Source organism: Polypterus senegalus, chromosome 1, assembly GCF_016835505.1.
Source record: "Polypterus senegalus isolate Bchr_013 chromosome 1, ASM1683550v1, whole genome shotgun sequence".
Lineage (NCBI taxonomy): Eukaryota > Metazoa > Chordata > Cladistia > Polypteriformes > Polypteridae > Polypterus > Polypterus senegalus.
The window spans coordinates 108,881,087-109,025,265 of record NC_053154.1 but is presented as its reverse complement, the minus strand read 5'-3'; the positions used below and the strand labels follow the sequence as shown (position 1 = coordinate 109,025,265).

At 38.0% G+C, this 144,179-nt stretch overlaps 1 protein-coding gene across 2 annotated transcripts; it reads right to left on the bottom strand.

Annotated features, from left to right (window-relative positions):
• Nucleotides 1-47,468: 47,468 nt before the first annotated feature.
• pxylp1 (2-phosphoxylose phosphatase 1) lies at nucleotides 47,469-124,762 on the bottom strand. Of its 2 annotated transcripts, XM_039755824.1 has the most exons (6): nucleotides 124,617-124,762; nucleotides 96,442-96,579; nucleotides 72,525-72,686; nucleotides 66,966-67,092; nucleotides 53,876-54,015; nucleotides 47,469-48,908 (listed from the first exon to the last, which is right to left on the bottom strand). In XM_039755824.1, exons 2-6 carry the CDS (start codon nucleotides 96,518-96,520, stop codon nucleotides 47,977-47,979), a joined length of 1,440 nt encoding a protein of 479 aa, XP_039611758.1. In that variant the 5' UTR covers nucleotides 96,521-96,579; nucleotides 124,617-124,762; the 3' UTR covers nucleotides 47,469-47,976. The 2 variants fall into 2 exon arrangements, with proteins under 2 accessions (XP_039611758.1, XP_039611766.1); XM_039755832.1 differs by lacking the exons at nucleotides 96,442-96,579; nucleotides 124,617-124,762 and adding an exon at nucleotides 82,424-82,485.
• Nucleotides 124,763-144,179: the final 19,417 nt, after the last annotated feature.

The window sequence follows — 144,179 nt, the reverse complement described above, 5'->3', positions numbered from 1 at the left end:
ATTTCGTATATGAAAACAACCACATTCAGATTATGGGTGTTTTGCACAAACATCACACATTTATAAAAAAAAAAAAAGCAATGGTACACTTGTCACCACATGGTTTAACAATACTTTCCTATAGATGCAAAATAGTTGAGGCACGTAAGCTCACTGAATAGTCACTAAAATCCTTCTCTGTAACCTTCGGTGGCCTCCTCTCATGTCCCTAGGAACCCTTACAGAAGCACCCCAGAAGCTCCACCTTGACTTCATTGTAGATCGTCTTTCACGCTAGCACTCCAGCTCAGGGTGTAACCCACATTTTTTCACCACAAGTTGTAACTCAATGTAGTGCAAAAGAGTGTTAACCCATGTTGGAGTTAACTTACTTACAAATATGAATGGACTCAAGTTAATGACATGTTGCGCATGTGGATACACATGGTGCCGATTACATGATGTGCAGAGTGGCATAGTACAATTACAGTATTTAATTTCACATAAGCACCCACACTTTGCTTAACAATTTACAATTTAGCTCTATTTCCATATAATTAAATAGCAGTGGCAGACAATGGACCTGAAACCATGCAAAGTGTGGTGACACTAATGTGCATTTCTTCACTTTAAAGTTTCTAACTTATTTATTTATAATGCACATCCTGCATGTATTCTTCTTGCTTGCATGCTATTTGGAGCCCTTTGCCTTTTCACATATTTCTTATGGGTGGATGCTCCTTTGTTATTTACTGAAATAAGTCCTGGTCATGGCTTATGGCACTGCTGGCTCACCCCTTGATGACCCAGATTACAAAATGATCCAATTATTAGGCTGTACATATTCCTGGTTTCCTCCATGTCATAGATAGCCTACTCCTTATAACAGGTGAAACATAATATCTTGATGTATTAGTAAGATACAGTCTGGTGTTCACAGCGTGCTGCTTGTCATATCTCCACTCAAACTGATACCTAACCTTCTAAAAAATATTCCCCCCAAAAGTGTTCTGTTTTGCCTAAAGCCCATAGGAAATTAGCAACAAAACATAAACATTTATATCTGTAATTTTCAGAACCAACACTTATAAGGATTATCTTTCATGTTTATCATAAGAAAGTCAGTAGCAAGATGAAGCCAGATCCTGGACACCAAGAAATCTTAGACAATCATCTGTGTTTGTCTTCATGAAACCAGGTGGTTAGCACATGCTATCCATATGGAAGTAACAGGGAAATGATGGTGAGGCCCAGAAGGGGACTGGAAGGTTTTTCAACAGGCTATCGTAGTGTCTAGGTGAGGTGCATTGGCGATTCTAAATTGTCCCTAGTGTGTGTGTGTGTGTGCACGCCCTGCCCGGGGTTTGTTTCCTGCCTTGTGCCCTTTTTTGGCTGGGATTGGCTCTAGCAGACCCCCATGACACTGTGTTCGGATTCAGCAGGTTGGAAAATGGATGGATGGATATCTGACCAATGACTGACAGAGAGGGATCTCAGTTCATAGACTCGATGATCATGGCATGACTGCCACTGGCTGCTTGCCCTTCAACAGTCTGGCCTACCAAGGTCTGTTGCTGGAAAATCTTTAGTTATAAATACTACTTATGTACCCGATAATGATAAAAGGTAGGCAGTGCACACAACATTCTTTAGAAGTGTATCAGCAACACAGTGAGTATCACGGTGTATAATCAGGTTCCTCCACTGTTACTAGGAGAAAATTGACAGTGTCTGAGTACATTGAGGAGTCGCCCTTTACCTGTTATATGACCATTCATTTCAGACTTAACTGGTCCCTAGATTGATTCTCAGGACTTCAGATTATGGGTTACAATAAAACATTTAAAGATCTGAATCTTTTCATTTTAAGAAAATAACATTGTGAATGATCAGAACTTTCCAGAGAAGTCCTCATAAATGAATTTTAAGACATTGTGAGAGATCTTGTTATTTATTTTTATTGGCGTATCAGTGGAATTATGAAACAATGCAAAGGCTGGTACACCAGAGGCAGAGATCAATAGCCAAGCATCACAGAGCATCCTTGTACCCAAAATCATAAAATAAATCATAAAACGCCCATATAAACACAAAATAGTGGAAGGTATACAAACAAAAATGTACAAAAACAAACAAAACATTGTTAAGGATCTATTTTGTTTCACATCACATTTTCATATGTTATTTTCCTCTGATACCTCACCATTGTTCACTTTACATTTTATTTTGTGTTTTATCATTCTTTTTTCTTCCCAGTCCCTTTGCTGTGTCCTTTGATTACAGAGATCGGACCTCTATTTCATTTACAATGCTCGGATGCTGCGTTCATTAGGGCTGCCTTTACCTGAGTGCTATTTAAAGATACCTGCTGCCACAACCACTTTGCTATGGCGTTTGCTACTGAGCTGAGCTTTGGTATTTAGGATTAATGATTTTTGGTTTAAGGACTTTAGTTTATGGTTAAATTTGTTACAATTTGAGTTACTTATTTACAGCATTTTGTTATTTTGTATTGTTGATTTTTTATTTATTTAAATTACATAATTGAAGTATTGTGTTGGCACGGTGTTTTAGTGATTTTCTGCCTTCCCATTTCAGGAAATAAAATACACCAAAAATAACTTGTGCAATCTTGACCAACAAAACTTAAGAGGTGACATGACAAAAGGGAAAGGAATTACTATTACTTTAAAATGAGTTCTTCAACAAGGACATGGTAGAACAGATGAAACCTAGTATAGTTTTTATTTCTCACAATTGCAATAATACTCTGTTTTACAAAAGAAGCAAAAAACATAAAAGATTTTCCAAGAAGCTTACAAGATCGTATTAATTTAGGGATGTTCATATCTGGACATTCTGATATACTTGAATAGGGCCTGATTACCCATGTTGGGGCTGAATGGTCTGTGTTAGACAACATTTTCCTTATGAATCATCAACCATTGCATTTTACACATACTATTATTTTTTACTTTCATCCCCTTGTTCTGTTGGGGACCAATGAATCAATTTAATTGTAATTTAATTTAATTTTTCATTTTGAGATCAGCCCCGCCATAGCCCATTCCAAGCCTGCTAGAGAAAGATAGAGGAGGGAGTCCTGCAGCAATGTGAGGAGTTGGCTTGTCAGCTCAGTAAAGGCAGCCCCTCCATCAAGCTAGGATGCTGGGGACCAAGCTCCTACAAATCTGATCTTTTATCAGTCTTGCCTGAAGAAGGGGCATGAGTTGCCTTGAAAGCTTGCATATTGTAATCCTTTTAGTTAGCCAATAAAAGGTGTCATTGTGCTTGGATTTTCTCTACAGGAAGGAAAAGCGAAAAGGCCGGACCAGAAACAAAGGGAATAAATTTGTGAGAAAAAGGAACTACAACATTTGGAATGTGTAATGTTAGTCATTTGAGAGGAAAGATAAATGAACAAGTTATGAAAATATAGAAAACCGCAAGAGATAAAGAAGAAAGAGAAGGTCTTTCAGCAACTGAGTGACAATTATGTATTAATATGCAGCTGTGCAAATGTAATTTCTTCCTAGATAAGTAAGAAAACTTGGAGGCATGACGTCAGAAACCAGGGCAAAAATAGAGAGACTGTTGGTTATGCCCCTGCATTGCAGAATATGTTAGGCTCAGGGATATGGTATGAGTGAGTGATTAGAGAATCCCAAGGTAGATATTTGAGGCCCACAAAGAGGGCTGACCTAAGTGGATAGATAATGCTCCAAATTCACTGTAAAAGAGAGGAATTGAATAGTCACCAGTTTACCAGAAAGAATGGCTGGCTTTCTAAAAAATCCATCCATTATCCAACCCGCTATATCCTAACTACAGGGTCACGGGGGTCTGCCATAGCCAATCCCAGCCAACACAGGGCGCAAGGCAGGAAACAAACCCCGAGCAGGGCACCAGCCCACTACAGGGGCACACACACACACACACCAAGGACAATTTAGAATCGCCAATGCACCTAACCTACATGTCCTTGGACTGTGGGAGGAAACCCGGAAGCGAACCCGGGTCTCCTAACTGCGAGGCAGCAGTGCTACCCACTGCGCCACAATGCCGCCCCTTTTTAAAAAATCTTAACATCTTATTGTGAAAATAGGTGAAGACCAAGTAAGTAAGTAAATAAGTAAGTCTGATTTCACACTGCGATTTTCATGACAATTTAACCTCTACTTCTGCATGTAACTACACCATTTTTGTCATAGTTTGTATATTTAATGGTGGGTATTTGAAGAAATGATTGACCATCACTTCTTCTATGTCATGCTCTATGCATGTCCTTCCGCAGAGTTTGGTTTCTTGCTCAAGGATAAAAACAGCTTTTCTATTCACTGGAAGCCATTATACCACCTGAGTCTACACAAGCAGTGTTTTTAAGCGCTAAATTTTAGTTTGACTTTAAACTTCCAGAATGCATATTTGTGAAGTGCATTCAAGTGATTGTCTGTTGTGCAGTTATATATTTTTTGAAAACTTTTATGACCTGTTACCTTAAGCTGACAGGAGCAGCCAATCACACTTTCTTCATTTAACTAGTCACTGAATGATGTGGGCCATCTGTTGGAAATCGTGCATAAAACAGAAGGATAGTGACGCCTCCTTCTGTCTAGAGGTGTGCTCCTCTGGATCCATGCCTGGTGCCATACTCAGCATGGGGTTAAAACAAGTGAGGTCATGGCCTTTTGGACTTGTTGAGGAAGTTTGTCAGTTAAACTGCCAAGAGAGCATCCATCCCTGTCATCGATGTCGGCTGAGTGCAGCTCTGAGCCTCTGTGACCAGTGGGTCAGGTTACCGCACCACTATGAACATGTCAATTAAAATTACATAAAGTCTTCAATGATAATGATATAACTTACTGTTGTGCCTGTGAGGTTTGGAATGTTCACCTTTGATAATTTTAGCTCAAAGGTGGATATGTCCTTTCTCTGTGCAGGCACCACTGCTCACATGCAAGTAGCCGGGCATGGGAGTTGTTAGGATAGCCAACTTTTTATGATTTCTGTTCAGAACGCAAATGACTACCTCTAGCTACTGCATATTGAAAAGACTGAGCACATTTAATATTCTCTATCCCATGCCCATAATGACAATGTCATATTTCCCAGCCATGTAGCAAGGTGATATGAAACAGGCTGTTGACTATCGTTCAACTTTTTTGCAGGAACAGTCAAACAATATAAATGTCTACCACAAGGACTTTGATGGTTACTTTTTTTTTTGGATGATTACTGATGCTTGCCCCAGCAATCATATCACCCACTTTTGCAAACAGTGGCATCAGAGGAATGCAGTTCATTTGACTTTGCATGCTTTTTCTTCTATCATCAAAAACTTTCCTGCTGAATGCTTATATGATGCCTTTGCTGCACTGAACTGTGTTCTTTTTAACACAAAAATAAATAAGAAGCTCCCAATGAGATTGTCTTCCCATGGGTTTACTGACAATGGCATGTAACTTTCAATCCTGATTATGAGGATGTGGCTAGGTAAGGATTTCTGTCTGTTAAGGTTGAAGATGTACAATATTTAATTGACTTGTCTTATTTTTGCATCGTTTATGAGATAGTTTTGCCAACCCATTTAACATATGCCTTACTAAGGCATGTAATATAGTTTATTTCTTTTAAAAACCCATTGATTTCTTTGCAGTTCATAAAGTTGACCATAATTTTCTGTCCGTGATTGCAGTGGCAGCAGATGACAAGGTGGCACAGCACATTCATTGGAGCCTTCAGATTAGAGTCCTTTGTGTTGTCCTTCAGTGTGATCAGTTTGTCAGGTGCAGTTGTTACACTACACTACAATGTGGATGCTTTTCCTGTTAGGAAATGTCCAGGCTCTCCCGCAGTCTTACAAGAGTGTTTACAATGAATGAATGTAGGATGTAGACACAATATTCAGGAATAAATAAATGCTGTAGAGCAGGGCAAAATAGTTCACTTAGTGTTCCTGTGTCACACAGGGAGTTTTCCATATTTCTGCCATATCCCCAAAGACTTGCATATTAAATGATGGTTCTTAATTGGCCCCATGTGAGTGTGTGGAAGAGTGGGCTCTGAGCTGAACTGGCACCATATTTTTAGTTACTTCCTACCAGGACAGTCTCTGGCCACCCAGTACACAGAAATGGGTTAAGCAGATTTGAGAATGTTATGTAATGTTATGCATGTTGTCAAAATGCCCCATGAGAATGAACTTAAAATGCATTTACACACAACCATCTTATCCCAATTCAGGGTCACAGGGACCAGAGCCTAACCACAACAGCAAAAGGCACAAGGCAGGACGCACACCTCCAACTAAGCTGGGGTCAGCATGGAATCTCCAATTAATCTAACATCCATATCTTTGAGAAAATAGGAGAAAAATCTAAGCAGGCATGGAGAGAATGTGTAGATTCTACAAGGACAACATCTGGGTGCAATGTCCAAACCGAGGACCTGCAGTGATACCCACTGTGCTGCCCATGAACTTAATCAGTCTTTAAAAATAAACCAAAGTGTTTGGTCATTTCTCAACATACTGGCAGGGTTCAGGTCTAAGTGAAGCAATTCTGCAATCATGCCAGGGCTAATGTTATCATCTCTTATCCTCCAGTGGCACTTGAGTCAATCCTGACACCTTTTCTTGCAAGATAGGGTCCTGTAAAGAAGAGCTGGGAGTGTGTGTGATAAAAGTTCCAAATGCAATGTGCTCAGTAGTATCTGGGAGACTCTCCTAATTGTAAAGGTATCGCTGACCCTGTAAGACCAGTGCTGTTGGCAAGAAACTTGGTGCTTGAGGTAGATGATGGATTATATTGTTTTTTTACTGTGTAAGAACTTTCAGTGGGGTTTTGTTGTGGCAGTGTGGTAGCGGCGTGGGTTTGAATCCCAGTCAAGCTGTAGAGTCTGCTTGCTCTCATGGCACTCCTGTTCTTTTTTTCCCTAAGTATCCTGTATTCTGAAAGTTATGTTAATCAAAACCTTTAAACGGATTGGTATAACAATGGACATTTATGTGCTTTCTAGTGGCCTAGAAGCATCCCTTCTAGTGTTGCCATCTGTCTTTTAAAATAGTTGTCTGTGTCTTACATTTCTTTTATATTCCTAATAAATGCCTTTCTGTTTTACTTTGTCATTTGCTTCATAGTACTGTATAACAGAAAGGAATAAACTCTAGCGCCTCCTGTCACCAGCAAACCCAATAATATAATAGTCAAGTTCAGAATATAAGCTGTGGATTGGTAGTCGGTTGTTTCAAAGTGCTAGAAAAAAAATTTGACTCGTCATCACAGGACTTTTTGTATCTAAACTAAAAGACTTTGTCACATTGAAAGCAATGTGAAGCCCTGAAAAAGGTTTTACAAATGAAGAGGAATACTTAATCCACCTCCAATTAATGTCAAAGTCTTTTGTTGATGTCACAAACTTCATCCGTGGATCTATTGAGCCAGTTTCTGCTTCACCCGACCACCATGTAAATATACAGGCGGTCCCTCTGGAAGGGAATGATCTACTTCTGCCATCTAGTGGTCAGTTTATCAATGCACGTCCTAAGCTTTGAGCCATAGAATAAATAGAAGCTAAAATGTTCTGCTTGTGGGTAACACTGCCATCTTATGGATCTAGTGTCTTGAGGTCAAGTCCACATAGAATGTGCACAATCTCTTTTTCTTTATAAAGATGATTTAGTTTTACTTGTACCAACCCCTTAGACAAACTGGTTTGTTTGTCAATTCAAAAGTGTCAGTGTGGGTGTTTGCATGAATTTACACTGCCACTCTGACATGGGCCTTGTGCCCAGTGCTACGAGGAGTGGCTCCAGCCCTCCACAACCCTGAACTGGATTAAGTGGGACTGAGAATGTAAAGTACATATAATGTTCTGGTGCCTGTATGTCTGTTGTTAAAGAGCTCATGATACCTGGGCTATGTTCCACCCTCCATCAAAGTCAGTGAGAAGTTTGCACATCTGAACTTCTTTCTGCAAAGGTTCTCTTTAAATTCTCAAGTTTCTCTGAAGATGTCAAACACATTTCAGGTATGCTAGCAATCATGAGCATGCACACTATGTTAGTATGCTTCAGTGTTCCTTTCAGGGTTGCTTACTGCTTTATGGGTGCTCCTTCTGAAAAATGCAGTCTTGGAAAATAAAAAGTCACGGGGAGACCTTGTAAATACTTCTGCTCCAGCAATCTCCCCTAGTGAAAGAATCACCAGTATTGGTAGCTACTGTATGGGGAATCTGGCTCATTAAGATGTTGACATATAAACTTCCAGTGTCTCACTATAAAAGCCTTTTGGTCATGAATTGATGTCCAATCATTTGGAAGTGGGCTAACACCCAAAAAGAAGGGTTTTTGAATATATTTGATGTATTTTTAAAAACTGAAGCATTAGTTTTCTTGTACAGTACATAACTGAGCAAATGGAAAACATGAATATGTCTGTATGTGCACTTTCAGTATTCCTATGTACATATAAAAAGGAAGCGAAGGGGCAGATAAGTTGCTCATGTTGCATTAGCTGGAGATCAACTTATTCCCTGGTCACTCTCTGTCCAGGGGTTTAACCCAAACACTCTAGATTGTATACACATCCCAAACAGTGCATTTTACCGAAACTCTCAATATTAATTTAAATGGCATCCCATCCAGGGTTGGTTCCTTCAGATGGCAGAGGCGACAACATGCCTCCAATGAATGGGTGTTGAAAATGTGAAAGACTTGAGACTGAGCTAGTGTGTGTGCATGATGGAGTGCATCAGCTATATATTTCCAAGACAATATGAGAATCCATTCCTGTCAGACGACTCCATTATTTTTTACAAACTGCACTTAAGTCAACAGAAGGTGTCAATGTGATTGGGAGAAGTGACCCTTGCCAAGCAGAGACAGCAATGTAGACTGCTAATCGACAGAGGGCTTCAGGAAAACACGCCACAAAGAATGTTGTGTGCTAGTCCATCAATCGACTAATGCCAAGGCAAAGCTTCCAAACTGATGAGGCAAAGAGGGCAAAGCGATGAAGGGAGGAACGCCCAAAGGAATCCATGAGGCGAGACGGCGCTCTTTTGATGATGGGAATGTGCTTCCCGAATAACTGGCAATGATTAGCCTGTGAGCCCAAAAAGCATAATAAAGTGTGATCTTTGCAACGTTAAACAGGAACACATTTAACTGCCTAAAGAAAATTCCCCCTTTAACCTTTGTGATCTTTCATCACCTCAGAGAAAGTCTCATGTTTTGTTCTTTTTCTCTCGTCGCTTCTTCATTCTTCATCTTCTCTTGTATGGCCTATAAGAAGTGTTGACGTGTCTTACGCGTATGTGTATTAGGGTCAGTGTGTGTGTTACATAAAGCAACATTTTTAACCTGCTTAATCCAATTTAAGATCACATGGACAAACAGCCCAGCCCAGCAGTATAGGGTGCATGGAAGGAGCCAACTTGAGACAGGGTGCTAGTCCATCATTGGGTTTGGGTTCCTCACAAACACGCACACACACAAACACACGCACACACACACATACACACACACACACACACACACAAGGTCAGTCTGGAATCACCAGTTAATCTAACCTGCACATCTTTAGGGAGTTGACATGCTAGGGGGAAAACACATGTCCACACAGAGAGAACATGCAATTTCCACACAGGCAGTCTGTCAGTTTGAGTGTGGACTAATATAAAACTAGCCACATGGACACAGTATCGCTCTTTTTATACTTTTATACTTTTCCTGTACTTGTGAGACTACAGTATTTAATCAATTGATAAAGCTTTATTTAATATAGCTCCTCACATAGTTGTCATCACCAGATTACACTTTTTATGCATGTATATACAAGATGTCTCTTAAGTTAGACAGACAGGGCATCACAAGGGCCACTGCTGGTAGGTACTGGTAGGGATCAGCAATGCCATTTGAACTGTAATCTACCTACGTATCTAGAGCATAGTTAAAGCTTCTAAGCCAGGCACACATACCTTCATGATACAATCACATCATCTGGATGTGAAGGTCAGCAAAAGGGGATAGGAGTCGGTTTTCATGTTTTGTATATCCATACCAATTGTCTTAATCCCTGTAAATATCTCACTATAGCAGTCTAATGGTGTAAGCGTGTTTTATGTATTTCTGTACATTTTTTTCATTGTTTTGTATTTTTTGAACTGTTTATCACCTAAACAGCAAAAAGCAGCAGAGAAACAAGAAGATGGGGAAGAAATGATTTCTCTGGCAGCAAATATCGATTTCCACTTCCTTTCACGCACATGACACCAGTATTTGAGTCCAAGCCCGCAAATGTTTTGACTGCTGTGTCTAGTAAGTTGAGCTTTATTGATTTCTTGCAGTTGTCTCTACTGAAACTCCGTCTGATTTCCCGCTCACCTAGCCGCATTGGCATGTGAGGCGTGCTCCCAGACTTTTATCAAAGCTCCTGATTTCGCATATCTATCAAGGGCACTGCAAGTAAACACAGTTTTTTTTTTTACTTTCAACAGTGCATAATTGAAAAGCCTGAAGACTACCTTAGGCCATTTTATCTGGCTGCACACTTTGATTTTTTTTTCTTCTCCCTCTCCACAGTGTGACACATGTTTACCAGGAACCTATCCATCTCATTTGTAATAAATACCAGCCAGGTTGTCTATCTTAAAGCATTCAGATTATATAGTGTCTGCCATTGAAAAGAAACTGCTTTGCAGAGAATTCAAGATAAAGATGGATAGAATAAGAATCTACATAAAACACAAAAACTCTCTTTCCTTAACTAAAAATTATTCTAGAACATAGTAGATCTTACCCCAAAAGACAAAAAATTTCACTTTGTGCTCTACAACCCCTTCACAGAGAAAAAAAAATGAGTCAATAAAACATTCGTACACCCCAGTCAGCTGAATGTTTTTGTATGTGTATGGAAAATATTTATTGTCATTTTTATTTTAGGGTGGAGAGACAGCCTGGGGACAAAATCCCTTGCATTGGTGTTTGCAGTGGGATACCCATTAATGTATCACAAAAAAATTGCTAGTATCACATTAGCTCTTATTGCATTAAAATTACTGTTAAAGATGTATTTATGGAAAAAGTGTTTGATATGTATGCATGCTACATGTTACTTTAACACTGTTCCTTTTGCTGTTTAAGAAGGTGACTTTGGTGAGGGTGAACCCGAGGCTGCTGCTAGAATAACATTGAAAGATCCAGCACCAGCAGTCAAAGTCTGTCTAGAAACAGCAGAAATGAGACATGCTGATGCTGTGCTGTTCAAAGTAAAGCATAAACCTTTTACTCCACAGACATGAGATGCTACCTAAATGCATGTTATAACATCCCTGTAGAAATGTCAATACTGAGATAATCTTAAAAAAATCATCACCACATACTTATTATGATCTTTTGGTGGTACTCTGCTTTTTATGGATGTACTTGTGTGTATTTTAGCCCGGTTGATTTTGCCTATTAGTATTCATGCTTCTCCTGAGGGTTCACTCAATGCACTAAAAACTGAGCACTTGGCTTTGACAATCTTTCTTTCTTTCTTTCTTTCTTTCTTTCTTTCTTTCTTTCTTTCTTTCATTCTTCTCTGTAATATTTTGTAGTAATCATTTTTCCTTGTTCAAAACAGAAAGAACCTATCCTGTTAATAACTGGCGCAAATCAGGAATGCTCACTAGGAGGCGACATTCTATATAATCGCACGTGCGTGGACCGAAGCTCCAAATTGGACAACATTCATAATCCACCAGAAAGGCATCACGGCCAGGAGACGAATCGAGGGAAACGCTAAGTGAAAGTCTCACTCTCTAATTCCTTGGACAGTTGTTTTCTTATGTCCGTGGTCGATGACATTGATTAACACGAATAATTTAAAACTTAGAAGTTTACATAGCTCTGTACACAACAACAATTATCAGTGTGAATTAACGAAAATGATAGATAGATAGATAGATAGATAGATAGATAGATAGATAGATAGATAGATAGATAGATAGATAGATAGATCACGGCCAAATGCAGCTTCGCTATTACGGAGCGCTGTGCTCGGTGATGACCTCTGCAGCCCAGTTTTGACGGTAGGAATAAGATCGCGCTACGCGCCGATGCGTGTCTCTTTCTCCCAATTTCTCCAATTTCTTCCTTCGTCAGGCGTTTTTTAGATGAGAAAAAAACCGTAAAGGTGACCTTAACTGTAGCAGACAATAAATGATTCATTTGATCGCATCTGTTCTTAGTTATAAATCATTCAGTGAATAAAGGATTGCGATTTTTTATTTATAATCGGTTTCGTACTGTACTAGTCTTTCATTTATATTCATTAAGGCGTTTGAGAAAACACACACGTATCGCCTGCTGGCACTCCACAAGAGCCGCTCGGCATATGAACATCTGCCGCCCAGATGCATCTATCTGCAAACTGGCCACTGCCCAGCGTCCTGCACAGTCTTCCTCGTCTCACGACCAAGGCCTGTCAACATCTAATTGTGTGATCCATCATCATTCATCGGCACGCTGCTCGCTGTCCTTGAATGTATTCCTGGAGATGCATTGCCGACGGAGGACGATGCGATATTCCTGTGAGCACTCTGAGACCCAGGAGGTGTGAAATCAAACACTGCTCTGCTGTAGAGCAATTCAGATCTCGGCTTGTGTCCCCTCCCCGCTGCCTCATGGTAGTGAAAACTCATGCTCCACATTTCCAATCATCTAATTCTGGGACCACTCTCACACACATAAATTTTAATTTTCACAAGGCATCCCCAAAATGATATTCTTCATTACTGCCTAATTTCATTACTAAGGGCACTTACATAAAGCATACCTATTTAGTCTGGCACCATTTAGAATTACCAGATCTTCTCAACACTGTGTCATATTCCACATGGACACAGACTAACTCTACACTGAGGACATCAGCCAAGAATCAAACCAGATTCCAAGCTATGATGTGGCAATACTGGGTGCTTGAATTAATTTTCCAAACCTGCTTATTTCAACGCAGGTGTGCTTGAGAAGTAAATGCCAGTTTACAACAACAGAAATATCACTGACACGTTGCTGGGTAATAATGCTCAAGGATAGTAATTTCCAGTCTGTTATCAGGATACATCTACTCTAAAATACACATTCTGTGAACTCTTGCATTCTTTTTTTCAAACCCATTTACTTCATTACAAAGCAAAGGAATGCAGAATTTGTTTTGTCTGCACCAAGGCACAAGGCAGGATATGAGTGGAAAACCAGGATAACAGGCCACAAGGAGAATGTGTGATTTGGGACCTGGAAACTGTCTCTCTGTTTTTTCAGCATTAAAATTTGTGTTATCATGGCACACATACATTTGGTCAATTGTAACTCTTTCTCAACCTTTCTGAGGATACATACAGGAACGAATTTCAATTTACCAGGTACACTATGTACTATGCACATGACAACAGACTTAAACTTGAACTTGGTTATAGCATGATAGCAATGTGGTTAGTACTACTCTCTCACAATTTTATGAAGCTTGGCTTCTTTCTGTCTGTGTGAAGTTTAAATGTTCTAACCAGATCTGGGTGTGATTTCCTCTTCCACCCCAAAGACCTGTACGATTTCAAAATCTATTGTCTTCTCATTTTCATATCATACATCTTACCTGAAACATTCATTTCCCTCCTACGATTCATTCAAGATGTGCCCTCTATGCCTGGTTTGATTTAAATGTAGTATGCCTACAGTGCATGGTTGTCATTGTATTTTAATGAGTTTCCTAAAGGATTTTCAGTCATTCCCATAACCCAGATGGCATCCCTAAAAATGGTTATTTCAAGAGTTAACAGGTTTGTGCACTTGTCCTACAAAGGATTGGTTCCTGCATTGTGTCCACTGATGATAAGCCCCAGATCCCTTAACACTGAAAACCAAGACAACTGTCTCTGAAAACACTGAATGGTTCAGGACAGTATGTACCTAGGTTTCAGTCTCACCTGAACCAACATCTCTTACTCTGCTGTTCTTTCATTTTGTTGTTTATTGCTTCTAGTGTTTCAACATTTTCCACTTAGCACATCTGTAGACCTTGTCTGTGTGTGACTTTACTCTGCTATTTAAAAGCATCTGTATGGAGCCCATCATTGTCTGGCCCACTCACTTCTGCAAAAGTATTTAAACTACTCTGCAAAGTGCTCAATGCAAGATACCTTGTAAAATAAAATACTAGTTATGATTGCACATTTGGTGCACACCTTTATTTAAAACTGCCTCCATGATCTGGTTATTTGAAAACTGCTTAAGTATATGCTTTACCCTTGGTACAGAGACTTGCTCAAGGAGACATGTTTAATCCAAAGCAGGATATGAATTAGAAGCTTTGTTCTGTATATTGCAATACTTGCATAACTGATGGACTAATTGATATGGGAAACCTGGTTGGTAGCAATGTTATCTCAAAGTGCCTAGATCCTCTCTAAAACAGACTGGGTGAGCCTTCTGTGTGAAGTTTAAATTCTTTCATACTGTTTGCCCGAGTTTTCTCTTGAAAGGAATTCTAACCAATACTACTAGTAAGACCTGCCAATGAGGGCGCATACATGCCCTTTAATAACCCTGGTTATTTACAGAAACCCGGTTTCAAAAATGCCATGTATATCCTTTGCCCTGTTAGAAAACCTGGACATTGGTCTCTGAGACACTGGGTTAACATATGTAGATTTCTCCGCAAATAACTCGGTCAAGTGTGCATGCAAAACCTTTAACAGCAGTGCAGCTAAGGATTTCAAAGCCTGTGTTATGTCTTTGCTTCTCACAGCATCCACAAAGGTAAATTTCCTGAGGCAAATGCTTGGGTGATCACTTTATTCCTTCTCCTACTTGAAGTATTGTGTCTCAATATTTTAGAAATTGATAAATTTATGTTGAGGAGCTTAACGTGTAGTGCTTACGCAGTAGCACGATCTTGGGATACACAGGCTCCATGCTGTAGTTTTCAGATTCACAACAATGTTTAATCTCTTTTTAAGCTTATTTTTATGACAATGGAGCATTTTGCCAAAAGAAGAACTCCGTAAGTGTACTAGCTTATGTAAACAGGGGTTTTTAAGAAAGCAGGTAACAAGTAGTGTGCCTGGGCCCCTGTTTCAATAGCAAAACAGAAACAGACATTGGCATCAGAAACATTGTGAGCTCCTATGCTCCTGGGGCACCTGGCCAGTGCCCATATGTTAAGATAGCCCTGGTTATTTGCCTTCACAGGATTACTAACTTTATGCTAGTTTTGTGTGTGCATGTAAATGAAATTAATCTAAATTGGCCTAATGCATATAACTGTGACCTCAAGTAGACTAGAATCTCTATCAGGATTAATCCTTCCTTCCTCCTGTTTCTACTTTTACATAGTCTCTGATTCCCGTGACCCTGATCTGGAAAATAATTAAGAAAATGGATGGACATTTGATCAACTGATTTTATGACATACAGGTAGAAAAATCCTTATAATCCCTTCCCCATCTGATTAATCAATTTAAGCAACAATTAAGTTTGACTGTAAAATGGGCATCTCACTGAGGCCTGTCACACTGCACACCACATGTAATTAGCCTCCAGAATCACTGGAGGCGTGCTAGTAAAGCACTAATTATATTTTACATTATTGAGTAACCTTATTAATCTATCCATTCTCTTGATCATTTCAGCATGCCAAATTCTGTCTCAGCAACATCAAGGGAAAGGCAGGAACCAATGCGTACATCGCAAGTTTAACGTTAGGCATATCCGCGCACAAGTCTAAAATAACTAGAGATGATAATAAATACTATATCCGTATTACAGTGGTTTAAAATTTTATGTTGATGAACGACCGCAAAACTGTCGGCAATCCCGTTACGTCTCCCTTCTGCTAACAGGTGTCATTTGCCCAACGCCACCATACAGTCCGACCGCATTTGCAATATGTAGGTCAGTCGTCTAACCAATTCCTTTAAATTCAGACTGTTTTTATTTTTTTACTATACCTATAAGCCTGTAACACTTAACAGAGAGTACAATCAAAACTTCTGTACGACTAAACAACGCCAAACTGAAATCCACTCGCAACATGTGCGCATGTGTTTATTTGTGTGCATGCGCATAAGTCTGCTGAAGCCATAACCTGAATGCGCATGCCTTTACGAGTACCTGCGCGAACGAAATTTTGAGCGGCTTTTCGAAGTGAGGAGGAACTGAAAGCACTGTAGAGGTATTACTTCTCCAATGAGCCGGTTAAAACCCAATAGTCTAAATTTGTCTATTATTCCTAGTTGTGCATTATACTGTTTATATATCTCAAATATCTATCTCCCTTTATATTATAATTTTATATTCTCGTTAAGCCTTGCGCAGAAGTGCCATGTAGACTTCAAAGATATTGTAACCCGGCCTTGAAGTAAAACCTGCTGAGTAGAGCAACAGGAGACAAGTTTTACTCATGAAGCTGAGCTGCTCATGTTATTAGCTTCTGCTACCGGCCGAGCATTAATTAGATGAGGTTTGTTCAGTTGAATGATGAAGTTATTCACCGATTTAAAACACAATAGTTGCAGCTAAACTAAATCATTTGGAACGGCAACTTGTGAAAATGTAAAATTGGAAAAAAATAACGATGTTTTAGACAATGTTTGATGGAAATAACGTTTGTGCCTTGAAATTATAAAAAAAAAAAAACGTACAAGGATACAGGAGTGTCCAGAAGGGCCACAGTAACTTGGGTTTTTTGATCGAGGGTCTTTTTAAATTTGTAACTGGTTACTGCTGCTCTTGGGACATCTTACTTCTGTCTTTATTTTAATCAACTCTCATTTGAAGATACACCATCTTTTAGTTTACCTTAATCAGTAGCCAAACAATAATGAGATACAAATAGAGCCATCAGATGCTGTGCTAACTCGGGGTTCTCAATCTTTGTTCCTAGAGGATCATCTTTTTTGCTGCCACCAGTTTTAATAATTTGAAGCAATTTGCTGTTAGTGAATCCTGTTGTTCCATTTTTTGGCTTGTTAATGCAATTTCAGACATTTCAAAAACTCTTGGTTTTCTTTTTTCTAAGGTCACCATCAACGTTTTCTCAGATCTTAATTTTATACCTTTTCAAATATTTTATTAATGAAAGTATTGTATGATGGACATACACGTGCAAATGGGATAAGATTGCTTTATCATTTGTTGGCACGCTTTTTATGTTATTATTGTTTGGCTGCTGGGAACATTAAACGTGTATGCATCTTACATAGTAACTTTAAAGCAAAAGAATTTGGTTCTGTGAAGAAAGAGCCCAGAAAGAAAACCTGCAGTTACTTTGGCCTGGTCAGTTTGATGCTTATGTTTTAGAAGGGAGAAACGCTTTGGTTGAAAAAAAAAGACATACTTAAATTCACTTAGTTTATAATTTTTCAGTTTGTTTTTTAACATTGCTGCTGATAAGGAAGGAAGTATAGCCAACTGGTTTATGTGTTGGAGAGAAAAATCTCAACCCTTGATTCCAATCTCTATTACTTTTTGATCTATATATTTTTCCAGATGATCAACTGGTATGATATTCTTTAAACCCATCTAAGCAGATTTAGGGTCATGAAAAGGCGATGCCTATCTTTACAGCACCAGTTTAAAGGCAGAAACCAGCTTTGGAGAAAGGTCAATACAAGTAACACTCATAAAGTCACCAATTAACATAGCACGCATGTCTTTAGGATGTCGATGGACAATCCAGGCAGAGTCCACACAGACAGTAGTAGAACTTAAGATTTGTAACCAGAGCACTGGATTAATTAAACCGCAGGGCCTACCATCTAACCCTCATTCAACCTACACTCTAATGCATCCTGTGTCTACTAGCTAAGTAAAGAACAAAAACAATTGTACAGGTCTCATTTTGAAAAGGTTAAATATTTGTTAAACCTCTATAAAAGATAACACTGTTAAAAAGCCTTAAAAAAAAAAAAAGCTTAGTCACACATGCGAAGATTTGGTTTTTTTGGGTCCGTTATATTTCCTGGGAATAAATAGTGCAAGAAGGATGGCCATAGACCTGTTGTTGAGATGTTCATTACTAGTTTTTTTGTTCCACGAATGACATCAATCAGCAGATTGTTAAAAAGTCATTTGGAGAACTCTCATGTACTTCTTGAAAGAGAAGCTACTGGTCTTTATTGCAACGGGTGTCAAAAACATGTATTGGTTCCTGCTCTGAAGTAATACCATTCCATATTAAGCCTTAATCTATTTACTCAAAAAAAAAAAAGCATTGGGTGTCTGCTGCCACATCCAACCTTCAACCTTTTAGAGACAATTGTATAAATTGTAGTAGTTGATTCCTGCTAGTATCCAACAAGCACAAAAGCTGTGTATGACCAATTCCAAATGGCTATGCCCAAGTTAGATGTGCTCAGCTGGAACTAACAGAAACCCTTAAGGCTAGCACCATAATTAAGTCTTGTGTGTCTAAAAACCTCATAGTTTATGAAGTAAAAAAGTGTGTCTGATTAGCCACCCTTTGAGATCAGTGAAATGAGTAATTCAAGTAATCCCCACCAGACTGGAAAAGTATAACATCCTGCCAAATTATCGAATGCTTATCTTACTCTAACTTTTTTCAGTTTCTGTGAAATGTGCACCATGTTCACTTCACCTTGCATCTTTTAAGTTTAAAGCTCCACTTCAAAGCCACATAAGGTTATTGTTTTTATCACTATGTTGATTTCCATATGCCTAACTCCAGCTTTTGGAAAGAAAACAGCTGTACAGCAAAAAAAAGTGCTTGCTAAAGGGTCACAATTTTACATGGGCCCTTTATTAAAGATAGACTTTGCTAAAATCATTGTTTATTAAGGTATATAATCATATAACAGCCACTAGAGGGGAGCAGAGTTCAGTTTTTCCATCAAACTTTGCAATACTGCTTCTTAGTAATACTGTACTTTTTGATTTAAATGAATGACTGACTAAAATTGACTGCTTTAGTGGACTGTTGGTTAAAAGATGTTTTAAAATGGGACTGAGTATACCAATGAAGAAAAGATGGCAACAATGAAATTTCTCTGGCTCTAGATACATTTACATCAAAGAGTTTTTTTTTTTTGTTTTTTTTTGTTCATTTTATCAAGAATACAATGTATAAACAAACATACACCAGCATTAAACCACTGAAAGATGAAGTGAATAACACTGATATCTTGTTGTAATGGCACCTGTCAAGAGGTAGGATATATTATACAGCAAGTGAACAGTCAGTTCTTGAAATTGATGCGTTGGAAGCAGGGAAAATGCGCATACTTCGAGATCTGAGTGACTTTGACAAGGGCCAAATTGTGATGGCTAGACAATTGGATTAGAGCATCTCCAAAATGGCAGGTGTTGTGGGGTGTTCCCAGTATGCAACAGTTAGTATATACCAAAATTGGTCCAAGGAAAGACAGCAGGTGAACGGGTAACAGGGTCATGGGTGCCCAAGGCTTATTGTTGCACGTGGTGAGCAAAAGCTACCCCATCTGGTCTGGTCCCACAGAACTAGTGCAGCGCAAATTGCTAAAAAATGTAATGCTGCACATTCTGTTGCATAGCAGTTAGAGTGCTCTTGCTTAACCCTATCCAACACCCCAAACCTCATACAATGGCCATGTGAGCATCTGAACAGGACCATGGAGCCATTAAAGAAGGTGGCCTAGTCTGACAAATCCCATTTTCTTTTACACTATGTAGACAGCCAGGTGTGTGTGCATCATTTACCTGGGTAAGAGATGGTAGCAGAATGAACATTTAGAAGAAGGCAAGCCAGTGGAGACAGTGTGATGCTCTGTGCAGTGTTCTACTGGGAAGCCTTGGGTCCCGGCATTTATGTTGAAGTTACTTTAAAATGTGCCATCTACCTAAAGATTATTGCAGACCATATACATCACTTCACAACAACAGTATTCCCTAATGGCAGTGGCCTCTTTCAGTATCCCTGCCACAATACAATTGTTTAGGAATGGTTTAATGAACATGACAAAGAGTTCAAGTATTGACTTGGCCTCAAAATTCCTCAGATCTCAGTTTAATCTAATATCTGTGGGATGTGTTAGAAAAACAAGTTTGATCTTTGGAGGCCCCACCTGACAACTTTCAGGACTTCAAGTATTTACTGTTAACATCTTGGTGCCAGATATCACAGGACACCTTCAGAGGTCTTGGGGAGTCCAAGAGAGATGTTTTGGCAGCACAAGGGGGACCTACACAGTATCAGGCCCATGATGTTAAAGTTGTGGCTGGCCAATGTAGAAAGAAACAAACATTCATACGGGGAAGAATTGAAAATCATACACGCACACACACACACACACGAAAAAACTGATTCTTCTCCATTGACCTGCCTGCATGGAACCTCTGTCTTCTGCAGTACAGCCACAATGACAAGGAGTGTGATTTAGTAGGTTAGTAATGATTATAAAACATATTAATTTCACACCACTTACTGACTGCATGAAACTCGACATGCACCTTGGCATAACCTTCCAGTGTTATAACTTTAGAAAATGGTAAAATTTAAAAATGCCTTGTTACTGTGTTGACTGTGCAAAGTTACTGAGCAAAATACAGATTTCCTGTTTGTTGCCTTGTTGTCCGGGATACTCTAGCTAAGTCATTGTACCTTATCAGGGATGCCAGGGGCAACGACCCAGCCGGGACGCCTTGAGGGACCTGAAGAGGGTCAATGCCCACCCTGGATCACGTGGGGGCTGCCTTCCTGGTTGCTTTGGGGGCCACAGGTAGAGGGCTTGGAAGCCCAAACCTGTAGGGACCGGTGGTCACCGCCAGGGGCGCTCCAATACCTTGGGGACCCTGGACCTCAGCACTTCCGCCACACCAGGAAGTGCTGGGGGGAAGAAGAGAAGGGACACCCGGAGAGCTTCCGGGAGAACAGCCGGCATTTCCGCCACACTGGGGCGTGTCCAGGGAGGAATGCCGGGACACACCTGGAGCTCATCCGGGATGAAATAAAAGGGGCCGTCTCCCTTCATTCAGTGGCTGGAGTCGGGTGGAGGCAGGAGAAGAGAGAGTGGAGGTGGCCCGAAGAGAAGGCATTATGTGGCCAGGACTGTGTTGGGGTTTGTGTGCACTGGAAACTTGTAAATATTAGTTGTAAAATAAACGTGTTGTGGTGATTAACAACATGTCTGCCTGTCTGTGTCCGGGCCGCGTCCACAACCTCTAAAAGACAAAACAGTGTTTGAGTTCATGATATTTTTGTACTCCCTGAATTGTGGGACAAAGCTGAAAGACATAATGTGTAAAAAGAAAGGCAGAAATACAGAGGTGGCCTAACATCTCTACTAGTGAGCAACTCTCTATCTATTCTGATTGACTTGGGGAAACCCAAGTAAGAAGAAGAAAAGCAGAACTGGTGGTCACAAGTCATTAAAAACAACTACTTCCTCAATAAATTTAAGTCAGCTGTAATAGAGTGAGACATCTGCATAGATCTAGTTAGATAAGGAGAAGCTGAGGCAAAGTGAAAAAAGTACTAAACAATAACGGAAAAGGTTGACATTGAAAATACTGTACAAGCATCTACATTGTAATGCATAACAGGTGAAAGTACAGAATGCCAAAAAGTTAACTAATAACTTTTTATAAGCAAAACAAGAACAAACCAGAATTAAAATTGAAAAGGTATTGCAATAAGTACAAAAGAAAACAGCAGTGGCTTCCGTTTTACAGAATTTTCAATAAAAACTGGCAGACCACAGCTGTTTTTGGAAGTGGTTTTGGGGCATCTGAAGACAGTCATTTAGTTGGCACTTGTACATCAGACTGTGGTTAAAAAAAACTAACTGAGGACTATAAACAGATATTTTCAGACAAAATGCAGCAGAAACTCAAAATAGAAAGTCACTGCATCAGCATTTCGTACCTTGTACTTTTTTCCTACCCACAGTAGAATGTTCACTTTTGATTTTGTCATGTTCTTAATATTTACTGCTGTTGTATATTTGCTTTTGTAAAAAAAGATATTTTTCATGTGAGCCTGTAAAAGAAGAATGTTAATTTTAGCTAGCAATATTTGAAGCAAACATGAAGGTGCATTGCTAATACTTGGACAGCACAAGGTAGTCCTTAGTGTTTTTTTTTAATTTTGCAGAACTTTCCTCCACTATGTTCCAGTCAATGTAAATGTCTTACAATGGATAATTTAACATAACCCACTGTTGTGCATTGTGAGGTTCTCCTCGTTATCATACTGTTGTAGTTATAGTCATTTTTTACATGTTAAACTTGCAGTATTTAACCATTCCAGATTGCTGCTTAGTAATCTTTTTTCATCTTTCATATCATTATAAGTAAACCCTAATGATTGTGGTATGTGAAAATCCTAGGAGACCAGCAGCTATGGACATACTGAAAACAGCTGATCTGACTGCAACAATCTTTCCACCGGTGAAGTCACTGAAATTCCTGACCTGTCTGCATGATTTTTATACATCGCACTGTTGTCACATGATTGGCTGATTAGATAACTGACTGGTTAAGCAGGTGCACAGGTCTCCCTAATGATTTGCTCAATGAGTGTATATTTTATCACATACAGTAAGAAAAATGTATGCCCCTATATCTTTCCATTTACAAGCAAGTAATCTATTTTACTATTCATTTGAATTATAGCAGAGGATTGTTCCATTAACACAGTGTTTCTCAAGTTCAGTCCTGGGAAGCTCCATATGGCTGCAGGTTTTCATCGCAACCAGATTCTGCTTGTAATTGGACTCTGTCCTTAATTAAGCCAGCTAGTTTCTGGTTTGTTTTGTACCAATTCGCTTAGAGCAAGACTTTAAGTGTGTCATATTGATAAGAATAAATTATTTCTGCTTTTTAATATATATTTTTTGATGTTCTGGTTATTTAACCTATTATTTACTAATAAGCACTAATAGTGAAAATAGCTATCCATTAGCATTCTGTGTTACTTGCACTGGTGTGTCCGCTCAGCTCATTAGTTGTCAGTAGTCGTACAATTCCTTTGGAATTTGCTCTCTTAAAAGTGAATTAAAAAGAAAGCAAGAAAACAACGTTAAACGTTCAATGACATAGCAAAAAAGAAAAATTATTCTTGCTTCAATCTCATATTACTGTACTTTTCTGAAGTCAGCTAATTAAATAAGATCAATAAAAGTTAAAATAACTCACTGATTGTTAAACTGGATGGTACAAAAATCTACAGCCATTTGGAACCCCCCAGGGCTGAACTCGAGAATTTATACGGGATACAACAAGACCTTCCATTAGCTATATAGCTAAATAAAAACTAACTATATAGCTAAATAAAAACTAACTAAACTAATAAACTATTCTAGTTAAGCAAATACTTGTATGAATTTAACATTAACTTACTAGGATTGGCTCTTTCACTGAGATTATTAGTTGTACTATTATTTGCAAGATCTTGTTTGTAAAAACTCAGATTTATGATATTATAAGATAGGTATTGACAGCTGTAAATTATTAATATAACATGGTTAATAGCGTTTAGTGAAAAGTACCATTTAAATGACAAGTCAATTAACATTTCAAATGTCACAGACTAGTTACATTTTAATTTTCAAAATTTCTGCCTCATTTCTTACAATTACTTATACATTAAGTATGCCTTTGAAAACCCAAACATGCCAATTGAAGGTCAATAAATGATCTTATAGAAGCAGACTTTGTTCTGTTATTTTGAAAGTATCTTCCATATATCCGTGCATGAATGTTAATTTTGATATTCAGGAGAGCTTTAATAACCCTTAAGCTCCTTGGCGTTAACCTCAAGCATGACTCCGACTAGTCAGACTCGCGGTAACATAACAATCCACCTTGTGTTAAGATAAAATAACTTTGGGGGTAGTGGTCTTCTGCAATCTAGTAGATGAAATATCATTCTTCAAAAAGTCATGAATACTTTTATATGTTGCAACACTTTATGGTAACTCTATGGTAACTCATCAGTATTCATGAGTGAGGTGGAGCCTTCAACTAAAAACACAATTGTTCACAAAAGCTGTAAAGGCAGTTGTAAAACAAACTTAAATTGGACCTTTGCTCAAATCATGCGGTAATGATGACTATATAAATTGGTCATGAAACACTGACATGAATAGTGAAATTGATGCATGACTGAACTGCCATGATATGTCTGGTGAGTTCGGTCACATGAACCTTCACTGTGGTATGATTGTTGCTGTATGGCAAAAAGGCAAACTAATTGTATTCAAGTGCAAGGACAAGAAAGTTGTTAATCTCTAAGCACTGTTCAAAATGCAGCTACTGTCATTCATTTGAGGGGAAATGTGAAAGCCACTAAGCCTTGAGCTGTGGTAGCCTACAGTAACACAAGGGGCAATGATATTCTACCCCCTCATTGTGCAAGCAACAGAAAAAAAATGTAAAAAGTGCACAAAAAACATGTTGCATTGAAGAATGTGTACTAAATCTGCATCAGTAGAGCAGTGGACATTATGCATATCTTCCCTACTATATTTATGTTGATGTTTTGATATTTATATGTTTCTTTTACACATACATTTTTTTGGAATGAATGTAGGATATATAGTAACTATTTTGTCTATGTTTTAGACAAGTTACTTGTAGAGACAGCCACTTCATTTGTATCAAGTTTTAATTGACAGAAAGGTAGATCTATAAAATGCAGAGTATGACTGCAAGAACTCTCTTTCAGTGTGAGAACTATGTATATTTTTTTTTCCTCCATTCATCGTAACTAGGCAGCTTTATCAACCATGAGGAGCTAAAAGTTAGAACAGCTTGTGCTGCTAGCTGAATGACTGGTCATATCATTAAGCTGTCAAAGCATGCACAAATAATTTATTTCTAAAGTCAAGGTGTATTTGAACAAAATTAGAAATTCCTGTAGCCTTTTATTTAAGATTGTTGCTGATGAAAGGCCACAAAATGTAAAAAGGGGGAGTCAGGGTAACAACATAGTGTGCAAGACATAATTCTGAGATCAAGAAAATGAATTAGCCAGTGTAGAATTATCATTAAAGCACATTAACCAAGTGGCACAGCTTAACTTATCACTTATTGTAATAGTTAATGTTTGCAGTAGTCTTACAAACTCTAAAAAATAGAAAACATGCCAAATACAGGTAGCTTCAAACATTCTAAATAATCAGTGTTTCCTTAGAAAAATCAGTGACCAAAGATCCATCTGTTGAGTAGGCCAATACCACACAAACACTTGGTAGCAGACATGAAGCTGTCAGTATTACAATACAATACAATACAATTTATTTTTGTATAGCCCAAAATCACACAAGGAGTGCCGCAATGGGCTTGTAACAGGCCTTGCCCTTGACAGCCCCCCATCCTTGACTCTCTAAGAAGACAAGGAAAAACTCCCAAAAAACCTTGTAGGGAAAAATGGAAGAAACCTTGGGAAATGCAGTTCAAAGAGAGACCCCTTTCCAGGTAGATTGGGCGTGCAGTGGTGTCAAAAAGAAGGGGGTTAATACAATACAATACACAGAACAGAACAAATTGCCAGTAAGTATAAAAATAAAAAATTTAGATGTACATAGCAGAATTTTACAGTAGATGATATCACATTATATGATTTGGATTTGTTTAGAATCCTGGAGACTTCATCCATCAAGCTGCCTCCCCATTTGGCCATTCCACGGCTGAAACAGTGCTGCCAGCCAATCGATGAAAGGACCCTCTTTCCCATGATTCCTGTGATCCTCCATCAGGGATGACTTTACCATAGGCAGGCAAACAACTTGGCAGGTGGGCCGTGGCACCAATGCCACATTTGAGTACCGAGAAAGAAACAGAATAGGTGAGGGTTAGTATTCAAATATAACTCATGTTACTTATGTTTTAGTGCTAATGACTAACAACAGAGATGCAGTATGTACAGTTAATCAGCAGCTCTAGTCAGGATATGCTAAATTGAAGTAGTGAGTTTTCAGCCGGGATTTAAAGGCTGAGACCGAGGGCATCTCTTATAGAAGCAGGAGACCATTCCACAGTTTAGGGGCCCTGTAACTAAAAGCTCGACCTCCCACTGTTATTTTATTAATCCTTGGAATCCTAAGCAGACCGGCATCTTGAGATCTTAATGTGCTCAGGTTTGTAAGTCATGATAAGTTCAGACAAGTAAGCTGGACCTTGGCCATTTAATGCTTTACACGTTAAAAGGAGTATTTTGAAATCTGCCCTAAACTTAACTGGGAGCCAGTGTATGGATTTAAGAACTGGAGTTATGTGTTCGTATTTTCTTGTTCTTGTAATAATTCTTGCAGCGCATTTTGGATTAACTGGAGGCTGTATAGAGAACAGTTTGAACAGCCAGTGAACACCACATTGCAGTAGTCAATCCTACTAGAGATAAATGCATGAATTAATTTCTCACAATCCTGTTTATTTAGAAAGGCCTTAATTTCCTAACATTTTTAAGATGGAAAAACATGTTTTGGACAACTTTGTAATATGCTTTAAATGACATGCTAGAGTCAAAGATAACTCCTAGATTGGGCTGATTCAGTAAAATTAATTGGGATTCCAACTGAGTTAAATGATGACAAAATATTGCTGTGATCAGCGTCATTCCCTCCAACAATTAACATCTCTGTTTTATCTGTATTTAAAGACAAGTAGTTCTCATTCCATTCCTTTTAATTCACTAACACAACTAATTAAAGACAACATCGGAGAAACTTCATTTGATTTAAATGAAAGGTATAACTGGGTGTCATCTGCATAGGTGTTTCTGCAGTGAAAATTAACATTATGTTTCCTAATGAGAGATCCCAGTGGAAGCATGTAAAGTGAAAACAGTAAAGGTCCCAGTACTGAGCCCTGCGGGACACCATATTGAACTTCTGTGTATAATGATGGAGTACTGTCAGCACATTTCTGTACATATTGGAATCGATTTGATAAATAAGAACTAAACCAAGCGAGCACGGGCCTGTAAGCCCAACATCATTTTCTAGCCTGTGCAGTAAAATCGAATGGTCAATGGTGTCAAATGCTGCACTTAAGTCCAACAACATAATTACAGTGGAGTTTCCTTCATCAGAGGATATCAGAATGTCATTTACAACCCGTGTTAGTGCGTTTCTGTACCAGTGCAAAACCAGACTGGAATTTCTCAAATAAATTGTAATGCGTAAGGTGTGACTGAAGCTGACTGGCGACTACTTTTTCTAGTATTTTAGAGAGAAATGGTAAATTTGAAATAGGCCTATAATTATTTAGTATGTGTGGGTCTAGGTCTGACTTTTTAAGTAAAGGTTTAATGACTGACACTTTTAGTGCATCAGGTACTGTGCAGTAATGAACTATTGATAATGTTTAGAATAGGCTGCAAGAACATCCATGGCACTTTTTACTAGTTTTGTTGGCACTGGATCTAGGGAACAAGTAGTGGGCTTCATTTTAAATTAAAGTTAAGACTTCCTGCTCAGTTACAGGATTAAAATTACTAAAGTGCTGAATGCAATGTGAGACAGGGTCTGCTAAGCTAGTATTTGGTTTGTACTGTGATGCTGAGATCTGGGATCTTATATTTTTAATTTTCTCATTGAAGAAGTTCATAAAGTCTGTACTGCTAATATCTGTTGGTATTTTGCACTGTTGATCTGAATTCCCATTTGTTAATTTAGCCACTGTTCTAAACAGTACCTAAGGATTTTATTATTGCTATCTATTAATGTAGAATAGTATTCTGAGCGAGCTTTAAAGAGGGCTTTTTTATATTTATTAACACTCTCTGTCCATGCAATTTGAAAGACATGTAGCTTTGTTGTTCTCCATCTGCCTCCAGTTTTTGACACTCTAATTTAAGAGCTGAGTGTTTTCATTAAACCAGGGAGAGTTTCTATGTGCTTTGATCACTTTTGTTTTAGGGGAGCCACTGTGTGCAGAGCATCTCTCAAGGTCACATTATAATGTGATGTTAGCTGATCTAAATTGTTTTCCACGTTTACATTTGATGTTAACTGATCTAAATGGTTTTCCACAATTACACTCGACTTACTCAAGGTATCTATAAATTTTGAAGCAGAATTACAATCTAGATGTGCACTGTCTTTGTTTTAATCTGCGAGTGTGTTGGCATGGGCAGAACTAAATCAAATGTAATTAAGAAGTGATCGGAAATAACTTCATTTAATGGAGTAATATTTAAATTTTGAATTTCAACTTTGTAAGTTATAATTAAATCTAATGTGTGGTTATGATTATGAGTTGGACCTTTGACAATCTGACAAAATCCTACTGAATTTAACAAATAAGTAAAACATTTGCTAAAAGTGTCAGTTTCCACATCAATGTGTACATTAAAATCCCCCATCAGAACTACGTGATCATAATTTATAGCCAAATCAGATAGAAGGTTGCTAAATTCAGTCATGAACAATGAATATGGCCCTGGTGGTCTGTAGACTAGCACTATAATTGTGTTGGAATCTGTTTTAATATTTAAAATGAATGCCTCAAAGGATGTAAAGTTGCCTAAATTTTTAGGAGTGATTTGCATTTTGTTACAATGAATTATTCCAAGGCCTCCTCCTCGACCAGAATCTCTAGACTTATGAAGGAACAGTATCCATCTGGTGACGCCTCAGCTAGGGAACAGTGTCACATTTACTAAGCCAGGTTTCAGTAAGAAGACACAGATCAGATTTTGTACTTAATATATATCATTTACCAAAACAGCTTTAGTGCCAAGAGAGCGAATGTTCAATAAACAGCATTTAAAACTGCATGGTTCTTTCTGAACTGCTGATATATTTTTGTTTTAATTTGAATTAAATTTCTATTACAGATGCCCCTGGTGGAGGGTCTGGTTTTATCCCTTGGTCTAATTATACACCTTATTTTTTGGTTATCAATTAATTTAAGGTTTGTATCAAGACTAAATTTACTGGATGCCCCACAACAGGGATTATGGGTAACAGCTTCAGGAAAATAACAGGTGGGATAAACAACAGTCTGTGATTTAAGATCACATGACTGCAGCCTGGATGGTGCTCTGATCAGTCAACCAGGCAGTTTTGCTGCCATATTTTGGGATAATACATAAGATCCCCTCTGGATGAAGACCATTTCTTATGAAAAATCCAGGCCTTTCCCAAAAATCATCCCAATTGTTCACAAATGCTATGCTTTTATTTGCACACCAGGTTTCTAGCCAGCAGTGAAGGGAATGCAATCTGCTATAAATCAGATCCCCTCTATGTAATCTTGATAAGGGGCCAGATACAACTAAATTCTGACATTTTCTTTTAGCTTTGGTGCATAGAGAGATGAAGTTCCTCTTTAATACCTCAGATTGCTGTAAGTAAATATTACAATAATGCAAATAAAGATAATAGATCACACCTTTTTCAAATATTTTGTAAGCAACATAAGTGGAGATGGGATGCACAATTAGGAGATATGAATGGAGATATGAGTAAAAGGAGACAATGTTAACAAAGACTGTTATACATCTGTTAATGTGAGTATGAGGGGACACAGGTTTACTGTGAAGCCTCTTTGTGACACCTGCTTTACTCTCCAGTATATGCATGCTTTCAGAGTGAAGAGGCGTCGCATGAAATGTATGAAAGGCAGAAATGGGGCATTTGTAAATTTAAGTTTGTGTCTGTGCTTCTATAAGTAGAGACTTTATTTCTTCCAGTGTCTGTGGCTTCAGTATAAACCATATTTATGGTTTGGCTGTTTCTGTATTTTTTTCTTGATTCACCATGCAAGGGCTTGATGCTGATTTTTATTTTAGCACAGTGGCCTTTGCTTGATGAGAACATTTTAGATTATGTTTACTTATGTTTGAGAAGCATTGCTTTAACAGACTTCCATACAGCAGACATATTTTGGCATGCTGGTGGTTCTATGGGATTTTTCAACCCCTCATGTTCACCTCCCAACTGGATTTGAATAAGTCACTCTGATTACAAGACAGAAATGCAACAAGAGCTAAAAGAGACCTTTAATATTTTTGTTACAGCCTGTACAGTGTATGACTATGTATGTGTGTGTGTGTATATGTATATGTGTGTGTGTGTGTGTGTATATATATATATATATATATATATACACACACACGCACACACACACACCAGGAGGTTCGCCTCCTGCTCGGTTCGCTTGCCAACCACCCCCGGCCTGACCACCCCGGCCTGTGCTACGCGCAAGCCATTTCACGTCCCTGCTGCTCGCATTGTGAAGAGGGTGGGAAAAAACACCCCAAGGAGACACGGTTGCTCCTCTGTAACCCCATTTTAACACTAGAACTACCAAAGCTCAAAAAAAATTCTTAAATCCACTCGCACCTTTCCGTCAATGCCTTTTGTCTTGTAAATGTGTTGATAAGCCCAAACAGCCTACTATCCCATCCTCCCACCGCCGCAGAAAATGCAAAAACCTCTCCCAGCTCAAGCCTGGTTTATCAGGGAGTGAAGTAGTACCTAGAGCTGTATAGGCTGAAAAATAAAGTTATTTGGAACACATGTATTTCACGTGTGTTCCTTGTCCACAAAGATCTATGTAAGTGTAGGATGACAGAAAATGCAAGAAATGTTGAACACATACCTAAAAGACAAACTTTTTTCATATACTAATACTAGCGACAAAATGTTGACATTAAGTGTATAATGTGTGCGCTTTTATTCAAGACTATAACCGAAGAAAAAGAAATCTGGTTATTGTGGCTTGTTCTCGTGACTTCTTTCATAGTACAGCGGTAAGAAGTGCTGACTCCCATTCAAAAGGTCACCGGTTCGAGACTCCCCACTTCTCAAAAATAAATTAAAAATAGTAAGTAAACTGCAGAGCTTCCCGTGTTTGATCGACATGAGCATGCTGACATGTGTATTGAAGTGACTTCAGCTGCAGGTGGAAGGTCCTGTCACACCCTACGCAACTGTGTTTGGTCTTATTCTGGAAAAGATCCCAGTCGCCCTACGGGAAAAAGACTTTCGGAGACTAAGGTCATAAAGCTTATGAAACCGTTTTTGGACAAATGCAGAATCATAGACAGTTGCGTGGAGCTTTCACCTGCAGCTGAAGTCACTTGAACCAATAACAAAATTATTTTGATGAATCAAAAGGAAGTGCATTTCCTTGGCAGCTACTGTAACTGCTATGTAAGATTTAGAGTTAGACTTTAATAGTTAATTTCAATGTATGAATTTACCCCTTTACAAAATCCATATGATACTGAATGAAATATTATTGCTACATCAGCTGCCTATACCTGCCATAATATCTTCATAAAGCATGTTTATGGAAAAGCTAAGTTTTTTTTTGTTGTTGTTTAGTGCTATTGTATTTACAGTGTAAACTGTTTATACAATATGATGTGGAATTTTCTTTATAGAAAATCTTTCTGCATTTCCTTTGACAACCAATGTCCAACTCTGGTTTTTTTTTTCTTTTTTAATACTGCCACCTAGTTGTATTTTTTTAATAGTTAATTCTGAGAGTACATTCATATTTTCTCTAAATTTTCAAACACATCTATGCTGAAAACCACAGCATTTGATATTTTACTGTTTTCATTTGGTATTAGTTTTTAGTTTGTGAAACACCTTATTTGTAGTGTGCTTTGTGAAAGTTTAATAATACCAAAGGTTTATTAATTGGGACTTTGACTGATACTTACATTTTAGTAATTCCCTTACAAACTCTGCATATGCTTTTGCAACACGTTCTTGTAACAGTACTAAAAAAGTGTGGGGGTTTCCTTCAGGAATGACAATTTCATTCAGTTTGAACATAAATTCAGGTTAACTGCCAACTTTGAACTGTCCTAGAATGCTTAGACATGAATGAGTATATAATGACTATGACTGTATTGCAGTTGTGCTGAAGATTTTTTTTTTTACTGAGGACTGTAGCTCTGGTTGTCAATTAGCTATGTGGGCTCTACAGTATGAAATCAAAATGTTTCATTGAAATTAAACTAAATTATTAGACTTACAAATAGAACGTACAAGTTTACCTGGTAATGATAATGTATATAAATATTTGTTAAATAATTATTTTTAGATCACTTCTTTATAAAATATACCAAACAAGGTGGAATAGTAGATGAGACAGAATCAGTTAATTTGTTACAAAGGGACCTAGACAGCACAAAGGCTGTGACAGATAAAATGTCATGCAAGTAAAGATAAGGTATTACACATAGGAAGTAGACATTTTAGATTTGAAAACACAATGGGGGGCTAAAACTTGAAAGTACCCCTTTTAAGATGGGTCTGGGAGTCATAGTGGTCTCGTAACTATGTACATCAAAACAGTGTACAGAATTGATCAAGGATGAGTGGAGTATTAAGTCTAAGGAGGTCATGCATAAGCTATTTAATGCACTTGGTCTCTATATTACAAAAAAGTCACAGCAGCACTACAGAAACTACAGAGGAGAGAGACTAGGTTGATTCTGAGACTAACAGGTGTGAGCAATGAGGAGAGACTGAAAGAAGTGAACCTTTATAGTTTATGCAAATGAAGGTTAACAGGGGACATCATTGAAGTGATTACAGTTTGTTATGGGCAAATGTCGCACAAATGTTTGAAAAGTTTTTCTTCGCACAAAGAACAAGGAGAGCCATGAAATACAATACTAAGTAGTGTAGTAGAGAGTAGGACTTTAGGGACCTTCAAATCACAACTTCAGAACATAGGTGAATAGGACTAATCAACTTGTTGGCTGAATTGCCTGTTCTCAGCAGAATTGTACAAAGAGAAACTAGAATTTTTTTTTTATTATTAGGAATAAAATCAACCACCCAACCCTGTTTCTTTCATCATTAAAAATATCCTTTACAATTTACTTGAAAAAATTTCTAAATAAAATTAACTTTTCATAAATAGCAATATTAGGGAACTTTCTGATGCTTTCTAGGTAATTCTTTATGCTCAGGTGATAGGTGAGTGAAGGCACATTGAAGTTTTGATTGCACATTAATTGTCCAAAAGGAAGTATGCTCATATATAATGATGGTAAGTAATTAGTACTTAATTCGGTCCTAAGTTAATACCAAAATTCCAAAAACATTATAGTACTAGCTTTTTCTTACAATACCACTAGTACTAATGAAAGTCAATACTGCACTCCTGTATGATTGGAAGTAGATGACTATAGCTAAAGATTTAAAGTTTGCCACTCTCATCTGTGAATCTTATTCCACATTACATTATTTTACTTAAGACTAGTTACTGAGGTCATGAACAGACACAGCTGAAGCATTTAAGCCACGTAAGCCAGCTGACAGATAAAATACATTTAAGCAATGTAAGCAAGCTGTCAAGGAGAGTGCAAAGCAGAAGATAAGAAGAAACAAATGGAAGCAACTCAGGCAGGCTATTAAAAGGGAGTAGGTGAAGCCAGTTACTGTGTGCTATTTAAAACTGAACTGCGCCAGCAAGAGATTGTATCCCATGTTTGTAGTACTAGGGTGTTGTACTGTGTTAGCCAGTATGGGTACAGTGAGAAGTAAAGCAAAATGCCACCTTTTATTGGCTAAATAAAAATATTACAATATGCAAGCTTTAGAGGCAAGGAACCAAAGACTTTGAGAAAAGTGTAAACGTTCTCGGAGCTGCACTAAAAAATGAAGCTAACCTATGGACAGATGGAAAACATCATTTTTAAACATGCCTAGGACAGTGCCTACCGCACTCTCAAAGTAGAACCCCACACCTGCTTCATTTTTTCCCAGGAGCTTTCTTTGAATTTTATTATCTGATTTTAAAAGAAGCTAAGTGTATCCTCTCTTTAGTGTTATTTTTTCTTTCTTTATTTTGGATTTACTGCTGTACCACTCAAAAAAATATATTTTTTATATATTACTATATATATAGTAATCCCTCGCTACTTCGCGGTTCACTTTTCGTGGATTCTCGACTTCGTGGGTTTTTAAATAAAGTAGTAGTATTTCCTAGTCTAAGAACAACAAAACAAGTTTGATGACTAAGTGCGTTGTTACATGGGAGGGAGACGACAAATCACAGCTTCCCACTTTCTAATCGGGCCCGTGATTGGTGCTTTGACTGATGCCCAGATCCCAAAGCACCTCACCTTGTCTCTCTGTTGCGGCCATTTCGCTTCAAGCTTTCTCGCCGAGCGGTTTACTTTTACACTGTACTGTGTGTGATTTTTTGTGGTTTCTTTGTGTTGAACTTCGCTTCAATTTTCACCCCCTGCAATGGCTCCCAAACGTGCTCCTTCTTCCAAGGCTGGTGCTGAGCCTAAACGCCAACGAAGAATGATGACGATCGCTGAGAAGGTGAAACTTCTGAATATGTTGAAGGAAGGGAGAATGTTCACGGCTGTGGCTGCAGACTGGCTAAGGATCTTCAAGAGCGGTCACAAGAATGGGATGACGATATGGTTCGATCGGTCCAATTTTGCAACAAGGTCGACGACATCATGACCGCCTACAAGCTGCTCTTCAACCAGAAAAAGAAGCAGCGGCAGCAGCTGCCGATCACAATGTTTTTGCAGCATCGCAAAAAAGACCCAGTTCCTACTACTACTACTGATACACCTTCGGAAACCATGGAAGAGGTGCCCCAGGAAATGGCACCGCCGTCTGAAGAGACGTAAATAGAGTCATTGGCTGCGCAGTAAAAGTCATCATTACCTTCATCGTCATCATTTTTACTGCACAGCATATTCATCACCATCATCACGTCATATATAGGTACATGTACTTCGCTATATAGTAACTGTAAACTTATCTACTGATTTCATATTGCTTAACAGTTGTCCCTGTTATTAATAGAGTAAAGGGTGGGTTGTAAACAGTACAGGGAGGGTTTAAAAACGTCCAAATACATGTTAAATTATTAAATAAATATGGTGTCCCCACTTTGCAGAAATTCAGTTATTGCAGCCGGCCTTGGAACCTATCTCCCGCGATTAACGAGGGATTACTGTATATACTGTGTGAGCGTGTGTGTGTTTGTATATATATATATATATATATATATATATATATATATATATATATATAATATAATAATATTGTCACAAAAATGACACAAACTCATCAAGAAGGTTTGGGGCAGCCATCTGTATAATTGATTTCCTGGCTGCAAAGTTTCAAATAAATGATAGCATTGATGTGCACAAAATGGAGTCCAAAACAGAGCTGGGGGAATAAGGAAAAGGTGGAGGCTTTTAAAGGTCACAGTAGGAAGTGAGATCAAAGGGGTTGGGCTCATGAAGGTCTTCAGCCATAGGCTCGAGCCTGGACGTTACATCAAGGGGGCCGGAGCCGGCAAGGCCTTCTTGTATAGGTCCGGACCTGAAAGTGACATCAATGGGGCCAGATGGAACTTCCCGTGAATGGTCTGCAGGTCACCTTTATTTTTATACATAAATGACTGTAAAAGTTCACACAATGACAGGCATATCTTAAAATTTGCAGAATACTCTACAAGAAAAGGAGGACAGCCATGGACATGTAGTTGATGAGTCTTAGGAAACTAAATTGTTTTAACGTAGACAAAACCATAAAAACACATTTTTAGAAGTAATTTATTGAATCTGTTCTTCTATTTACTTTCATGTGTTGGTCTGGTAATCTTAGTCTTAAGATATAAACCATCTTAACAACATTGTAAAAATCAGAAATAAAATTATTGGTTTGCAGCAGACCTCTGTAACTAAACTCCATTACAAACAGGTTACAAAGAAGGCGAGCTCAACTCAATTAAACATTAGCTGCCCTTGTTTTACTACATTTGAGCTATTGACATCAAGCTGCAAATTTAGTTTCCTGAAGGTAAAAAGCAACAGATTTAAGTTTTTATTCCTAGAGCTATATGCATTATGAATTCTGTTACTTGTGAGGATGCTGCAAAATTCTAAATAAATATTTTGTATAGTATTAAAGATAATTACTCTTCTTTGTATTAATCTTGAGTATGTGTACTTAAGATAAAACTAGTTCTTGCTTGTTGCGCCTTTGCTTATTTCCTTGTATATGTGTAACAATGTGTTATGTTTTGTATTTTGAGCTGCAAAAAAAATTCCCTCTGGGATAATGAAGTCTACTTAACCTAACCTAACATAGGCGATGTCCAACTTCACCTCACTCGTCTCATTCAGAGTCAGAGGATAGTTTCCACATTTGAGACTCGCCGATGGTCACATACCTAGATTGATGTGGTTTAGCTGGCTTCTCCAGGTTATATCCACCTTCTCTGACATTGTGCTTGCTCACATTGATGATGATATACAGCACTGCAACAGCAATAGGCAGAAAAGAAAATCTCTCTTCATGTCATGTGTTCAAGGCAGAAACATTTCTGCATGTGATTGCAGGAATTGTAGAGAATAAAATGCTCCAAAACACACACACACACACACACAGGCTTTTGTTGTTGCCACATTTACTTCATTATGGAGTTAGTTCAGAAATACATTTGTGCATGCTTTGAGAGGGCAGTGCACAAACAAGGCCATTTCACAGAAGTCCTGAAATGAAGGATTAATGCAAAACTGACAAGACTTACTTCACACATGAAGCCTAAAAATGCTAAATAAAGGGTGGGATTTAAACAATTAAAGCTCAGAAGTTTATAAAATTTGAAATTTTTATTTATATTTATTTTGATTTTATTGAAATCATACAACATTCCACACAAATAAATCAATTTTTACAAAAATAAGATCGAAAACAAATCAACCCCCACCCCTGAGAGAGAGAGCTAAGCCAGTAGAGTAAAACTTAAAGCTAGTAAAAATAAGTAAATAGATGAATTAATAAGTGAATAAAGATAAATGGAGGAGAAAGAAAATGGGGAGAGAACCTGCTTCCTCAGTGCTTTAAAAGCTTATTCTAAAATGTTATTGATTAGATCCTGCCAGGTTTTGAAAATGTTCTGCACAGATCGTGTAAGTGAAAATTTGATTTTTTCGAATTTCAAATAGTATAAAACATCAGTTACCCACTGACTTAAAAAAGGAGAGTTGGGATTCTTCCAGTTGAGCAAGATAAGTCTACGTACCAATAGTGTAGTAAAGGCAATCGCACTTTGTTTGTCCTTCTCCACTTTAAGCCCAAACACAGCTGTTAATGGGTTAAGAGGGATTGTGACACCAAGGCTGTCTGAAAGGCATTTAAAGATTTTGGTCCAGAATGATGTTAATTTGGTGCAGGCCCAAAACATGTGACCCAGTGAGGCTGGAACTTGATTGCCGTGTTCACTGGTTGGATCTTGCCCTGGAAACATATTGGACAATTTTAAACGAGACGGGTGTGCTCAATATATAATTTTGAGTTGAATAATTGTATGCTTTGCGCATATGGAGCTCGAATTAATTCCCCACATTGCTACCTTCCACTCCTTTTCTGATATGTTGAGTGAGAGATCCTTTTCCCAATGTCCTCTTGGATCTTTGAAAGGGAGGGACTGTAAAATGGTTTTATATATTACAGAAATGCTGTCTGAGTCCTCAAGACTGATCAATATTTTTTCCGGCATAGAAGTAGGTAGGAGGTGAAAAAAATTGGGCAGGTTCTGTTTAACAAAGTTTCTGATTTCAAGGTAGTGAAAGAAATGTGTTGCTGGAAAGTTAAATTTAGAATGTAATCGTTTGTAGGATGCAGAGATGTTGTCTATGTACAGATCTGTAAGTGATTAATCCCAAATGTTTTCCAGACATTAAAAATTGCATATGTTTGAGAGGGTGGAAAAAGGTGGTTCTTGTGCAGAGTTACAATATTGCTTCCTTGTATAATTTAGGTACTTCTAATAAAAGGCAGCGGAATCAGATTTTTGTTTTTGCCATGGTATCAAGAATCTTAATTTCAGTGGTATTGGTAGTAAATATAAAATTCTGGTATGGTGACATCTAGAGCCGGCCCTAGACAATTTCGGGCCCGAAGCAAACTGATACCGAGGGCCCCGTAAGGGGCCTGACCCCTGCAGCTAGGGGGTCCGGGGCAGAGCTCCGGCCAGCAAACGATTTTTCCTGCATCCTGAGCTGCAGAAATGCGTTTTCCCGGCATCTACAACCATCACTTTTTGACGATTTCCGTTTGACACTGACAACCGTAACCGTAACACACTGACAGGAATACGACACTGACAATAATTTCAAACTGTGGAAATTCGGCAAGGCCTAACTACTATCTACAAGACGTTCTTTCTAACAAAATGGAAATATATTGATATGAAGGAAAGTGATGGCTTTACGAAGAGAAGGGCCCCTTTTATGCTCTGTCGAGAATGCAGTGCGGCGGACCGGACCTGACTGAAGCGTAAGTGGCCGCCTACTGAGGACAGAGGCACAGATGAGCCATGGAGGTGGCAACAGGCGCCCGGGCCTGAGTGAAGCGTAATGAAGATTGGAGTGCCGAGTGGAGATGTCCACATGGAGTAATTAGGTGATGGAATATGTTGCCCGTGCATTATATATATAAAAAAAATTAGTAATAGAGGTTGGAGTGAAGGAGTCTGTTGCTCCATTGGGCCCTCCGCTGCAGCGTTGCATCACAGGGAAAAAAAAAAAAACCTTGGGCGCAGTGGGCCCCCTCCAGCTGTGGGCCCGAAGCAGTCACTTCGTTCGCTTCGCCCTAAGGCCGGCTCTGGTGACATCCTTATCTCCAGGTATGCTGTATCAAGCTACACCTTGTTTTACGTTATTGTATGTCAAATATAAAAGTTCAGTTGCAGTGTACACAGCATGAGATAATCTAATTATATGTTGTTTACTATTCATGTAATCGCTACATTACTAAATTTCCCATATTCTATATTTCTTTATTTCACACTTTCTAAAGACAATTTCCTAATAACTTGCCAAATTCAAAGAAGTGAAAATTCAAGATATGGCTGCAGATCTCCTGTTAACACCACTAAAAATAACGATAAGATGAACGGTGATTTATTAAAGAAAAGGAGGGTACTAAATACTGACATCATCCTTGTTTTGTGGATTGGACTGAGTGCTTCTTGTTTCTTAAGTGGGAAAGTTAATTACAATACAGCATTTCTCCCTAGAAACTTTGTTTTACGTTGCCACTAAGGGGTCATGCAGTGCCTTTTAGACTTTTTTTCCAATAGAAGTGTCTTTTTGCTATTTTTTCAGCTGCACAGGAGCAGCAAAACTGTGTATTTGAGGATGGCTGAAAAAGAATTTATGTGGAACTATCCAGTGCAAGCATCAGAACAGTAAGTAAGCAACCAGCATTGTTACTGTTAATGGTAATGAAGAGTGTTTCACTAGAGAGAAATAGTTAAAATGTAAAAAGAATACAAGATAAATCAGTTAGATCACAGCCAATACTGATGGAACAGGTTACATTTGACCATTGGAGCATTGGGTAGGCTCTGTGTTAGTTAGCTACAGACAGTTTAAACTAAGGAATTGGTGTGTGTGTGTTAATAAAAAATTAACTCTGTTTTTAATAAAAAGAGTAATTTGTTGTTGCCTTAATGTTAGCAGTAATAAGAATTGCACAAATGAGTTGTATTTATGTGGCTAAATATAAGAAATATGGATGAGCATAACAAATGGATACATGATGTTTAGGAAGCACAGCCAAAAACAACAAGGTGGTGGAGTTTCCATTTATGTAGAAGAAATTTTGAAAGTGTGACTTCTTTAGTTCGGCAATGAGTCAGGGCAAAGTTCAATTAATATTCAGTGTGCCACTATGGCCCATGCATTCATTAAGCATTGCATTCATAAAATCTTTTTTCTTTCATGTACCAAATTCTGCTTATTATTAAGCTACATTGCTTGATTTTCCTTTTTATTATACAATCTTGGTTTTGTTTTCATTATTAAGCTGTGAAAAATACTTTTTATGGTCTTCCAGGAGAATTGCTAGTATTTATATATATATATATATTTGTGTTCCCCGAGATCTTTAACATTGTTTCTGGGGCGGTGGATGGACTTTTGACACAGGTCCCCAGTACTTTTCCACCCTCCAAATATCTGAACACACTAACAGCATCTGGAGAAGACAACAGCCAGAGCACTGAGAGCACCTTACATAATTACTACATTCATCTGTTGACTTTTATTACTGGTCTCCAGTAGGGCCTGATTATGGATTTGTATGGTGAAGGTGCCAAGTGTAAAATTGTTATTTATGTTGTGGTTACTTTGTCACTTGTTACGGCTTTGAGGCAGCACTGTAAGCGAAACATCTTTTCCACAATGCAGTTTCAATATTGAACCTGGTCCACTCGTGGAGCTGAATGTAATTTTTTGGGAAAGAGGTCTAAATATAATCTGGGATAACTGATACCAGAGCACAAAAACATACAAAAGCACAAAAACGTGTTTTTTTTTTTTTCTTCTCCCAACACAGAGCAATAAAAAATTAATAAAAGAAGAGGGTTGTCTCAATTTCTTATTCTGTAATAATCAAGATATGATTTAGGGGTAGAGGTGATCAAGCCATTTGGATCTAGTGACCATAATATAATACATTTCATAGTATTTTAGCTAGAATGTGATAAATCCCAAAAGGTTTGAAAACCTTTGACAGCTCCACAGCCATTACAACCAGTAAAGGTTTGCCACTGTTTGGTAGGTTCATTGAAGGCTTTTTCGTTTTTTTCTCACGTCTCCAATGCTAGTCTGCTGTTCTGTTGCTCATGGCGAGAGTTTCTTTAAAGCATGCTCCTTTTATAAGACCATCAGACATGTTTTGATAAATTAAATTGTCTCTTTTAAGGTCTCTGGAAGTGCAAAGTGGCCCAGTCTGAAGTATGTATGTACTAGGAGCATGTTTTGATAAGACATACTTGTCAATTAAATTATGCTTTCTTAAAAGTTGTATACTGCAAACTTTAATAAAGATTCCATAAAACACTATCAAACTGTGCAGCCTGCAGTATTACAGTGCAGATGGACTCAGAAGTGGCTCAATCTAAAGTATGTATGCACTGGGGAGCACACATAAGAGCATACTTGTCAATTGAATTATGCTTTCTTTAGATGTGTGCTGAATAATGTAATTCATAATATAAATATTGGGCAGTTGTTTAAAGACTTGATGAAGCTGAGTGTTTGATTTATGTTTGTTAAAATTGAAATATTCATGCCATATAATAATAATGATTAAAAAAAAATAAACCAAATGCAAATGTCACCAGAGGCAAATATACTGTATTATGATAACGTCTCAGCATTTCTCCAAAATGTCACTCATGTACAGGAACAGAGCAGTAACACAAAGCTCAATGCTTACCATGTCAACGTAACATTTTTCGATAGGCTATCACTGATCGATAGATATAGTCATCAGTTTTTACTATGGTAGCATATTTCGACAAGACGGCGCAAATCGTCAGAACACTGTCAGTATGTAGATAAGCATCTAGTGAGGGAGTATCTACCAGGTGTAAGCGGCAGTAGAAACAGACAAGTGAATAAGTAAACGACTAGTGGGTGATATTCAATAAGCATGTTTTATTAGTAAGACAAAAGTAGTGTGTAAAATGTTTTACTTGATTGAACAGTTCTAAGCAGTCAGAAAGGTTTGGGCAATTAAGAAGACAACAGCATAAGGGTTTATTAATAGGAAGGAGTGCAAACGGTGTTAATGGAGAGCTTCAGAGTAAGGAAGTAATAAGAGATGTGCGGTGTTAAGAGAAATAGACAAGGAAAAGTAAAGTTTAATAACTTCAAAGAAAGACGCACAGTAGGCAGTTAAGGGGCAGGATATTGCAGGAGCTTAAGGGGCCAGAAGGTATAAAATAACTAGTAGTTCTTTAATCTAATCATTTATTAATTTTAATCAATTAAGCTGAATAATATGCATTTATTTTTTTTTCTATTTATTTTATTAATTTTATTGCAATTCATACAAAGCAATCAAGTTTTTACAAAAGGAAGAATTGAGTTAAAGAACAGATCGATCCCCACCCCTGAGAGATATAGAGAGAGAGAGAGCAAGCCAAGCGGTGTAAAATTTAAGGCTTGTAGACATACCTATATTAATAAGTTCTCTGTGCTTCATGAACTTATTTTAAAATATTGATTAGATCCTGCCATGTTTTGAAAAAAGTCTGTACAGATCCTCTGAGTATTTGATTTTTTCCAATTTCAAATAATATAACACATCGGTTTACCACTGACTTAAAAGAGGAGAGTTTGGGTTCTTCCAGTTTATCAGAATAAGTCTGCGTACCAACAGTGTAGTAAATGCAATCACAATTTGTTTGTCTTTCTCCACTTTAAGACCCTCTGGAAGAACACCAAACACAGCTGTTAATGGGTTAGGAGGGACTGTGAGTCCAAGGCTGTCTGAGAGGTAATTAAAAATTTTTGTCCAGAATAATGTTAATTTGGTGCAGGCCCAGAACATGTGACCTAGTGAGGCTGGGACTTGGTTGCAACGTTCGCAGGTTGGATCATGCCCTGGAAACATTTTGGAGAGTTTTAGTCGAGACGGATGAGCTCGATATATAATTTTAAGTTGTATAATTGTATGCTTTGTGCATATGGAGCTCGAGTGAATTCTCTGCATTGCTACTTTCCACTCCTTCTCTGATATATTAATTGAGAGATCTTTTTCCCAGTGTCCTCTTGGATCTTTGAAAGGGAGGGATTGTAAAATGATTTTATATATTGTAGAGATGGACTATAAGTCCTTGACATTGAGCAATATTTTTTCCAGCATGGATGAGGGTGCAAGATGAGGAAAATCTGGAAGGTTCTGTTTAACAAACTTCTTGATTTGAAGATAGTGAAAGAAATGTGTAGCTGGAATGTTAAATTTGGAATGTAATTGTTCATAGGATGCAAAGACGTTGTCTATATAAAGCTCTCTAAGCAAGTTAATTCCAATTTTTTTCCAGATATTAAAAACTGCATATGTTTGTGAGGGTTGAAAGAGGTGGTTCTCTTGCAGCGGTGCCACAGATAGAAGCTTCTCCGTCTTAAAATGCTTTCTACGTTGGTTCCAGATTCTAAGTGAGTGGTGAACAATTGGGTTATTTGTATATTTTTTTTATATATTTATTTATATTTTTTAAAAAATAAAGTTTGAGCAAACTTAGTAATCCAAAGCTACATTTTAATAATAAAGCCAATACAATGCAAATCCAAATGGGTGTTGGACTTTTTGGTGAATGGCTTGGAGGGGTCAGTTCTCCTTGAAGGTTTCGTCTGTAGGAGATGTCAGCTGATTCAGAACATTGCACTCAGGGTTGCTGAAATGGAGGAGGAGTTGGCTGGCCTGTGTTGTAATAGAGAATTGGTGGATCTGGCTCAGGTGTCCTTTATGGAGATGGAGGAGCTAAAGTGGCACAGGATGAGATTCAGTTGGACGTAGGTATAAGGCAAAAGGTGCACAGTCTCCGAGAATTTGAAGTGTCAAACTGTTTTCAGGTGCTTGTGATGCTGGAAACTCTAAGGTGGTAGGCAGGCAGGCATGAGGAGTCCCAAAGGGCCACCTCAAAATCAGTCCTCAGAAAAACAGGGGTTGTGATAGTGGGAGACTGATGTGCAGGTTTGCTCCAGAGACAGAGTGTCTCGCACAGTGTGTTGCCTTCCGTGCACACAGAGGGGAGACCACCCTGGAATGGTGAACAGGCTCTTGGCTGAAGCAGGGATGGATCCAGTTTTTGATCAAGTTGGAACAAATGACATACATAAGGGCAGGCCGTCATTTCTAAAAATCCAAATTTAAGGAGTTACATGCCAGAGTAAGGTACAGAACTGACAAGGTTGTCTTCCAGAAGTTCTGCCTCTGCCACATGAGTCCATGTAAGACTGAGGGGATTAGAAAGCTTAACACATGGCTGAAATCTTTGTGTATGGTTAGAAGTGTGTAGTTTATGTGGCTTTGGGACTCCTCTCAGAACAACTGTGACGGGTTAAATTTGAACCAGAGGGGCACCAATGTGTTGGGAGGCATATGAGTAGGTTTGTTGAGGATTTTTTAAACTAGGGAATGGGGGGCATAAGGTCAGGGCAGGTTTAGAATGGTACATGAAGAAACAAAAAGTAGTATAAAAACAAATATGCATAGTAACCCAAGATTTAAACATTGGTTTGATTTTAATGCTAGATGTATCAAATATAAAACAAGTGAGTTGGAGTTGTATGTAGTTGAGCACAATTATATTATAACAATAACAAAAACTTGGCTAAACCAAAGATGGGGATGAGTATAACAGTTATACATTTTTAGGAAGGATAGGCAAAACAGAAAAGGAAGGGGGTGTGGGAGGCTTGCTGTTTATGGGAAACATAATTTAAATGCAAGTCTTTCACTTTGATGGTGTGTCACATATTGGTGAGCATTTAGGGAAAGAGATCTTATTTTAAGAGTGTGCTATAGACTCCACAATGTGGATGGTACATTTGATGAACATCTTTTAAAAAATTAAAAAGACAAGTTTATTTAAGGAATTTTATAGCCATGCGGGACTTTAACTGGGCTAACCTTGCAAATAGTGGAGTAGCAGAGCAAAAGTTTCTAGATGTGATTTAGCATAGTATCTTAAGCACCAATGCAGAGGGAAGCCTGTCTAGATTTACTGTTTTGTAATAATCAGAATGGAATTGAGGGTGTAGAGGTGATTGAACCGCTACCATCAAGTGACCATAATATCATACAGTTCTCATTGTTTTGGCAGGACATGGATGCAAAGACTAAAACTAAGTTTAACTTTGGTAGGGCAAATTTTGAACAGATGTGGAAAAGTCTAAAGGGGATAAACTGCAATAAGTTTTTAAGTGTAGAAACACAAGAGAGCAGTAGAACAGGTTTAAAAATGTTTTACGTATTATGCACAACAGGTACATGCCACAATTTGGAAAATTTTAAAAAGTCTGCAAGTTGAAAAAGATGATGCTAAGGAAAAAAAACAGCTGTATAAGGCATATAAGACTGGAAACCTCAGGGTTTATGAGAGCATGAGCCATTAAGAACAATATTTAGGAAGCTCAAAGGTGGATATTGCAGACAAGGTGAAAGATGACCCAAAGAGATTCTGTCAGTTTTTAAGTAGTGAAAGAACAGTCAAGGAGGAGATTCAGTGTATCAGGAGCAGTAAAGGGGAATAATAAATACAGGCAGTGAAAAAGCAAATTCTCTACACTTTTTTTTTTGAGGTAGATAACCTTCCAGCTGTAACAGGGGCTACTAAGGAGGTACTGATCGATTTGGAAATTGTAGAGGGAGAATTATTGCTTTGATTAAATAGGCTGAAATCAAATAAAGCACCAGGAGTTGAGTTCTGGAGATTAGCAATTACTATTATTTTAGGAAGTCACTGCACACTTGGGAAAATTCCGAATGAGTGGAAAATATCAAATATTGTTATATAAAGAAGGTGGATAATCGGTTGTATTCAACTAACTATAGGCCAGTAAGTGTAACATGCATCACAGGTAAATTAATGGAAGGATTTTTTTAAGGATAAGATTGTGAAACACCTGACAAGAACAGGAGTTATTAGGAACAGTCAGCATGGGTTTAGAAGAGGGAGGTCTTGTTTTACTGACATGCTGGAATTCTATGAAGATTTTTTGTATTTGCATAATCGATGGAATGAAATTCATGCTGGGTGCCAACATGGCATGTATTGGTGAAGACATTCATAATACTCTGTTCACACATTAGTAAACGGAACTGACAACATTGCATTGAATTTTTTATATAGATGTTGGATTTTTTGAGCTACTTGCATAATGATACTAAGTTCACATTCACATTAAGCAATACACTTTTCTTTTTTTTTTTTTTTGCATGTCATGTTCACACACGATTAAAAAATATATATACACACACTGAGCAAATGAAAAAAGACAGATTATGCGACAGAGTCAAACCCCAGTGAAACAACTTCAATAGAACTTTATTTGTCTAAAGGCCAAAGTGCCACAATCCAATTACAAAATTGTAAAGAACGTGCAGAGTTGTTCTTGCTGGGGATATGGTTTACATGTATTTGCTTAGCAGATGCTTACATCTAAAGCGACTTACAAAGGAGGTCAACATAATCAAGTAAACACTGGTCTGGGGGGGTCTGTTTGGGAGCAAGTGTTACAGGTCAAAGTTACAAAATTGATTATCACAAGTGCAGAGATCAGAAAAAAAAATACAACCAAGTTACAATTCCTACATTACAAAAATACCTTGTATCACTTAGACAGAAATTCACCAAACAAATGAGTCTTCAAATGCTTCTTAAATAGAGAGAGAGAGATTGCGCGCATCAGTGTTTCTGATGGACTTGTGCAGCTTGTTCCACCACCCAGGAGTTACACATGAAGAGTCTGAGCTGAGATTTGATACCATGCAGATGCCATTCAACAACAGACCTGAATAGTCCAGAAGGAGCAAAGGACCTTAGGAGTGTCTCCATACATAGGTGCAGACACACTGACTACTCTGTAGGCAAGCATCAAGTTTATGGTAATAAGGGAAGTGAGAACGTTTTTGAGTGAATACATGTGATTAGAAAGTTTCACTCTTACTTCCTAGTAGATGTTTACCGTAGCCCATATAAACTAACGAAGCAGTTCAGTGTTGTGATTTATGGTAATTTAAAAAAAAAAACAGTCACTCATGATGAATGAATGCAAGTGACTGACTACAGAGCAGAGATAGCAATTAACATCTGGCCATCCACATTCAATACTGTCAATAACTGCACTTGGAGTGGCTTTTCAAAGTGAAACCTCATCCCTAGGATGGAAAGTTTCCAACTGAGGTAGAAAAATCAGCAAGGTGAAGTGCACAACTGGTCTTCTTTTAAAATGGCCAAATCTGTCTTTTAGGATAGAAAAAAACTCAAAACATATACACAGTTTTACAATATACATGCAATTTCAGGACGTGGATAAGTACTAGATAACACTCTTGCCTTCCATTTTAAAAAGCAAGAACAGGCTAGGTATGTTTATATAAAAAAAAAAAAAAAAGGTTTATTTTTGAACACCATTTCAAGTGACAAATTAATATATACCATGATTGTGATGAAGTAACTTTGACTTAAAAAATATCAAACTTCTCTTTTAAATGAGAGGAGTATGTTTTGAAGAAGTTTCATTTTCGCTTTGGCCAGGGGTAAAGTTGAAATGCTCCAAGATAAACTGGCAAGCCTGTCTAGGGATTGTTCCTACTATCTGCTTGTTGCTGCCCACTTAAGGCCCCAGCTACCTGAAGATCCATAATGCAAAAAAAGGCATTCAGAACAGTGGCTGGTGAATAACTTTGTGGTCCCAATCAATGACGTTGCATGTATTTTAATTTAGTGTACAGACAGACAATGAGAATAACTACTAGCAGCTTCAAACCGAGTTGTTTACAAAGTTTTGCTGATGAATTTATATCAGGATGACAGAATGCAGAACATGTATAGTTGGTTTCAGAACCAATTAAACAACAAAAAGGTTATAAATAAATGTATTAAGGCAGACAACAATATATTTATAAATTTAAAGAAAAAAACTAAATTAAGAAAATGCCAGAATTCTCAAAATAAAGGACAAGAAGCCATGTCATAAGAAATATTTTATTACATGGAAAAATATTTTAAAAAAACTAACAACTGGGAAGACAGATGGGATGGTTTTCCATTGCACATCACTGTTATGAAACACTTACCCTTTAACAAAAAAAAGTGTTGCGTTCTGCTTTCTTAACAGAGTGGTACAGTTCTGCCTTACAAATTTCGTATGTTTAGATTGTTTCAGCTATGTTTTGGATTGTTATGCATTTCACATACAGTATATAGATAGGCAAGCATCTCTGTAAGTAGAAATGTGTGCATGAAGCAGAATTAGTGGTCAGAAACATTAACACTCATAATACTTTGTGAACATTATTAAATAACTGGTTCAAAACGTTTTTCTCTAGGAGAAGCTAAAAGTAACATTAATAACTATATGGCATGGTAATATGTTTACACCAAAACTATCACGTGTTAAAGTAGGAGAAATATTTTAAATACCATATTTTGAAATCCCAGCAGTCATTCATAAAAGAATGGAATATTTAATCTGTATATTAAAACACTCGCCTATGGCAAGCATCATAATAATTAGTGCTGTTGAAAATGGCAAACATGTCCTTCTTAACAAAGTTTACAAAATTCTGTAAAGGACAGAGAGGTTGACCAGAATGCCTGTTGTGTTTCCGACAAAAAGTAGTGTGGAATGTGACATCATCCCCATTATAAAGAATACGAATATAAAGTCTTTTCTTGTCCCTGGGACCTCTCCAGAGCTCAAAGACAATCCGCGCAGCAAACCTAGGAAATCGAGCCTCGGGCAACCCCAGAGCATTTAACAAGGGGGCTATTGTTACATCGTGAGCAGAGTAGAGGGCAAAGACTTCATTGTTTTGATTTTCTGCAAATTTCTGCATGCGAGTGACCGTCTGATTCAAAAGAGGGTGGATAGCCAACAAGGAGTATTTGTAGTAAACCATCTTCTCTTGTCGATCCTTTTCATCATCCAGCTGGTGGCTTTTGATAACCGTAAAGTGCTCCAAGCTGATGCAGCCAGCCTGAGTGCAGGGGAAAGTGATATTGTGGCAAAAGTGGCATAACAAAGAGTCTATGGGATTAGCAGCTCTGAGCTGCCTTGTTGGGATGCCTATAATTCTGGCCATGTCTACATAGGTTTGTTCAAGGAGGTTGTTCTTGACGCGGAAGTTGTATTGGCGTCTCTGTTCTTCCTCTAGGTAGTGGTTCCTCATTGGACAATCGCAGTTACTTGCACAGAAAATGGTACTCCACTGATGCCTAAAGTGAACCTTCTGCCAGTCAAATTCAGGCAGCAAGCCAAACAGCAGAGCTAATCCACTCTGCAGTGTGCGACTCTTGCCAGTCGATTCTACATATAGATGTTGCTTATTCCAGTTGTCTGGTATTAGTTTGTGTTTTTCTATGTAAGTGTGTCGCAGAAGCTTCCCATTCTGCAGATGCTGCACAATCCCTGTAAAACAAATATATACCATTTTCATGTTGTATATGTATTTTGTTATACAGTTTTGACTTAATTACATGTTTTCTATAATTCTGATCTTTTAAATTAACTTTTAAAGGCTATGCTACTGGCTCATTTACACTACAACCCATGCAGGAATGGTTGTACAGTTTTACACTGGCAAAAATAACTTCTGTTACTGAGAGTCTTGTGGATATGCTTTCAGTCCTTACTAAGAAAGGTGAGAGCTTGCAATACTCTTATGTTTAATAAAACTGTATCTGAATTACAATAAAACAGCCTAAAAAAATGAAAGACTTAAATGTACACTCGTGCTCATAGGTTTGCATACCCTTGCAGAATCTATGAAATACTGGCCATTGTTTGTAAAAGGTAAGTAGTCATGCAGAAAGCTTTCCGTTTAATTAGGGACTGTGCTCAGGCAGGGTAATTTATTATCACATAATTGTATGAACCCTTTTCAAATCCTAATGATAACTGAAGTTACCCAAATGGGCCTGATCAAAAGTTTACAGAGCCTTGAATGTTGGGGTTGATAATGTATACACAAGTTGACACAGAAAGGCTCAAACTAAGGGTAATTGAAGGAGAGTGTCCACGCCCGTAATCTCTTGGATTGTAACAAGTGTCTGTGTATAAATAGTCAATTTAAACTCATGTTGAGCTGCACTGACTTTGCTGGATACCAAGCAAAAAAAATACTGTCAAAGGACTTGCGAGAAAAGGTTGTTGATTTGTATAAAATCAGTAAAATGATATAAAAAGATAGCCAGAGATCTGAAAATGCCTGTCAGTAGTGATCAGAATATGATTAAAAACAAATGGAAAGTTAGGGGTTCTGTTATTACCAGGCCACAGGTAGACCAACTGAGATTTCAGCCACAACTACCGTGATCGTTTGTCGAGCTGCCAAGAAAAACCCCTAAGCCACATCAGCAGAGATACACTCTTCTCTGCAAACAAGTGGTGTTGCTGTTTCAAGATGAACAATGAGGAGGAACTTGAACATGGGCTGCATGGTTGGGTTGCGAGAAAAAAAGCCTTTACGGTGCCAATACCACAAAACAGCCCACTTAAATATGCTAAAAAGAATCTAGACCAGCCTCTACTGGAACAAAGTCTTTTGGAGTGATTGGAGGATGTAACAAAGCCCATGTGAAAAAGTATACCAACCCTACTGTGAAGCATGGAGGTGAATCTCTGATGTTCTGGGGGTTTGTGACCTACAATGGCACAGGAAACTTTATGAAAATTGATAGCAAGATGAATGCAGCACTTGCATTCATCAGTTCCAATGCGGTGCATATGATGCACTTGAATCTTTCAACATGACAGTGATCCACAACATAAGGCCAAGTTAACCCTTTGGTGGCTACAGCAGAAATGATTGAAGGTGCTGGAGTGGCCATCAGAGTCTCATGACATCAGTTTCAGTGAGCCACTTTGGGGAGATCTCAACCGTGCAGTTCATAAAAGGCAACCCAAGAATTTAAGGGACCTGGAGGCTTTTCGCCAAGAAGAATGGACAGCACTACCACCTGAGAAAATCAAGGGCCTCGGTTTCCACAACTATCACAAAAGACTGCATGTCAGCATTGATGCTAAAGGGGGCACTAAACAGTATTAAGAACTAAGGGTATTCAGACTTTTGAACAGGGACCATCTCATTACTTCCCTTATTACTACGTTTTATTTAACGGTTGTGCTGTCCTGTGATGCCTTATAGTTTAACTTGGATTCCTCTAAAAAAAATAAATGAAATGTCTTTGATGCCTGATCAGTCAATTTTTCTTTAAAGTGTGGTACACATCTTACACATTCTGACAAGGTATGTAAACTTATGAGCACAACTGTATTTAAAAAGACATGTGATAACAATACAATATCCTATTAAAATAGTACATTTAACTTGTTTGTGTTAGTGTAACATTTCGGCATTCAAACACATAAAAATTTAACATTTGTAAATCATGGGCTGAATTGCACTTTTGACAGGAGATACTGTGGATTCCTTCCCATGTAACACCAAATAGGATGGAGTTTTATAGGCTGAAGGAGAGAATGGAAATTTAATGTTGATTTTTAGAAAGAACGATATGTAAGCACCAAAGCAAACATCATTTATCACAACATATGCATCTACTTTATTTTTCCATTGTCAAATTTCAATAATTAAGAAATAATGTTCAATCAGAACTACCAATATCAGAGTTTTAGCATCAATGTTACATTAGCCTGTAAAGACAGATTATTCAGGATGCTATGGTCAAGTCATTTTATCAGACTGCTAGATTTACAGTATATTTGAACTTTGAGAAATAATTAATTGATATTTTTTCTCCAGCCGTCTGGAGTTTTTTTGTTTTTTCTGTCCCCCCTGGCCATTGAACCTTACTCTTATTCGATGTTAATGTTGATTTATTTTTTATAATTATGTCTTTCATTTTTCTATTCTTTAATATGTAAAGCACTTTGAGCTACTGTTTGTATGAAAATGTGCTATATAAATAAATGTTGTTGTTGTTGATAACATTACATGAAGAGTGGTGTCTGGCATCCTACCAATTACTATTATAGAATTTCAATTAAATTACCCCCCACCAATGAAGCCAATGTCACATTATGCAACTTCTAGATGTGCAGGATTTGATGACAGCAGTTGCTGAACTCATCACTAGACCACGTCAGTTTAAACAACTGAAATTACAAAACTGAATGCCAACTTTCCAACACAATCATGCTCCGTGTCAGTTGGTGGCTGGCCTTCAGGGGAGTGTGCCTCTGACTTGCTAAGTTATACAAATGAAAGGGGGGTGTATGGGGGAGTCACTTGTCTGTGGACTTATCCAGTAAATATGGTAGCCATCTTGCAATTGCAGACTACTTCAGTTGTAAGTCTTTGTGTGACTGTTGTTGCTAGCAAATTACAAAAAAGTCTCATCAGACTGGTTTGACTTTGTGCTTCAGATTTAAAGCAGTATCATGTTCTGAAGCACTTGAGTATTTAGCTAGTGTAACATAAACAGCATTCTTTGGAAACGTAGCACGTTATACATCTTTATCAGGGCAGGCTCTGGCTTTCTGCAGTCGTGTAAATTAGAACTACATTATTTCATCTTAGTCACTGAACAATCTAGATGAATTAAAACTCATGAACATTAATGTCTGTATCCATTCATCTGTTTAAGTGTTGTGAAAAAAAGTAACTGTAAAAGCACTGAAATATAACCTAAATTACGTTCTACATGGGAGGGAAAACAGAATCCTCTGAATAAACCCACACAAACACAATAGCCAAACAAAGCGAAAATTAAATTGATACAAGAAGAAAACTGTTAGGCACATAATGAATTTCATCTTGTGCAATTATGCATTCACAAGATTAAAGTGGACCCAACAGTTCTTCCCTGGGAAATGCAAAAACTACGTTTCAGCCTTTACCACTGCTAGCACTGGCAGTAGTGCAGACTCTTATTCTTAGGAGGCTGCGTTCCTTTCACTGTGGGTAGTGACATCTTTTATAAATTCTACAACTCTGTGACTGCAAGTGCAGTCTTCTATGATGGTATGTGATGGGCCAGTAACATGTCAGGAGAAGCCCAGTGGATTAACAACCTAATTAAAAAGGCTGGGTCAGTTATGGGATGTACTGTCAACCCGCTGGAGGTGGTTGCAGTGGAGAGAATGATGACAAAACTGTGTGCCATTATGAACAATGCTGTACATCCCGTCTCTGACACACAAACATGGAGCACTTTCGGCAAATGAATTATTCAGCAGAAGTATCAGGAAATACTACCCAGGCTCCTTTATATAAATAGCAAAACACCTTCATAGTGTCTCACTGTGACTGTAAAGGCTCTTCTTATCTTTAGCAAAGTCAGACATTTTCTATCTTTTTAGCAGTTTTTGTGTGTATTTGTTATAATTGTGCATTTATTTATTTACTTATGTTCTGAGCTTCTGTAAACAGTCAAATCTTCCCCTTGGGACAAATAAAGTTCTTTCTTTACACTGCTGGTGTAACCAGAGAGATGACTCACACATAGTTCCTAGGAGATAAACACTCCGTCTAGTCCTGGTCGTCAAAATATGGAATGAAGTAATGAATAGCAGATGATGTGTGGGTTCTGTCCATGCAATTCTCCTGCTCACATAGAACTGATATATTTGGCTTTATTTCACTTTTTGCCTACGAGTTTGAAAGCAGCTTATAAAAAGTAAGACCAATACCGAATAAGATGGTACTTGGGCCAAACTTTATTCAACTTAATGTAAAGTACAGCATGCTTTTACTTATTATACTTTTGCTTTTATTGTTTTGTTGTCGACCATATTTTGTTTTCGGCCCCTCTGCTGTCAACTGGCCATACCTCAATTATAGCATGAATGGACTTCTATTGTCAAGATTTTTTATGTTACTCTTTGACATTGCTCTGCTTTACTGTGTGTTTAACACAGTTTGTATCTTCATATATACTGTAAATAGAGATTATGAATGGTTTAGCAATTTTCTGTTTTAGATGAAAATGTGTGCCTTGCTCAATGAAGAGCAAATTGAACTGAAATTGTGAGGAGATGTTCTTTCAACTCCTACCTTGCAACCATACATTCAATGATCTTGAAAATTCAATGTCATGGGTAGTCTAACGTATAAGAGGCAACAACCAAATTGCACATTAATTCTTAATGCTGCTGATGCTTCTCCTTAACCCAGCACCCAGTATTAAAGATTTTTTTTTTTTTCTGTACTGATTTATCTTGATATTGTGAAATTGAGTGATTCTATTGTACACACAAAAAAATGTAAATAAAAAATGAGCACAGACAGCAATAGATTCTAAATTTTACAAGGTCAAATTTACACTGTACTGTACACAGGTCCTCTGATAGGTTTCTAGGGTCTAAATTGTATAGAAATAATATTTAATCATGCTACAAAAGCATAACATTACCTGTCTGTGTGAGTTCCCCCATTTCACAAACAAAGTGACTAGGAAAGCGAGGTAGACTGCTCAGCACATTATCCATGTTCACTTTTGTCGGCTTGGACATGTGCTTTATGAATGTTGCAAGCTGAGGGTGAGAAGGGTTCCTGGAAAAAAAATAGGCATCTGAATTAATATTGATCTATTTCAAAAAATATATTTCATCACAGAATAAAACAATACAAATCCAAGCTAATGTGATTATTCTGCACCAGTTATTTGAAGCAATTTTACTGGTGAAAAGTAACAAGCAACAACACACCGCTTTCCTGATTAAAACTTGCTTATTACAAAAAAACTGCCTTGCTATATGAAAGCACTGTTTTATTACTCTTGGCGCACTTTTTTCCCCAAAGATGTGGAATTGTGAATCTCATGCCTTTTGTATGCCTGTATGGTTCCATATACTGTACAGGTAAAATTTTGTTACAATGAATATCTTTACAACGAAATTTTCATTACAACGAAGTATTTTTATGGTCCCGACAGTTTCCCCATATGACGCGAGTCTATAGAAATCTCATTACTATGAAGTACATTCAGCAGATACTTTCATTACAACGAAGTGCCCAAAAGACCTTGAAATGAATGAATCATCCACAGAGCAGCTAGTTCTGTGGCCGCAGCTTAGTTGTGCACATCGATTCCCTCAAACAGAAACATTGTAATTTTTTTTTTTCTTTCTTCGAGCTGTCCTCGTACTGTTTTTTTTTTTTTGTTTCCTGCGGTTTTCAGCGATACCTTTTGCTTATTGCTCGTCAAAATTTGAAAAACATGCATTTGAATTTAACTCAGTCATCCTCCTACAGAAACGGCAGACACGAAAAAACGATAACAGTTCATATTAGAAAAAAAAAAATTTTACATTTTTGCAGCTCTCGATTGTGGCAAAAAGAAAAAAGACATTGCCAATGAATTCGGATTCACCATCAACTTTCTTGAAAAACCGAGCAAAAAAAGAAGAAAAATCTCGGGTTGCAAACGTATGTGAACTGCTGCATTTGAAGACGTTGAAAAAGCAGTTTTTATGTGGTTCAATGATGCTCGTTCAAGATACATTCCTATTAATGCGGCACTCATTCAAGAAAATGTGAGGTTTGTAAACTCTCTTGGGACCTCCCCCAACTAGGCAGCACTCCGAATAGTGTCCCGAAGTCCGATCTCCGTGTCTATGGAAGACTGTTTATCTGTTGCCGGGGCAACAGCAGGCTCAAAGCTCTGCTGCGTCTCTCTGCCAAAGCAAACAGAAAAGATATTGATGGGTGATATGCAAGGAATATTGTAAATTAAGGTAACAGGATTACTTGATCACTGATCTGGCCACGACCCTGCCTGACTGCTATGTCTGTGCAGCAGAGTGGCAGGTCACGCTACAATAAATAAGTGTGCTGTTCCTGTTTCAAACTGAATAAAGCTGGTTTTCCTGAAGTACTAAGACTAAGCCTCGTGTTTTGGGGTGCAAGACAGGGACTTGTAGCGTGACCCGATCTTTTATGATTTGCTTCTGTGTCACTTCACTGCAGTGCTATGAGCCTGATGTTGCCCTGCCCTAGCAACAGACAAACAATCTTCCACAGATGCTGCAATCGCGCTTCGGGACGCACTTCAATGTGTCTTTCCTGTTGGGTGGGGAATGGGGGTTCTCAAGAGAGTTTAGAAACCACACAATATGAAGAAAAAAAGGATGATTCGGCTCCTGATTGATAACTGTGCTGCCCACAACATGCTTCCACATTTACATAATGTTCATGTTGAAATCCTCCCACCCAATTGCAAAGCAGTGCTTCAGCCATTGAACTTGAAAGTATATTAATGCAAGGAAATGCTGAAAAAAATTCTTGTCAGCATAACTTGTAGGCAGGAAGAGGCTAAAATTAACGTGAAAGAAGCTATTGAAATGATTGCAAACGCCTGGGCGCAAGTTAAAGAAAACACTATAGTAACAAATACAGAATCTCATTACAACTACATTTTTGTTACAACGAAATATTTTTTAGGTCCCTGGGAGTTTGCTGTAATGGAATTTTACCTGAATATAAATCTTCAAATCTTACCTAAAAGCCACCATTTAAAACTTAAAATATATATCGACTAATTGTACATTTACTTAATTGGGAAGTTTACACTTTTAATAAAAACATCTCACTGATTCAGGCTCTGCTCCACCTATCAATTTCAACTATTACCAAACTGTATATGCAGCTAGTTCATTGTTTCTGATGTATGGAATTCTTCTATCTCCACTCTGACGCTTCATTTTTAGTTATATAGTACCTTTTTTTTATATTTGAATCATAACTTCATTAGTAGAATTTGTTTTAAAAGGTTCTGTGTAATAGTTTCATTTGATGTGAAAGGTACCATAAATAAAGATGGCCTGAATTGGATTAAGCAGCTTTGATAATGTTATGCTATGGCTTTTAAGCAACCTCAGATGTAACCATAAGATAGAAAACAAGAATACAAGATGTTTGACAAATAAGTCCATTTGGGTAGCCAATAACTAAATTGTCCCCATATCTCATCCAGATACTTTTTAAAGGTTGCCAAGTACAAGTACATGACCCACCAGTTTGGTCCTGATTGCTACGACTCTTTGTGTGAAAGTGCCTCTTGGCTTCAGTCTTAAATGTATTTCCCTTTGTATTGCATATAGTGTCATCAAGAGTGTAATTTGCCATTTAACTGAAAGAAATCTGCTGGATTACCATTATCGCCAACTTTGATAATTGTGAAGACTTGGCATTCCCTCTTCAAGACTAAAGAGGTTTAGCTCCCTGAACCCGTTATAGAAGGACATGCCCTTTTAGTCCTGGGATGCACTTGGTCACTTTCCTCTGCACAACTTCTAGTGCTGCTTTGTCTTTTACAGTGTGGTAATCAAAACTGCACAAAATACTCCAAAGACAGTCTCACTAGTGCATTACAGTCTGAGCAGAACATTCGGTTTATATTCACTTTTTACAATACAACTGGAGTTACATTTGCTACTTTTCAGTCATCGTGTATGTCTGATTTAAATGGGCTGTTATGCCTAATAAAGGCTTATAAACAGAATCCTTCATATGCTTCTGTATAGCTGATCAAAGTCCATAAAGGCTGGGATAATTATTAGTCTTACATGCAATGAGGAGCACTTCTGTTGTTAACTTTGTAAACTTCTGTTTGAGAGGTTTTATTTATTTCTTCTGTGGTCCCCGGCCGGGACGCCCAGGAGGACGAGAGGAGGGCTTGTGCCTCCTCCACACCGCGAGGGGGCGTCCGTCCTGGTTCTGTTGGGGACCACGGGTCGAGGGCTTGGAAGCCCAGCCCTGTAGGGACCCCCCGTGGCCACCGCCAGGCGGCGCCCCGATGCCGGTGTATCCCGTACGGTCCTTGGCTGGGGCTGGAGCCCGGCCGGGACGCCTTGGAGGGCCAGAGGAGGGTGAGTGCCTCCTCCAGACAGAGTGGGGGCGTCCGTCCTGGTTAGGCAGGGGGCCTCGGGTACAGGGCATGGAAGCCCTGCCCTGTAGGGACCCGTGGCCACCGCCAGGCGGCGCCCCAGTGCCTTATTATCCTGGGAGCCCGGCACTTCCGCCACACCAGGAAGTGCCGGGGGGAAGACTTTATGTGGCGCCCGGAGAGCTGCCAGGAAGGCAGCCGACACTTCCGCGCTGGGGCGTGGCAAGGAGCGGATACTGGGAACACCTGGGGCTCATCCGGGAGCATTATATAAGGGGCCGCCTCCCTCCAGTCATTGGTGGATGTCGGGAGGAAGCGGACAGAGCTTGAGGAAGGACTGGAGGCGGCCAGGAGTAAAGAGGCACAGGACTGTGTGGCCTGGACTTGGGGAAATCGGTGCAAGAAGGCACTGGGGGTGCACGTGAGAAAACTGTAAATATTGTACATAGTGTATATAAATAAATGATGTCCGTCTGTCTGTGCCGGGGCCAGCGTTCACACTTCTTTTACAAACACATGGGTACACATTAGTCAATGTCATATTGAGATATCTCTAAAAATGGCGGCTATCCTGTATAGGATAGGACCAAATTTATGCAGAGTGAAATTTTAAGGAGTGTCTAGTATTTTTGGAAGTTGCTCTTTTTATTTGATTTTTTTAACTTTTACAAATCTTTGCACTTGCAATGAAGCATATAATCATAGGCCAATAGCAGTCTTCACATAGGTTAATCTTACTCAGCAATTCTGAAATACTGTGCAGTGATGTCAATGTTAGAATGCTCATTTATCAGTTTTTTTTTGTTGCATACAATATAAAGAGGAAATCAGTGCAAAATGTTACACTATCACAAACTGACCCAAAACCTGACACTTTGTGGAAACGTATGCAGACACTGCAGACACTGTAGCCCATAGTGTGGCCAGCCGAATAACCCTTTTGTATTTCACTACTATCATGTGAAAAAAATTGGAATCTTTTTATTATGCAGTACAGTATATATTTTAATATAGATTTCTCCCTGACAAAAGTAGTCCCTTTCATTTTTATGATAAGCATAAATGTAAAATATAGTAATAAGAAAAAAGTTACTTATAATTATTTTTTCCAGTTAGAAATGGTTTGCCAAGGTGATCCCATAATCCCGTACTTAAATAAGAGATTTCACAGAATGAGTGAATGGATATCCATGCGTGGGCAGTATGGTAATGCAGTGTTTAGTGCAGCTGCAGGCTCCAGATCTCGGCCAACTCACAATCTGGGTTGAGTTTGCAAGTTTCCCATGTGTCTGCATGGGCTTTCTCCAGATTTCTGGTTACCTCTCTTTTCTTCAAAATGGCCCATATTGACCAAGTCTGTGCCTTACAATGAATTAATGCTTTGCAGTAGACAGTACTAGAGCAGGCTGTGACTTAACTTGATTCTTTAATGTAAAATGCAGCTTAAGAAAATGGAGGGATGCACGCGTTTCATGGTTGTTTTCAGAAACCATTGTAGTTCTTGGCACACTGTTTTTTTTCGCTTTACTATACTTCATTCATACAGGAGCAAGTAGGGTGAAATGACACCCTTTATTGGCTAACTAAATAGATTACAAATGCAAGGTGTCCCAATGAAGAGGCCTTAGCTGCCTCGAAAGCTTGCATTTGTAATCTATTTAAAAATGGTGTAATTTCACCTTACTTTCTCCTGTATCAATCTATGGCTAACACGGTACAACACTCTACTGCTATGGAAATACTTCATTCATGAATCACAATAGAGCCCAAGTTAATTAACCTACTGTCATTGTGTTTAACTCCTATTGTTTTACTAACAACTCAAGACTCTTTACAGAGATGTTGCAAGTATCTCATGTCTGGGCAATGTCGGACCTGTTGTTAGCATGATACAGTAATTATGTGAGTTTTGCTATGGTCATTTTAAAGATTGTATTGATAACTTCTCTCTCTCTCTCTCTCTCTCTGAACAGTGTTACTGATAAAACAAAAATGTCTTATCAGTCACATACTTTAAAGTATTTTATTGTAAACAGTGTTGCTCATATCTTTAAACTGCAGTGCAAGTCTCTCTCAAAATTAAGTGAAATGCTTTGTCTTTTGCGGTATTATATGTCTAAAAATGCATATAATATTTCTCTGTGTGGGGTATTACTTTACAATCTATCTTCCATTTTACCAAGAATACCTTTGCTAAAGTTGTAATCATAAGAAATTTCTAAAGCAAAATGTCAAAAGGATTATATTCCTAGATCTATACATAAAATTATCTTAAACATAGATTTCTGCCAAAAAAAGTCCAAATTTTTGGAATCCATTCCACTTCACTGTAATAGATAAGGTTTAAAAAAAAAAGTATTACAGTGTTTAGTGCAGCTATATAAACCATACTGTAAAATAAAAGAAAATAACAAAAATCGGTATGTCGCACAGGCTAAAGGACAACAAAGCTAAACAGATCCACTTAGATCTCTTTCTAGGCCTTTTTCTGTTTCTGTTTCTGCTTACAGCTATATAACCTTGTATGAAGCAAACAGCACAGCAAGGAACACTGCAAATAAAAGATTGAGGCAGAAAAGTCAGAATTTAGGAAACTTGACAGAAATAAAAATAACGCCAAATGTTAAAGGTATGCAGAGATTATACTCCTTTCTCAATGACACAATGTAAAAAAAACATTACATCACAGTCAAGTACACAGATGACACAAGAGCGACTGTAGTGACAAATTTAAAGAGCCTGCTAAGTATGGCTGCTGTAAAAAGGCTCATTTCCTGTAGAAGAAGAAATGACAAAGAGGAAATAGCCATTCAATAGTGGGACTCACAAGACTTTTGAAAATGAGAATGACAAAAGTTGGAATCCACATCCCTACCACACCAGACTATTGCTCACCATGTTGCATGATTGGACATCAAGTTATATTATATGACAAAGATGGGTTCAAACTTCTCTCTTGTACTGGTTAGAAGACTGATGGCATGCACTACAACTGTGGTGAAGTTCTTTGACAGACTAGTGCTAAGGAACATTAAACAGAATATTCAAGATTGGCAGACTGTAGGTGATTATGACTATTGACACAACTGCTCTACAGATGATGCATATTCCTTACACTTCATACCATCTGGATAATAAAAACTAACACCAGAGTCAAGCTTATAGTCTACAGATTAGCATTTAATACTGTTGTACAAAGCAAAGCTGAGCAGCAAACTCCTCAATGCAATATCTGGCATCACCATTGGTAAATGAATTATGGACTTCCTAATAGATAGACCACAGCATTTATGGATTGAAAGCATCACATCCTCCATGTTGACTTTGAAAACATGCACTCCTTAAGAAAACGTGCTAAGGTTCTCCTGTACTCTTTGTTCATCTACTATATGTGGCCAGACATAGCTTTAACTCCATCATTAAATTATTTGAGGACAACACCATCATATGCCTGATCATAAATAATGATGAAATGAGACAGGGGGTTTACGGGTAAGACGTACCCCACAGGTGAAGATAAATAAATATTGGTTTTATTTTACATGTGTGAATCTGTGTGAGGTCAGGCACAATATAGCACCTTTCTTACACAGTACTTGCATTTATGAGAAGCTGTGGTATTACAGGGGGCTTCACAAAGACAAAATTGAGGAACAGTGTCTTGGACTATACCTTGCAACAAACCATGTATCTTTCCACAACAGCCAGCACTGTAGACGTTTAAGAACCTGTGGCACAGCAGCAACATCCCTAAACAGCACAATATTTGTTCCTCTGTGGTGGATGCCCTCTGTTTACTCTCTTAACAGCAGCCAGTCTTCTAATTTTTTCTCTCTTCCTCTTTGAGCCAATTCATAGCTGTGCATATGTACAGACGAGCTTTTAATGCTGGTAGAACTTCCATGTATTTTTCTTTTTGTGCTCTGACATGCATATTCATTTACTAGCAATTGGAGTGTGCAAATGGCCAGCCTTGTCTGCAGGAAACTAGAACCAGGAAAGGGCAGTTGCTAGGAAAAGGCTAGGGATCCAGGCTTCTTTTGTTCTGCATTTCCCTGTAGAAAAGACTCATCAATGTGCACAATGATGCATTTTCATGTGCATTGCTCTCCTCGATGGTGACATAAATGGGGGAAATAGAATATTACTTTACTGGTGTTCGTTGTGGATTACATTTTGCAGCTGTGCTGTGGGGCAGAAAAAGAAAGCACATAGATATAAGCAGAGAGACCCTTTAGGGCTCGTTCACACTTAGTGCTTCGGCTTCTCCCAGTCTGCTTATAAGACATGATGTGGCTTCTCCTGTTCCATTTCCTTAAGAAACAGCAGCTATGAAACCACCAGGTGCGGTCTTATAAACTGTGGTACAAGCTATGTACCTGACCCTGCTCAGCACTACTTAACTGGCGAGCCACCTATTAGACAGCACTACATGATAAAATTCAGCATACTTCTGATAAAGGTTTGGAAAACGTTGGCACTGTCTTTAAATACTCTGTAGACATCACAAAGACTGCATGGTCAGAGGTTCTGCTCAGTATTAAGAAAGATGCATTATATTTTGTTTATTGTACTATAAAACATTACTAAACCTACATTATCCATTTTATTTTTCCATTTAAGATACAGCTTTTTGTATTTTTCTAGTGTTATTGCTTTTTGGCAAGTGGACAATAAAGAAAATAAATTGAATGCTGTTGGTGTATGTTGAAAGGCCTAATGATAGTTCTCACCTCATTGTGGCTACATCTTTGTGTCAATGATTTCATGAAGCACTCTTCACAGACTAGAGAACTTACTCAGTTGAAGGAGGCACAGAACTAGAAATGCCTTCATTTACTGCAGAAACATTCACTCTCTCAATTTCAACAGTAATACAGCTGCTGCTCTTTTTGTTGTACTATTTATCATAGAAAATACCGTAGTAATGCAAATCTTGTGCCTGCTTGCCATCCTGCAATCATTGCATGACAGGATATGCACACATTCTTAAAGGTACCCCTTGGCAATTTTAACCTGTATATGCATGTTAATGTGTTTGCTACTTTGCTACACCAGCACTGCAAGAGGAACACTGTCTCTGATTCAAGCACAGGCATTCAGATATTTGAGGGGGGTGGTGTGTTAGCTTGATGCGCAAGTTAAAAATATCACATTAACATTAAACAAAAAAAAAAAAAAAGTTTTGCTCACTGGCATATCAGAATTATTATACTTGATTACAGGAGGGATTTTAACAGCTTAGGAGAATTTTAAACACGACTAAGCTGATTTTCAAAATGTCTTCCTCTGGCACTGTAACCATGTTTTGTGATATAGAACCATGGATTTAAGGTATTACTTCAAAATAACATGTTATATTTGAGTGAGAAAGAGAAAAGGTGGCTCAGAAAAAAAAAATTGGAATTAAGAATGCAGTCACCATTGTAATCACATTTTGTTCAGCAGAACAAATGGCTAACATAGTCATGCAAAACAGTAAATGCATGACTTGATTTTGCTTTGATCAAGTGCTAAATGCCAAAAAAAAGTCTTCAGGTTCGAAGCTAGGAACAGGGACAAACACACACACACTGCTGCTGTTTCCTAGTTGAAAATTAAAACTTGGTACAATATGCACTAAGCTATGAACCACTATCAGTCAATTTGAATATTCTGATGTTTAAAATTCATTCATACATATTATTAAAACTACGGTAGTTGCTCACTTAACTATGTAAAATGAAGATATTTGTAATAAATATACATCCTTAAAATTTGTGTTACACGTTTAATGAACTTTTACAAATAATGTTTGCTTTATGTCTTGTTTTTTATTTAATAATACAGAAGGCTGCCTTGTGCTATGTGTTTTCTTATCACACTCAACAGAACTATAAGAAAGAAGGATTTGTTTTTCCTTAAAAATGAAGTTACTATTTACACATTTGTTTCTCTCAAAGCTTTTTTGCATTTACAAGAAGGGTATGCATTTAGAGGTGCTTAACTATCACCTTGCTTAAATATGTTAACATAACTACAAAGAAGTGTCACATCGGACAATCAGTTAGGCCAATCATTTAAACAACTTATACAAGCAGTAATCAGAAACAAAATAACATTCATAGTATTTCAAATAAATTACTATATAACAACCAAATAATTCAGTACTAGTTGGCTTTGCCATGAGTTTTTCCGAATCATGGAAGTGTTCATGATATTCACCAAACTCAGGGAAATGTATTAAAATCAATGCAGGAGGAGGAACTGAACGAGTTGAGTGGATTAAAATGGCACAATTGTCTTTACATTGTCCCTGGGGGCTAAGGAAAAATCTGCCAACTATGCTAGATCAATTATTGCGGGCAAATGCATAATTGGAGCTGTGAAGCAACACTGCAAACCACTGTGCCTCAAACAACAAAAGACATGTACAAAACAAATGCCACAGGCAAAATACAACTATGGCCACAATCTAGCAAAAAGTAAATAAAATATAGATCGTCATGCGCACAGAGTTCCACTCTTGGGTTACACATTGGCCGTGCCACAAAGTGACTGCATAGAACTGGCTGGTTCCACTGTTTAAAGTTGTAGCTTTAAACACAGTGGAACAAGTCATTTTTTTGCTCCCATGTATCTGTGCAGATGCTTTGCACATTCTTCTTCTATAAAGAAGAAAGAAATGTCTTGTAAATAACTAGTAAATAGCAGCATGTCCTTCATTTTCTGATGAAGGGAGGGGAGGGATCCTTTAAGGCTTGTTTTGGGACTCACAGCTGCACAAGTAGCTAATTTGCATAGATAATTAGATACATAATATCCTCATTATAGTCAGCTAATGTGCACCTCAGAATAACCATACTTGAAGTTTTTTGTTCATGTTTTTTTTAAGACATGCAGGATGGAAATCAAGCAGGGTTTCTAAGCTTTTGTGAATTTTGGGACTCGTTTTTACCTTTCAAGTTCAATGATGTCCCGCATACACCAACAGAAGTCTAAAAGTGGGTTTGGGATGTTGAATTGACTGCAAGACAAACAGTGAGGTTTCCTCATGGTAAAATGAGTGAGGTTGGAAAAGGGAAAAATAGAGCGAAGCACTGCCAAAAGCTTCAGTGAACGGGAGACAGTGGATGATTTCAGCATTTATTAATTTCTCTTGTGCTTGCGACCCAGTGACGACCACATCAGCAATAAGCCAATTTTCTGATGTCGCTGTAAAATGTAACTGTGCATCAAGCACAGCATATAGCACATTGCCGTCCAATATTGTACATGATATCTGATGTTTATGACCAGAAAACTGACATACCTTTGCTATTTGTTTTGCTTTAAAATTAGTCTCTTCATTGCTCTTAATAGCTTTTGATAAAATGTTTTATAATTAAATCATTTATTGGGTCATGAGATGTTAAAGTTAATGTTTGACTTTATGTGACCCCACTATATGAGTCATTATTGACTAATCTGCCTGCAATCAAAGTCTGCATATTCCTGTGCTAACTGGTCCGCACAACAAGTAATTAAATAAACTGTATTTCTAGCGAAAATACATCCCAAACTAAACCTGTCAAGTGTGTATAACATTGCTCCAAATAATGCTCCTGTAATCTCAAATAAAAATGACATTGAATATTCTTGCAGGAGATGTATTCAGTTATTCAGTATGGCATATTTCCCTTTTTAAAAGATTATATCATTAAAATAAGATAATGCACAAGAAAGAAATATTTGAGTTTGCATGTTAAACTAGCATCTGATCATTTAAAAAATGCAAATACTAATCTGTTTTTGTTTCAACTCTATCACAAAAAAGAATACCAAAGAAACTAATTTAAATACAATGGTTAGCCTGTTAAAAGGTCACAATGCTAATTTGAACGAGAAACATTTGTGCCTTTTGACAACAGAAATTAGAAGACCATGAATTATTACATGAGAGCAAGCATTCTGCACCATCAACATTCTAATGTAACTACATTACAAAAATAACATTGAAAAACAAGAAAAAGAGAGGAAAAAATGAAAATCAACTTATTGTACAAAATAATGTGAGAATCACAATGTTTTAGCTGTTAAGCAGCTGATGAAAGGTTAGTCAGTCAGTCTGTCACTTTGTATCCTGCTTATTGCGGAACAGGGTCGTACATTCATAAGACACGCATGTTAAGTTCATTGACAACTCTAGTTTTGTCTCATACAAGTGGGTGTGAATCGATAGGACGCCTGGTACAGGGCTGACTCCTGCTATGTACACAATGTTAACAGGATTTGCCCTACAAACTTGATGATGGCTGTTTCCACAGATGTCCAACACTGAGTTTTGTTTTGTGTTCCCTAGCAGTACCTATCAATATGGAATAACTCTTCAAGCTGAATACTGCAGTGAAATTATATTATATATAGAATTTTATATATTTAGATTGCACCACTAAAATGCTTTATAATTAACAAGTTTTTAATATATTTTTGTGGCATTCAAAAGACATAAAACTGGTCATTAAGAGTCCTAATGTGTGCCAAGAAAGTATTTTCCCAAACCATGATACCACCAACTTATACGGTTGACAAAATCCAGGATACATGTACAAATTCATGTTGCTTATACCAAATCCTTATGCTGGTATCTGTTGCAGCAGAAATCATGATTTGTGAGACCAGATGACATTTTTCCACACTTCAACGATTCAATTTTGGTGATCACATGTACGCGTAGCCTTATATTCCTGTATTTAGCTGACAACAGTGGAACCAGCATAGTTTTCAGCAGCTAAAGCTCATCTGCCTCAATATCTGATGAACTGTGATACCCTTCTTCACACCTTTTGTAAAAAGTTGTTTTAATTGTTTGAAGTCTTTCACTTAGTTTGGCCATTTTCCTCTAACCCCTCTGGAAAATAAGGTATTTGTGCCCAAAAACCTGCAGCACTGGATTGGTGTTTTTCACACCATTCTCTGTAAACTCTAGACGTTGTAGTGTGTGAATGTTCCAGGAGGGCTGCCATTTCTGGAATGCTGGAACCACAGTGTTTGTCAACATACCACGGTGCAAGTCACTTAAATCACATGTGTAGCTCATCTAATAAGTTAAACAACAATGAAATGTCTGCAGTATATATTGCATTTCAGCCACATGATTGGTCATTTTAAAAGAGTATCTCATTTGTACTAAGTGGGTGTAAAAGGTGTTACTTCAGTGTAAGTTCACAGCTGTTTTTGATTCACTTTAAGTATATCAATATTAATATCTTGTTATATATCCCTTCTTACATTCACTTAAGTTTAAAATACTATTTATCAAGTTCTTGTTTTATAAACTTACTATCCTGGTCAAGTTCCTACCGCAGAACATAAGACAACTGCACGGCCCACAAAAACATACACTGTGACAAGTTATACATGAACATCAAGCCACAAATATGCTTTTCACCAGAAAGAGGAAAGAAACAAAAACTGTACAGTCCCAAACATATATATATATTGGTAGCACTGAGGTAGTGCTGGCACATGAATAATAAACTGAATGGTTTCCTTAATTTGCAAAATAAAATAGCATATATAAAAGAATGAAATTAACAGCCTACTATGTCTTATCTTAATATGTATACAGCTATTGTGAATATAATTTACATCTCACCTGCTTGGAATCAATGAACAATCAATAGCTGGCCTGTTTGTTTTAGGGATAGAATAAAGTGGATATCTGTCTCCATGTCTGATAACCACTTGCACTGATAACAATTTAAAATCTGGAGGGCTGTGACCTGAAAAAGAAAAAAAAAAACACACATTTTAAAGTGGTACATTGTTTGATGTTTCTGTCATGCTATAGGTCACATATAAAGTTGAATTAGTAAGTAAAGCATATCTTATCTGTAATAATCCCCAAAACATTTAGATTGTATAAAACAAAAAAAACCCACACAATGCTTGTGTGTGTTTATGTGCATGTGAGTTATATAGTAAGGCTGACCGAAAAGCAACAGAGCCACACAGAGAGGGAGGAAATTACATAAGACTGATCTATGTAGAAAGCAGAAATAAATAAATGTTGCTGTTCCATAAGGTCTACGTGTTACTTGTGTAAAATGGAGCTGGGTGTGGTGTGGTAGCACTGGTAGCATTACTGATACTCAACAGCTGCTCGGTTTCACCTTCTTATCCATGATTTCTTTTCTCATGTGGCACTAGCAATACCCACTTACAAGACTCAATTCATCTGTAAACTGTAGATGGACTTTCCCAGTGTCACGCCTTTCCCTCCATTCATTTCTTATGGATATCTAAATTGTGCACTTCTGAGGAGATTGGTTCAATAGCCCTAAATCTACAGACATTTCAAAATATGGCACAACTCCTTTCGTAATTTTTCATTTTTAATCCAGAATTAAAACTGGGCTAGTATTTTTATTCAAACTACTTCTGTCAAAAGCACAACACCACAATGATTTCTTCAGTTAATAAACGAATATTCACATAATTCATGTAGACATCGGAATACATCTTGATATAAAATATGACAATGGATTTCACTTTTGAAATATTTTAATCCCAGGTTGGGTTTACTATGAGATTAGGATTTAGTTCATTCAGTACATATGCTATTTGCAACTTTTTTTAACTAGTCATTTTCATTTTTCTATTTCCATTGGTTCCTTCTATATCCCCTGTATTTTTTTAAAGCGTATCTGCTTTCCACAGTAAACTCACATAATTTGACATGGACCAGCTACATTTTCTTAATATATATATATGGCAGGCAGAATGCTTTTTTCAACTCCTGCAGGGCTACACCAGGAAGATCAAACTGAAATTCACACATACAAAGCTGATGGACCTGCATCCTTTTCATATGAACATGCCAAAGCTGGCCCAGCAACAGGGAGGAGATTGGATGTAGAACAAAAGGACAAAACAGACCTAATTTGCCATGTATTATCTTGGGACAATGTAAGGGATGATCTTTTTTTGACCACAACTTTTATATAGCTTTTTATGTTTTATGGAAACTTGGAGAGCTTAAACTTCCAGGTTTGCAATGGCACTAGAGGAATTTCGTATCACACACACCAACAGGAGCACCAAAGAAAGGTAAAGGGCTTAGTGTTTTTTGTGAACAACAAATGTTAAAATACATCTGGTTAGTAGTTTTAATGTGCGGTTTTGAAAAAGTATCTAGTTTGTCAATAAATATCTACACAATTATCATTCAAAAGCAAAAGTGTCAACTTCTGGAAAAACAACATTAGTGTTTAACAAGCTGAGATAACACTTGAGGGTGGTTAAAGGACTAGAACAGCTTAAGGCTGTAAGTACAATAAAACTATATGGACAAAAAAAATGTATTTTAATCATGTCATGCATAAAAGAAATAAGACAATAAACGTAAATGTAAAAGAGACATACAGTACCTCCCTTGGGCACATGTGGCAACAACCTGGTAAATTTCAAATTCAGATATGAGCCTGATATTAAACAACTGGCAATTGTCAAAACATTGAGGAATAGGTTCTCAAGACCACCTGTAAGTTACAGACTGAGATATGGTTTTTGCGGTGTAGAGCAAGGGCATTGAGGAATGTATTCAATGAATCGGATTTTTGAAATGAAGATTATATTAGATATTCATATTAGATATTGGAATGAAGATGGCACCAACTGGTGTGGCTGGCCATCAGCTTGTCTCGTTAATTTATGTTTCTATTTCGTTTTTTTTGTGTTAGTTTATCCCAGTAACTACTCTCCTATGACTGTGTTTCTATGTCTTTTCTTGTATGCTGTCATCTCAATTTTCTTATTCTTCTTATTTTCTTCTTATTCTGATGGGACATTATTTGAACCTTCACCCTTGTTTTATTCATCTCTTGACTTCTTTACCTGGACACCAGTATTCACCCATATGACTGAGCTGATTGCCTCTCGGAGATGTAGACGCTCAAAATGCCGACATGGAAAGCAAGCCGGCTTTGCTGTTAACCAACACCGGCTCCATTTCTCATCACCAGGCTTAGATTGTCTATGCCTGACAGTTCTTTGACCCATCCTCTCCTGTACAGGACACTGTCCCTGGTCCTTCGGAGCTGGATACTGGATTTAACTTATCCATCTCAAGGCAGAATCACTCTTTCTATGTATGTTCTAGGGGAGTAAACACTGCTAACATTCGCATGCTCACCCAAGCCCATCCAGCAGCAAGCTTTTCTACGTCTATCAAGGTTGCTCTCCAGAATGTGAGATCAGCGTCTAATAAATCTGTTATCCTGCAAGATATGACATTAAATTATATGTGGATAATGAACACTCTTCTTTCTCCTGTAAAAAGAGTGGGTTACTCAGTACAAGAAGAGCATCTGAAAAAAGGTATAAGATGAAGAACAAGGCCAGCTGGAAGTAGATTAACTACATAGTGGAATGGGATTTAGACAAGGACAAGGATAGTGGGTGAAATCTGGCTTTTAACACTTAGGGCCTCCTCTAAATCCATTATCTTGTATGTGGTGATAAGGACGATCTGAATTCTCTCCTGCCTTCTTCCTTACTTACATACATTAACACCATTTTTGATCCCTTTGCTCTCATTCCCAAATTATTATTCTTGGGTATTAATTTGAGAGCTGGAGATGGCCTCCAAAGGCAAGGATGTTTAGCATGTTAATTAATCTAAGAGTGCCATCTAATTTATTGGGGTCCTTCAGTATCCATTAATCCTACATAGATCCAGTCCCTAAAAACTGCTACCCTAGAGTTCAGAAGAACAACAGTCTAACTGGTTTGCACATCACACATTATAAAGACCTTTCTGATACTCATCCTGAAACAACTGCATCCCGAGGTTACAAACCACCTTGATTCTCCTCAGTCTACAATTTAGAAATAGATAACATTTTGATCTGCAAACTAAGACTTCATCTATCTGTGAAAAGACAGTCAAGAACATGTTCTTTGATTTCTCCTGTGCCTAACACTAGCCTCATCAGCTGAGGAATAAGGCAACGCAGGCAGGTGCTTCTAGCACCTCGTACCACGGGCAATCTAAAAAGGGAGAAATACAGTCTGTGAGGTTCCAGGGATATGTTTTGGAGATGGTGGCCTGTAATAAAGGATCACACCAAAAACTGTCATGGTCTCCCTTTCCCTTCACACTCTATAACAATTAAGTTCAACTCCCATCTGCCATTTACAGAAGTTCTCAATGGCCATGGGAAAGTGTCTTTCATTACAGGCTGCATTGAAAATTGATGAGTGAGGACAAAGAAATGTGGTGAATGACTTTGTCATGCTGTTTAGACAGAACCATCTGAAAGTGTATCAAGTAAACTGTATCATGTCATTATGTTCAGGAATATGTGATGCTTGAACATAAAAGCAACATGAATGCATTTGTATGTCTGCATTTTGCTTCACCACATCAAACCATTCATCAAACATCTAAGCAGGCACATCGATCCCGAAGGATCCTCAAAGTGGCTTTCTGTCACATTTAGATAGTAAACAGAGACTCTGATGTCACGTTCCGACTTTCATCATACTGCGCCCCCCGACTTTTTGCTGATACTGCATCTCACGAATGCATTGCTTTAGTTTCTGAGGACATGCTCAGAGGACATGTCAAATGAACGCTGGGAACGCGTGGCAGCCATGATGCGTATGCATTCTGAACGTGAAGTATAAACGAGACCTAAGAAGTATGAAGTAGACGTTAATGTAAACAAATAATATAAGTGACAAAAAAATTTTAATCACCACTCCAAAGATATGAAACAAATAATTTTCCTAATTTTTCTTGATTTTATTTTATGTTACAGTGGGAATCCAGTTTCTCCTCTGTTGTTTGACATTCCCTTCTAATAGCATGAAAGCACTTTTGATAAGTATGTAATGGTATGTTCATTACAAAGAAAAGGGAAAAAAACAAAAAAACACCACACACCATGTTACAGCCATCATGAAATTGTTATACCACCGACCCCAAAAGAAGCAGCCAATTATTCTTAATGGTTAAGCGGCAACAGCATGTGCTTGCTTTACACACTTCAAGTGTGAATGTTGGCCATTTTCTGATCTGTAATTTGTTTCACTAGACAACAGATGACCCTTAACTATCATGTAATCATACAGATGAACAAATTAATCACAGTACAAAGCTATTATTTGTTTAGAACCATTCACCACCTAAAACACTCTCTTCCCTATCATTTTGGAAGGCGCTCACTTGCAGTTGAGACATTAAATTTTTTTCCAGAGGAAATCGGTAAAAAAACCAAAGCCAACCAAGAATTTACAAACAAACACTTTTTTGCACATTCAAGGAAAAGTTTGTATATATTGACCAATTCATAAAATAAATATAATCCCAAACAAACTTTCTGCAACTCTTACGACTTCTATACAAGGTGCAGATCAGTTATGGGTGTGCAGCTCCAATACACAGATCAAATGGAATGCTAGGTTACTAACCTTCTTTTGTATTTTTTTATACCGTCTAGGAATAATATTTAGTCATGTTATTTTCCAGATGCAGCCTTTTACTAACTACATACTGTATACTAAAGTCATTTTTAACCTCCTTAGCTTTAGACCTGAGTGTCACTTGGGCTGTAAAAACGGTGCTGAAAGCATTAGTCGCGAGTGTCACTCAGACAACAGTAGAGACATGTCTTGCCTAAAAACCAAGGTTTACTTGGGTTGCAACAGTGCCAACAGCCTTAGTGCAGAGCGTTACTCGGGCAAGAGTATAGGCGTGTCTTGCATAAGCGTCAGGTCCAAGCATTACTCAGGCAATCGTGTAGACACTACTTCTCCTAGCTTCATAATAGTGTCTTGTTAGAAACCCCTCTCATCAGCAGTTATAACAAAGTGAATCTGTCTTCAGGAAGTGAAACTGAAATTGATTCTGGGATTCCAAAAGTGACACTCGCATCAATTGCACATGTACAGTGTGCTGTTCATATTATTATTATCATTCATCATCAGTATCATTATTATATAATTCTGACTTTGTACCTTTAGTGTTATGCATATTTTACAGTAAAAGATGAGATTTAATAAAAATGTAATTTTTCAAACCAAAAAATCCAACCCTTTTTACGTGTTTTTTTGAGAAAAAAAAATGTAACCTTAAGGAAGCTAAACAATGTGTATTAGCAGTTCTCATCAACATGGCTACATTACCAGTAATAAATGTATATGTACTTACCCTCCACACCATGTTCTGTCTTATTGGGGATGTTGCAGTATGCGTAAGCTTCATAAATTGGATTGATTCCTGGTGGCTCCGTGTACAGGATGGGGATTATCCGTTTTCTTGACTTGGAACTCTGTCTCTCATCTTTAAGTGGTGTTGATGGGATCAAGTGTACTAAAAAGTAAATGCAGAATTAAACCTTTAGTGGAAACAAGAAATTGAGAAAACAAAAAGTGCATCAAGCAAACTGCTTACATTTAAAAGACAAAATGTTGGTGCAGGTCACTTTTATTGGTACAATATATAAAGTCAGAATGCAAGGTTAAACATTTGAAGAAAAAAACATAACAATATAAAATGAATTAGGAAACTCGCATTACAAAACATTAAATACAAAAGCCATGCGTCCTTTTATGCAATGTGTGAAACCACTATATTCAGTTTCAAGGTTGGAAGAAGTAGCCTATTGTGAAAACACTAGGCACAAATCAGAAACCAATTTTAGAAGGAGCAACAAACATCGTAAGCATCAGCAAAACATGATTGCCTGCCAAGAGTGTTGCTTAGAATTACACTTGGAATAAAACAGCTAAGACAACTGGCAGACAGAAGTACTAAAGTGCCTTTAAACAGCGACAAAAACTCAGCTCTGCATATTATGGATCAATTTAAAAAGCAGATGATTGCTGAATTTTCAGAACTAAAAAAATGTGTCCAACTTGTATACTAAAATTTCTGGGAAGTGTTTTCAGATAAAGTTTCACTATAAAAGGCAATTCCCAGAAATAAAGTAGAGAAAGTACTCTCATTTCAGTGTTCCAGTATAAAGCATTAAGGACAGTGCTATAATACTTTCAGTACCAGAGACATAAGTGGAGAAATTAAGCAGTCAATGTTAATTTTATAGAGAGCATTTTAAGGAGGACTGCCACAAATTGCCTTAGACAACAGTAATCTATTGTAGTATTTGTGAATGCTTCAGAAACAAGAATTAAGTGCATACCGGTACCAAAATAATTTGTTCAGTTACATAATACCACTACCTGGAAATAACTATAGTGAAAACAAGAAATAAATATTTAAAAAGTCTCTCTTACAAGATTGGAAATGTTGAACATATCATGAGTATGTTTCAAAGAATGTCATTTTGCTTATGATGTGCTGAATTTCAAAAATGAGAATCTTAAAATGATCTTCAGGCAAGCAAGCAAGCAGATGTGTTCATTTATTTGAATTCACTTGTTTGAGAACTAAACTTCATAAGGCATGTATAATATAAATAAGTCATTAAGCTAAGATATCTTACCAACAATAATAAAAAGTTAGTACTTAGTAACTGTTAAATTTTTATACTGAAATAATTTGTTAAAAGCTCAGGTAAAAAGCTTACTCCAGATTCACATGCTAGCTAGTAAAAACTGTAATAAACATACATTTGTATGAAGTCTTTGTGTTAAACTTTCACACATATTCAGAGCCTCTCAGTCACAGTGCAAAAGCATTTCAGTGACGCTGTCGGAGATTCAGCCCACAAAGAATGTTTTAGGTGACCAAATAACAATTTAACAGGCAAACTCCACCTGAAGCTTAACAATACTGCTAAAACCATGCAGGAAATGACGCAATAGATGTTAAGCATTTGAAAGTCCTGTGCACTATGCCACAAATGTTAACTATGTTAACCAACTTTGGGCCAACTAAAAATCACCTGGGGCCTCATGTATAACGGCGTGCGCAGAACTCACACTATAACATGGCGTAAGCACAAAAACCGAAATGTGTTTACGCACAGAAAAATCCAGATGCAGGAATCTGTGCGTACTCCAACTTCCATGTTCTTCTGCTACATAAATCCCGATCAGCATGAAAACTAACGCTCGTGCACGCGCTTTATGTAACGCCCCAACTCCTCCCAGAATTACGCCTCTTTGAATATGCAAATCAATATAAATCGCCCTTAAGCTCAGCCTTCTGTGAAAAGACAATGGGAAAAACACGGGAGAAAATATAACAATTTCAGCGAATACGAAGTGGAGGCAAAGGAAAAACATACTATTTGTTCAAATAAACTGGAATAATCAACAAAAGGAAGTTGATCGAGTGACATAGCGTGTTGGAGAAACTTGAAAGCTGACGTTCAAAAAATCAAACAGTGCCGGAAATAAAAAAGAAGTTGTCAGATATCAAAGTCGCCGTGAAAAGGCGAGTTGTAGCCCACTCTCTGAGTGTCATATGAAAGCTTATTAGGGTACAGAGAAAAAAGGCACACAGTGGGGAAAAAGCACGAAATGTCAACTTTAATCTCGACATTTCCACTTTAATCACGTAGTTTATTTTGTCATTAAAGTAGAACATCATAAACTTCATCTTAAAATCATTTAATTAACCAGTTTCTCAAATCACATCGTAATTAAAGTAGCACGTTAAATGCTTTGTTTTGTATTTGATCTTCTATGTGCTCTCTGTGAGCACGAACGCAAGGTCCACAGGGAAGGCTTTGAAACGTTTTGCAGTGGCTGAGACAGCGTGTCCTTGATACTGTATACCGATAATTCTCTTTCCGATCAGCAGCTGCTGTGATTCACACTCAGATACAGTGATAATAAATACTCCGAGTGCTGCAGTGAGAGGAATATGGAAAAAGATGATCCGCTGTGGCAACTCCTAACGGGAGGAGCTGAAAGAAGAAGAAGAAGGCGCAGTGACTAGCTACAATGTGAGCTACCACAGCTATGCTGATGACACACAACTGTACTTATCAGCAGCACCTGATGACACCGACTCTCTCGAATCAATAACACAATGTCTTACTGGTATTTCTGAATGGATGAATAGTAATTTTCTCAAGTTAAATAAAGAAAACTGAAATTGTATTGATTGGCAAAACGGATTCAGTGAGGTTATCAGAAATAAACTTGACGTATTAGGATTAGAAGTTAAGACGGAAGTAAAAAACTTAGGGGTAACCGTTGACTGTAACCTGAATTTTAAATCACATATTCATCAGACCACTAGGACAGCATTTTTTCACCTAAGAAACATAAGTAAAGTTAGACCTCTTATATCATTGAAAGATGCCGAGAAATTAATTCACGCTTTTGTTTTTAGTCGATTAGATTACTGTAACGCACTGCTCTCAGGACTACCCAAAAAAGACAAATCATTTGCAACGGGTGCAGAATGCAGCTGCTAGAATCCTAACTAGGAAAAGAAAATCCGAACACATTTCTCCTGTTTTGATGTCGCTACACTGGTTACCTGTGTCTTTCAGAATTGACTTTAAAATTCTGCTTATAGTTTACAAAGCCTTAAATAATCTCGCTCCATCTTATATATCGGAATGTCTGACACCCTATATTCCAAATCGTAACCTTAGATCTTCAAATGAGTGTCTCCTTAGAATTCCAAAAGCTAAACTTAAAAGAAGTAGTGAGGCGGCCTTCTGCTGTTATGCACCTAAAATCTGGAATAGCCTGCCAATAGGAATTCGCTGGGCTGATACAGTGGAGCACTTTAAAACACCGCTGAAAACACATTACTTTAACATGGCCTTTTTATAACTTCACTTTAACTTAATCCTGATACTCTATATGTTCAGTTCATCATAATAACTATTCATGGTGGCTCTAAAATCCGTACTGACCCCTACTCTCTCTTCTGTTTCTTTTTCCGGTTTCTCTGTGGTGGCGGCCTGCGCCACCACCAACCTACTCAAAGCACCATGATGCCCCAGCATTGATGGACTAAAAGCCAGAAGTCCACGTGATCATCATCATCATCATCAACAACAAATCCTTCCTTGAAAACCATAAATACAAAGAGGACTGTTTCATTTATGTTAGGTAGATTGCCCAGAGGGGACTGGGCGGTCTCATGGCCTGGAATCCCTGCAGATTTTATTTTTTTCTCCGGCCGTCTGGAGTTTTTTTTTTGTTTTTTCTGTCCCCCCTGGCCATTGGACCTTACTCTTATTCTATGTTAATTAATGTTGACTTATTTTATTTTCTTACTGTGTCTCTTATTTTTCTATTCTTCATTATGTAAAGCACTTTGAGCTACATTTTTTGTATGAAAATGTGCTATATAAATAAATGTTGTTGTTGTGACAGTAACAACGCTAAAGCAGTTATGGTATTAGGAATACTATGGCTGTTCCCTGGACCATTATATTGTTACAAGTTAATTACAATCAGATGCGTTACACTAATAAACAATATGCGGTTATTTTCAGTGTATTTATAAAGCCGCGTCAGGAAAATAAGGAGTAACCGCACAGGAACAGGAGCACTGCTTTGACGCTGGGTGCCGCCAGTCTGCAAAACCGAGCGGAGAACTTGCGTACGACAAGGCATGAGGTACCGTGGAAAAGTGCGTGGCTTTACGCCAAGTGTAGATTTTATACATCGTGATTTGAACGTGGAAAAGTTCTTATGCAACATTTCTGTGCGTACGCACCGTTTATACATGAGGCCCCTGGAAATTAAATTATGAGTATTTCCTTTTCAAATTAACATAGGCAGTTTGACTACACAAAATCAATACAAACTCTTAAAACACTGTCTTTTCTCTGAAGTTGCTATAGTACTAACTTCGGCCTAGTTCCCTTCACGGCTTTTCAGTGCTACATTTCTAAAAACCTAACATCAAATGATTCTATCTGGTCCTGCTTTATCCATTGGATGGATGGATGCAAGCAGCATCAAGGCAAGAATCACTCAGGCCGCCACAACAACACAACATTGCTGTGGCCTGGTTCTGTTTTAAAGGTGCAAATGAGCAAAAGAGACTAATTCATGCAATATGCCACAGGTAATCTACTAACTATAAACCCAGAGTATAACTGCCATTTTTTAATTAGTTTATTATTAATGTATTTAATTTTTAGAATGGACTCTTTCTTAGAAATGTGACTCTCAAATAATAAATTTATTAAAATGTCAGGTTATGGAAGTCATGTGATGCCTTACTTTAATGGTCCATTATTTGACTTTCTACCCTATCATACTTGTAATATTTAACCAACAGACTTATTTGATACTCTTTTGGCTATTACAGACACTCAGAGCAAATTTCTTTTTCAGTCCAAAGACCCCATTCCTCAGCTCTTACCTTGCCAAAGATGTCATAGCTTCCTGCATCTGAAACAAGTAACATGGACACCTGGTGGGACTCTATGAGAAATCTCCTTCTCGAGCATACTACCATGCTGAACTACAATGCAGGCCAGCTTCACTGCTATAGAAACCAAGATGAAAACTATATAGAGATAGATAGATATAGAAAGATACAGATATATAAATAAAAAAGTATATAGGCAAAACTGAGTAGTGGTGACAGTGTTTTACACTCAACTGTATCCAGTTACAACTTGGAGGTATAAACACATACCATTAAGACATTGCTGACTTGAACATTAAACTTCTTGATAGGGCTTGAGAAAATACCTTAAGAATTGAGGGGTTTAAAGAGGGTGCTGAGAAGGACAATCTGATTTATTTTTTTGCCCACATGTTCCTGAATCTGTTTGCCCCCGAGGTTATGCAGTCCCATTGGGTGTTTACTAGCTGTGCACAAGCTGCCAGTCCTCTGCCTCTTGTAATTCAATTTTGAAATTTACAGACCACCAAGGCATGTAATGTTCAAAATAACAGTTATGAAGGCTCATGGATCTGCTTTTTTCCTGAATTTCAGTTGTTTTACAGCATGCCGACAGTTGTTCAAAAAAAGCATATCCCACTGGGCTTCAGCAATATTCACTCTATCCCACAAAACAGAAAATATGTCTCAGATTACTCCACTTGTTATTCAATTTACCTTTGGAAGCATTTGCTGCAATCGACAACTTCATTATAACTGGCACTTTCCTGCTCTGAAGATTTATCTTGAAATGTACTGTTTATATTCTGCACAACATTGATCAAGTTCTACCTCAAGTAGCAGCCCAGGACCAGTGCTTTTCAGGTTATTGACATACCAGAGGACTTTTTATTGCCTAGAATCTGCTTTTGAGCCATCTTTTATATTGTTGATACAGTGTTGGTGCCATGCTTTATCTATGAGTACTGGTATTAAACTGATGGACCTTTTGCAATGCTAATCTATTTAATAGGTTGCCAGATCATTTACTCCTCACTCTCCAGTTTTTTGTCATTTACTTCTTGCTTGTTCTCTGTATTTTACATACTATTGTAAGACATCACTTACTTCTTGTCATTAATTATAAGGGTGAGGACTTGGGGGTTGGTTGGTTTTGGGCCGCTTGTTCTCATTTTCTGGTAGTATCTTTGTATTATGCTCAGGGGGGGTTGATCAGCTGCTGGGGGTGGTTTGTGGAATCATTGGGCATGTGAATATTGGGAGTTGAGGGAGGTTTACAGCCTCATTGCTTGTTTTCACGTTTTTGGTAGTTGCACAGTTCGTGTTCTAACTGGTATGGGTGGTTTGTGGGTTGGATGGGTTTGGGAGGAAGCCTCGGCTAGAAGAGGTTTTGGGTTTTTTATCTGAGAAAGGAATCGATCGCCACAGACCAGCACACTAAAACTTCTGTTTCTTGTCATTTCACACTCTCTCTTTGTCAGTGTCTTTTATCAAACTAATTATGGCTTAACTTTATTTTATGGAATAAAATCCTAGATCTCCTCCTTTATCATCTGCTGCCCGCAGATGTCTTACATTGTAATAATAATCATTACAGGGTAACAGCATCTTCCTCTGTTTGCTCTAAAAGGTGTTGTGTTCTTATTGTACTACTTTATGACCTATGAAATTAAGGACTTAAGGAAATCGTGGCAATGGCTTTGGTCACTTTTGTTACTTGCTGGCTGATCTAGGAGGTTGAAAATTACTCTTCCATCTCTGCATATGGCTTCAACTTATATTGTTGCACATTCTTCCCTGACCTCACTGGCCATCTTTTTAAATTCTCTGCCTGTGAGCTTCTGGTTGGCATGGACATAAAAGCTGTGCAAAATCCATTGTCACACAAAACCCATTAATCTGTAGTCGCACCTCATTTTAAATTTTTTGTAATAAAATTTTACTGCTCATCTTAATGTATTAGATTTTTTTTTTTTTACGCCCTGCACTCAATGGTGGAAATTTAATGCCTTTTCTATAACACAAATCATTTTGCTATCAAATTAGACGAGTTTCTAACATTCAGTATTGGCTTTGTACTGTAGATAATGCAAGTGTCATTTGAGAGGGAATTAAAGCCTTTATTCAGAGATTTACTAATTCCTTTCCTCAAATTTGGAACATACTAAACTCCAAAGTATAAAGAAGCTTGAAACTAAGCTCTGATCCCTAAAAAAACTTACTCGCTTGTAGTCAGTAATGATCATGAATATCTTATTGCTCACACCAGAACTGAGGTTAATAGCCTTTTAATTCAAAGAACCAAATTCTTAATTCATCATACTAGCATTTGCTAATACGTCTCTGGGGCCAAGACAAGCAGGATGCTTGTTTTTAGATTCAAGAAAAATGTATGTTTTGCCTCGATACCATTCTGGCCTATTGGTTATTGAAAGTCATTAGCAAATGAATCCTTCCCAATCAGTCTGGCTTCATACGCCCATGATTTGGTTCCTACCTTTTCAAGCCCTGCTGCTCTTCTTTCCACTAATGCAGAGAAGACTTTTGGCCACATAAACTGGCAATTCTTATGGCAAGTCATAGACAGAATGGCCTTATGTCAGCTTTTATAAATCTGATTCACCTAACCTGTATGACTTTCGAAATGAAACTCTGTAGTATCGCTCCTCCTGCACATCACCTTTCCAAGTACCTTGGCTGTCAGACAATCCTACAAGCCAAAAATGCACCCAAAAGGCTTAGAGAATAAAACAAATATTGTGACTGACAGCTTGAACAGACTCCACTTCAACCACTAGAGATAAAAAAAAAAGAAAAATAGCAAAAGTTATAAAAAAAAAAAAAAAATCCTAAATGTGCGGACTGTAGCTGATTGTAATAAGTAAAGTAAAACATGAGGAGTTAGAACTTTGTCTGTGTATGCCTATAGCGGTTAAAAAAAAATACACACACACACACAAACTTCAGCACATAACTGATAGAAAACACAAAAACAATTACTTAAGTAAATGAAGTAAACAAGTGAAGTTAAGAAAAATCTCAAAATGATAATAGCCTATACCCAAATTTCACATTATTCCTACTGATTACCCGCTTCTTTTCAAAAGAATAGAGATTCCAATAAAATTGTGTTTTACAATGACCATCAACAAAGGCCAAGTGAGTCACTAAGGACAGCAGAAAAAAAAAAAAAATCAGGAATTGATCGAATGCAGAATTGTTTTATTCATGTGCAATTGTACATAGCATGTTAAAGATTAACCAGCTCCAGCACTATCATTATTACTTATAATTTGACAGATGTGTTTATCCATGGTGACTTACAATTGGTTATATTTAATTTATTTTTTTCACTTTGAACATAGGAAGGTGAAATGACTTGCTCATGGTCACTCAGTGTCAGTAGCAGGATTTGAACCTACAACCTCAGCGTTTAAAGTCCTAGGTCCAAAGCTTGAGCCATTATGCCACACTGTCTGCCAATAAGATTAGCCTGTGGTAAATGCTCCACAAATACTGTAAACAGAAAAACATTTAGTTACACAGTACATGTGATACACCTTATTAACTGCTGGCACTATAACGGAGGCCCATTGTCTTTTTAAACTTTCTGTGTGAAATCTGAGAACACAGTTATTGAGCCCAAAATATCTTTTTCTGAGCTCTATTTTTTAGAACCTGAAACCGATTTGAAAAACCTAGTTAGCCTTGAATTAATCTATGATGTTTAATGACTCCAGGAAGCTTCTAATGTGTGTTATGAATATGTGTCTGACCTTCAAAAGTGCTGCTGACTGTCTCCGATGTACTTTTTAAAGCAAACACTGAAACAGGCTGCCTCTTTGAGACTAGATGCGCTAAAATAGGAGAATGGCTTTGTGCTGCTTTTATTGCGTAGGCAATTTTGCTTATCTCCATGACAAACAATATTAGCAGTGTTCCTTATGAAGAGAATTCAGTGTTGGTAGACACGGCTGAAGGGAACCAAAGCTATTGCCAGCTGCAGTAGATAAAAATGCAATCCACTGAAGAAAAAAGAAAAAAAAGAAAAACTGTCAGGATGCTTCCTTCCTCAAATACTGCTGCTGATGGGTACTTAATAGAAAATGCTTAAAACCTTCCATGCAATCAAATGAAATAAAGGAGTTTTCTTTCTACAGAAATTACAGATAGTCTCCAAATATTCATCGAGAGAATTCAGGTTCACTCAAGAACATCAAAAGGATATCTCTTATATTAATACTATTATTATTATTATTATTATTTAGAGTACTACAGTGTAGGATAAAAAAAAATCCTCAAAATTTAAGGAATATTTTTATCCAAGCTTAATAAGGAAGTTCTAATGTTCTAAAGTGGCTCACTTAGTCGCAAAATGACTAGCAAAAATGCACATGTCTCCAGAATATTAGCTAACTTTAAAATTTAAATCATGTTGGATTAAATCTACAAAGTACAAATAGAATAAGCTACATATGTACTATAAACCCAAAACTCCACATGCAGTGTCTCTTAAAGAAAATGTGTCTAGTATTTATATAAAAAAAAAAATTCCAATATGCTATGCCATTATGGAGAGAATGTATTTTTCAAACAGTGCACAAAATTCTCTGTTAAAAGAAAGTGTAAATATGAAAAATGAAGTGGCATAGAAGTGAAAACATCATGTTGCGTTAACATAGTTTTCTGAGCTAGGAAATACAAAGCAATATATAACTTACAATTTAAACAAGATCATACAACTAAAAAAAAAAACATACAAACGGAAAGCTGCTGTAAAGGCCACTTTGATTTTCAACTAAAATTCAACTTACCAGTAAGCACTAGAAAAAACCACAACAGCCATCTCTTCATGTCTGCAGCTTCTCAGAGTTGCACAAAAGTGCTTCTTGCCTAAAACAAGGCAGGAGCTAGATTTTTCCATCCTGAAACTGCTAACCAATCAAAAATGTGTTTGAGACCTTAAAACTAAGAGAGCTTTATATTCTGTTTTGCTAGGCCCCTAACCATTTACAACCTGGCAGTCAGATTTGTTGATATCATAACCAGATTTAAAACGTTATGCCTGACTGAAAAACGTTTTTACTGCTACCCATAAAGAGGAGGAGGAAAAGGGTTAGAGCAATGCTTTAAAACAAATTTCAACTTCTTGCATTTTTAAAAATTTTATTTATTGTATTAACATAAATCCAGCTGTAGTCCATCTGCCATCTTAATAATGGATTCTTCAACAAGAGCACAGTAAAAGCAACTTGCCAAAGCAGTCATCTTTATATTAAAAAAAAAAAAAAAGTTCAGATATCTGGTTTAGCTAAATTTAAAATCATATGAGGATAATTAAGATGAACAGTACCTTACCTGTTGACTTAATAAAAAAAACTTGTATAGGTTGTGGGGGGAAATAAAGAAAAAAATGGGGCATACAGAAAAACAGAAGAATATGGAACCTAGACACTAGAAGCGCTAATCTATTCCTGCTTTGAGCATCATTTAAAACTATACTCAGGATGGGGCACCAGTCTGTCGCCAGGTACAAGGCCACAAGCACATTAACCAGCAGTTTTGAAGTGCCAGTCAAAGTGAATGCTTGACTTAATTGGAAAACCTGAACCCCAGAAGGAATGCAAAAGTGAAAATGCCTCACAAAAAAAAGTTCAGAAAACAAACCTAAGTAACCCAAGTGTCAACAGTAGCTGGTGTAATGTCAGTCAAAAACCGAACTCCTGCATTTTTAAAACCAACCCTGAGTTAAGCTTGTTAACATTTTATGCTATTTCAATAAACTACAGTTTAATAAATATTGATTTAAATATATTGGTTTTATTTAAGTGCTTAATATAGCAACAAATACAAAAGCATTGAATATGCAATTAGTTTTTAAAGAATAAAAAGTGGAGCGATTGCTCAACCAAATTTTGATTTACATTGGATTTAAAATGTAACATAATAAATCAAAATCCAAATATTGATAAAAATAAAACTTAGTCTAATAAAACATGAATGACAGCATCATTGTTCACATAATTCAGTACTTAAAACAAAAAAAAACATAGCTAACTTGTAATTTCACGGCTCTGCCTTTTACAAAATATGGCTATTCATCAGTTCTAAAAGAAAACTTTTACAAGACAGTAGCTTTTAATGTAAATGGGGCAAACACTGTGAAGGTTTATTTAAACATGTCAAGGCAGAAACTGAAGCTGCCCATGGCCATATAATATGGAAAGTTTGCCAAGGATTGTAATTTATTTAAAACAAAAGTCAATCTCTCAGTTATAGCATTCTTACCCAGTTAGTCCAGCAAAGGAAGCATAGAAATAAGAATGACAGCTTAAACAAAAAAGCAGTTAAAATCTACATCTTGCCTGAAGAAGGGGCCTGAGTTGCCTCGAAAGCTTGCATATTGTCATCTTTTTAGTTAGCCAATAAAAGGTGTCATTTTGCTTAGCTTTTAAACAAGCCACTAAAGTAAATATTTTTTTTTCTAGCTTATCTGCATTATTGTATTTCATATCAATTAAACTAAAATAAAATGTAATGTAAGCGTACACTTTTAAAATACCTTGAATGATTTCTTGAGATTTTTTTCGTACTTGGCTGCAGACAATAAAGGAACAAACTGTAATTTTAAAAACATTGAACAAAGCAAGATAGACTAATTATCTGTCCATCCAAATCTCAATTTTTCTTGAAATATGTCAAACAGATTGCGCTGTACAAAGTTTTGAAATTCCAAAATGTTCCATTGCAAACTTGTCTATCTTAGAACAGAGAAACATTCATTCTGGATTCAATTTAGGTCACGGTTTGAATTTTACCTTGACAGCATTTATATCAACTTGTATATTTTCTGTATTTTCCTCATCTGACCGCCCCTCAGATCCTCAGTACAAATTAGTTAACATTTAGAGGAGGCGTATAAAAGCTGCTCATACAAAAATCACACACACACGAAGTCACCTACTATATCTGGAAATGAATGGAAGGGGAAAGAAACTCTGTCACAATCCCTCCTAACCCATTAATAGTTGTGTTTGGTGTACTTCCAGATAGGCTAAAAGTGGAGGAGGACCGTAACTGTATTTGCCTTTACTTTACTACTAGACTAGAACTAGAAGAATCCTAACCCACCTCTTTTAAGTCAGTGGGTAACTGATGCTATATACGATTTGAAATTGGAAAAAATGAAATTCTCACTTAGTGAATCTGTTCAAAACTTTTTAAAAACCTGGCAGGATCTAATCAGTAACATTTTAGAATAAAATATTTATATTATGGAGGAGGACTTCTTTCCCTCTTTACTGCTCTCAAAGTTTTACTCAGGCTGTTGGCCTCTCTCTCTTTCTCATGGATGGGGGTTGAGTTGAATTTAGCTTTGTTAAGTTTGATTTGATTGTATGGAATGTTACATGCTTTTATTCAAATTCAATAAAAGATTTAAAACCCAAACTTAGTCAGTGTCAGTCTCTTTCTCCCAAGAGAAAGGGTTGGGTAACTTTAGTACCTGCTATGTCCACTGCCCTCTAATCACCTTGTGGAGCATGGCATATTCCACCCATGCAACGCATGCCCTCTCTTTCTTAGAAACATGCCACTTCCCATTGCACTTCTGGGACCCCACACCACAGTGACTATCACAGTGCTGCAGCCCACTCCTTCTCACAATCACCAGGATCTGTGCAAGTCTCTCTATCCTGTGAAATGTCACACAAGCACTCACTTATGCCTTATGTCACATTAGTGACCCATCCCCACCCTCTACTCACAGTCATTTCCTTTTCTGTCAATTTTATTTTGTTTAAAGTTATTTCTTTCTTAAATATCTACTACTTACCCAAGGATACTGGTTACATTTTGCATGGATTCTGGTTACACACACCCTATACACGAAAACCTTTCATATGGTATTAGTTAATTATGTAAGGTTTTGTTTGATAATACTATATTAAATGCAAAGTTAATTTGTATGTTTCTTTAAAATAAACTCTAGATTAGAGATAAAGACTACCCAGTTTTATATTTACCCCTAAATGCGTCATTAGTCCAGAGTAATTATAAAAAATAAAAAAAACCTCAAGGTCCTTTGTAAAGCTAAAGTTCTTTATTTAGCTTTTGCTGTCCCAATGCCATATTAAAAATAATCATTACACCAGTCCCAGAACAATATCCTAAATATGCCCATACTTTAGTCACATTTATTATTCGGGTGTATATTAATGCAGGACATCTAGGGGTATGACTTTAAAAATTACATAGGTATAGAAATGGTTACTCTTCACAAGATATGTTTTTGACACTTTAGGGATTCTCCAGATCTAATTAGCCCTCATAATGGAGGCATTTAAAATTTCATTTATTTTCCTGTTAAGGAAGCTATTTCAGAGCACTAATTAGTTCAACTTCTACCCTTTTCAAAAATGTAGAGGTAACAACTATAGTGAAATAGAAAAATAATTGTACATCAAGGTTTGATATTCAGAAGCTGTAAAAGCAAGCCCATATTTGAAATAACTACAGCTCTGCAATAAACAGGATTAGAATGAAATAGCTACACCACCATGAAAAAGATATAGTAACAATTTATTTTTATTTTAATTATCATTATATTCATGTAATGGTTTTCCTATGCACAAATTGCTTTTGAAGAATAGATCTGTAATATAAAAGTTTACTATGTGTTTTCATGTTGATACATGTTACATGATTTCTTCACAATTGTGTAAAGAAATAAAGTAACTACTAAAGTAAACAGAAAACGCTACATTTCCCCCACACCCAAAACCAACCCCCGCCCAGTTTTGATGTGAATGTGCATTTCACTTGGCAGCGGCCTGCCAAGTACAAAAAAAAAACAGCCTTTCAAATATTATCTGCTCTGTACAGTACAGCTCAAAAATTGTTTCTCTTCTTTGAGGCTGGAGGAACTTGTGAATATGTAGCTCTATAATCTCTAAAATTTCAAAACTCCAGAGTACAGGCCGAGTGGTGCTCCGATGTACACATTTCTAATACAGAGGAAAATTCTAGATCCTCCTTGTGCACTAGCCGATATAATCTAAGGGAAACAGTGTCTACTTCTAATTATAACACACAGAAAGGGAGAAGCATGAATTCTGTGCACAAGACTTCCCCTTGATATTGATAGTTTGTAATTAACAAATCACTGTTCCCTGCATCTATAATTAATATTCTTTTTTTGGTAGCCACCTTTATTTAGGATGACTTACAAAAAACAAACCATGGCTTTATACATATAAAGGGAGTTATTAAAAAACAAACAAAAAGCAAAATTCGTAGTCGAGGACAAGAAGTGTAGTACTATGCCTACTCCTTATGCTAGATCAAAAAAGTGAATGATTGCATCAGCACAGCTGCAGATATCCAAGAGTAGAGCAGAGGGGTAGAAATCCTAATGAGTCATAAGGTACTTGGTAAAATATAAAGATTTGATTGGATATTAGTAGATGAGGAACAGTTGTATGAAGCTCAGTTTACAGCAATAGGAGGGCAACATTATCCAGTTTTGGAGGAACAGTCGGCAGATAAACCAAAGCAGAATGGAGGTCATGTGGAAAGACCACAAAATAGAGGTATTGAGGAGTATAACCTTGTAAAGAAAAAGTAAAGCAGAAATTTAAAGAAGGACAGAGAACACAATTCAATTAACTAAACTTCAGAGAAGCTGAGGTGGTCTAGTTGCTGGGATACCATTCAAGGAAAAATCTGAAGACCACCAGCCAAAAGAAACTAACAGCTTGAATAATGAAATCAGTGGCATGGGTGGTGAGAAAAGGTCAATATTATGAACAACATGACTGGCTCACTGAAGAACTCTGCAGACTGAATGAGAACCATCCAAGATTCCTAAAGGTACCAGATGGTAAGACAGTGACATCTCCAAAGAATGTTCTGTGGAGAATGAGAAAGCAAGCACAAGATATAGGGCATTGAAGGGATTAAACATAACAGTGTTTGTTCATGAGAAAAAAGTGGTGCCCAAGAAACAAATGTATCGTAGACAACTTGAAACCAGTCCTTGAGAAACACCTGTGGAGATTTTCCAAAAAGACCTTCAAGAATTAGGCCAGATATTGAGGGGATAAGATCAGCATGGAGAAGTTAGAGGTTTAGAAAAATGATGAAAGGGTTATAAGGATAAAAACAGAAGATAGAGCAGAGTTTCTTTTCTGGGGGTGCTGGCAGTGGTTAGAACACATGCTGTTACTGCTAGTCCCACTTTTACAGTATATAAATGGAGCCACTATGAGTCATCATTATTATTACTACTAAACTGTTACTTAGAAAATGCCTTTATCCATAGGTGATAAAAGTTACGATTTTTAAAAAAAATCAATTTAGGAAAAAGGTGGTCAATAGGTTACTTGAAAACTAACAGAACAGAAGGGTTATTAAGGAGCAGTCCAAAAACGTGTGTGTGGTGTTATGGGTCCACAGCTTACTGAGCAAAGGCCATTTTTAAATAATCACCGCACCCGAGGCGGCTTCGTGAGGGAGGGCGATGTTGTAGCGAGCCGCGGGGCAGTCGTCGATGTGGGCGCTTCTCACTGTGTGCACAGGTGAGGAACTGCCCACATTCGTGATTGCTCCCGTGGCTAATGCTACAGCTGTGATGGCCCCTCACGTTATAAAAAAGAAGCGCAAGTCGGTTGAAGGGGGTGAAAGGAAACGATCGGAGAGAAAAAGGAAAGGAAAGAGGACGGAGGTTACAGGAAGCGAGGAAACATGCGGTGCAAGAGAGACGGACAGGCGGTGTGTGCGTGTGGTGAGCGCACGATCTAGGGCAGCTGTAAGGAAGCCGGGTGTTAGGCCAACACCCAGGCGTTTGAGTTGGATGTTGCTCCCGCTGAGCGATCAGGTAGCGGGAGTGACCAAGGGAAGGCGACTGGCCGCAGAGAGGCCATGGAAAGGCAGCGGAAGTCGGGAGACTTGGTGCTGGAATCCCCAATGTGGGCGACCTGGCCGTTGTGGGAAACCAAGTTCTCCGAGACTGGGATAAGTGCCAACTGAAGCCAGGGATCAGGAGGTCTCCAGTCTCGTGTGAGTGTTACAGGAGGGCAGCTGCAGAGAGCATCTTGCCTGCTGCTAATCCCTAACAGGATAAGTAGGTGAGACGCTAACAGAAACGTTACCCCAGATTTGTTTGTTGTTTTAAGACTGCTTCCTAAAGAAGATTTTAACCTCTCGTTTTAAAGGATTGTTTTTTCTATTTATTGATTTTAACCTCCACGTTCTTTTATTGGATTATTTATTGAAAGAACTGCACTATTTATTGGAACACTTTTGTTTTGATGGACAGTTTTAAATAAAAGCACTATTGCACTTTTTGCACCACCCCTTGCTCAATTGTTTATTTGCCTCCACTAGCTCTCTCGGTTTCATTATCGACGGTGTTGGGTTCAAGGGTTCCCAAACATCAAAGGGAGCGTGGAGCCAGAACCCACATCGTCACAGTGTGAAGAAGCAGGCTTTTTCAAAACCATTTCCCACAAACATCCAAGAATGGCAGTTGTCAAAATTTGACACATATTGAAATCTTCAGCACAAAAACTATAAGTACTTCCCTAAACACTCAAATTCTACCTTCATGTGAGGTACAAATCCAGACAGAATTGAAACTAACTTTGAACAAAAAGAAAAACAAAAAACACAAGCTAACGAACAACTAATCCACACAATATACAAGGAGAAAACACATAGCGTCACTGTACATTTACACTGAACTGACAAAAATCATCACTGGATAGGACATCAGTCTAGTGCACAGCACACTCACATACCCAAGATCACTATTCCAATAATTCAACAAATACTCATGAAAACACTTCTCGGTAATAAAGCAAGTCAACTATGGACTTTAATCAGTAATAAAACCATTACACTGATCATCTGTGCTTGAATTTGCAACACTCTGTTTGACTGCACACACAGCAGCTGAAAATATTTAGTATGTCTCCATCTGTTTATAAAACCCAAGTTAGCTATATTAAGGTTTGTATTCAAAACACAATTTTTTCATTCCAACCATCCATAAAAAAGTATTAATATTGCACATAATGTCCCTTTGCCTTTTTGCTATTACAATATAAAAATCACATGGTTGTTGTCCAGCAGAGAGGTAAAGAAATGGAAGTATGTTTTAAATACAGCAGATAAGTAATTAAGTTGTAATTAAAGATCTCCATGAAAATGAAATTCCATTAAGCTTCTCGTGAGAAGTCAAGCAAAATGACATACATCTTGCCTGAAGAAGGGGTCTGAGTTACCTCAAAAGCTTTCATATTGTAATATTTTTAGTTAGCCAATGAAAGGTGTCATTTTGCTTGACTTCCCATTGTATTCATGATGGCTAACACGGTACAACACCCTAGTACTAAATTAAGCTCCTCAAAAGAATAGGCAAGAAGTAATAGTGTTCTGGGTCCATGTATTTTTTTTTCTGCTTGTCATTTACTGTTCTAGTTGGAAAACTAAACCACAACTAAAAGTCCAACTTTTCCCTGTATGATTGTTTCTCAGACAATTCAGCAGGTGCTAAAGCACTTTAAAGGAACATGCCAAATAAAATGATTACATTTTGTGTTCTTTGTTACTACTTCACTTTCGGCATGAATAAGGGCACAACATGAACAACAGCAAATAATACGTAAACAACCAAGAAAAAAATTTCATATTACTCGTGTCACATAGTGTCAGATGTCCAGTCATATGCTCAGATTCCTCACAGTATCCCAAATGTATGTATTTTTGCTATCATGTAACACAATAAACCTCACACAAATGGAGCCAAGCCTTTGAACTGAAGACCCTCCTCCTATTCTCTCGTTCATTACTTAGGATTCCTGCCCAGTTATAGCTCATTCATGTGTCTGGAGCATAGTGAGTAGAGTATGACTATCCATCCATCATTTTGTTTTTCTTCAGCCATTCAGAGGTGGATTTGCTGGTGTGTTTTGGGTCATTGTCCTGTTGCAGCACCCAACATCGCTTCAGCTTGAGTTGACGAACAGATGGCCGGACATTCTCCTTCAGGATTTTTTGGTAGACAGTAGAATTCATGGTTCCATCTATCACAGCAAGCCTTCCAGGTCCTGAAGCAGCAAAACAACCCCAGACCATCACACTACCACCACCATATTTTACTGTTGGTATGATGTTCTTTTTCTGAAATGCTGTGTTCCTTTTATGCCAGATGTAACGGGACATTTGCCTTCCAAAAAGTTCAACTTTTGTCTCATCAGTCCACAAGGTATTTTCCCAAAAGTCTTGGCAATCATTGAGATGTTTCTTAGCAACATTGAGACGAGCCCTAATGTTCTTTTTGCTTAACAGTGGTTTGCGTTTTGGAAATCTGCCATGCAGGCCGTTTTTGCCCAGTCTCTTTCTTATGGTGGAGTCGTGAAAACTGACCTTAATTGAGGCAAGTGAGGCCTGCAGTTCTTTAGACATTGTCCTGGGGTCTTTTGTGACCTCTCGGATGAGTCATCTCTACGCTCTTGGGGTAATTTTGGTCGGCCGGCCACTCCTGGGAAGGTTCACCACTGTTCCATGTTTTTGCCATTTATGGATAATGGCTCTCACTGTGGTTCGCTGGAGTCCCAAAGCTTTAGAAATGGCTTTATAACCTTTACCAGACTGATAGATCTCAATTACTTCTGTTCTCATTTGTTCCTGAATTTCTTTGGATCATGGCATGATGTCTAGCTTTTGAGGTGCTTTTGGTCTACTTCTCTGTGTCAGGCAGCTCCTATTTAAGTGATTTCTTGATTGAAACAGGTGTGGCAGTAATCAGGCCTGGGGATGGCTACGGAAATTGAACTCAGGTGTGATACACCACAGTTAGGTTATTTTTTAACAAGGGGGCAATTACTTTTTCACACAGGGCCATGTAGGTTTGTATTTTTTTTCTCCCTAAATAATAAAAACCATCATTTAAAAACTGCATTTTGTGTTTACTTGTGTTATATTTGACTAATGATTAAATGTGTTTGATGATCAGAAACATTTTGTGTGACAAACATGCAAAAGAATAAGAAATCAGGAAGGGGGCAAATAGTTTTTCACACCACTGTATAGGACTAGATACCTGATATTTGGCCTATGCAACATAAGTAATTTTAAATTTTGTCATGAATGTTATATAATTTGCTGATATGTTTGGTGTGTCCATATTCAAGGCAAAGTTAATCTTGCTCTCAAAATTAATATTCATAAAGAACAGGAGATATTAAAAACTTTGTTGCCTATAATTACAAACAAAGTTGGGTGAGTAACAGATACCAAAATTACAGTATAGGTGGATGGAATATTTCATCTTAGATGCTCACACACAAATTATTGAAAACTAATAATGAGATATACATTAGTTATTTTAGTTTATACTAGCAAAATACCCGCGCTTCGCAGCGGAGAAGTAGTGTGTTAAAGAAGTAATGAAAAAGAAAAGGAAACATTTTGAAAATAACGCAACATGATTGTCAATGTAATTGTTTTGTCACTGTTGTGAGTGATGCTGTCATATATATATATATATATATATATATATATATATATATATATATATATATATATATATATATATATGTATATATATATATATATATACATATACACACACACACACTCTTTGGGGTGCGAGCAACTGTTGCTGGGGGTGGCAGAATCCATCAAGGAAGAAAAATGAAAAACATTATTTGTACAAAATCATAATTTATTTATCCATTCCTAAATAATTAAATGGGCAGGCTATTTCGTATCAGTGCAATACGCTGTTTGTTAAAACGTATGACTCCCGCTCTTACGTGCAAGTCTGCGTGGATATTATGAACTATCGTATCTGTTCAAGTTCTATTTACATTTTAAATAGAAGGAATTTTTATTTAGTTGACAGAAATCTCTTTGGTAGGAATGGAAGTTAAATATAGGCATCATTGCATACATTTTTCTTCACCATACAAATGTAAAGAGTAAATTCGCCTTACATTCCAACCAAAGATATTTGTGTCGACTAAATCAGGGGTGTCAAACTCAATTGCACAGGGGGCCAAAATCCAAAACACACTTTAGGTCGCGGGCCGAACAGGATAAACATTTATTGAACAAATTAAAACTTTTGAACATAAATATGAATAAAAACAGACAGGAATATTATTCCGGAATAAATCAACTCAAACCTTAAATAACTTATAATATTTTACTCTCCATAAAAATATATCCTGTCTAAATTATACAAGTTAGAAATAAAGTAAACGTTAAAAGAACAAACATTCAAATTTCTTTACTCTTATGTAATTTTATATAAAAAATAAACTTAAATTTTAAATATCCCAAAAGATTTTGCTCGCCATAAAAATATATCCTGTCAAAATTATACAAATTCAAATATGAACATGCTGCATAACAAAACCTGGAAATATAAATAAAATGTGTTCTTTTCAGCAATAACAAATCAAATCATTCAGTTGTCTTTGCTCATATGTCATTTTATCAGAGCTGGACGCCTGGCATCTTTTTTTGGCAACAGGTTCGTTTATGTTTGGTGTGAGGTTCTGTGTTGTGGAGATTCTCAGGATGGACTGCAGGTGCTCATCAGTGAGGCGACTCCTGTGTGCTGTTTTGTTAGTCTTCATCACTGAGAAGAGCTTCTCACACAGATATGTGGTACCAAACATGCACAAGGTTCGAGCCGCATGTAGACGGAGCTGGAGCATTTCTGCGGTAATGGAGTTAATAAACTGTGCAAGCCCTGCAGTATCGTACTTTGCCTTAAGTGTGCCATTAAACTGCAGCTCAATCACTTCCATCTGAATCTGCGCAGGTGCAGTTTCCACATCGACGGCAAATGGGTTGCGAAACAACTGAAAATTCTTTTTTTGTTCTTCAAAGTCACCAAAGCGCAGTGCGAACTCAGTGCGCAGTGTGCTCAGTTTATCAGCAAAGTGCGTGTTTGGGAACACCGTTGTGCCGACTTGGTTCAACATTACTTGGCAACACAGAAAATTGGGGCAAGTTGCACTGGTGGATTTGTGTCTCCCATAAAAGCAGCTTCACTTGAAATCACTTTGTGATTTTGCACGGGTAAAAACGTCTGCTGAAGTGTCAGATTCTTCTTTAACTCTTCTGCTTTCTGTATCTTGTGCATTGCATTCAGGTCTTTCAGGTTATCTTGATGTTTTGTCTCATAGTGCCGTCTTAGATTAAATTCTGTAATTACAGCCACATTAGCTCCACAAATGAGACACACGGGTTTACCGGCAATGTCAATAAACATGTACTCAGCCTCCCATCGGTTTTTAAAGGCTCTATTTTCAGAATCAACTTTTCTCTTTGGCATCGTGTGGGCTAGCTTCGCAATAACTTGCAGCATCATAAGCTAGACTTGATTAACGTGGTAAGTATTCGGCAAGGCAGCTGAAGTGCTGCATTATGGGATCTGTAGTTTATTGTGTTACCAGCGCTTCATATCCCCGGCAATTAAAAACAATATATAAAATGATCTCGCAGGCCGGATATAATTACACGCCGGGCAGGATGTGGCCCGAGGGCCTTGAGTTTGACACATATGGACTAAATAGAACTTGAAAAGTGCTATTGTGGTTTTGCCTGCGTGCCTCAATAAGTCACCCTCCCCTCGCTCTTACTTTTTTACCGTTCATCTAATGAATACACTGAGTATGGCTTTACCGAAACAATTATTGATGGCGAATGGATTATTCATAAAGCTTCAATTGGTGATCTGTTTTTCTGTGTTAACCTCATATTTTTTCATACTTCTTCTCAAACCATGGGTGTGCGAGGGTAAAATGAATCGGGACGCGGTGATCAATGTAATCGGTGTACCATGAAATCATGCATTGACAGAAGTTCCCCTTTGCTTGTATTGCAAAGTGGATTAAATGCGTGATTTTTTTAATGCGTTATGGAGCATATGCATCAAAGCTTCTCAGCTGTGCTTGTGCTAAGAAAAGGAAAGATTTTAAAAATAACGTAACACGATTGTCAATGTAACCTTTTGTAAGTAGTGCCTGGAGGATTCAGTGTGGAGAAACTGTAGAGACAGCATGTGTATTAACTTGTGAATTTTTCTGTGAGTATTTGGTGGCAGCATCACAAAGTCGCTTCCGTAACACTGCGTGCGTTAGCTGTGGAGCTCAGCTCAGAGCAAAATGAGGTGAATGGGAGGGGAGATGATGACGTGACTTCCCCACCCGCCTTTAACTGTCAATCCCCCACAAACACAGTCTCTCGGAATTTGCATAAGCACAGCCCTTCACATGCAATTTTAACTTAGTTACAAAGTGATCAAAACTCTCGTTTATGTCCTGCGTCCTCTCATTAAACTTGTATCCCGCATTACCTGTGGGCATGTGAAACGCCAGCGGTAGCCTGTCTATGAACTTAATTTAAAGTTTAGGTTTACACCTTGCTCTGTTTCCGAAGTAGCAGTACTCATGAATATGGTTGTATATGTCACTCGCTCGCTTTTTATTGTTTCGCTGCCTTCTCAATTATATAATGCATGTTTTTTTCAGCGCTTTTTGGAGCTCTTCCTGGTTTTCTACGCACTGCGTTGACAGTCAGTTCATGTGATTACGTGGGAGGCGTGATGATGTCACACGAAACTCCGCCCCCACGGCTTTCGAGCTCAACTCCATTACAATAGATGGAGAAAAATAGCTTCCAGTTATGACGATTACGCGTAGAATTTCGAAATGAAACCTGTCCAATTTTTGTAAGGAAGCTGTAAGGAATGAGCCTGCCAAATTTCAGCCTTCTACCTACACAGGAACTTGGAGAATTAGTGATGAGTGAGTGAGTGAGTCAGTCAGTCAGTCAGTCAGGGCTTTGCCTTTTATTAGTATAGATAAGAAGTATATGATAAATGGCAAATAAAATAGGTGTAAACAGTCTGATAATTTTAGACTGGGATCTTCAAAACACTCACCATTCAAATATCTACATTAGTAACAACAATACTGCTGGAGCAATTTTAAATGTCAAAATATTTATCTATTGTATGTGACATTTCCTTTTCATTAATGGAGAGCATCATTGACCTCAGAAAGAACAAAGGCAGTCACGGTCCACTCCACATCAATGGCTCCCCTGTCCAGACAGTTAGCAGATTCAGTTTCTTGAGGTCCAGACCATCAACTGCCTTTCATGGTTAGTTAACACCATCTGCATAGTCAAAAAATGTCAGCAAAGGCTTTTTTTTTCCTGAGGTGGCTAAAGAGCTTCGGGGCAAGCACCAAAATGTTTGTGAACTTTACTGCTACACTATTGAAAGTATCCTGAATGGGTGCATCACTGTGTTGTTTAGTAACCTAACTTGCCAGGATTGCAAACTCCTCCAAAGGACTGTCCATGCAGCTTCTAAAATCCTTGGGGCCACGCTTCCACAGCTTCATGTCATCTGCTCAACCACATGTGTATAGACAGCGTAATCCATCATCTCTAATGACAGTCACTCACTCTACTTGCTTCAGGAATGTCTTATTCTCCGAGGCCATAATGTTACTGAACTCCCACTAACCTGATCCTACCTGCCATGCACCAAGCATTGTATTCACCTGCTAATTTATGTGTAACTGTAGTGGATGTTATTTTTTTAACTCATTTATTTATTCATTCATCATTTATTTGTCTTCTGTTATTCGTATTCATTTACAAATAACTATAAATCTGGTACAAGAATTCCACTATGCTCTTGCAGTGTAGGTGACAATAAACATTTTGTAAAAATAAATAGATGAAAAAAAAAAAACCACAACATTGAGTACAAGTAATACAAAATAAAGCTTATAGAACTCACAGAATTGCAGACTGAGACTCAAAATAGCCAATAATGCTGCCACCACCAGCAAAAAAATGAACTTGTTCCGAGAAACCATTGTTCAGGCCAGTTTGTCAGCCATCCATTGTGAAATGTACCAACTCCATCCACCTCCACCTAAGTGAAAAAAAGGAAGAAAAAAAAATAAACCTGAGGTAAATTCCAATATTTCAATATGAACAATAGTAAAACCATATACTAGTAACTTCCACACAGGAAAAACAGAGAAAAATGTAAAGACCCAAGAAAGCAGAAGATAAATTAAACTATTGCTGTAAAGGAAACATGCAATTTGTGGGACCCAATGCTCTATAATCATAGCCCATTGCTACTGAACTCAGTTGTTTACCTGAAGATTAGAATTTGACATTCTGTGAGACATTGGTTAGTTCAGAACATAATGTCTAGATAGGTTTAAATATCTTTGTTCTATTTTTGATCAGTATTTCCATTTAGGACACAGAAAAGGAAAAATGGTCCCTCCTTTGTAGCTTTGGTTTTTATCTTGTTGCCAAGACTTCTGACTCGCACAGATGTACATACAAGAAACAAAACCACACTATAGAGAAAAACCATATAAAATCCTAATAAAAAATAAATTCAGAAGTTTATTCAGTCTTGAGTGCATGTACTAATACTTAAGTAAGCACTTTCAAATTATCTTATTTGCACCTCACCTAAAAGTTGGGTAATTTTATCATGAAATTTGGGTGATATTACTATTCAAATACAAATTAAGAGATTTCAGTAAAATAATGCAAATTTTGTCAGATTTCCAATAAAATAAAAAAGCCTAGATGTCTTCACATTGTTAAATCTCTTTAAATATGCAACTACTTTTTCAATACAATATATTTTGCCTTTGACATGTACTTTGCAAATTTAGTCTTTAAGAGACATTAATATTCAAAAGGATTCCACATACTGTCTCTTCAGACGTGCTGCAGGACTACACTCTTCTGGGAACAAACAAATAGCAGGAGGAGTGTTATTTAGAGGAGATTCCTTCCTGATCAGACTCTTGGTGGCACATTGTTGTTGGATTTCTGAGATGGATTGTCCATAAGATTGCTCTTACAATATGCGAGTCTGGTACCAGAATCCCTTTGGCCAAAGGTCAAGGATTATTAGCTGGTATTATGTTCATTTCTGTAACTATGTTTACTATGGTGGTCAAAAAAAGACTGTAAAAATCTGGAAATGCTGAATGTGTGAGATATGGCAGGGTTAATAGAAAGCAGGTATAGCATGAAGATCCCACCCTTATTTTTGCACAGTAGATCAACTCTTTGTCCAGAGTATGAGAGAGTTCATAAATTTTGTCCATACAGTTATGTAAAGATTCTCTGCGGTTAGGGACTCAGGACTCCAATGAATGTAAAAATCCTCCATTATATCTTAGGCCCATGATTAAAAAAAATATTTTAAATTTAATGGATTAAATATGATGTAAAAAAAATTTTAAGAAACACAAGATAGAATGATCACTGTTCAAGCAAATCACATGTGTGTGGCTGGCTGCCAGGACAAGGATGCATGGCTTCCACCAGAAGAAATCATATGAACAAGTGGGCAAAGAACAAGAACATAACTGTAAACTGTAATACAGTTGGTGTAATTGTTATCCAATTGTGCAGTGAAGCACTGAAACAAAAAGATGCCAAGCAATCTTGAAATAAAATGCAACTTTTAAAAAGGAGTCTTGTTTCACTCAGCACTCCTCGCATTAACCAACAAAGCTGCCCAATGGTGCAGTACTCCTGGAGATTTTCAGTCTATTCATTTGTGCTACTACAGCATTGTCTGTAGTTTTCTGTGAAAGGTCACAAAACTTGTAAAATAATTTCCATTTAATTATTGATGACAAACCTGCGAATAGGAGGATATGCGAATCGCAAATTTGTTAAACAAAAGGGCCGACCAGTATTTGCTTTGTGGAATTTGAGAAGGCTTTGGAAATGAAGGCCCCAGATCCTCTGCTGTGTGCCACTTGTTCTCTGGCATCTGTAGAGTAAGAGCCATATTCACACACTTGCTGTTAATTTAAATCTCCTTAAAGTTTTCTTGGCTAGGACATTGATATACAGCTGAAGAATGGAGTGGATTTAATTCAAGGATTGGAGAGTTGGAACTGTACTAGTTGTGAATGCAAATATCTTTGCCTCAGGCTATTGTCCATAGCAGAGTGCTAAAATAAGAACTAAACCCTAAAAATCTGATGTCATGGTCCTCTCTCAGAATTGTGTGCGTGGGCCAGAAAATTGTAAAAGAGAAGTTAAAATTACTATTTTAGTATATATAGCAATCTACTGTTGGAAGGAGGGTACTAGATACTATAAGAATAAAGTCTACACTGCAACTTAAGTATTAACACTAAAAACAGAACAAACTAAGAAAAAAGTAAGCAGATGATCCAGTTATTCACAAAATATCACTTAATCTGCAAAATATGGCAGAGGCTGGATCATGTGTTCAGTGTATATCAGGGGTGTCAAACTCCGAGCCTGGAGAGCCGCAGTGACTGCAGATTTTCATTCTAACTCTTTTCCTAATCAGTGACCAGTTTTCACTGCTAATTAACTTCTTTTCCCTTCATTTTAATATCCTTGTTTTTAAGAAATCATTCCTCTGAATTGATTCTTTTCTTCATTAAATTGCAGCCAAATAGAAATGAAATGTGAAACGAGCTGACAGATGACTAGCTAAACTGGGGCTTCAAACTCCAACCAATTTCACTCCAACCAGTTTCTTAATGAGAAGCAAATTCTTGCTGTTAATTAAACCTGTTATTTAATTCCATGGCTTGTTGCTGCTCTCATTTTGCCACAAAAGACATTTCCAAAACTGTTGGTTTTCTGTTTTTTCTAAGAACACCATCAAAATGTTTAAGTGACCTTGGAGATCAACCTTACTCAGACCTTCACTTCTTTATTTTCAGATATTGTGGTTAGCTGGTTATGTGGCGGCTTGTTTTGTGTCTCATTATTGTTTGGCTGCTAATTAAGGAAAAAGAAACAACTAAGGGGCCTCAGTCAACTTAATTAAAACTAAAGAGAAATAATTTAATTAGCAGCCAAAACTGATCACTAATTAAGAAGATGGTTAGAATGAAAACCTGCAGCCACTGCGGCTTTCCAGCACTGGAGTTCGACACCCCTGGTGTAAATAATCACCTCTGAAATAGATGCATCCATTTATAAAGCTAACTAATGATAAGAGAAAATTATTTCAGTAATAGGCAACTAAGATGTGCATGCTTATGCAGCAAGAATATGAACTAAAACATGCAACAAAAAAGTCTTAAGAACTGCAAAAACTTGGCAAACCAACAATTTGACAATATCAGTAGATAGATACCCAAAAGAATTGTGTAAAAGGCCTGAAATTAATACAACTTTAAGAAAGTATACACTAATGACTTACTGTGATTTAAATGTAATTAAGTACTTTGCAATTAAACTCAGCATTTACAGTATTTGGAGTGTATTATTCTGTAAAAACAAACTATATATGCTTGAATCTGTCCCACTCCTCTGTGTCACCTCTCTTGTATTGCCCTCATCTTCAAAATTTTGCCTTGAAGGTGGTGAGCCCAGATGCCACTCCACAAAGCTTTTCAAACAGGGTCCAAGTAGCTACTTGAGTTATCCAGCCAAAAAGATGCTCTAAAGTAATCCCCTATAGGTATAGTAGGAAATGTATTTTAAAAGATTTCTGAGTTTGATGTTATGACCACATATGTGGTATTTCAGAACTATTAGTTGAAGGTTAGGGTATCCTCACAAATATACACACACACACAGAAGTACATCATTGCTAGATCATTGCTCAAGAACTGAATATTTATTTATGGATTGTGACTTATTGCCCACTATCAAATGTTGTAAGTATAACTTATTGTTATCTCTAATCACACTCCTCTCATCTTGGTTCTCGCGTTTTCACACCCTGTCATTAACATATGTGAAGTTTACAGAATTCATCTTCAAAGAAACCTGCACTAGAGACTTGCACAACCTCAGAGATTTTCGAATGAACACTTTGGAAAACTTAAGGCATTTGTAAAAGGCATATTTCTTCACATCTCTCTCATAAAAATAAACTGGAGACTAAGAAGACAAGAGTTAATTAGTGACATTTCTTGAATAGATCATGAACACACCAGGGGTCTCATGTAGAAACGGTACATACGCACAAAAATGTTGTGTATGCCCCTTTACATGCTCACATCGCAATGTATAAAAACTAAACTTGGCATAAAGCCACGCACATTTTCACACCAGTTAAATCCTTGGCATACCCAAGTTCTCTGCTCAGTTTTGCAAACTGGCGGCACTCAGCGTCAAACCAGTGCTTTTGTTCCAGTGTGGTTTCCCTTTCTTTTTAGATGCACTTCCCTGATGGCTTTATCAAATACACTGAAATTAACTGCATATTGTTCATTAGTTTAAGGAATCTGATTTTAATTAACCCGTAACAATATACAGAATGTTACGGAACTATATTTGGAACTATTCCAAATACCATAGCTGCTTTGGTGTTGTTACTCTCAAGTATTTATTCCACTGTACCCGAGTGTGGAATCATAGCTCTACAGCAGCTGATCGGAAAGAAAATTATCAGTATATAGCATCAAGCACATGCTGCCTCAGCCATGCGCAATTTGAACTGCTCCCATACGGCAAACGCTTCAAAGCCTTTCCTGTAAGGACCTCGCAGTTTAGAAACAGTTTCATCCCAAGAGATCTAAATGCACTCAATCAGTCCAAGTGCTCCTTGTAGAACGGTTTGTACTTAGAAGTACAATACCTCACTGTAAACTTGCGATAGTTATAATATTGCACAACCTGAGCCACTTTATAAAGCACGTATTTACATATGATGACGATATCATTTTTAAGGTGAAATGCAGCCAAATATGTTTTTTACATTATGCAGATAAAATCTCAACATCATTTAAATAATGTATATTGTTAATAATTAATCATGTGAGGACATGGTGGACAATGGTAGCGATGAGCTGACACTCTGTTCACGGATTGTTCCTGCCTCGTGCTGTCTTCTTGCAGGGGCTGGCACAACACTAGAAGGATAGATGGATAAAATAATTAATGTACTACGAAGATATTTCAATGTTCCTTAAAAGTTTTGAAGAATCTGCATTCTAAGTTTACAGATGGCTAAGTTTACAGAATCAATCTTGTCACTCTCTCTGCGCCACCATGTTCCCATGTTTAATAACATGCTTTAATTGTTATCATCATGAAAATGATATCAATTATACATCTCAGTACAGTATTTAATTTATTCAAACAGTTGTAATATCATGAATGTAATGGATTCTGTGTCCTGTCGGAGGAAGAGAAAGCTCGTTTAAGAAGCATGTAGTGATTCAAACACAGAGCACATAGAAGAACACATACAAAACAAAGCATTTAACGTGCTCTTTTAGTTACGATGGTATTTGAGAAACTAGTAAATTAATTGATTTTAAGATGAAGTTTGATGTTCTACTTTAATGACAAAATAAACTACATGATTAAAGTGGAAAGTTCAAGATTAAAGTTGACATTTCAAGCTTTTTTTGCCACTGTGTGCCTATTTTTTGCCTTTTCTCTGTACTCTAATAAGCTTCCATATGACTCTGAGATGGTGTACTACAACATACCGTGAAACCGACTTTGATATCTGACAACTTCTTTTTTATTTCGGGCACTGTGTGACTTTGTGAACTTGAACTTTTGAGTTTCTTCGACACTATGTCACTCGATCAACTGCCTTTTGTTGTTTATATCACTGTTTAAACCAACAAATAGTAAATTTTTCCTTGCTCCCACTTGGTATTCGCTGAAATTCTTCTATTTTCCCCCCATGCTTTTGCCATTATCTTTTAACAGAACACTGAGCTTAAGGGCTATTTATATTGATTTGCATATTCAAAGCGGCGTAATTCTGGGAGGAGTTGGGGAGTGGCAGTTGGCGCATTCATGTGCGTTACTTTTCACACTGTCCGGGATTTACGTAGGGGAAGAACGTGGAAGTTGGCGTACGCATAGATTCATGCATCTGGATTTTTTGTGTGTGCGCACATTTCCGCTTTTGTCCGCGCACAATGTTTTAATATGAATTCTACGCACGCCATTATGACGCCCCAGGGTCTTCAAGTGAGGGGCCTACAATCAGAATTTCATCTCAACAACAAAAGAAGTTTAACACCTCATCTTGAAATCACGATGCCATTATTATGAACATGGAGAAGGCTAATACGAATTTATCTCCGCAACTCCATAATCAGGAAATTGATAATGCAAATGGTGATAAAATCATAGACCATAAAAATATAACTTACACATTCAAGGAGTACCAAGTCCTTATATTTCACAGTTTATACAGGATGAGACACAATGTAATTATTTTTTTGATACAATACACATACCACAGTTTTATACTCTTCACGCATAAGAACTTAACAAATCTCAGAACTACTTGATGCTATAAACTCACTCCAAAGTGAGAAAGTGGCTACCCAGTGGAATTTTATAAAACATGAACTAATTTAGCTTCATTAGTATTAGCAACATCCATCAAAGCTAGAGAAAATAGATTTTTACCTCAAACTTTTTGACAGGCATTAATTACCATTTCTACAAAGAAAAATAAGGACTTACTACAATATGCAACATACAGACAAATTTCACTTGTGAATAACGATGTTAAGTCTTACAGTAATTAGCACAATTGAGAATGTGCTTCCTTCTGTAATATCACAGGACCAAAACAGATTTATTAAAGGCAGACATTTAGCCTCAAACCTTCCATGTCAGTTTAATGTAATATACTCATATGGTGATCTTTCTAGATTAAAGTTATTTGTTGTGCAAGTTCTGTAAATTTTATTAGCTTGATTGTATACTATACCAGCTGTGTTACCCGGCTCCACCTGGGGAAGTAAATAACCTCAGTTGTAATATCATCAGTTAATCGATGTATCAGAAGTACTTACTTTTCAGTACACAATATTTTTATTTAAACCAGGCACTAATAACACTTCAGTTGAGCTGCTTACTGTTAAACATGTTACACGTAGTTCTTGATGGTGCTGGTGTTAAAGAAACTGCAGCAGAACTCATTGTTAAAGTGGTATTTGGTAATGTTACAAAGGTAATTTAAAGCTGATTCATTCAAAGCTAAAACCAGGTAAAATCCTAGACTATCAATTAGTATCAAAACCTAAAGTTTGTACTGCCTTAGTTTACAGTGTATTTGAAAAAATGTGTACCACTAAAAAAAACAAATGTTACTCATTACTTTTACAGCACCTTCCTGTTCTTCTCTTATCACATTCTGAAGAAAAGAATCTCCATCAGCTGAGGAAAAAAAAAAGTCTCACTTCATTCTGTCAAGTCATGGCTTGGCTCTGTCAGTTCATTTTTTTGTTTTTTTCTTTTTTATTCCACTTTTTTCTTTAATTTCATAAAAGTGCTTAACACATAACTTATTTGATATACTTTATTATTATTTCCCAAGGGGAAACTGTCATTTCACATGACAGTTGGAGTTCAGGCCACAATAAATGTAATGATGATATGCAGGTGAACAACAGCATTTATTTTCTTTTTCTAAAAACACAAGGCATGGATTTAAAAAAAAAAAAAAAGGGTAGCCAGTTTAGTTCAGATTGTCACATGTGAAATACCCCTAATCTAGCAAAGAAACAACGCTGTACAACAATTTTTCCCCTTTTCCAACTGTGCTCATTTCAAATTGTTATCCAAAGGTGGCCGAGGAGTAGAAGGAGGTGAAAAAAAAAACAAAAACAGTTGCTGCCTTTGATGACATGGCATTTTTATCAATGCTGTTATTTAAACTTTGCGAGTGCTGATGAAATTGTCTGGAGCAGCACACTGGCTTGAAGGGAATTGTAGCCCACACTTTGACTTTTGTACAAGGCTGCAAATAAGCTAAAAGTGGCAGGGGAGTAATATACTTTAAGTAATACTTTAATTTCTTATGGGATCAGTTGTGTGAAATTGACTACACTCTCCACCACAGTGTGTGGCAAGCACTTGCTAAACATATCTTCTTTGAGCTTCAATCATTTCACTTCACTTCTGCAGAGAGCCTTCAGTTGCATAAACCAGCATGCCCCATCTGTCAAATTAGCATTATATAAATAATACTTCTTTCTTGAAGTACAAATAATGAAAAATTAAAAAAAGAAACACATACAAAAATACACACACACAATCCTATACATACAAAATGCACACATATCATTTTTATGTATGAAGTGTATGAAGACCATTTAGGTGATTTAAAGATGAAAACCAGTTAAGTTTTCTTCCTGTCTGTTCCCAACCCACATTCACAATGTCCTTTAAGGGGAAACGATAGAATATCCTTGTCAAACTGCGTGTCAAACCTATGAATCAGATTTTGACAACTGAATCTTATAGAGGATTATAGCAAAGTGACCTCTGACAAGCCCAGGTAAAATGGATTGTGACACCCTTCCTTGCCAGTCCTGCTAATTTTGAGCATTCCAATAATCTGCATTAAGAGAATTCACAAATACTGTGTTTCTGCACTTAAGCCTTTTATAACAAGTATGGAAGAAACAGGAGATTTTATGTCACAAAGCAAGCAAGCAAAATAGAAAGAAAGCATACTTTACTGAAACTGAGACATCCAAGTGGGGTATGGCACACTAAGCGATTAGTACATAACAACTGTTGGTGGCAGTGAGCACTTTTAAGTTTTATCTCTCGTATGTACTGTCAGTATTGTTTGCAGCCGGCCTGCTTTTTAACACCTACTTACAGGTGAGTTGGTAGAGTGGTGATGTGCAAAGCAGTACGTTGTTTGTTTTTTCAATTTTGTAGAGCAACATTATGGATTTCCTGCAATGGTCAGGCACACACACCATATTTGGTTCCTGCCTTGGAAATGAACTGTTTGAGATCTGGATACCTATGACTCATAAGTTGCATTACCAATATCATTAAACAGATGGGAGACTATTCTTTTCTTTTGTCCAATTAATGTATGCCTACTACACAATTACAAAATTCCAGATCCCATTGCTAAGAGCATCACAAGTTTAATAGTTTGTACTAAAGGAAAACTATGTTTGTTTTTGCCATCTGACAATACACAGTATACAGTAACTGAGAAGTCTGAGATTTTCATTAGAATACCCCTAACCATTAAATTTTTTCCTAGCCTCATGTAAATAAATATCGGGTCTGCTAATTAAGATGAATAAGTTAACTGCTTACAGTAACAATATGATATTCAGTAATTGCATGATATTCTGGCTAATTCAAACGAGAAAATATAATGCATAAATTATGTGGTCATATAAAATGCAACACAATTATGATTCTGAAAAATAAAAATGAACAAAGAAAACTAGAGATGCACTTTCCAACCCCACAAATAGAGCAACTCAGCATAAGATTATACTTCTCTTTAATCAATAATACACTTCTTACAGTCTGTTCTCAGCCTCAGAGCAGATACTAATAGAGCATGATAGACTAGAGTAAAGTAGCGCCAAGGGACAATCCAATGTCAGGTATAATTCAGATGAAATAATGCAATAGAGAGATATGTGATCGTACTAGTAGACCATTATAAAAATGTGATATTACAAACTGATCAATGTATACACAAAATCTGGCCATTATAGTGTTAACTCCTTTCTGGCCACATCCTACAACAATGGTAGAAATTGAAATTAAATATAACTGCAGCTAGTCTAAAAAGACTTGAACAGCATTTAACATTGCTGAACCATCAAAACTAATCACCAAGCTCCAAGATTTAGTACTTAGTATCATCTGCAACTGAATTACTTCCTTACTTACAGACCCCAGCGTACAGACAGCACCACTTCCTCTATACTAATCCTCAACACAAGCATCACGCAGGGTGGTGTGCATAGCTGCCTATTGTATTTCTTGTTCACATTCAACTGTGTGACCAGACATAGCTCCAACATCATTAACAAATGTGTTTATGACGTCACTTCCATCATAGGTCTGATCACCAACTATGATAAGATGGCTTACAGAGCGTAGCTTTGACTTCTGACAAAGCAGTGCCCAAATAAAACTTCCACTTAATATCAGCAAAACCAAGTAGCTAGTCAAAGATTTTAGTAAGCAGAAGGCAATCTTCACGGGCATTTACATCAAGGGGATGCAGTGAAAAGAGTAGGCGGTCTTAAATTTCGTAGACTTACTGCCACCAGTTACTTTCAATGGAACGATACCATTACTTCTTCAGACACTCAAGCAAAACCCCGATTTCTATGCTCACCAACTTCTAAAGCTGCAATGGAGTTTGCATAATATACTGGTGCAGTACCTGCTTAGCTCAGGACCACAAAGTACTGCATTACAAGTCCTATTTAAAGTTCAACAAACCTGTTAAACACTAGAATTGCACAGTCTTTCAATTGGGGATGATCTGATGAGGTTGTTTTAGGGCCGATACCGATCTCTGATTTCATGCTACTAGAATTAGTTGACTCCGATACAGATTCCTATTTGGGTTTTTTGTACACTAAGCTCCTGTGTAGAAGCTTTATGTTCTATATTAAAGTGGTATTATACAATTAAACTTTAGACCACAGTTGTTTTGTTCAGCTTTAACAAAATTAAATCCTGTAAGCGTTATGTTCAGTGAACATAAAAAAAAACACTAAAGCAAATAAAATCCCCTTAAAATATACTTTTTTTAAACTAATAAAAAACGTACACAAACTATTTATCCATAAAAAAACATGCTATAAAAGAAAACAAAATGCTTGTCATAGTTACAATCTACAATTTTATTACAATGTTCAGAGAAAGTTTATCAAGAAGATACAAGGCTAACCTTTTCATTATTTGCTAACTCTCCTCTCTCTGCCCTAACCTTTTTTGTAACAAAATCCTAATTAGATTTTTTTCCTTATCAAGCAATGGGAAAACTGTTTATGATGAAGGTCCAATTTTATTTTATTTCAACAATCTTGTAACTATTAATTTCATAAGATTCAATGCTGATTAAATCAAAATGCTTTTAAATAATTTGCTTACCCAAGGCATTTCTAAGGCATACCAAAGCATAATCTCCAAGCATTGGATGAACTTCATTTATATTATTGTCTGCAATTAATTACAATGTTCTTTTCTTCATTACAGCTCTAATATACAGTACATATTTTATATTGTGTGGTAGGTCCTTTATAAAATATAAAATATGTATATTAGAGCTGTGTGACACATCTTCCTAATTATACAGATGAATACAAGAACACTATATTTGGCAGACTAGGCATACTGCAAGATTTCTAACTTGCAGTGATCCTTGTTAAATTTGCAAATTCAAATTATGGGGTAAAATAGAAGGTATGATCCAAAAAATGATGACTAATTACACCCACATAATAACCCTAACAACATATCATCAGGGTTTGAAACTCCCACACATTTATTTGGTATGCAATCTCACTTGTTTGTTGCAAGAATATTCAGCATCTTGTTTTTAATTATTTTTTCATCGTTTCATATTTCACATGAATAGGATGTGACCTAAACGTTGCATTTGCTCTTGACTGGAACAAGCAGATACAAATTCATTAATTGGCCATTAAATGTAACTGCATAAGTGATCAGGAGGATTCAAAGTCATGGTTGGCATGGAATGCCCGGTGTGTAAACTGCATTTTAGAATGAACATGACTAAACTTTGTTAAATTGAAAGCTAAAAACAGGCTTAAATATATTTTTGTGCTAAAATCAATACACAAATTTATGAAATTGATGTGGATTATTTAGTTCATTTGTATTCAGTTTTGCTTATTTTTATTTGACAAACTAATTGGTAACAACTCATGGCTGCAATGCGAGTAATTTAAAGATGCTTGTAATCATTTATTTAAAATATCTATAGTGATCTGATGGCCTTTAAACCTGAATCTGAAAAGTATAATCAGTGACACATAAAAACACAAGAAATAATCCTCAAGGAATAGGATAATGTTCAAGAAAATTGGGTGGTGATATACCCATGGCTATGGCTGCTACCTTTGTAACTCTAAAAAGAAGGACATTTCAACAGAAAATTAAGACATTGCAGGATACTAGTCTGCTATGGTATTTTAGAAATGTCCTTTAGGTTTGTCAACTGTTCATGGTAATCTCAAAGCAAATATGTTTTGTTCACTAGCCAACTAATAAAAGTAATAGTCATTCTCAAACATGCTTACTCCAATTCAGAGGAGAATGCAGCAAACACCTATCAGCAGGAAAAGGGCCTGTACAGGGTACCAGTCCATTATTAGATCCACTCATGCACACATCCAGACTCACACAGGGACCATTTAATCAATTCCACAAGGCTTGGAGAATGTGGGAGAAAAACTGGATTACCTAGAAAAAAACCAGAGACAAACTGAGAATCGGCAGATTCCACACAGATAATGAGGTACTGGATTTGAACAGATAACGCTACAGCTATAAAGTGGTGCTAATCAGTACTACGCCATGTAAGCTAAACAGATGTTAACTATAACATTTCTTAATGCTTACAGCCTTACATTAACGGTTTAACAACAGAAAATTATACTCTGACAGGAGAAACGATATACTATATATATATTGTAGAAGCCCGGCTACAGACAGACACACAGATCAACAATGTCCAGAACACACACGTTTATTGTTCTTTGGCACAGCACAATGCACAAACCCCAATAAAGCTCCATCCATTCTTCTTTTCTCCGACCACCTCTGCTCCTCTCCCACACGCTCCGTCTTCTTCCTCCCGACTCCAGCTCGCTTGCTGGAGTGAGGCAGCCTCTTTTATACCGCACCCAGAAGTGCTCCAGGTGCTCCTCAATCAAGTTCCGGCAGCATTTCCTGGTGTAGCGGTAGTGCTGCAATGGAATCCGGTTCCTCTTCTAGCAGCACTTCCAGGGTGTGGCCTAAGTGCTGTAGACCATGGCTTAGGAACTGTCCAGGTGCCCCCTTGTGGTGCCCACGGGCCTGCACAGGGTTGAGCTTCTAAGCTCCAGTCCCATGGCCCCAATGTAAACCAGGGGAGCTGCCCTCTCACAAAATATATATATATATATATATATATATATATATATATATAAAAAACACTTCTTTTCATCACACATTTTATTTTACATTTCTTTCTATTACTCTACTGAAGAAACATTTTCTTGACAAGTCTGGGTTTTTGGCTAAATATGGGTAGAAATCACTACATTAAAAAATCAAAACTAAACCATAATTCATTTAAAAGTTAAAATAGGAGAAATAAAATATGTGAAAGACTGGCTGATGACTATCTACTGAAAATTTTATAAAAACTACTGTAAAAATCAGAAAGAATAAGTTGGGATACTTTTAAAAAAAATCTAAAAAAATATTAATATCAATTTTTAAACTGTGCTCCTCATCACCCCCTCCCCTCCCCAAACTCAAGTGTGAAATGACCCCTTGTGTTGAATTTAAATTTTTTAAAAATTAATTAAAAACCTGACCATTCTTAGATATTTAATATTCCATGTATGTTTTGCCATTTTGTAAAAGCGCATGTACATAATCTTTGATTTAAAATAAGATACCAAAGTAGTAAGCTGCTTTAATACTGCTATGCACTTCTTCTACCTTGAAAAAGCACGATGGACAAAAGAGGACATTGAGTGTTTGTGTAACTTTACAAGAGTCTAATGACATTAAATTTTGTATTGGTTGCTTTGGGGTCTTCACAAATGAGAGCAGGATTAGGACAGTGTTCACTGCAGTGGGGCTTAATGTGCTACACAAGTTCAGTCTGCAGCCAAGTACCATATAGAGACTGAAGTCCTATTAGTATGCTACTTACAGTTTCTTGCAATGGACCTCAATGAGAAACTATTTATAATAACTAAAACAAGTCAGGAAGGGAAAAACTAAATGAGAAGCATCAAATAAAGAGAGAACAACAACAACATCATCATCTACAGCAGCCCTTCTGGTTCTCAGGTTAAACCCTGTCTAGCACATGGGCTGGCTCACCCCCCTTGTACTCTAAGAGATTCTAAAACTCACCTTCTATTTTGTTTCCACTTTTTCTAACTTGGTTCTCTCACCATCTGTGTATGGTTTATCTCTCTTAATAATTATGAGGAATGAAAATTATTCTTGCCACATTACGGTTTCTAGGAGCATATCTTTCTGTGCCATCTTGGGTAGCTGCAGAATACAAAACCACTGGTGATATTACTCCTTCTGCATTGGTGTGGTGATATGTCTTGACCCTGTTAGTGCATCTTTTCCTCACTTTTTAAAGCCCCGATTGGTCTTGCCCCTGCCCAGTGCCACACTTTTTTGCCTGTAATCATACTGTAACTAATCACACAAGTTAACAAAAAAAGCTGACAGGAAGCCGACAAGCAAGCAGACTGCATAACAGAATAATCTATTTTGACAGACACGAATAGGTGCAGTTAATGGAAAAAAGTCTACTTTATGTTTTTTTGTAAAGTTATTAACCTTTGTTTATGCTGTTATCAAGTTAAAACAAAACACTGTGCTTTATGGATACTAACAAATAGGCAAGTTTTTTTTTTTTTATAAAATATATCTAAAGGTGCTTGTGGCCTGACAGATATGAATAAGTTAACAATAAAAAGGACTGAAGAACAGCAGAGTTAAGGCACTGAAGTTAACATACCGCAACATGCACAAACTTGTATAATCTAGTTACGATAGTTGCAGGCTGCCCACAATCCTCAAGAGCAGTGGGTGCAAGACAGCACCAAACAACAGGCAGGGTGCCAGCCAAACACACTAACACTGGGCCAATTTAAAATCAGCGATCCTGTTAAGACACAAGCCTTTGGGATTTACACTAAGTGAAAAGAAGACACAGAAGAATGTGCAGAATCCCCACAGGTTGTAGCAATGACAAAATGGATTTGGATTCAGACCCAAGGCATGAGGCAGTAGCACTAAACTTGGCAATTCAGTTGGTTGATAATAAATATTTGTGGACTGATTTGGACTCCTTTTGAGGAAATTATATATATATATATATATATATATATATATAATATAATATATTGTGGAACAAGCCCCGAACACAGACAGGTAGACATGTTATTATGCACCACCACACGTTTATTTACAAAGTTATTAAAGTGCTCCACACACCCCACAAGTCCAGGCCTCTCACACACTCTGCCTTTCTCCTTCTTCAGGCCGCCTCCACTCTCGCTTCTCCTGCTTCGTCCTCTCCTCACCCCACTCCAGCCTCAAATGAAGGGAGGCGGCCCCTTTTATCCACACCCCGATTTGCTCCAGGTGCTTCCCGGCGACACGCCCCAGTGTGACGGAAGTGCCGGCTGTACCCATGGAAGCACTCCGGGTGTCCCTGCTTCTCTTACCCCCAGCACTTCCTGGTGTGGCGGAAGTGCTGAGGTCCAGGGCTCCCAAGGCATTGGGGTGCCCCCTGGCGGTGACCAAGGGCCCCTACAGGGTTGGGCTTCCAAGCCCTCTACCTGTGGCCCCCAACAAAAACAGGTCGGTAGCCCCCTCGTGGTCTGGAGGAGGCACAAGCCCTCCTCCGGTCCTCCTGGCTGGGTACCACCCCCAGCCACGTGCCACAATATTACATACATACATACATAAAGGGGGCACACAATCCCTAAAAGTTTACTTATTATTACGGGCTTGAATAAATTGCATGTTGTTTGCATAAATCCTAAACAGTACAAAATAGGTCACAAAAAAAATTTAATTTAGCTTAGCTTTAAAAACACTGATGTAAAGTCTTGACACAAACAACTGAAAATACACATGAAGGTAAGTACATCATCAGAATTAGAATCTCTGCGATACCAAGAAGGTGTTAGGCGAGATACAGGGTTGTGGGAGAGTTTCTTTGTCAGCTGTGGAGTTAGTAGCGGTTTAGAGACAAGGTCCAAAGACTGGGCAACTTGGTGAATTCCTGCATGACAGTACTCTGATACTATGCCATTGTCCCAGATAGACAGAGAAAGTTAACTCCTCTTTTTATTTTCCTATTAAAATACCTTTTAAAATAATTTGTTACATAAACAACTTTTGTTTTGGCATTTAGCTCTATCTTGTGGTTTGTCTCTGCATGGTTACATTTGAAACAGAACTTTGCTTACAGCCTACAAATAGTTTTACCTTGTACAAGGATTAAATAAATAATGTTATATATTTGTATAGATGCAAGCTAAATCTGTTTATGTAAAAATAGCAAAAAATAGTTATATGTCTGTATAGCCATTTAAAACAGAGCACAGCGATGATTTCATTATTGATTACTGTACATTTACTGCAGACTACAGGAGCCACCACAACCAACTGGCTGCACTATTTATTTATTTTTTAACCCTGTACTTTGGTCTACACTGGGCAATTAGTTTCTAAATCCAAGGTGCTGGATTAGTGAGGCAGGAGCACTAAAGCTGGCACCTCCTTGCTGCCCCAGTAATAATTTTTCTTAGTCAGTGCTTGCTATTACTAGTAGGGTATATTGTAGGTTGCTGCACACAAACACACAGCCTTACCATATTAGAAAACATTCTTACAAGAGCAGTCCGCTCTTCTCAAAATAACTCAGTAATCACTATTTACCTAATACTAAATACTTTCCACTCTCTGAATTACCGGCCTGTAACTAAAATCAGCCACTTCATTTAAAGGTTTAAAATATTTTTTAAAAGAACTTGCAGGTAGTATTGTGTTGTTGAATACCATGTTAATAAAATTGGTTACATAGCATACATACACTTTCCATTTATTTCACATAAGGAGAGGGCTTTCCATTATAATTATTAATTTTATCATGTGTGACTTTTCTTTTTTTACCATATGTCAGGGATGCCAGGGGCGACGACCCGGCCGGGATGCAATGAAGGACCAGACGAGGGCGTGCAACCACCAGGGATCACGTGGGGGCCGCCACCCTGGTTGCTTTGGGGTCCACGGGTACAGGGCTTGGAAACCCAACCCTGTAGGGGCCCGTTGTCACCGCCAGGGGGCGCCCCGATGCCTTTGGAGCCCTGGACCTCAGCACTTCCGCCACACCAGGAAGTGTTGGGGGGGGAAGAAGAGCAGGGACACCTGGAGTGCTTCCGGGGATGCAGCTGGCACTTCCGCCACACAGGGGAGTGTCAGCGGGTGATTGCCGGAACCCACCTGGAGCACATCCGGGTGATAATAAAAAGGGCCGCCTCCCTTCATTTGAGGCTGGAGTCGGGTGGAGGCAGGAGGAGAGAGAGTAGAGGCGGCCCGAAGAAAGACGTTGTGTGGCCAGGACTTTGGGGGGTTTGTGTGCACTTTAAACTTGTAAATATTGTAAATAAACGTGTGGTGGTGGAAAACAACATATCTGCCTGTCTGTGCCCGGGTTCCGTTCACAAGGCGGAGACCTGTACAAAAAAATCTTGTTCGGCAGGAGCGGCGTGCACACAGCCCCACTGGGGAAAAGTACCCCACGGACCACCATGGGTCCGCAGGAGAGCCGTTTTCCCATGAGGCGGACTGACGGTGTGTGGAGCCGGAGGTGCCCAGGACAGCATCGCGTCTAGAAAGGCCACGGCGAGGAAAGATTGGACGGGACCCGGGAGGTGAATGGCAGCCAGCCCTGGGGGGCCGGGCGTGTGTTCTATCTTGCAGGCAGGGTCAGGGACGCTTGCTGGTCGGCGGGGCTTCGACAGTGCGGCAACGCCTGCGGGAGCTGATGAAACGTCACCGCCACAGGAGGGGAGCCAAAATGGCCGCGGACCAGAAGTCCCTCCCCATGACAGGCACGCGATTGGATGGTGTGTCTTGCGTGCCCGCCAATGACTGGAGAGAGGCGGGACGAAGGAATGTCCATCACATGCCGGGGGAAACCCGACTGGGCTGGAGGAAGAGGCCCACAGGAAGTTGCCGACGTCTGGGGCTGACGGACAGGTAAGCTCCACGTCGGTTAACTTCCTGTCTTTACCGGCTGCTCTGTCGGAGCTGGAGGCGTGCCTTCAGCCCACGGAGCAGCATTTGTCGCAGGTACTACGTGCCCTCTGGGCGGAATTGCGGGTACTGGAGATGAAGGCGGTCGTGTCAATCAAAGAGCTGTGGATAGCAATTAGATGGCGAAACGCTGGATTCTTCAGCCGGAGGAGTACGGCGGGGAAGGTGAGTACAGCCGCCCCGTACAGCATAAAGGAGGGTCTGCCGAGATTGGCTGTGATACCAACGATCAGCATCGAGTAAGCAGACCTCCGACAGTGAATGCAGTGCAGGGGGCTGTGCGTGCGATGAGGGGAGAGACAGCCAGAGGGCTGGCAGGACACGGGCTGTTGAGTGCCCCAGGTCCTAGCGCCCCACCCCCCGAGTCGGCGGCAGTCTCGCGCTTCTCTACAGGGACGCAGACAGTAAGGAGTCTCTTTTTACACAGTGAGGAGACTCAGACCGTCAGGGCATCCCAGAGTGACAGGAGGAATCGAAAGGGTGAATGCCGGTTCCTCCGATAGGAAGGGACGTGGTGCTGGGTGCGGTCAGCGGAGAGGAAAGGACTGCAGGTGGTCCCGTCTGTTACACTGACAGGAGGGGCACTGAACCCGCGGAGGGGGTGCCGAACAGGCAAGTGCCGGGGTACCGGTCGGCGCGGGGAGCGCTGCCACTGCGCATCGCAGAGGGACACCAGGGAAGGGTGTCCAGGCAGCGGCTCTGCCCCCTTGTTTCTATTCTTTTCAGGACTGGACCCTGGACAAGCAGTAGGACTCGCTTCATTGGGAACCTGCCCTCAGGAGACGGGCCGTCTGCCAGAAGGACACTCCGCTGGTGAGGGGGTGTCGCCACGGCTGGCGGAGGCTAGGAGGGTGCGAGTGGCTCTAACCAAAGGGGCACGGAGTCCTCAGAGATGGTGCCGAAGGAGCAGGCCCCGGGATGCCGAGTTGGACCTCGGTGGCTCAGGAGTAGGACCCACTTCAGAGGTAAGCTGCCCTCGTGGAACGTGCTGCTTCTCCCGAGTGCTCTTCGCTGGCTGTGGGGCACTGTCAGGGATGCCAGGGGCGACGACCCGGCCGGGATGCCATGAAGGACTGGAAGAGGGCATGTGCCCACCTGGGATCACGTGTGGGCTGCCATCCTGGTTGCTTTGGGGGCCACGGGTAGAGGGCTTGGAAAACCCAACCCTGTAGGGGTCCGTTGTCACCGCCAGGGGGCACCCCAAAGCCTTTGGAGCCCTGGACCTCAGCACTTCCTTCACACCAGGAACTGCTGGGGGGGGAAGAAGAGCAGGGACACCCGGAATGCTTCCGGGGATGCAGCCGGCACTTCCGCCACACAGGGGAATGTCGGCGGGTGATTGCCGGAATCCACCTAGAGCACATCCGGGTGAGAATAAAAGGGGCCGCCTCCCTTCATTCGAGGCGGGAGTCGGGTGGAGGCAGGAGGAGAGAGAGTAGAGGCGGCCCGAAGAAAGACGTTGTGTGGCCAGGACTTTGGGGGGTTTGTGTGCACTTTAAACTTGTAAATATTGTAAATAAACATGTGGTGGTGGAAAACAACATGTCTGCCTGTCTGTGCCCGGGTTCCGTTCACACATATTACACTAAACGTCCTGTTGTCCTCAAAAACTTGCTTCCCTGTTCCTTCCTCTACTTGTATAAAATATTTTTATACTAACAGAAATGCAAGTTAGCAAGTTAAGCTAAGCTTACCAGTCAATTAGCTGTGATGCTCAATCTCATGTTGTTCCAGTCTAAGCTAAAATGAATTTCTCCAAACACTGCATAACTTCCAAGTATAACACAGACATCTAGCTAACTGATTACCACTATAATTTCCAGCATTGGAATCTCAGTGAGAGTTAATGTAGCCTCAGATAGACATCATCTCTCTTTCCCTGTCTGTTTTCAATTAGACACACCCATATTATGTAAAAGGACAAGTTCTTTCAAAGCTGGGAATGATGGGTCTTGGAACAGCACATTGGTCAAAAATTTACCTAATACCACAAGGCACAATACTTAGCCAAGTGAGAAAACCAAAAATTGTCAGTTACATAAACTATTAATGGTTTCAAACAACACTCCTAAAAAGCATTCCATCACAGTTGCACCTTACTCTTAAGTACACACTGTAAAATAAAAGTGAATGCAAGGACATATTACCCTTTAAAAAATAACTTATTTTGTAATTGCAGAAAAAAAATTCCAAGACAAACTAAAATTTCTGTAAAATTTAAACTCTTATTTTTCAGTGCTGCACAGTACCAAGATTATACTAGATGCCTGGGGGTCCCAAAAATTAATTCGGCAAGAGTGCAGTTACCCCTTTCATTTTACACTAATCTAAAATTCCTACACAGTACTTTTGGCTGGCTGTAACATTAAAAATACTGCAACTTGAAAAAAAAATAATTCTTTATCAGGGCTCCATGGCTATAAATAAACTCAAGGCAAGCCCAAACAGCGAAATAACTTATGAAAGTAAGCAATTCAGTTGGTTGAAAATAAATATATGTTAACTCCTTTGGACTCCTTTTGAGGACATGGATCTATGTATACAGGGGGCACACAGTCCCCCCACAGTTAATTTTTATTATGGGCTTGGATAATTGCATGTTCTTTAAAATAGGTGACAGTAAATCAAAACAACAAAGTTTACTGAAAAACCTGCAATTAGCTTGGCTTTAAAACACTGATATAAAGTCATGATACAAACACCTGAAAATACACAGGATGGTAGTACATCATCAGAATCTTTGGTATACCAGGAGTGTTACAGGAGAAACAGGATTATTGGGGAGTTTCATTGTCTGCTGTGGAGTCAGTAGCAGTTTAGAGACGAGGTCCAAAGACTGGACAACTTGGTGATTTCCTGCATGGAAGACTCAGATACTAAGCCATTGTCCCAGTTAGACAGGATGTGTTAACTGCTCCTTTATTATCCTAATCAAATACTATTTAAAATAGTTACTCAGTTAGTCATTTTCTAACCCGCCTAGTCCTGAACAGGGCTGTGTGAGTCTGCTGAAGCCTATTCCAGATAGCACAGGGCGCATGTCAGGAACAAACCCTGGACAGGGTGCCAGTCCATCACAGGATGAACACGCACACCCCAGTCACACACTAGGGCCAATTTAGTATCATCAATTCACCTAACCTGCATGTCTTTGGGCAGTGGGAGGGAGCCTACACAGACACAGGGAGAACATGCAAACTCCATGCAGGGAAGACCCAGGACTCGAACTCTGGTCTCCTTACTATAAAGCTGCAGCACTACCACTATGTCACCATGCTGCCCTTAAAATAATTAGTTGCATAAAATATGTTGGTCTTGGCATTGATCTCTGTCTTGGTTTGTCTCTGCAGGATTACATTTGAAACAGAACTTTCCTTATAGCCTACAAATAGTTTTATCTTGAACAAGGACAAAAATTAAATAATGTTATATTTCTGCATAAATGCACACTAAATCTATGTTTAAATAGGTGAAAATAGAAAAAATTATTTTATGTCTGCATAACTATTTAAAACATACATCACAACAATGATGTGATTATTGATTACATTTACTGCAGACTACAGGAGCCACCACAACAGACCGGCTGCACTATTTTTTTTTTTTTTTTAAACCCTGTACTCTGCCCTACACTGGCAATTATTTTCTACAGATGCACTGTTACTGTTGTCTGCACTTCTTAGAATTGAGTGGATAAATAATGCACCACAGAACAGGTTAGCCACTTGTCAAAAAACTAATTAATTTTTAAATACTTGCTTTATAGATAGTACTGGAATTTGATACCAAAGGCTAATTTATAAAAGTAAAAAGGAATATTGAATGTCATCTCTCACAATGTCACCAATATATATTTTATAGCCATATACTGTATACAACTTAGAATTTAATAAGCAATGGTGACTTTCAAAGGGAAAAAGTAGTATTTAAAAGGACTACACATTTGGAATTAAGCCTGAAGGTTCCTGAATAATGTTTCAGGATTAGAAACATTTTTGAAAGGTTCTAGGGTGTACTTTAATTAATTAATTTTGAAAAGACATGAAATATTGTATTTTACCTATTATACGCAAACGTGTTAGCTCTTGGCATCTGAAAATTAACCTAGTAAATGCAAAATGATTAGCAAGACAAATAGATTAATGTTTTTATTCACAAAAGTTACACACAATTTGGTTAAAAGATACTGTTTTGATGTTTTAAAGTCTTAATTTTACTATGGTTTATGTTATTCACATTATATTACAGCTTTAAAACTTAAAAATGTTTCCTTACTTAAAAAAGCATAGCCAAAACTTTCATTGACTTTTTCAGTATTTTTAGCAAAACAAAACAAACAAAAAAAGAAAACCACACAAATGCACACCACTAAAAGTACAGTGCATACTCTTTTTTTATATTTATTTTTTAAATAAACACTATAATCACACTTGACTTGATATTCCCACATTTTTAAATAAAACATGAAGCATCTGTTAATCTGTATCCAGTTGTTCATATAAGAGTTCTAGAGACAGTGGATCCTGTGCTTGAAAGGGTATCATTCTCTGAGTCGTGATGGGTGCAGTTTTGTGGATGTTGTATCTATGGATGATATAATTAGGTTTTGTAGGGCCAGGGCTGACCACAAATTACCAGAACTGGCCAAATCTCATACCAATTGTTTTCTTTTACCTTTTAAAAATGTTTTTATACTAAGCTCCTGCTGTGTAGAAACCTTGTGTCCTATACAAAGTTGTTATCCTTGGTATTTTTACAGATTATCTGCACACCATTACATGTTTATTTTTTTATTATCAAAATTAAACAAGCACTTTCATTGTTCACACTCCCGTAAGGAGTGTCAATTTAATTAAAACACAAAACAAGAATGTCTGAACCTATTTAAAAAGAAACTACTTTAATTCCTATTAAAGACACATCTCTCTGACAGTGGGGCCCCTTTTCTTTCACTCCAAGTTCAGCTGGACAACATACACTGTATGTCTCAGGGTTCCTCCCAAAGCAAAGGAGAACTCAGATTCCTTTTTCTCAATTTATTACTCCACTTTTTGTAAATGAAAAGCCAATATTTCAGTCTCTTCTCTCTCACTTTCTTAAAGTCTGTCTTGTCAGTTCTCTATTATCAGGAGGTGTTCCAGCACCTTAAGAGTTTGTGTAAAGCAGCACTCCAACTTAATTATCATAAAGCTTACAAAGCAGATAGACTGTTGAGATCAGCCAATTTAGAGTTCTACAGAGTTAAAAAGTTATATCCAGAAACTGCTGTAGAGTAGACTTAAAAACAAGTGACAAAACAGTGTGAACCCAAAGCAAGGAAATTGATGTTTGGTTCCAAAAATGTGTGACTACAAGATGATCATCAATAGTATTAAAACCAAGAGAGAGTGTATTATGGCTTGGACATGCCAAGATTGATTCTGTGCTGCATATAACCAAGCACGCTGAAACTGCCCCCTAGATGTAATGGAGCCAACTGTGGTGGCCCCTCAGAAGCTTCTACACCTCCTCCTATAATAGGTGTCCAATAAAGATAAGAATTCTAAAGATATACTGTAGTTGTCAAGTATGGCCAAGCACTCCAGTTATGAAAAAAGGCAAAGGTTAGGCATACAATAAAATGAGGCCAAATATCTCAAAAACATCATTGTGAAGTTCAAATGCTCCTAAGCAACCTAAGGGTTGATTGTTCCATGCAAAAACTAATTTGGTATTAACTATTATGCACAAGGAAGACATAAGACTTGTAGCTTAAGATATCAATTGCAGTTACCAAGCAATAGAGTACACTTGACCTAGAAGAAATACTTAATGATCCTTTAAAAATTCTACATCAGTTTAGTTGTTGCAAATCATAAATATAGGTAATACAATGACTTTTCAATGATAGGTCTCTGTTCCCATAATGCTAAACCTTTGGACTACCTGGATCAGTTGCACCTGAGATAGTATTGCACAAGCAATGTACTTACAGTGCATCCAGAAAGTATTCACAGCGTATCACTTTTTCCACATTTTGTTATGTTACAGCCTTATTCCAAAATGGATTAAATTCATTTTTTTCCTCAGAATTCTACACACAACACCCCATAATGACAACATGAAAAAAGTTTACTTGAGGTTGTTGCAAATGTATCAAAAATAAAAAAAACTGAGAAATCACATGTACATAAGCATTCACAGCCTTTGCTCAATACTTTGTTGATGCACCTTGGGCAGCAATTACAGCCTCAAGTCTTTTTGAATATGATGCCACAAGCTTGGCACACCTATCCTTAGCCAGTTTCGCCCATTCCTCTTTGCAGCACCTCTCAAGCTCCATCAGGTTGGATGGGAAGCGTCGGTGCACAGCCATTTTAAGATCTCTCCAGAGATGTTCAATCGGATTCAAGTCTGGGCTCTGGCTGGGCCACTCAAGGACATTCGCCGAGTTGTCCTGAAGCCACTCCTTTGATATCTTGACTGTGTGCTTAGGGTCGTTGTCTTGCTGAAAAATGAACCGTCGCCCCAGTCTGAGGTCAAGAGCGCTCTGGAGCAGGTTTTCATCCAGGATGTCTCTGTACATTGCTGCAGTCATCTTTCCCTTTATCCTGACTAGTCTCCCAGTTCCTGCCGCTGAAAAACATCCCCACAACATGATGCTGCCACCACCATGCTTCACTGTAGGGATGGTATTGGCCTGGTGATGAGCGGTGCCTGGTTTCCTCCAAACGTGACACCTGGCATTCACACCAAAGAGTTCAATCTTTGTCTCATCAGACCAGTGAATTTTGTTTCTCATGGTCTGAGAGTCCTTCAGGTGCCTTTTGGCAAACTCCAGGTGGGCTGCCACGTGCCTTTTACTAAGGAGTGGCTTCTGTCTGGCCACTCTACCATACAGGCCTGATTGGTGGATTGATGCAGAGATGGTTGTCCTTCTGGAAGGTTCTCTCTCTCCCTGACTAAGGCCCTTCTTTCCCGATCGCTCCGTTTAGATGGCCGGCCAGCTCTAGGAAGAGTCCTGTTGGTTTTAAACTTCTTCCACTTATGGATGATGGAGGCCACTGTACTCATTGGGACCTTCAAAGCAGCAGAAATTTTTCTGTAACCTTCCCCAGATTTGTGCCTCAAGACAATCCTGTCTTGGAGGTCTACAGACAATTCCTTTGACTTCATGCTTGGTTTGTGCTCGGACATGAACTGTCAACTGTGGGACCTTATATAGACAGGTGTGTGCCTTTCCAAATCATGTCCAATCAACTGAATTTACCACAGGTGGACTCCAATTAAGTACATTTTTTTTACGTTGTCATTATGGGGTGTTGTGTGTAGAATTCTGAGGAAAAAAATGAATTTAATCCATTTTGGAATAAGGCTGTAACATAATAAAATGTGGAAAAAGTGATGCGCTGTGAAAACTTTCCGGATGCACTGTACATCACACTAGATAGTACATTACTAGCAGATGATAATTATCTGGAAAGTACTGAAAAATATTTTCCATTTTCATAGATAAAGAAAAAGTAGTGAAATAACCAATTGCCAATTCCCTGACAATTTTTATAACTGTCAGCTATTATACACAAAGGTTATTCTAATAATGTTCATAAGCCCAATTTCATTAAAACATTAGAAGCATTGTGATAAGAACAGGCCACTCTGTAATTCAAGCGTGCCAATCCTGTTCATCAAGATTCTATAAAATGACAAGGAGTTGAAAGCGAAAGGTTCCTAATGCCCTACACTCTACCATGCTACATGGGAACATATTCCATATGTCTATGGTTCTTTGCAAGAAGAAAATCTTTCTAATATTTGTGTGAAATTTGCCCTTAATTGTCCCAGTGTTAGTTTCACCAAAAGGTGCACAGTACCTTCCCAAATGTTAGACAATATTCATAAAGAACCCTAACTGAAGAACGAACGTGATGTGAGCAGGTTTTTATTTTAAACCATCACCACAATACTGAGTTGGTTAAACCTGCTCAATAGGTGGGTTAGGCTAGTAAGGAACTATGTGGTACTTCCCTGTCTCCAAAATGCACACTACAATGGCACTTACTCTGCTGCTAGTACACAGGTCAAGTAAACACTGCAACAGTCGTAAACCCAACAAATTGACTTGTTACTGTAAATGTGCATTAAGACAAGTTCATCTTGGGATAAATACAAAGAGGACTGTTTGATTTATGTTAGGTAGATTGCCCAAAAGGGACTGGGCAGTCTCGTGGTCTGTAACCCCTACAGATTTTTTTTTTTTTCTCCAGCTTTGGAGTTTTTTTTTTTTTTCTGTCCACCCTGGCCATCGGACCTTACTTATTCTATGTTAATTAATGTTGACTTATGTTTATTTTTTATTGTGTCTTCTATTTTTCTATTCATTTTGTAAAGCACTTTGAGCTACATTTTTTTGTATGAATATGTGCTATATAAATAAATGTTGATTGATTGATTGATGGGATAATCTCATGGCGTGGCATCTAAAAACAGAGATGAATAAACCATGAAGTCAGAATTATATAGTTTTGGTTCCAGGATCCTCCTAAAACAAAATCCAGCTCCAGGCAGTTTTGAATAAGCAGCATAAGAGTGTCATGGAACATTCAACAGACAGCCAATAGTTTATTCACCAAACTGCACTGCATCAATGAAAATACACCATTTTTGGTTCTTTCATAATACTGCAGTTATAAATTAATAAATATTCTAGCAAACATATACACATTCATTAAGCTTTATTCCAGGTTACTACGCAAGTACCTGTACCTACTAAAACATGAACTCCAACAGTGAAAACATATCTGGAAGCAGGTATATTCTGTTAATAAAATACAACCACGTAATTTAAAATCCAAATCTTTTTCATTTTACAAAAAAGTTAATCACTTAAATGAATAAGGCCTATAAAATATATTTTAAAAAAAAAATTCCAAACTAAAAATTGGACCAATCCGGGGCTACAAATGAGCACCAGAAGTGCATGTGGCCAAATGTATTACAGTATACCTTTTGCTTGGAGTATGAAAAGTGAAAATAGACGCTCAGTGGTGATAGATACAGTAATATATGAACTACCTTGAGGAAACATACAAATATGAATTCCTGTGTGCCGTGCAAACTGAAACTCTTTCTCATTCTCTTCTACTGTACTTCTAACACATACAGAATACTGAATAATTGTGTATTTACTTACAAATGCGTTTTTTTCTTTATTTCAGTCATAAAAAGAAAACACTCTACTGCCCAAGTGATTTTAAACATCCATCCATTTCCTGAACCAGCACATGGCCACTCGCATTCATTCACACTCGAACAATTTGCTCTACCGATTGAGTGACCCGCTGCGATTAGGAACCCAGTCGTTTTAGCTATAACGGCACTCTACCGCCAATCCAGTTAATTTTCACTTGAGAATAACTGATTCTGTACTCGAGTCAGACATTTTTGTCTACAAGCTCAGGGGATTTGACAATTGCTTTGGATAAAAACTGAATACTAAATAAATACACATGGCTCACAACATGTCTTCAGCAAGTGCTAAGTGGAAAGTAAATGCATATTTTCCATTTAATTATATCCTCCCAAAACGCCAGTGCTCTTCCTATAAAAATACACAAGGACCAGATCTCCTTGCATCTTCTTTTAAAAACGTTCCTTGAAACGGATTCATTTCGGGATATGTGTACGAGGGATTGTGTTTTCTTGTCATTAGTATTTCGATTTTATTCCGCTCTATTTAACATAATTTAACCGTTGACATTTCTGCTGGCATGCATAAATCTCTATGCCGAGAACCTCCGCGAGTTATCCGCTTTCTGGTGATCATAGATCGCTCTAAAACGGCATTTCAAACCGCTCAACTTTAAATGTTCTCGTGCCTCATGCTAGGGTGGCTGCAAGTAAAAGAAAAACATTTTTTTTCAAGTCAGGGGAGAACAAAATACATGTCACCGGCTTGCTAACGACACCATTACCTTCTTACTGCTGAGGTGAGGAATGCGGGGGTGCACCAAGACGAGAACAAAAAATGCAGTGTACAGAGGAAAATAAAATTAAAGGCATAAAAAAACAAAAAGGACAGCTCTCTGACAAGAAACTGTTGCAGATGATATTAAGCACAATAAAAGAATGGCCGTTCATTACCTTCACTCAGTGAAGAGGACTTTCGCATGGAAGGCTTCAAGTTGGTTCTACGCTTCGTGCTTCTCTTCTCTCCTCTTTCCTCTCCCTTCACTAGCAGACTCAGCGTGTGCGTGTGCACCTCGTCTAACTGAATGCGATGAACGCGCATTGCTTGCTAAGCGCGCTCTGCGTTCCGGTAAGTAAGAGGTGGAGCTTATAGGATGACGTCTCCTACGTGCGCGTTCTCTCGATGAAAGGGGATGTGTGTGAGCATTGTGTTTAAGGGCACGAATTTAGTTAAGTGTGATTCCCACGCAAACGGCAACTCTACCAGTCGACACCGCATATATAATACTGGGTATGCAACTTTGGTGTGTTCACATTAAACAAAATGTCGACAGTAACATAGCCTTAACGTGGAGGTTTCTTTACCTAACTGTTGTGACTTGACAGTTGCCGAGACGTATATTGGTCATACAAACCTCATATTTTCTATATCCATTTATCTCCATCATGTCCTATAATTAAATGGTTGCAAAGTACACCGAATCTTTATGCTCATCTTTTTAGGTCAGAAGATATTAAAATAAAATACGGCATGGTTACAAAATTTACATTTGTTACAAGTGTATGTGATTTTTACACTTACACCTGACAAATGGAGCAGATACGCGGAATCGCACCGCAAAAGGCATTTCAAGATGATGCTAACGTACTTAATGCAGTAGGTAGTTAGCATTTTACCCCAGTGATGTTTCAAGCCGAGGGCCCCGTTGGAGTAACATGAACTTGGCATGGAACTGCAGCAAAGGCACCCCGAGGGCATGCTAAGAAAATGGTTTATTCAGCACTGAATGGAAACACTTTCTCCATCTAATTCGTTACCAAAAAGTGCGTGATGGTTAACTAGTGGTTACTGGGCTGTTAGGTAACAATTACATCCGTTTTCCTTAGTTTTATGTGCTGAGATTTTATTTGTATGAGTTTTACCAATTCAGATCCATATCAAGAGACGTTTGGCAATACACGAATGCGGTAAGATGTCAGGTGTATTGATTCTAAAACTCTTCATATTGACCGTTTTTGGAAAGCTTTTTGATGCAAGAAACAGAACCTGCTAAAATAGTTTTTATTTTCTGTTATCGGAGAGTCAATAATTCCAATAATTTTGCTGTTACACTGCTGTTCAGACTTGTGCACCTAATACATAGGAATATAATCAAAAGAAGGTGCCATCAAATTTGCCACGTTTCCCCCAAAATACAATAGAACAAGGTTGCCAAACTCAGATCCTGCAGGGTCACAGTGGCTGCAAAGTTTTCCAGACACTTTTGTAATTAGTAACCAGTTACAGGTTAAGTCAAGTTTATTTTTATATGTACATATTACAGGGTAATTCATACATACATGTCTCCACAGAACAGATGACAAAAAACAATAGAAAATAAATACTTAGCAAGCAACATTAATATTCAATTACATACAGTATGTACTTGCAAGTATTATATATTGTTCCACACTGTTCACCGTGTTATAATATTGAATGAATTATTATGATTTAATGTGGGACGGCATGGTGGCACAGTGGTAATGCAGCTGCCTCATAGTGTAGGAGACCAGGGTTTGTGTCCTGGGTCCTCCCTGCTGTGAAGGTGCAGCTTGGCTCCACTTCCCCTATTGCCTTCAGGAACCTCTCAAACCTGCCACTGTCAATTATGTAACCAAGGATGAACCGGGAAAATGAGAACTGTTACATAGCAAGGGGTAGTGTAATAGTGCTCAAGTGCATTTAATAAAACAATCCAAAAACAAACAAATCAAAGTGTCCAAGTAAATAGTGCACTGAAATCTTCTCCAATAAATAAATAATCCTTAAAAACAGTGTTTGTGGAGGTTAAAAACAACCCTATAATATAATGGATTAAGAATGATGCTAAAATCCTAAAAGCAGGAAGCTTCTTTTTAAAATCAAGTCCCCGGTGTATTCAAATCAACGTCGCATCTTTTTAACCCACCTTGGGCAGCACACCACGTGGAGTTTAGATAAGCATTGTGGTCTATGGATGTACAATCTGTTACCATGCTGTGTGTGGCTATTTTATTCATGGCACTTTTGCTTTTCCAATTAGGCAGTAATGTTAAGTTTCTTTAGTTATTCATTTAGACATGCAGTCAGAAGGTGGATGTTGTGCAGCCTCATCTGTGCATCTACTGGTTTTGTTAGGCAGATTTGGTGATTCAGGTGTTTCAAGTTCTGAAACTACGTTATTAGCTGTCTTAACGGCAGTCATTTTGATGGAGTGTGACACACCATTTACTTCAAATGCATATTTTGCTGTTCATATTCTCATGAATATAGTTGCCAATTCTTTCAAGATCACATGAACACCTACATATCATTACAACACTGAACAAAAGAGAGCACACACAGCAGCCGCCACAACATATTGTTCACTTTTACCATTCATCCATTATATAATCTGACACTAAAGAAAGGTTTTTCACTAGCATCAGGCTATGTTTAATTTAATTTTAAACATATTATGTTTATTTTAAAAATGTGCTCTCTGCACACATCACACACATTTATATGTCTAATATGTTTTTTTTTTTTGGAGATTTTTCATCTGTAGACTGTTCACTATAATCAGAAGCTTGCCGTCTCTCAGACCAGATTAACAAGAGCATCTCTAATACTCCACTGTCTAATTGTTCCAGCCATGTTTTATGTAAAATTCTCTCATGGTTGTTTCCAGACATATATTTATTATTTCATCCCTCTTCAGCAAGACTAAGAGTGACAAGAACTTGTTGGAAAATGTAATGAAGTAAATAGTATATGCTATTTGACCTAAAAATGTAGTGGGATAAAAGTAAAAGCAGCCGTGAATGACATGTACTGAATTAAAGTAGAAATAGCTGAAAAATGTGCAAGTAAAGCACCAAAGTAGTTGTATTTTGTTATTTTACACCTCTACTTTGCATTTCATTACTGTTTGGCTTCATGAAACAATTTACGGTTTTCATTTTTAAAATTTGAGAAAATTAAAATCGAACAAGATATGTTCCATTAACAGCAGTAATTACTGTAATTACTAATTAAGCAAATGCTTGAAATGAAAATATGCAGCCAACATGGCCTTCCATGCAATGGAATCTCACAATGGTATTTAACCTTTCATGAAGCTTTTGTCACAGTATAGTGATCCCTCAACCCCTCTCCTAGATGCAGACGTACTTGTTATTTATTTATTTATTTATTTATTTATTTGTTTGTTTGTTTAGAGAGGCATATGAGAAAACTACATCATCTTTAGAGGCTTTAATGAGCAGTACTGTAAAATAGGTTTTTTTTGATGTTAATAAATGCATTTGAACACAAAAGATAAATAAATAGCAGAAGATTATTGTTCATTATTTACCAAAAAAGTATAAAATATACTGCATTACCAGAGCACCCTTTGTGTTTCTCTACACCTGAAATAATGCAAAAGAAAGCCAAGCCTTTCACAAAAATATCAAATTTATTCTATTAAAATAAAAAAAATAATAGGGAAATTATAAAAGAAAATAGAAAGAGAAGCAACCTTGGTGGGCCTGTTAACACTTGTCAATGTCCTGGTCAATCACATGAATTTCTTGTTCATCACCCTCATTTGCTAGCTACAGAAAAACCCATTATCTTTCAAGATTGCTCTGTCTATTATGCTCATTCTATTTCTACTAGAATCTTTCTGCCACCACTTTGCCTTTGCTCAATTCACTTTAAAAATATAAGCTGTCTAGGTTATCGGCAACTGAAGCCCTTAAACCCTAACGCCTGTGGGGTTGGGTCTGTATTTTATGGGTTTAGGGACAGTAGACTATGCTGTTCCTGTAAACCTGAACCCTGCTTATCCTTAAAAGAGACATGTTGGCAAGGCAGCACAATAGACATATTGATAGATAGAATGAATGAACTTTATTTGTCCCCAGAAGCAAATTAGGCTTTTAACTGAAGCTCCTTAAATCAATAAAAGCATAAATAGATAGATAAGTAAATAAAAAATAAATATCCACACACACTTTGGTCTGAACACACACTGGAATGACTTGCTGAAAGTCCAGTCCACATCCCCTTCTAGCACCTGAGGACTGGATTGCTTGAGTCCCAGTCCATTCCAATCATCCTTCATGTTATTCAGAGTGAGTTTGTTTTCTATTTTAACTTTGTAAGCATGTCTACTTTTCCTCTTAAAAGGGCAACTGATTTTCCTTTATCCCAATCTGGGGGGGCATATGTTTCTTCCTGGCAGTTAAATGACTTTATCTGCTTTTTTTTAACTGGTCCTCTGCTATTTAGATGCACCTTCAACACAAAAATGAAATACAGAGGTATGGCCTAACTGGCAGTGTGGTCACTTCTGCAAGAAATGCCTACTGGGACTGTCCCTTGCCCTCTGTTATGTTGGTGGTTTTCTTGCTGGGCTAGCAATATAGATGAATAGTACTTTATTGATCACCAAGGGGAATTTCAAATGTCCCAGCAGCTACACAGAACATAAAGTTTTAATGCAAAATAGTAAATACAAAGTACAATTATTTAAGTGCAAGACAATAACCAGTGTGAATTTAATGTGTGTTGTCCCTAAAGAAGCATCGATGCTAATGTACATGCTGTAACTGGCAAAAGTAAAAATGAGCAAAATGTGAGCCCCAGTTTTGAAAAAAGAGCCAATATATTGTCTCTTAGCACATCATCATGAAATATGTCTGTGTCATGGTGATGATGAGCAGCATTAGTCATAATGGCCCCTAATTTTGCTATCAGTCTCTTTACTGTCACTGCCTCCAGGGTCAGTCCTGAAACACAGCTGACACTTCTGATAAGTTTAAGGATTTGTCACAACCAGGCTGATGCTACTGTCATACACATTAAAGGACCTTAGTCTCCTGAAAATGAATTTGCTCTGAACCTTCTCCTATTGCATGTCTGTGTTGTTCACCCAGTCTGATCTACTGTTCAAACATACCTCTGGATTTTTCTAAGTTTTCAACCATATCCCCCTATCAAGGTGACTGATCCTGGAGACCGTCTAGAGGTCCAACAACAAGAACTTCTTGGTCTTATTAAATTTCAGTTGCAGGTAGTTGTCTGGACATAACAAAGTCTTCCACCAGCCTTCTGTACTCATCCTCATCTCCATTATCATTGTGTTATACTCCATTGGCTCTGTTTCACAGCTCAAGTTTTGAGGCTCAAGCTTACTGCAGTGCCACTTTCCTCACAGCATACATTTCTTCATTGGGCTTCTGTTTCTTTATAGCTGTGGGTCTGCACAGCATCCTATTGCCCAGCCCCACACTGACCCGCAGTTTGTATGAAAAGCATGAAAACATCACGACACCCAGGATAATACTGCCTCCGTGCAATATGTTAGCTGTTATTTCAGCTGCTGACCACATGTCTATTTTCTTTTAGGGATCATTTTTAGCATACATTTGAAGAATATTTGCTTTGTCATCCACACAGTGCTCAGAAGTGTCTTTTTATTTTTTCTTTGCCAGCCTCCCTTTTTCTCATTTTTTTAAATCTGAAATAAATTGCTCAAAAAAATGAAAGGAACACTTTGAAAACACATCATACCTCAATGGGGAAAAAAAAACATGCTGGATATCTATACTGATATGGACTAATAATAAGTTAGGAATGAAAGGATGCTGTATTGTTTGATAGAAATGGAAATTATTAACCTACAGAGGGCTGAATTCAAAGATACCTTGAAAATCAAAATGAAAAAATGATGCGGCAGGCAGGCTAGTCCATTTTGCCGAAATTTCATTGCAGCGACTCAAAATCATACTCAGTAGTTTGTATGGCCCCCAAACGCTTCTGTGCATGGCTGACAACATCGGGGCATGCTCCTAATGAGATGACGGATGGATGTCCCGAAACATAATGTCCCAGAGGTGTTTTATTGGATTTAGGTCAGGCGAGCTTGGTGGCCAGTCAATAGTATCAATTCCTTCATCCTCCAGGAACTGCCTGCATATTCTCTCCATATGATGCCAGGCATTATCATGCACCAGGAGGAACTCAGTATCCACAGCACCAGCATAGGGTCTGACAATGGCTCCAAGGATTTCATCCCGATACCTAATGGCAGTCAAGGTGCCGTTGTCTAGCCTGTAAAGGTATGTGTGTCCCTCCATGGATATGCCTCCCCAGACCATCACTGAACCCCCACCAAACTGGTCATGCTGAACGATGTTACAGGCAGCATAACGTTCTCCGCGGCTTCTCCAAAAACACTTTTATGTCTATCACATGTGCTGAGGGTGAACCTGCTCTCATCTGTGAAAAGCACAGGGCACCAGTGGTGGACCTGCCAATTCTGGTATTCAATGGCAAATGCTAATCGAGATCCACAGTGTCCAGGAAGTGAGCACAGGGTCCACTAGAGGACGTTGGGCCATCAGGCCACCCTCATAATGTCTGTTTCTGATTGTTTGGTCAGAGACATTTACACCAGTAGCCTGCTGGAGGTCCTTTGTAGAGCTCTGGCTGTGCTTATCCTGTTCCTCTTTGTACAAAGGAGCAGCTACCGGTCCTGTTGATGGGTTAAGGACCTTCTACGGCCCTGATCAGCTCTCCTAGAGTAACTGCCTGTCTCCTGGAATCTCCTCCATGCCCATGAGACTGTGCTGGGAGACACAGCAAACCTTCTGGCAATGGCATGTATTGATATGCCATCCTGGAGAAGTTGGACTACCTGTGCAATCTCTGTAGGGTCGAGGTATCACCTCATGCTGCCAGTAGTGACACTGACCATAGCCAAGTGCAAAACTAGAGAAAAAACAGACAGAAAAGATGAGGAGGGAAAAATGTCAGTGGTCTCCACCTGTTAAACCATTCCTGTTTTTGGGGGTCATCTCATTGTTGCCCCTCCAGTGTTAATTTCATTAACACCAAGGCTGCTGAAACTGATTAACAACCCCCTCTGTTACTTAACTGACCAGATCAATAGCCCAGAAGTTTAATTGATTTGTTGCTGTACTCTGACTAAAAAGTGTTCCTTTAATTTTTTGAGCAAGAGGCCTATACTTTATAAGCTGCAAGCCATCATGAAACACATAGAGAAGCACTGGATTTTACTCTGAAGTTTGTGCCACTGTTCCAAATCCAGAAAAATATTTGATGCCTTCTCTTGGTAGAATTCACAGTCACCATGGAAACTTTATTTGCAGTTCAGTGAGGCCTCCGTTGGATACAAACTGCAACAGGTTTGCAGAGCACAGTCCACCATTCCTCATTATAACCATTCTGAAGGCTAGTTTTCAAATCAAACAAATCCATCTGTTTTGTTATATTCTACAATGGAATAAAAGGTGCAAACCATTAGAAGGAGTTGGCAGAATACTGCAGTGTTTTGACATGGGCATGCTCGTTTGCATACACCACATAAAATTAGAGATTTCAAAATGGCCTGATCATATGTATTTAGACTGAGGGAAAACAATGGAGTTCACTGGAGGAGAAACTATGTAAACAAAATCTCATGATGAACACAGAATCAAACCGAGAGGCAGTAAGCTAGAATGCTATAGCAAGTCAGATAGACGCAAACCAAATTAATGTTTTTGGGAATGTATTCTACAGGTAATTAGGCAGAATTATAAAATATTCTGAAAAAATGCAAAAATCTATTCTTGCCTTTACCTAAGCCAATAATTATACATTCTCACTGACAACATACATTGTATACGTCTCACTTGTTCTGGGTGGTAGCTGTTTAAAACTGTCAGAAGGTGACACTTCTTTCTGTTCTATATGTGACTCCACCTCTGCTACGTGAATGCCAGCATCCAGGTTACTGTCTCTAAAGTGGCATATGTGCTGAAATCTTAAAGGGAAGTGAGAGCCGAAGCGCATGAGAACAGCCATGCTTAAGAAAACCCACATTAAGACTGTCACTTTCCCATGATTTCATTCTCTGCTGCACTTTGAGTGTATTATCCTAACTGAAGTTCATATTCATACATGATAATCTTAGCAAAAATCTCAATCCTGCAAGAGTTTAAATATTGTAGGTGAGCTCATATTGACAGCCAGCATCCATTTAACTTGTAGCATTAATCTGATAGCAGCCATTTTGGTGTGAATATCTAAATACTAATTGTTCAACATTCTGTAACATTCCATGCAACTTCAACAGAATGTTCTGGTCTATAGTATACTAGTTACCACTTTACCAACTCAGTTCAGCCTTCATTTTATGCTCAAAAGGCCCTTTAGTAAATAAAAAAGAATACATAACAAAGCATTATATGTAAAAGAAGGAAATTTAATGATAAAGACACTTTACTGGATAAAGTTGGTTCAGGTAAAAGGAAAGTTTTGTTTTTTTTTTTGCATTGGAACATTGAGCATAACCAGATTTTGAAGTTTTGCCTTCTATTGATGATCACACCCAGCTCTACAATCTGGGCTTGACTGCCCTTCCTTTCTAGATTGAGCCTATGATAGCTATATGCTGTTCTTACTGTCATTACTATAAGCACCATTGTTGGGGACCCGAGTGGCTGGACCAGGCCAAGGGGTCACCCACGTAACACCTGGCTGTGGCAGATAGAGGGTCATTTCCGGAGGGTGGGACTGAACCGCGTGTCAGCCTGTGGGGGTTGCCAACCAGGATCCCAAGTGGTTTCATTGTGTGGTGGGTGCGGCAACACACTGTACCAGTGCATGCTCCCCAATTTGACTTGACGTTTTATTGTTTTGCACATCATATGCTTTTTATTTTTTCTTCCCCAGTTGCTTGTAGTTTGATTTTGGTTTATCTTTGTTCATTAATCAGTCAGACTTTATTTTAGAAAGAACCTTTCCCATCCTAATATAATACTACTGAACATTTGGCTCTCCTGGAGTTTTAAACTGATTGACAATGCAAACTGTTTTTCTTTTCTGCATATTTGTGCGCTTCTAAAAGTTAAAACAATTACAACTGTAATTAATAAAAATTCTTTGCATTTATATAGGGCTTTTCTCACTACTCAAAGCGCTCAGCAATTGCAGGTTAAGGGCCTTGCTGAAGGGCCCAACAGAGCCGAGTCCCTTTTTTGGCATTTACGGGATTCGAACCAGCAACCTTCCAATTGCCAGTGCAGATCCCTAGCCTCAGAGCCACCACTCCGCCATGTGTTGTCTTGAGCATTATTGTGGATTACATACTATACTGGAGGTTATTAAGTGGGATGTAAGCCGGGGTACTACATTTTCAGAGGAACTGCTGCTTTAATTCAGCCCCTGCTAGCACCCCCAGTCAGAATTTCCTCTCCAGTTCCTCTTATTATAGTAGACCTCAATTAACAGAACAATTCAGTTTGACAAAAATAAGTTCAGTATTGCATAGTCATTAGTGCTACTGCCTCACTGTTTAGCCAATGTCTGTGTCCCCCAATGTTCAAATATATTTATAAGGAGCTTCTTCATTGCAGAAATGTGCAGGTTAAATAGTTTGTCAATTCTTTATTGGTGGTTGTGAGTGAGTGTAGTCTGTGATTGACCAGCAAGGTTCCTCAGAATCCTCCACTGGAATTTGAGGATTGTAAAAGTGACTGAATGTCTTCTGTGATGTTCTGATCTCGAATCAACAGTTGTCTTCAACCTTAACACTGGTCCTCTCAGGAGAGGCCTTCACAAGCCTTTCATAAAGAGAAACAGGTTTACAAAATGATTACTGTACATGAATGTAAAATAGAATGTGAAGTTTGTGGGTGAAAGGAGGAGTGGAGCAAAGACATTAACACACTTCAAGTCCAGAGTTCAAATGTGTAACTCCCTGATTGCTGGATGTGTGATATCAGGAGCACAGTTAGCCAAGGGGGATTGTTAGCTTTTTCAAAGGAGTGCCAATTAGCACTAATCTTCTTGTTTTGGGCAGCACCAGCTAATCACTGTTTGCTTTCAAAGAGCTTGATGGAACTAAACTACCACACCCATGTATTTCTCTGTTCACTGCCATGATTTGAACAACATGAACTGTCAGCTTACCTTCTGTCTTTGTTGGCATTTGCCTTCCAGCTGAGATCTGTACACCAGTGGCACAACAAACACCTCTCTTCTAGCGAAGGCTGAGACATTAACAGCCAGCAGCTTAATTAAATGGTTGCTCCAACTGCAGCTGTTGGCACATTTTGTTCCAGAGCTCCTGAACTACAAAACCAGAAGGGATGGTTTTAAAAGTGGAATTTTTGAAACACAATTTACTGCTCTAAATAGTCCTATTGCGGACTTTCTTTTCTATTTTGCCATGTATGGTTCCACATGTCCACTGGCCATTTTTGTTTTCACTTCAACGAGTATTGTTCCTGTGTAGGGTGGTGACTATAATGAAGCAGAACAGTCCCAAAGCACATAAGTCCCAAACAATTCCAAAAGTGCCCACTGGAGGGGGAAATCCCTTCAAATCCCCTGGCTAGTGTCACATAGAGTAATGCAGAATCTTCATAAATAAAATTATTTAATTTCATAAAAGGCTCTGTTACACAGTAAATCTCCAAATAGCACAAAAGGTACAGCAGGGAATGCCTGCAAAAGCAAGGCAATCCAAGGCAAACAGACCCAAAAGCAAGTCCAGCTAAGGAACCCAAAAAAAGAGCACAGGTTTTAAAATTCCAAAAATTCACAAAAAATGACATTCACAATTAATAAAACTCACTACTCCCAAACCACAAGCAATTGTAGGTTTCCACTGCCTTTGCAGGGTTGGGGCCATTTCCTTGTGCTGATGGACTGGTGGCCCCTCCTCTTTTGGAACCACCCATAAAACACATGGAACACAATGCAGGCATAGGGAATACAGAAAACAATAAGCAAAAGTGACGTCAACATAAATAAAAAAGCAAAAGTGAACAAAAATGACGTAAAACAAGAATTTGAACTCAAGCCAGGGGAGGAACCCTGGCTGAAATACAACAGTGACGAGTGTATGGTAGGGAATTGGTTGGAGAAAAATAAACATTCACTGAGGATTACTTACACAAACTGGAGAAAATGTAGAGTGGAACATAAGTCATATCCAACTTTGACAGTGATAATAGCATTTAATGACATTATTAGTAAGAGTAAATAAAATGCATGCTTTTAATAGCATTTCCAGTATAATTTACCTAAAAATGGAGCCTAAATAACTTTGTGGTTGCTGAAATAGCCTTAAAAGACACCAGAGGTTTTTTTTTTTACTATTGTCAGTTGTACTATTTTTATTATTGTTACTATTGTTAGTTGTGTAGGGTTTACTGCTTACAGCAGTTCATATTTCTTAAATATAACATTTTGTGTAAAAAGTATCCAGTTAGGATTTAAAATCTGGGTGTCAAGGTAAAATTGATGGTTGTAATATTTGGATTTTAGGTCATTCTGGTGTTTTGCTGATAAATTATTACAGTGTCGTACAAATAGTGAATCATTATAATCTGTACATGATACAACTGTGAGGTTATAGTGTAACACAAATACCGAGGACATGTTGATTCACTCTATGAGTAATGGCTTACAGAGCACTTTTACTTTTTTCACTGTGCTCAAATGACTCCTTGCTTTCCTTCCTTGCATTTTTTACTTTTACATTTAACTTCCCTGGTACACATTCAAGCATCAGAAGTGAGTGGTCATAGTATCGGTGGGATGGTCCATGTAACTGGTTTAGATCTGGAAATCACTTATAACTATTTATAGTCTACCTTGTCGAGTATTAAGAGTGAAGGACACTTACCTCTTGAGGATGAGAGAGTGTGGTAAGAAACGGCAGTACAGGTGTAGGAGGCATGCCAAGTGTCTACAAATCCCGGGAGTCATCAAGTCATCAAGCCGCTAACCAAGTGCATACCTGAAGCTGTGCAGTAAAAGTCATGCGTGAATAAAAGCCATAAGTAAAAAGATGTATTAGAAAAGCTGCCAGGATGCAAGTCATGGGCACATGCATGAGTGCCAGTGTGAGGGCACTTAAGTGCAGGTGGAGGTGCTGAGTTCTGGTCAAGGAGGGCATGCTGTAAGCAATGTTGAGTCATGTTCCTTGATTGGAGGTTCGGAGTGGGGTACTGCTAAAAGGTGGCATGAAGGGCCTGAGAAGTTAACTACTGTCAAAAGCACACACATCCAGAGTAAGATCATTTCAGTAAGTAGGGTTTGGGAGTCCGCTGCTCATTTCTCTTGTAAATCTTTTTTGTGTTTGTTTTTTTGAGAAGCCTTGTATTTCTTCTTGATTTTGCTTTTGAATGACGGAAAAGGGAGTCTTTCTTTGTAAATAACATCTATTTTCTTTATATTTTGTTGAGTGTGTCATCAAGGACTGTGTGATTGACTTTGTAGAAACAGTGTTTTTGATATTTTCTGTTAGTCTGTTACTGTAAATATCATATATTTGTATGTAGCTCATTGTCTCCACCATTTGTCCCCGGTCATGAACTACTAGATTCCCAGGGTTTAAGGTCTTGCCAGGGTCATATTAGTATGGGATATCACATTCAGGCACGAGCTACTGTCTTGTGCATGACTGTACTGGCGTTCCAGTAATTTATGTTATGTTGGGGATTAATTTAGCTGTTAGAAATGGTTATCAGTAGGGCCCACGATTTACCACGGCCTGCGGAATTTAGGGTTTTGCAGCAGTAAAACGCCACACTACGGAATTAACCTAACTGCCGTGGAAAATATCAAATCTGAATGAAATCTCATCATTTGAGGCATATTGATATTAGTATGATTAGTTTTGATTACTTCCTTAAGTTCTTTCTTTAGCCTATTGCATCATCTCATTACGTCATTAGCTCTTCCGTTGGAAGAGTAAACATTAATTTTTGAAGTCGATTTATAGCATTGGTGGTGCTTGTTATTTTTAAATCGATTTATTGGCTGTGGTAACAATTTGGCCTAAAGTGTACTTTACAGTCAATTATGTTTATTTCAATTTAGTAAAATTAATCTTTGAGTATGGCCAATAACAATAACAAGCAACGCAATAAAACTGCATGGAATATTGGACAAGAACAGAGGTGGTTTACTGTGGTGCAAGACTTGTAACGAACTGGTTGATCATGTTAGACGCCAGACTATAACTGATCATCTGGGGACAAAAAAGCACACAGAGCGTGCAAATAAACGACAACATGAGACCACGAATGACCACACAAGCAGCAAACGACAAAGTACTATTACCGGATGCATTGAACAATCAACTGCTGCCAAAGATACGTAGTGATGGAACTGGTTGAAGCATTTATGGCAGCCAATATACTGCTGGAGAAAGTTGACAACCCTACCATGCATAGTTTTATGCAGAAGAACCTGAAGGGCGGTGGTGAATACTGCAGGCTAATACACTTAGGGAACTATACTTTACAAGAATTTTCAACCAAAAACAGGCTAATATAATAACGAAGCTAGCCAGACAGTTAGTGGACGTTATTGCCAATGACACAATGGATGTTGTTGGACATTATGCTGTGAATATGCTTATTCAACTGCTCAATGCTTTTAAACCAGATGAATGCACAGCAATGTTAGTAAACACAGATTTTTTAACCTAAGTGAACAATGTAAGCATTGCACAACTAATTATCCGTACTCTGACTGAAGTTAATGTGTACTTCAACGATGTTGTAGCGTTTGTTATGGATAATGCAGCTTATATGAAAAAATGTTTTCGTGACAGTTTGCGAAGAATACTGCCAAATGCCGTTCATGTCACATGTTGGGCCCACATCCTGTCATTAGTTGGAGAAGAGTTTCGTGAAGAACAATGACTTTGTGATATGCTGGCTGCTTCTGTCAAGGCCATATTCTCCAAAGTATCAGGACGTCGTGCCAGATATCTTCATCATCTGCGACAAATGAAAGTTGAAAAGGCAGTCATGCCGCCAACTCCAGTCATCACAAGATGGAACTCTTGGTTCAAAGCGGTGCTGTATCATGCTGAGTATCTAGACTATTATATCTTGTTCATTGCTACTGAAATCGAACACAGTGAAGCTACAGTCCAGTTAAAGAAGCTGTCGGTGTTGCTGCAAAGTACTGAAACTTAACGAGCTGAGAGCTGAACTTGAATTTGTATCTGTTCACTGCCAGCCAATTATTAACATTCTGACTTCATTTGAGACACAGTCATTCATGGCTGTCGATGTCTACAACAAAATGTCTGACTTGCTGTCTTGCCTGAAATCGTCCGGATTTCCAATTGCACTCAGCAGCTGTGAAGATGCAAAACACAATGCTGCTGCTAAACTTGAAGAATATTTTGTGCGAACCAAACAGCCGGTAATAGACCTATTCAGATCTGTGAGAATATTTGATCCACGACAGCTACCACTCTTATCAAAGAATTTTGATCATGCACCATCAGTGCCAACAATGATGGCTGCAGCAGATGAATGGCAAGCTTATCTCGACATAGCATCTCGTGAAGTAATTCCAGCTGATATCACTGCTTTTTGGTGTGCCTTAGAGGACAGACTGCCTCGCTTAGCAGCTCTTGCTAAAGTTTACATTGCGTTGCCAATCTCTTCTGTTGATGTGTACGTTCGTTCTCAAAATATGCATCGGTGTTCTCACCATTGCTATATTCTCTGTCACAAGAAAACCTATGAGCTTACAGTGCCGTTTTTCTTCACAATAAATAAGCAATAACTTTAGAAACATTATTTGATAGTTTGTTGAGAATAATATTATGCCTACATATGTTTCAGCATTGTTTGCCTAAAGCAAATCTGTGGATTAAAATGTGCAGATGTGAACGCTTTGATATACCTATTTGATTAGTATTACGAATTATGATTGATTATTATTAACGATTAAGAATAAGAAAAATTGCATTTACTTTGCTTGGGTTACAAATTAGTCTTTTGGAGTTCTGGTACTGCATTTGCCGTGGCACACCAATTTCTTGCCACAGTAAATCGTGGGCCCTAGTTATCAGACAAGGAACAGAGGAAAATGTATAAAATGTAACTTCTCTCAAGGTCAATTTGACACAGTAAAACTAATCCATAATTAAAGTTAACTTGCAGAATTTTTCTCTGTTTTAATGTTTGAAAATACAACAGTAATTTGAAATGGGCGTTTTTGAAATTGATACAAAATGCTCAGTTTGAGATATCTGAAAGAACTCAAAATAACTTTCCTGACGTTTATCTTGAAAAATAAGTGTGCCAAATTAAAACAAGATCATTCCTCTGGGAGCCAACTTGTTTAATGTAAACAGTCAAACAAAGCTGAAATGACTGTAGACTGCAGTCCTGACAGTGGAGTGTCACACTGTTGTGTTTTTGGCACTACAAAATAGTAAGGCAGTTGAGGCCTTCAAAAATATCCACAAAAGCAGAATCCTCACAGGTCAACCCCAATGCTGGTCTTGCCCAAGCAAGCTTGACTCTAGGCAACTGGGTGGCTTCAGGCCTGCCCAGGCCCCAAAAATGGAAAATAAGCTTTTAAAGTTAAAAAACACTTGAAAGTCTTAAAACACCAAAAATGCCTCACAAGAAGAAGAATCAGAAAAACTCCAACTTGTATAGAGACATTTCCCACAAGAATCTTTGTAAAAAATCAGAATTTATTCACAAAGGTAGATAAATACAAGAAAATGTTCAAAAGTGCAAGGGGGAGCTGCTAAAAGACAATCCGTCGTAAACCAGTCCCAAATTACAATACAAAAGAGCAATCCAATAAACAGAAAAAAGTCAGCAAAATCAGTATATCCAAAAGAAATGATTGTTAGCAATAATATCCAAAACCTCACTCAGTGAGCTGCTAAGAGACTTACATTTGCAGCCTACATTTAAAGGCGGGTGGTCTTTTAGTAGCAATGCAAGGATAATACTGCCCCTTGGGGTACCAACCACAAAATAAAAAAGCCACACACAAAGAAACTACATAATAAGTAAAATCAATAAAATTAACAGAAAAACTTAATAGGAATAAACATGAAAAACTAATTCACATATAACAAAAACAGAAAATAAGCGTAACACATACAACCGATTGCCAGTTGGATGACAGAGCTGGGTGCAAGGAAAGCAACTTCTAGCATGAACGGCCAAAAAGCTTGATACCTCAGTACCTGTATAGACTGTTAAGGGTTTAGCCAGGGTTCTGTCTCTTTTCTTAGTTTTCTTATTTATACCTGTTTTTTTGCCAATTTTTTATAAAATGTTATGCTGATTTCTTTCTTTCTTTCTGTATTCGCCTGTAATCATTTCTAATTAAGATTTTTTTCCTGCTTTTCAATCATTTCTAAAAAATTCTTTTTGTCTTGTAATTCTGTGAAGTTTGTTTCTTTTCTTGTTAGTATGTGAAGCCCAAGGATCGGAGTCTCCCAGCACCACAAAACTATCACAAAAAGCTTCAAAACAAAAAGCAAGATTACAGCACAACAGCAAACACAGAAGTATGAACACTTGCTTGGAACAGGGACTGACGTGTTGGATAAGTTAAAAGAGCACAGTACATCATAGAAAGTTTACGAAAAAGCAGTCATGGAATGAATTAGAGAAACGAAGGGCTCCAGCCTTGTTTCTACATATTATAGGTAATGGTACATCCACAACACTATGTTCTCAAGCGAGCAAAGCGAGCAGGGGCCTTTGCCCCCTAGTATAAAATTAAAACATCTTATAAATTCCTTTGTGTATGTTGTATGATTTTTTCCAAGACAGGGATCTGGAGCTTTACTCTTCACAGTAATGAGAATGACAGTGAAAGCTGTTTATTAGTTTCTTGTTTTCAATGTTTTTTTTAACTGTATGAGAATTTAAAATGTCCACTTTTGCAATATTACTGTTGCACAATTAGCTACCAGACAGGGTGTGATTTATGTTTGGCTATTTGGCCAGTTTTGGGGATGGTGGTGGAGTCAGAGTGCATCTTGTAACAAATAAGGAAGGCTATTGAGGTGTATGGCCAGCCATCAAAGACTGACCAAGATTGATTGTTAAAGTGAAAATTAAAACATTCCAGTTTGTGACTGGACTGATGCCACCATCACTGTGATAGCTTCATATGATTATTGCATGTGCAGCAGTGCTCAAATGGAGTGAGCCTGCTCCAGGAAATCACAAGTACAATTAGCGACAATGAGTCAAATAACAGTTGGCTTGACAAATTACAACAATGACCCTATAAAGCTATAAGACTGTTTTTTTTTTCTCTCTAAGCTAAGGGCAGTGCCAGAGTTCATATCCATGGTGTTCAATAGGAGTGACTTATGGTGTGAGCAGCCTTTGTTTATAAAAAAGGCCAATTAGATATATATTGCACAACCAGAATAAAAATGTAAGTTATATAAAACGCATGTGAGAAACATTTTTGTGTTGACATTTGTTTAACTTGTAGTAACCCACTTAAATACTTTACATACCATTGGGTAAGCCTCCACCCCACTGTACTTTTCAACATACTTATTGTAAAAGATTTAATAACTTGCTGGCCAGGAAGAAATCTTAGATAAGCTGGAATGTCAGTTTCAGATAAGATCATGAATAACCTTTTCTCAAAAACCAATCCAGGAGCGCGCCCAGCAATAGGATGATATCCTGTCCAGGGTTGGTTCCCAACTTGAACCCAGTGGCTGTCTACAACCGTGAACTAAATAAGCACACTAGAAAGTACACAGACCATCTAAGAATACCAGCATACAAGATTTTCTTTTCACCATTTCCACATTTGCTTTGATGGCAGCCTAAAGACTCCGTGATCAGTAATGCGGCCTAACTTCTCTAGAGACCTGAGGTTGATTCTTGGTTGCTGTCTGTTTCACCTCAATTGGCTGCATAGGATCTCCCTGGATGCCCTGGTTTCCTCCCACATCCTGGAGATGTGTAATTTAGACTGAACTGGCTCTGAAACTGATAGGGTGTGAATGATAGGGTGTGTCCTTCATTACACACCTTGTGTTGCCTGAACATGACCCTGTAGTGGAACAAGGGATGGATAATTATTTTTCTTCATCCTGAACCTTGTTCTCTTTCAAGAAAAAAACAAACTAATATCTAATATGTATGCCTGTAGATCTTTCGATCCAAGTCTTCCTAAAGAGCAGAGGCTGTCAGCAGCAGCAGCCCCACAAAAAAATTTTGGTTAGGGTGTGCAGAAAGAAATCTGTGTATTTTATTATTGTTGGCCATATTCCAAGCTTTATATTGGAAACTAAAAGTTTGGGGTTATTTTTATGTCTGATCCATTATCATTCGACTGAAAGGTAATTTTGTCTCAAGCCTTTTAGCTAAAGTCACTACTCACCCCAGTTTTGATATATTAAATTTCAAATAATTTGATATTTAAATGGTAAAATAGTGCAAACTGTCTGGCATTGCTGCCTCACACATCTGTCATGTTTGGTTAGAAGCCAGCAACTGCATTTTCTTCATGTGCCTGCGTTTGTGTTCTTCTGAGCCTCTGATTTCTCTTTCACATTCCAAAAATGAACACATCAGTTTAATTGCTCACATTTGTGTTAGTGTGCCCTGAGATGGACTGGCACCTCACGCATGGAGCAAATGGTGGCCTAATAGACTATACCCCCATAATACTGAATTGAACTAAGCAGGTTTGAGATATTTAAAATAAGCCATTTGTGAAAAAAAAAATGACCGTTTAGACACTTCAAATCATTACATGGAATAGTTTGATCTGTAGCCATCGAAACAACATCTTCCTTGGGTTTCTTTTTGTTTTAATTTGAAGGAAAACCCGACTTCAATGGATGAAATGTCCCAGAAAGCTGAAGACATACCAGATCTCTTTACTAGAGATTTATGCCCTAGAAATCACATTCCTTTTTACTGTACAGTGTTTTATTCTAGGCGCTGGACCCACACACTTAGTAACAGATTCAGAAGCTTTCACATTTAAAATGTTATTTTTATATTCCCCACAATCTTAAATATACACAAGTAGATTCAGAAAATAGATGGGTAGATGGATGGAAGATGCATTTTCTCCTAAACATGTTTTTTGTTCATTGACAGATCTACCAGCAGGGCATTCTAGGTGCACGTCCAGGTTTCTGTGACTGCAAGGGGTCTTTTCGTCCTTCACAATCCTCTCCCTGTGCAGCTAAATTTCATTGCATTAAACAGTAGGGGATCCACCTGCTGCAGCTCTCTGCTAAGGGGCTCTAGTCATTGATTCAACCCACTGTGTTGGTGGTGGTCTCAGTCCGGCCTTGATCTTTGTTTTATCATTTCTCATTGTCTCTTTTAATGGAAGAAAAAACAGAAACTCACCCATATTGGGTTGTTTGAAAGACTTTGCTGATGTGCTGTGCTTTCTGAGCCTAAGTAGCTCAATATTTCAAGAAATTAAACTAGTATTAAAAGTCAAAGTACCAGTCCTGTTATGGAAAAAGATGATCCACTGTGGCGACCTCTGACAGGAGCAGCCAAAAGAAGAAGAAGAAGTTCAAGAGTTTTCTAATTTACTGCTTCTTTTAGGTGTTTGTTTCAGAGCTAACAATAAACTGGAAGAGTTTACTCGAGTGAGTAGTTTGTTCATTTGTTCAGTATAAGATCAGGGATAATTAAATGAGTGGAGCTCCGTTTTCAGAAAAGTGA

What these genes read in the sequence shown, in the direction of transcription:
- pxylp1 (XM_039755824.1), bottom strand. Translation starts at nt 96,520, where the DNA reads ATGGTTTCTCGGAACAAGTTCATTTTTTTGCTGGTGGTGGCAGCATTA. An exon ending in GACAGAACATGGTGTGGAGG is followed by an intron (nt 67,093 to 72,524) that starts GTAAGTACATAT and finishes TTTCTTTTTCAG; the next exon opens with GTCACAGCCCTCCAGATTTT. An exon ending in TGTTCATTGATTCCAAGCAG is followed by an intron (nt 54,016 to 66,965) that starts GTGAGATGTAAA and finishes TTTTTTTTCCAG; the next exon opens with GAACCCTTCTCACCCTCAGC.